The sequence below is a fragment of the Pomacea canaliculata genome, linkage group LG8 (genome assembly GCF_003073045.1).
Source record: "Pomacea canaliculata isolate SZHN2017 linkage group LG8, ASM307304v1, whole genome shotgun sequence".
NCBI classification, from domain to species: domain Eukaryota; kingdom Metazoa; phylum Mollusca; class Gastropoda; order Architaenioglossa; family Ampullariidae; genus Pomacea; species Pomacea canaliculata.
Genome location: NC_037597.1, coordinates 23,360,196 through 23,503,618, shown reverse-complemented (window position 1 = coordinate 23,503,618; position 143,423 = coordinate 23,360,196). Strand labels below are relative to the sequence as shown.

At 37.5% G+C, this 143,423-nt stretch overlaps 12 protein-coding genes and 1 long non-coding RNA gene across 17 annotated transcripts; 7 read left to right on the top strand and 6 right to left on the bottom strand.

Moving 5' to 3' along the window:
* The first annotated feature begins 9,014 nt into the window (after positions 1-9,014).
* LOC112570786 (legumain-like) lies at positions 9,015-15,957 on the top strand. The gene is given in 14 exon segments (XM_025249411.1): positions 9,015-9,122; positions 9,493-9,590; positions 10,235-10,316; positions 10,722-10,813; positions 11,322-11,344; positions 11,347-11,396; positions 11,790-11,852; positions 12,162-12,231; positions 12,449-12,567; positions 12,920-13,009; positions 13,473-13,565; positions 13,719-13,835; positions 14,549-14,704; positions 15,129-15,957. Coding segments are annotated over 13 exon segments (1,155 nt in total). The 5' UTR covers positions 9,015-9,122; positions 9,493-9,519; the 3' UTR covers positions 15,258-15,957.
* Positions 15,958-24,804: 8,847 nt separating this feature from the next.
* LOC112569970 (disheveled-associated activator of morphogenesis 2-like) lies at positions 24,805-49,681 on the bottom strand. Its single transcript, XM_025248098.1, is given in 29 exon segments — positions 24,805-27,457; positions 27,459-27,502; positions 27,633-27,729; positions 28,290-28,460; positions 28,838-28,969; positions 29,289-29,349; positions 29,655-29,716; positions 29,863-30,077; positions 30,351-30,448; positions 30,885-30,982; positions 31,148-31,405; positions 31,977-32,021; positions 32,258-32,355; positions 32,657-32,888; positions 33,281-33,403; positions 33,766-33,892; positions 34,164-34,296; positions 34,728-34,845; positions 35,028-35,094; positions 35,854-35,957; positions 36,385-36,495; positions 36,844-37,041; positions 37,161-37,296; positions 37,716-37,804; positions 38,579-38,644; positions 46,583-46,600; positions 47,180-47,269; positions 47,520-47,703; positions 49,553-49,681. Coding segments are annotated over 28 exon segments (3,240 nt in total). The 5' UTR covers positions 47,679-47,703; positions 49,553-49,681; the 3' UTR covers positions 24,805-27,367.
* Positions 49,682-49,740: 59 nt separating this feature from the next.
* On the top strand, positions 49,741-65,511 carry LOC112569966 (kinesin-like protein KIF6). Of its 2 annotated transcripts, XM_025248093.1 has the most exons (21): positions 49,741-49,925; positions 51,224-51,333; positions 51,454-51,528; positions 52,359-52,401; positions 52,734-52,838; positions 53,126-53,235; positions 53,731-53,860; positions 54,249-54,367; positions 54,485-54,572; positions 54,766-54,909; positions 55,206-55,396; positions 56,185-56,290; positions 58,012-58,150; positions 58,464-58,706; positions 59,124-59,282; positions 59,716-59,754; positions 60,192-60,264; positions 62,064-62,199; positions 62,352-62,575; positions 62,924-63,030; positions 64,106-65,511. In XM_025248093.1, exons 1-21 carry the CDS (start codon positions 49,863-49,865, stop codon positions 64,120-64,122), a joined length of 2,421 nt encoding a protein of 806 aa, XP_025103878.1. In that variant the 5' UTR covers positions 49,741-49,862; the 3' UTR covers positions 64,123-65,511. The 2 variants fall into 2 exon arrangements, with proteins under 2 accessions (XP_025103878.1, XP_025103879.1); XM_025248094.1 differs by lacking the exons at positions 49,741-49,925; positions 51,224-51,333; positions 51,454-51,528; positions 53,126-53,235 and having other exon boundaries at positions 52,361-52,401.
* A 570-nt stretch (positions 65,512-66,081) lies between these two features.
* Positions 66,082-78,912, top strand: LOC112569965 (nuclear valosin-containing protein-like). The gene is made up of 23 exons (XM_025248091.1): positions 66,082-66,220; positions 66,921-67,012; positions 67,935-67,984; positions 68,284-68,386; positions 68,662-68,719; positions 69,437-69,751; positions 70,153-70,213; positions 70,612-70,682; positions 71,257-71,391; positions 71,918-72,019; positions 72,658-72,775; positions 73,477-73,762; positions 74,168-74,271; positions 75,024-75,100; positions 75,336-75,458; positions 75,813-75,917; positions 76,089-76,151; positions 76,428-76,547; positions 77,031-77,130; positions 77,326-77,432; positions 78,111-78,187; positions 78,474-78,627; positions 78,834-78,912. The coding sequence occupies exons 1-23, from the start codon at positions 66,155-66,157 to the stop codon at positions 78,873-78,875; spliced, it is 2,529 nt and encodes an 842-aa protein (XP_025103876.1). The 5' UTR covers positions 66,082-66,154; the 3' UTR covers positions 78,876-78,912.
* A 532-nt stretch (positions 78,913-79,444) lies between these two features.
* On the bottom strand, positions 79,445-86,293 carry LOC112569967 (zinc transporter 6-like). Its single transcript, XM_025248095.1, has 13 exons — positions 86,106-86,293; positions 85,616-85,655; positions 85,336-85,422; positions 84,903-84,987; positions 84,651-84,693; positions 84,299-84,364; positions 83,964-84,044; positions 83,519-83,554; positions 81,841-81,984; positions 81,529-81,648; positions 81,179-81,281; positions 80,786-80,902; positions 79,445-80,065 (listed from the first exon to the last, which is right to left on the bottom strand). Exons 1-13 carry the CDS (start codon positions 86,165-86,167, stop codon positions 79,658-79,660), a joined length of 1,392 nt encoding a protein of 463 aa, XP_025103880.1. The 5' UTR covers positions 86,168-86,293; the 3' UTR covers positions 79,445-79,657.
* Positions 86,247-88,831, top strand: LOC112569968 (transforming growth factor-beta-induced protein ig-h3-like). Its single transcript, XM_025248096.1, has one exon. It carries the CDS (start codon positions 86,282-86,284, stop codon positions 87,326-87,328), a length of 1,047 nt encoding a protein of 348 aa, XP_025103881.1. The 5' UTR covers positions 86,247-86,281; the 3' UTR covers positions 87,329-88,831.
* Positions 88,832-90,073: 1,242 nt separating this feature from the next.
* On the bottom strand, positions 90,074-90,580 carry LOC112569969 (histone H2A). The gene has a single exon (XM_025248097.1). It carries the CDS (start codon positions 90,532-90,534, stop codon positions 90,148-90,150), a length of 387 nt encoding a protein of 128 aa, XP_025103882.1. The 5' UTR covers positions 90,535-90,580; the 3' UTR covers positions 90,074-90,147.
* Positions 90,581-90,767: 187 nt separating this feature from the next.
* Positions 90,768-91,273, top strand: LOC112570651 (histone H2B, gonadal). The gene has a single exon (XM_025249191.1). It carries the CDS (start codon positions 90,773-90,775, stop codon positions 91,139-91,141), a length of 369 nt encoding a protein of 122 aa, XP_025104976.1. The 5' UTR covers positions 90,768-90,772; the 3' UTR covers positions 91,142-91,273.
* Positions 91,274-92,075: 802 nt separating this feature from the next.
* Positions 92,076-94,621, bottom strand: LOC112570447 (histone H3-like). Its single transcript, XM_025248866.1, has 2 exons — positions 94,302-94,621; positions 92,076-92,580 (listed from the first exon to the last, which is right to left on the bottom strand). The coding sequence occupies exons 1-2, from the start codon at positions 94,606-94,608 to the stop codon at positions 92,102-92,104; spliced, it is 786 nt and encodes a 261-aa protein (XP_025104651.1). The 5' UTR covers positions 94,609-94,621; the 3' UTR covers positions 92,076-92,101.
* A 1,228-nt stretch (positions 94,622-95,849) lies between these two features.
* Positions 95,850-97,205, top strand: LOC112570847 (histone H2B, gonadal). Its single transcript, XM_025249498.1, has one exon. The coding sequence runs from the start codon at positions 95,866-95,868 to the stop codon at positions 96,232-96,234; it is 369 nt and encodes a 122-aa protein (XP_025105283.1). The 5' UTR covers positions 95,850-95,865; the 3' UTR covers positions 96,235-97,205.
* A 1,493-nt stretch (positions 97,206-98,698) lies between these two features.
* Positions 98,699-114,706, bottom strand: LOC112571177 (mis18-binding protein 1-like). 2 transcript variants are annotated; one of them, XM_025250001.1, is made up of 17 exons: positions 114,570-114,706; positions 114,057-114,146; positions 113,369-113,526; positions 112,227-112,318; positions 110,336-111,642; positions 109,441-109,484; positions 108,461-108,665; positions 107,965-108,092; positions 106,920-107,010; positions 106,403-106,557; positions 105,913-106,115; positions 103,579-105,395; positions 102,704-102,867; positions 101,645-101,787; positions 101,277-101,458; positions 100,704-100,776; positions 98,699-100,507 (listed from the first exon to the last, which is right to left on the bottom strand). In XM_025250001.1, the coding sequence occupies exons 5-17, from the start codon at positions 111,298-111,300 to the stop codon at positions 100,346-100,348; spliced, it is 4,332 nt and encodes a 1,443-aa protein (XP_025105786.1). In that variant the 5' UTR covers positions 111,301-111,642; positions 112,227-112,318; positions 113,369-113,526; positions 114,057-114,146; positions 114,570-114,706; the 3' UTR covers positions 98,699-100,345. The 2 variants fall into 2 exon arrangements, with proteins under 2 accessions (XP_025105786.1, XP_025105787.1); XM_025250002.1 differs by having other exon boundaries at positions 113,369-113,451.
* On the top strand, positions 114,684-119,714 carry LOC112571185. Its single transcript, XR_003100764.1, has 2 exons — positions 114,684-114,804; positions 115,162-119,714. It is a non-coding gene; the product is annotated as an uncharacterized LOC112571185 (long non-coding RNA).
* Positions 119,153-143,132, bottom strand: LOC112571180 (endothelial PAS domain-containing protein 1-like). 3 transcript variants are annotated; one of them, XM_025250006.1, is made up of 15 exons: positions 136,397-136,682; positions 133,694-133,893; positions 130,137-130,288; positions 129,552-129,743; positions 128,967-129,160; positions 128,309-128,415; positions 127,648-127,795; positions 127,345-127,466; positions 126,752-126,841; positions 126,060-126,226; positions 125,055-125,168; positions 124,564-124,679; positions 123,889-124,130; positions 123,282-123,391; positions 119,153-122,921 (listed from the first exon to the last, which is right to left on the bottom strand). In XM_025250006.1, exons 1-15 carry the CDS (start codon positions 136,405-136,407, stop codon positions 122,763-122,765), a joined length of 2,124 nt encoding a protein of 707 aa, XP_025105791.1. In that variant the 5' UTR covers positions 136,408-136,682; the 3' UTR covers positions 119,153-122,762. The 3 variants fall into 3 exon arrangements, with proteins under 3 accessions (XP_025105791.1, XP_025105789.1, XP_025105790.1); XM_025250004.1 differs by lacking the exon at positions 136,397-136,682 and adding an exon at positions 142,945-143,132 and having other exon boundaries at positions 119,155-122,921; XM_025250005.1 differs by lacking the exon at positions 136,397-136,682 and adding an exon at positions 142,945-143,132 and having other exon boundaries at positions 119,155-122,921; positions 125,055-125,165.
* Between the last annotated feature and the right edge of the window lie 291 nt (positions 143,133-143,423).

Sequence of the window (143,423 nt, the reverse complement as noted above, 5' to 3'; positions counted from 1 at the left end):
TTGAATGAGTCGTGAGAGGTGAGTGCGTGAGTGATGGAGTGAGTGAGTTGAGTTGTGTTAGAATTGTGGGTGAGTTTGACCGTGAGTGAGTTTGAACAGTTGAGCGTTGAGTGAGTGAGGGTGAGGAGTAGAGTTGAAAGTGACGTGTGAGAGTGAAACGTGTGAGTTTGAAGCTTTGAAAGGGTGAGTGGCAGTGAAGTTGAGAGTGAGGTTAGTTCGACAAGGTGACGTGAACGGAGGTGGAGTTGAAAGGTGACTTTGAGAGTATGAGTAAGTGCCAGTGAGTTATGAAAGGTGAGTGAGTTGAAAGAAGAGGTAAGGGGAGTGAGGTTTTGACAATAGGGAAAAGTCCCGAGCTAAGGGGTTGTGAAAGTTGAAGTGATGGATAGTGAGTGAGTGAGTGAATTGACAGGTGCGCATTTGTGAGTAGAAAGTTGGTGAGTGGGTGAAGTTTGAAAGTGAGTGAGTGAGTGGTGTACAAGGGTGAGTGGAGTGAGTGTGAAGAGTGATTGTGATGTGAGGGAGTGAGTTGACGTTGAGTGAGTGACGTGAGCGTGGTTGAGAAGGTGAGTTGCAGAAATGGAGTGAGTGAGTGAGTTGAAAAAGTGAGTGAGTATGAGAAAGAAGAGTGAGTTTGAAAGTGGAGTTGAGCTAAAGTGAGGTTGAAAGAGGATGAGTGAGTTTTTGAGGAAGGGTGAGTGAGTGAAAGTGGGGAAAGTTTGTGAGATGATGTTGTGGAGAGGTTTTAAAGTGAGGGAGGTAGTGGATGAGTGAGTAATGAGTTATTGAAAGGTGAGTGTAGTGGTAGAGAGTGTTGAAAAGTAGTGAGTGTGAGTTTGAAGGAGTGTGAGTGAGGATGTGAGTTTGAAGGTGAAGGTGAGTTTGAAAGGGTAGTGAGTGTGATTGGAGTGAGTGGAGTGAGTGAGTTTGAAAGTGCGTGAGGGATGGTGAGTTTGAAGGTGAGTGAGTAAGAAGGTGATGAGTTGAGTGGTTGAAAGGTGAGTGAGAGTGAGTGAGTTTGAAAGTGAGTGTTTGAAAGTGAGTGAGTGAGGAGTTTTGAGAAAGGTGAGTGGAGTGAGTTTGAAAGGTGAGTGAGGTTTGGACAGGGAGTCGAGTGAGTGATTTGAAAGGTGAGTGACTGTGAAAAGGTGAGTGAGTGAGTGAGTGAGTTTGAAAGGTGGTGTGTTCAAATCTGAGTGAGTGAGTGACTGCCAAACACCGGGGAACACGTATTAGCATATACCAGTTGACGCACACTCACAAACGTACACACAAATTCTGCTGCCTATGCACACACAGACTTACACAAATGTACAAACCAGCGCAAGCACGAACATGACACATAAGTACACACAGATATACGGAGCAACAGTTGCGCGTGGTGTACAAACATACTGACACATCTTACAAAATACAGCATAAGCACTTACGCACGCTACAATATAATACTGAATTAGTCTTAATTTATGAAATAATGTTTATTTGTCCAGCGCATTCGCATCGTGGAGACAAGCATAATACTATGAAACAAACGAGCAAACACAACTGATCAACACAAAGCTTGCATCATTTGTTCGTCATTTATTCCAGAACAATCATCCTGTTTAAACAAACAAGCCAACCTGGGGATAATAAGCAAACAAAGAAAAAGGTGGTAATGGGAAGGAAATCGATCGATGTTTATTTGCTGACGATGTAAATGTGATTTAAATCCCGTGGACTATATTTTAACATAAGTAAGCCTGACATGGAAAAATTCGCACAGGGAAGAACATAAGTTAATAATATTAAAAAGCGGCAAATAAAAGATTACGACTGTAAGCAAAACTTGGGAACAAAGTGCATTGAGACGATGAAGAAGCTAGAAGTGAGTTGAAAAGTATTCTTGAATTATAAGATTTTATAAGAGGTGGGTTTTGAGGCCAGATTGGACAAAACTTCGGTTCTGGATGGATTAAATAGATGCTGTGGCTCCCGAGTACGATCCTATAAACTTAAAACCTATCTCAAACATCTGATTAAATAAGGATTTATAAATGGACCTATAAATTTAGAAGAAGAAAAAATCCATCGTACCATACGTGTACAATACTCCTACTGTTTGGGGAATGATTCAAGGGAAGTAACTGCTTTATCAAGATAGAAGAGTGATCAGGGTTCCTTCCCTTCTACTTTCATTACTCCATAACTTCGGTCCACACAACTAAGTGAAAAAACATTTTGTAACTGATACTTCTGCTATCTTTGTTATGAATCGATTTATTACCGTACAGCAAGGATTCAATTTTAACATTTTATACTGTTTATTATCGTTGAAACAGTCTCTTTCTTTTTCAAAATTAATGTCAGACTCAAGATAAAAATGTGATAAGTTAGCCAGCTCAGGTATATCTGAAGCTCATAAAAAAACCCTCATGTGCATCTAACATTTTAAGAGTACGAAGTGAGAATTGTAGGCCCACCACAAACAGTTACACATAATAACTGTGTGTGGAGATATTATATATAATTATTATAACTTGCAGCCTTCCCCCTTGTTGATTCATCACACCCTTGCCGGGTCGGGGGGGCTTTGCGTGTTGTCTACGATGACCCTAAGGCTATGCCGTGACAGGAGCATCAGCTCCTATAACAGGGTACCCATGGTCGGGACAGTCGAAGGGTACGAGACCAGAGACAAACGAGTGGCCCGCGAGTGTTTGAAGTTCGGTAGGTGGTGGGCCGCAAAGTGCGCACTCTGGCAACACAACCGAATCAACCACATCACACAGCCATGGCCAAACTGACACTGGAGACAGAATTGAGAAAAAAAATAATATACACTCAATCTGAAACTACATTACAAAACTTGTTTTAGACTTATCAACACTCTGAGAAGCTTAGAGCAGCAGGTTCTCTGGGGGTCGCGACGGTGCCTACAGGGGGTCGCGAAGGTGATCCTTTTTTTAAAAGTTTCTTATACGGTATTAGTGAAACATTAGCCTTAGATTGTGTAATCGAGTGGTGAGGGCGATCAAACTCCAACATCTCCTTCTCCTATTCAAGTACAACTGGTCTCGGCAATCAGTGACTTCTCACAATTCCAAAACTCCTAAACACAATCCCCCTCTCAACAATTAAGCCTCCAATCTCCTCCTCTCGGCCTTTTGCCCTCTCTCCCCAATCTCTCATCGCTGACTCCCCTCTCCCTCCATCCAGTCACCCTCTCTCTTGTTTTAAAAAAACATTTTAAAAAAGCACGCATTCACTGGAAACGTCCATTCAGTCACGACCCTTTCGCCCTCGCACGTGCTCAGTCCTAGTACTCTAGTCCCTGACAGAAGGCATGACCAGGCAAGTGCGGGGGTGGGGGCTTAAGAACGACCGATGACTGCTGCTAATGACATATTTATCGGACATATTTGAGAAGAGCTGAACGTTGTGAATACTTCTCTGCAAGGGAAAGACACCACCATATTACAAACAACTGACAAGATGAATGCACTCAAACCGAGGTGAACTTTAGCTCAGTCATCAAGGGGTAATGAACTGAAAATGTTAAATATTATTATTATCTTATGAGTAAACAAAGATACAGAGAAAGATAGAGATGAAAACATTAAATATCAATTGTGTTAAATTCAGTTATCTGTATGATTGTGTCATTTCCGCTGGTCATCCTTATCATTTTTATTTTTCTTTCTCTTTGTTTATTTCATGGAGAAAATATTCGTCAGTCCTAACCACGACAGTGTGTTCATATAGAAGCAGTTTCGGCCTACCTTTCTCAGACCCTACAGCAAGTATTATAGTCGGCTGAGAAAGACGTTGATTTTAGCGGCAGTCGCAGTGTCTGTGTGTACCTTTATACCCGCGACCTGGATAACACCATAGTGATTGGGGGGGCAAAGCGCATCATTTAATCCACATGTAGGTGTCGGGCAACAGGCGCCGTGTTTGTTTGTTTTGTTTGTTTGTTGTGCGTTTGTTTTGTTTTGTTTGTTTGTTTTTGTTTGTTTGTTGTTGTTTGTTTGTTTGTTTGTTTGTTTGTTTGTTTTTGTTTTGTTTTGTTTGTTTTGTTTGTATAGGGCGGGGGATGCAGTGGAGGGGGAAATACAGAAAAACTATCCACTTGTTTTACTCCCAGAAGATATGTTCTGACCTCCCATGGTGTGTCAAAAAACTTTAGACTGGAAGTTCTTAATGTCATGGATATCTGATGCTTATCTGCCTTCAACTGATAACACTTGTCACAAATCACAAAGAGATTTTTTGTTTAACTTTCTGTAACGGGGTATCTTGCGTACAGGCTACACGCACCCACCCCGAGAAAACTCGGCTGGCCTGCTTAGAAGACTCATTTGTGTACACACTCGAAGGATTAATTGTTGTGTGCAAGCTCGAAGGACTGATGTATACGGAGGACTGCTATGTGTACACAAGAGAGTCGTGTACAAAGTACTGCTATTACATGCCCAGTCGCTATAAATGCGCCCCTAAAGAGCTCGAAACAAGAAACTTCTACTTATCCAATCCTCTCCTCCCCATGTTTCCAGATTTCGAACTTTACACCACGTTGAGCAATCAAAAAAATTTTGCTAAATCACTGTAAAGACTTTCATCAGGCGTAAGGCACGTGAGGTCGAAGTGGGTTTTTCCAGTTATCTCCTGACAAGCACGTGTGCTGGTGGTCACGAACTAGTTTTGTTGTCGAAACTTGCTTGACAGCTGTTATTTTTGTTTCTTGTTCTTTAAAATAAAAATTCAATTCAGTGGATTTAGGGAAGTCTTTGTTAGTATCTATTTGTGAACTGTACAGTTTATTCTGCTTTCGAAAAATATTAAAGTGAAAATGAATACAGTTAAGCTTGCGATCGCGGTGAATCTCTTTAATAACTATTTTGCGAGAGATAAAGATACACTTGCAGAATTTCTTTTTCTTCGGTAAAAATGCGATTAGAACAAAGCAGACCTCACCAGCAAATCACATAATATATACAGAATATACAAAATAAATATACAGAATAAGCTAGAGACCCTTGTTAATGGTCCGTCGTTTTAATGAGTGACAACGTTAGACGCACCTGTTTTCATTTATTTAAACTTCTTTCACACGCAAACACACCCGCATGTGCACACATGGAAAAGCATAGACATATATATATGTTTTACATTTCACGTGTCATCCAGCCACTTAGAGGTCAGGGTTCAGTTAAAATACACTTAGGATAAGACACCAGGCGTGATAGAGTAAAAGTCCCTGACAAAAAAAAAAAAGATAAAGCTTTGCAAGTTGACTGAACGATTGTTGCTGATGACTCAAACCTCGTCTGCACAGACGACTGTTCCTCACTTCGATCATCTTATGAACATTGACCTGTTTAGAGATATAGGTCAGTGATACGACTTAGACCTGTGTGTCAGTGTGCGTGCGCGCGCACGTGTGCATGCGAGCTACCTCGTGGGTGCATGAACATCTGTAAAGTGATGACCCTTCAATTCACCGGCTTTAGGGGGGCTAGCTCTCTGATTTATTCTCGTCCTTGCTGGACCATTCCTATGCGTGTGGCCGGTTTAATTGTTTCTCATCTCCGACTTTCAACTTTATCGAGCTGCTGTATCACAGTTGTTGTTGTTTTTTGTTTTGTTTTGTTTGTTTTTGCTTTTATTTTTTTTTTTTTTTTTTTTTTTTTTTTTGGCTTTTTTGGGGTTTTTGTGTGTGTGTGTGGTGAGCCTGCCTTTGGCTAAAGAGACACGCTATATATGAAAAGCGTTTTGAAGCCGGCTGGTGCTATGTAAAGGCTGCCAACCAACCACTCCTTCTTCCCTATGTAAGGTGGACGTCAACCCTTTACATCTACAATGCTGCACCTTCACTTTAAATATCGTGACAAGAAAAAAAATCTCTGATGGACTAACTTCTGATGCACTTATAATTTTTTATTCATGTTCATCGTTACCGATACCAAAAACGTATGGAATTCCCGAAATAAAGACCAGATGTGGATGACCCATGACCTGCTAAGATAGGAGTGGGAGTCGCGGCTCTATGGACGATAAAGCAACAAAAAATACTCATGGTTTTAAGAAGGTAAACACGTACAAAGATCCTCTATCATAGACAAGAGAATGGACTCTATTCACGCGCGGGTCTTCCGCCTATCCAAAACGAGGTTTCTTGGACCTCGTGGTTAGAGGAAGAATGTACAAGGTAAAAGGAAAAATGTATACAGGAATTGAAAATTTTACACATAAGAATTATGCAGGTACACACCATGCAATATATAAACATTCACATGAGGAACAGCAAATTAAACAGGCTGGTGACACACAAATGCAAGTATTAAAGTCAATTTTTCTAGTCAGTGCCAGTCTGATTCCTACATTTGTATGGAAAAAGTAAAAAATAACCCTAACATCCATGATAATCTACTGCATTGCTTCACCTTTTCATACTGTTAGGAAAAGCATGATTAGTATAAGCACATCGTAAAATTAATTTTTACAGGCAACATATATGTTGCCATTTACAAACCGTGTCACACAAAAATCTTATCTAATAAGCAAATCAAAAATCCACTATCACTCGTGGTGAAATTTGTTGTTATAATAATAACAACTGAATTTGTAAAGTTCGTTTTTCTGTGGAAAACACTAACAGCTTTATTTATCCCAGGGGAGAGTTAGAAAGTATCTCTATAAGGAAGCAGTGAGTCAAGAATTGCCCATCACAACATCAACAAACAACAATTAATGTCCTGCGCACGTACAGTCATAATCAAGCCCCTCACACCAGCCAGACCCCACATATCCTCAACAGACTGCTCGCATAAAAAGAGTACAAGAATGACGCTTACAGAAGCAAACATTTAAACTAAGTGAACGATAAACAGGAAGTGAAATCTGAAACTGTTTCGAAAGCCAGTCTACTAAGATATAAGAAAAGTAAAATGCAAGCAGCATTGACACCGAGAGCCAGCAGGGGCCCTATAGAGCAGACCTGGGCAAACGCCGGCGCGTGGGCCGGATCCGGCCGCCTCCTGTCTCTGAACGGCCCGCCTGGCCGACCCCAAGCGCCCCCAGTCAGGGGCCGTGCTTGCTTAGGGGCAGGCAGACGAGGCATCTGCCTAGGGCCCGGCGCACATTTTCATTAAATAACAACCGTGGCGATCGTGGCTCGTCCGGCCCCCCTAGCCACATCCACAACAACCTGCCGTCCCTGCCCTCCACCTCGCAACGTAGATCGGGCCGTGAGGGGGGGGGCCTGCGGCACGCTGTGGGGAGGTGGTCCAAGGGGGAGAGTACATAAGCGTGCAGGGGTAAATCAGCATCCATATCTCTCTGGGCTGGGAGTAAAGATCGACTATTGTATAAACTGTCATTGAGTACCCCTGAGTTAAGAGCGCGGAAAACCATCCCAGTTCTTCTCATGCGGTTGACATGGAAAAATCCATGGTAATTAATTGCTCTGCTATAGTAGGCAGGCGAACCTCTGCGGTGCCCGCGTGTAATTGTTATCATAAATTTATTTTCCCAGTATATAATAAATATCTTATCGATTTCAATATCTATATTTCCACACAATATTTAATAATAAGACGCAAACATTGCACATGGCGCGACAAGCCATTAACAATTACTATATACTAGGCGCTAGCATTGCTGACCTGAGAGTTCGGCCAAATCACTGCAGGTTGATAATCTGATGTTCTGCGAAAGACCATGCGTGTGTGGTTAATATTAAAGTTCGCGGAACAAAATTGACATGATAGATCAAGCGTTATAGTACCTGCATGATCGCTCCACTAGGAAAATCTCGCTCAACAAGGAAAATCTCCAGAGTGATGAATATACGTCAACCTTTCTCTTAAAGAATATGAAGGCAAGAGCGAGGAAAAGAGGCGGAAAACAATGAAAAAAATCACCGCTAATCAAGCTGGGGCCTCCCGCGTGACACCCGCCGACACTCCCTCGATCAGGTCTGGCAAGCAATCGCGCAACAATTAAAAACACTACCTTTGCATGCGAACTTGCGCAGATCTTCAGGAACAAGAGCAAGAAATACCAAATAAATTTTTAAAAAAGGAGCACTAATATTTCTCCATCCCTGCCCCTACCTTCCGGGTTTGTCTTCATAGTTTGCAATTGCATGTACGTATACCTCCTATAGTTACGTTCCTTTCTTGCATGGACGTGTATACGTTCAATGTTTCTTGCGCTTTTATATAATATGATGCATCGTCCCATTATGTTGTGCGGCTTTTCCTGCTTAAGCCGACTTGCAGTGTATAAGTATTCGCATTTTAATATACATTCTATAGAAATAAATGTGTGGTCTGTTAATGGTGGCGGGCGTAAAAATCAACATCTGCGCAGCTGTGTCAGCAGCACATACTTCACAAAGCGTTACAGAAACAAAATGGACCTCTATTTCTCGCCTCTGGCCCTTCACCATAACCATCTACAACGGCATTTTACAGAGCACAATGAATGCACTTATTCAGTGAAAATCACGGAACATGTAGATAAGAACCCTTTTGTTTCAAAAACAAATCATTGCGAGAGCTTAAGGATTTCCAGGTTATCTGTCATCAGCGTGTGATCATGAACTTCTATATGCATGAATCTAGTAATCGACTCTATCACGTGTATCATTGATTCAAGCTGAATGATCGTTTTTAAATCAATCGCACACTATCAACAAGTAAGTCCTGAAATTAATAAATGTTACAGCTTTCCTTATAACTTTAATGCACTTCCAGCCTACACATCTATTTTATCAGCCCGTATATACATATTAATTTACTAACTGATTCACTGTATAAAAAAGCCTAAACTGGATCTCTGTTAGTATACATAGTTTTGTTAAGGCGTAGGAATATCTACTTGCAACTATGCAGTGCTTATATTCCACATTGAACGGGCGTGCAACTCTCAAGCGATGCCTGGTCGCTGAGCAGACGCCCTAGAAAGTTGGTGTAAGTGACCGGGAGTCCGCGTAGGCGGTCAAGATGCTTGAGTGCTTTTAGTCTAGTTCTCATACACTCTGCATTTGCGGGGTAGTTTGGGGAAAATCAGCAGACATCAAGGAATGGGCCCTTCTCGTTGCGGGATCTAATGGCTATGACAACTACAGGCATCAGGTCTGTAATTAATCGTTTATACTATACCATGGAGACAATAACATCGTATAAGAGAGTGATCGAGTATAACACTGGATTGTTATGAACGTGAGAGTAAAACATCCAAAATATTGTTTGAGTATTGCTGTTTTTTAGTCTATGACGCACTTTTTATGGCTGATTTAATCGATGACTGCATCTTTATATACTGTGCTTTCTTTTGTTCATATATAGTCATTGCATCCTGTTAGCACATATTTAGGTTATACATTGAAGTAAACAATCATAAAACGAATTATGTTCCTTGTTGCTTGCACATTATTATGTGAACTTTGATCTTGGTGCCATTCAAAGTGGTGACAGTAGTTCGTTTAACGTTATACCTTTGCAGGCAGATATCTGTCATGCCTACCATGTGATGAGTAACCATGGGATTCCAGACGATCAGATCGTTGTCATGATGTATGATGACATTGCCAACAACAAAGAGTAAGAAAAAGTCTGCAATGCAAGTTATTTATTAATGTAATATTATATGAAATATGTATTATTAATGTTCTAAAGAAGCGCTTAGTCTAGTATGATAAATATGGAATTACAAAAATTAGAGGGAATACTTTATATATTTACTCAGATATCTGTGCAATCCTTCACAGTAATTAAATTTTATAAACTGTCTTTAATGACCCCCAGAATATTATGATTCCAGTCCCAGAGCAAATTTTGAAAAAAGAGAAAATTTTTATGAATATTAAAATGATAACTCTCCAAAGGAAATAATATGAAGACTTGATCATTGATGAGATCTGTTTCTGTCCTTAAATAAAAGCAGTGATGTCACATGTTTGTAAAGATGATCTTAATGATGGGTTTAATCTCATTCTTATGCAGAAAAGCACTTAAGTTCATGCACTGTTTAGGCTTTTAAATACCTATGAACAACTGCACTTGGCAGTTTCATAATCAGCATTTTCATCAATTTCTGTTTAATCTTAAATCATTTTGCGTATATAGTCCCTTTTTATCCTTTCAGCATGGTGATTTTTCATGTTTTTCGATGTTGATGCTACATTGTTTAATTTGCTCTATATTCTGGTACAAGATAACTCTGCTTTATCTTTTCTTCCCTGTAGGAATCCTTACAAAGGTAACATTATTAATCAGCCTAATGGCACAAATGTTTATCCTGGAGTGCTGAAAGACTACACAAAGAAAGTAAGAAAATGTGCATTTGCATGCACTTATTTGATATATATACATGCATGTGTGTTCATGAGCAGTTCAAGTGATAATAAGATGATAGAAAATGATATATATTTAGAGGAATATTGGACTTCATTGGATGCTGTTTTAATTTTTACTACTGTGTTTTAAACAAAACAAACCTGCTGATGCAATTTTAACCTCAAACGTTTCAGACAGTAAGCAGTGATGTAATAGTAACTTTGACACCAGTGATTTTCATGGAATTGGCATACATGACTGTAACTGACATTTTGCTGAAGTGCTTGTAAGTATGTTTTCATAACATCCGATGTTTCTTTTTATACAGAATGATTTTAATCAAGATCTCTTATTATTTTTGGAGGTGATTTATTGCTGTTGATTGTGACTGTGCAGGAAGTAACACCTAAAGTCTTCCTTAGTGTCCTGAGTGGTGACCAAGAGGGTGTAGAAAAATTAATTGGCAGAAAGGGCAAGGTCATTAACAGGTAAAGCTCCAATCTTATTGTTAGATTTTAAAGTGCTTTTTAAAGTCCAAGCTTTTTTAAGCTTGAAAGAAATGTATAAAAGAAGAGTGGACAGTTGGTCAAGATCTATGACCTGTCATGTAAACACCCAGCACCAAGCTTGGGCATTCAGTGTCATTGCTTAGTATGTAGAGTATCAAGAACCTAGCTTCCATATTAGAGGTCAGCCATTTTAGACAGACTTAATTCTACTTTTAACTACTTAAAAAAAGCCTGACTGTTGTTGGACAATGCCCTTTATACTTATGAAAATCTGCCAACCTACAGTCCAACTACTTGATGAATTTACAGCTTTTGATAAATCCCACCAATGAATAATATGAGGATATTTGCAATCTTATCATGCGGCGGTGTGATTTAATGTGATTCTTAGAATTGTTATCATGTAAGTTATGCCATTTGTAGTACATTACTGACATCCAGACTTCATCTTTTATTGCATGGGTTATTTTAAGTTTGTTTTATGCAGTGGACCTAATGATCACGTCTTTGTTTACTTGCTGACCATGGTGCTCCAGGTCTGCTTGCATTTCCCTCATCAACTGTGAGTTTTTACAAGAAGTCACTTAAATTCCTTATTATTTTAATTGTTTGACCACAGTACAGTGCTCACTAGATACTCATGTTTTCATAAACTTTGCAATCTGTTCATTGAAACTGTTTTAATATTGATGCTTTTAGCCTACAGTTGTAATGGTAACACTGAATATATTTGAGGAAAATTTATAGTACAAGTGTTGAAGATATTTATGAAATATAAATTCAGTTATCCAGTTTATGATATATAAATATGTTTTATATTTGTAGTATATAACTATAATTATTTGCTTCATTAAATTGTTGATGAGCTTAATACCAGTTCATTCTTCGAGCATGGTACTTTTTTTTTTCTTTCATTCTTTTTTTGTCTCTGATGTGTGGTTGTTTCTTCTCTCAGCTGCATGCCCCAGCTCTTCAAAAGACTATTCTGAAAATGTATGAAAACAAACGGTATGGAAAGGTTAGTAGCTGCAATATTGCCTGAGGGGACAAAAATTAAAACTCTTTTTTCAATAATCTGCTTCAATTTGCTAGTTGCAGATTTTTTTTTTTCACTTTCAATATTTCAATCCAATAGAAAGTCTTAGCCTGTTTGAATATTATGAAAAATATTCTGACGAAGGAAATATTAATATCTTTTAATGTTTTCCTCTGTAATTGTTTATCACGTGCATCACACATTTATTCCAAAAAAGCAGTCAACAGAAGATGCATTATTTGCCCATAGAATGCTTTCTTTACAGTCTTTTTTATGTGTTGGTGTTTCTAGATGGTATTCTATGTGGAGGCATGTGAATCAGGGTCAATGTTTGCAAAGCTGCTTCCAAAAAACATCAGTGGTGAGTAATTGTTACCATGAGTAACTTTTTGTTCTGCATTTATGTTTATATTTGTTGTTATAAACTGATGAATAGATTTATTACTCTGTCATTGATTTCATTCACTCATTCCAGAAGTCTTTTTTTTTATTTTCAATTTACAGTAGTTTTTATGTTTGAATGTTTGTTTAAAGTATTTAACTGCCTGCTAATTTGCTTTTTAAATCTTAACTTCAAGTGTACGCCACGACTGCTTCAAATCCACATGAGTCCTCATATGCCTGCTATTTTGATAAACATCGTAACACTTATTTGGGTGATTGCTACAGCGTCTTCTGGCTTCAAGATTCAGATAAAGTATAGTACTTTTTTATAATAAAAGTACTAAAATATTTCTTTTTTTATTTGTTATGGCTCATCAAGGTAACATTATCTCATTCAGAACTCTCCTCTTAGAAAATTAAAGTTGTTAGATTGCTTTAGTAAGTTATACCTAATGGTGAACATTGGTAGATTTTTTTGTGTTTGTGTGTGTGTATTCATGTTATTATGGGCATTTTTATATATTTCTGTATTTGTATGATAAAGGTGTCTCCTAACATTAAAGTCATATTTTATTGTTTTCTCTCAAGGTTTGCCACACATTTATGTGACAGATCAGAGAATGAGACTTAGTTGGAAGTTAATATGCATTTTAATGTTTCCTTAGGAAAATTTGCAACAGGAGACACTGCAGAAGCAGTTTCAAGTAGTCAAGAATGAAACAAAAACCAGTCATGTTATGGAATACGGAAACTTGGTATGAAGCCATAATTAAGCCTGACCTGTTTTACTAAATCTTTTAGGACTAGCAGTTTATGGCCCTGTACCAATGTAAAGTTTGTTCTAACCCTTACTGTCAAATGGAGAATATTGAAAAGATTTAAGCTATAGCAGCTGGTATCAATTGATTAGTTTTTAAATATTTTTGAATGATGTTAGAGTAGGAGTTTGAATATGTGTGGCTGTTGTTTGAGCTTAATTTCACATTAAGCTTAATCTGTTTGTTTGTTTGTTTGTTTTTCATTTTGGATGACAGTAAAGCTTAAAAACATGAGGTAGAGATTTTGCTTAGCTATGTAAGGGGGATTTCAGTCAAAAGGCACAGGTTTATTTTTACTTTGGTGCTATCAGAAACCTCATGTTGTAACATGATTACATGGTACATTAGTCATATTACTCATCATTAGCAATCTTTTCTTATGACAATTATTTGTGTGCAGACAATTGCAACGATGACAGTGGCTCAGTTCCAGGGGCAACAGTCTGGAAAACCTGATGCAGCATACAATGCGAGAACTGCACCAAATCCACTGGTTAGTTGTTTGCTAAGATTATGTACACCTGCTTTTTCTTTTCTGTTATACTGCCTAGGTTTGTTTCCTTCTGTTCTCATAAAAAAAATTTTAAGTTATCTATATATATATATCCTAATGATTCTCTACACGTGTTACTTTTATATCCAATAGGTGGATGCAATGCCATCACGTCAGGTACCACTGTTCCTTAAACAACAGAAAGTAAAGAATGCTAAAAGCCTTGAAGAGAGGAAAGCAGCTGAAAAAGAGTTAACGTCTTTGAAAACAGTGAGCATATTAACTCTTCTTTTTTTTTTCATCCCACCCAAGGAGAAATACAGTATTAAAGGTCACTGTCTATACTGCCACATTCAAAAACACATATGATTGTTTATTATTGGGGCACTTGGTGATGCAGTCGCTAAAGCAACTGTCCCCACAACAGTAAGATTTGGGTGTCATAGGTTCATGCCTTGGCTCCAACACATATCTTATTTGGATGTGACACCTGTTTATAGAGCTGTCGGTGATCTTCTTCAGGTAGTCCATGTTCTGACACCCTCTGGGAGTGGAGGTTCGTGAGGGTAGGGGGTGTAGCGTGTGTTGGAGTTGTGTGGTGTGTAGTGTATGGGTGGGTGGTATGTGTCTTGGTGGGGGGGTATTCTTGCAACTTCATGTGTGTAAAGTTCCCTGAGCCCAACTTATCATTGGATAAATAAATATTGTTATTGATGAACAAATATAAGTCCAGTTTTATCATTTAAAAAGAATGCCAATAATTTCACTACTAAATTTGTAGGACTATCTTTCAATGTGTTTTTATGGCTCATATATATATATAACATGTTAGCATTTTTATTTCATCAGCTATCCAATCTTGGTCAGAATTGTGAAATAAAATTTTTCATGGGAATATTTGAAAAGATTTATCATGGAAATTCTCCTGTTTGTGTATATTCCAACTGTATTGCTTGCATACTTATTTCTATTGTTGTCAACAGTTTTACCAGGAAACACAGAAGCTGTTTATGGACATTGTAGGAAGAGATGATTACTTTCGCCTTCGCACACAGCGCCTGTCTATCAGCAAATGGGAATGCTATGAGAATGCTGTCACTCAGCTGGAAACCTCTTGTCCTGGGATGCGCCTTTCTCAGGTAAAAGATAAATATCTTTACTGGGTTTATAAGTCCTCTGGCCAGTTTGGAGAGAGAAGATTTCCACAGCAAGAACTAGTCTGTCAAAAGAGAAAACTAACACATTTCATTTCTGTTTGGTGCTTGCTGTGTTGCAGATATTATTATACATTGCATTCATTTTTATGCTTTGTTTTGAAAGTTAGAAAGGACCATATCATAGACATTGATAATTATATTCCACTTTTAGTGAACAAAAAAATGTTAAAAAAGATAAAAATAAAGGACCAGAGTGTCTTATAAATTTTGGGGGGAGGGGTCAGAAATCAATAGTATCAGCATAAGATGCTTCCTGCTGTGCTTTTGTCTGCTAACATATTTTATTTTTTATTCTGCCTTTGATTTCTGACTAGTTTATCAGTTATTGTCTTTATTTGTGATACAGAATGACATTGCCCTGGAGCACCTGTACCTTTTGGTCAACACATGTGAAACTAGCTATTCGGACAAGAAACTGACCTCTGCTATAAAGACCCTTTCAGAAAATCGCCCATTCTGTCAAGAGTCCAACTAAAACACTTCTTGAGTTATGATTTTCTTTTTTGTTGTTCTTCCTAGTGGTTAAGCTTATTAACCAGAGGTTTCTGTTTTCTTGATTTGTGATGAAAATTGTTATTACGAATATCTCTACATTTCCATTTTAACCTTTGTCACAACATAAGCTGGATTTGTTTTTGTGGAAGGGTACAGATGGAAGATGACAATGCCATTCTCATGCATGAGGGCACATATTTGGTATCTGTGTTGTCCAACTTCTGTGATAAAAAAAATTCTATATGTCATGTGAAATAAAGTCTTTACTAACAAGAAAGGACTTAAGCGCTTTTTTTTTTTGTGCCTATTTTTGCTATGATTTGCTTCTAGCAAAACTATATGGAGAATAACATTCCCTTTTTCTATCAAAGTTTTAAATTCAGTAGATCTTTCTTATAATGGAAACGTCTTTGCATTAGCTATGTTTTTGTTATACAAGTATATGTTAAGTTTGCTTAAAAGACAACAGGGTTCTTAGACTTTTTGCAAAGGCATGTTCACAGAATTGTTTTCATAGGTGTGGAATCCAATACTGTGTAAAGATGATGTGTGCAGAGAGTTTTCTCTTGATGTGCTGTTGGTTGTGATCTCAGGCTTTGGATAACCTAGGTCACAAAATTTAAAGAATCAGAAGTATTAAGAATTTTTCAATAAATGGATTAAAAACAATTTTTAAACCAGGTGTGTGGTCATTGTTTATGCTTTGTGTGTAATCTCTGTCGAGAGCAGTTTCTACTTCTGCTGAGTTCAAGAGAAATGCAGAGAATGGAGGAGGTAACAGCCAAGATTTATCCACAGTATGTTAGGGCGTTCAGCCTCTAAGCAAGTCGCAGGGTGGAAAACTTCCTGTTTGCTGCTCCGACTCCAACATTAAGGCTCTGTGAGATCATTAAGCTGTTTATCATCATGGGAATAAACTTATTACATTGCCAAATTAACGCTTCCTGTTGATTCCAGTGCACGAACACGAAGCTTAGAGGCAGACGTTCTTAGTGGCATGCCTTGATTGAGTGCATCATTTAATAATAATAAGTGGGAATTTATAAAGCGCAATATCTCAGCCAAAAGTGGACTCATTGCGCTGATCAAAATCACAAAATAGTAATTTAAAAAAGTGTTTAAGAAAAAACAATGCGAGGACTCGCTGCGTCACGGCAGTAAAGGATGACCATCGATGTAACCACGAATATCTGGCAGACGATTTTTTTTTCCAGTTAACTACTAAAACGAGGCATGAGACTACAATTAAAGCTTCCGGTTTATTCACATTTCCGATTGACTACTAAAACGAGGCATTACACTACAAACTTTCCGGTTTAGTCACTTTCTTTGTTTAGGCTTCACCGAGACTAACAGCGGATCATTTCTCAAAAGGCTAAGCGTTGGTCTCGGCATACAGACATCAGTCCATCAATTCACGTCCATGATCCACCTGTACACAACCATGCGTACGGCCAACCCAACGGATCCCTCCTTCCGCTCACAGTAGCTCAGCATCTTCACCTGGAAGGAAACGAAAGGTAAGCCGTGGTCGTCGGTCTAATAGAGACTTTGTGACGACGATGCCCATTTTCTCCCCTTTGCTGGGTCAACTATGGGAGGTAGCCTGCAACTAGTGATGAACTGACTAGTGCTCGCGCCTTTGGTTTCAGACGCCATAACTGTGATCACTAGGCTATCCGCCTTTTCCCCAGATTACTATACAGATCACACTTGATAATAGCTAGATCGCTTCTTCCATGGGTAGTGTTTGTTCTTTCCAACCATCTTATGTTCTAGAACTTTCAGCAACAATGGTGTTCTTTACCCGAACGACCATTTGCGATGATATAGTTTCACCGCACAACATTTGGCTCACGGACATAGACGGTATTAGTTCGTGGTTTGGCTCACTATTCCTCATATTAGGTTGCAGCAGACTGGCAGTGACCGTTGGACTACAGCCAAACGGATGATCGCCTTCTCACATCGTGCGCGGTGCGAACTGTGTGTATGAGCGAGCATTTCAGTCGCTCTCTGTATATAAAAAATGAAAAACGTGTCTAAAAGGCAGACATCGATAATTATACTGCACTGTAAGTGAACAACAAACAAAAAAAGATAAAACAAAGGGCTTCCGAGTGTCTTATCAAGTTTTGGGGGGTCGGAAATAAAAGCAGAGAAACTTCAATATGACTGAATAAATAGATATTCAGCGAAAGAGAAGATTTAAAAATAAACGTAGGATTTTTTTTATTTATCTTGTTTCCAGCCTTTCGAAAAGAAAGAACAGTTGGCAGTTGTCCACAAAATAAATATCCTAAGATACCTCAAACCATGGTTGGCATTATTATTTTGGTGTCTTTTTTCCAATAAAAAAGGTGTCTGCGCGCTGGATTTGTAAAAGAAAAAAAAATCAGCTTTAAACAGTGCATACAGACACAAAATCACAGCTAATCATCTAAATAGCTTCAAAGAAAAAGTCTGGTGGTCTAACCTTTTGTTGTTTGCACTTAAGAGCTACCTTTGTAATTGCCTGAATGCTTGAAAAATGTCTGAAAGCGTTCATGAAAACGCCTGCCCACGCTTATAAAAATCAATGTAATATTTCTAAATAGGATAATTTGTACAAAATTATGGTACCATAATTTCTGAGGTACCACACCCATATACTCAAATACTGAAAACTGTACAAATCTACTAGCAAGCTCGCGCTCACAAAAAAAAAAAAAATCAATGTAATAGTTCTAAACTGGATATTTTTAATAATCACATTTCTATTGTTCCACACTCAAGTACACAAATACAAAAATGTATACAAATCTGCCCGTGCGCGTGCACACACACACGTACGTATATATAATTATATATGTTACGAATCCAGGCCTATTTTACCTGTGCGAAATCGCTTAACGGTGTAAGCACTTGTCCCTCCCACCATCATCAACAAGCTTATTCCACCCAAAGAAAAAATCGGCAGCGTAGAATCCTTAGGTGTGTGCATGTGAACTGTCGTCGACAACTATTTTTCCCTGCTGTAGTCGGCCACAGCATCGACCTGAACGGTAGCTTTTGTTATGCTACACAATGACCACCTTACCTGAAGACACGAACACGACGGTGGCGCTGATACCGCTGGACAATCCCGATAGTATCATGAGTTTTGAGACTTACAAAATCGTTGCAAAGACTGTACAATGCAGCATCATGCCATCGCTTTTTTTTATCGGAACACCGACCAACATCCTCAGCATGATCATCTTCTTTCGTCAGGGACTGCGAGATCGGATGAACCTCTGCCTCTTCTGCCTCGCTTTCACTGATCTCATGTTCTGCATAGTTCTGTTCATCATGGTCTCCTATTGTTTTGTAGGAATCTTTTCTCCCGATGACGAGCAGTTCTGGAAAACGTTCTTTATAAAACACACGCTGAATTTTGTTTATGGTTTCGCCTACTCGTCCGGGTGTTGACGACGATCATCGCCGTAGAGCGGTGCGTGTGTGTCATGTTCCCCATGAAGGTGGCCACACTCATCAGTACAAGGAGCATGGCGATAATTATCTTGGTAACTTGTATTTATTCAGGGTTTGTGCGGCGTGTATATTGTCAAGGAAAGGCTTTCACCCGTCAAAGACCCGGCAACTGGCGAATATTTCATGATCATCACAGACCTGTATCTTAGTAACAGTTTTTTCAGAATCGTGGAAGACATCGTTTTGTCCTTTGTGTCTTTCTTAACTTTTACTGTTGTGTTTTTAACGACAGCCACGACTTTGATCAAACTGCGCACTGCTATGTCATGGAGGAAAGCGACAGCCAGGTACGTAGTACAAGATATGACTGTTAAATAGGAAAGCAATTCAAATGATAAATTGGGATTAAATTATAGACTGTCTGATGACAGCTCTCGTGCGCGGTAGTTCTTTGATGTCACTCGACATCACAACATAGCAGCCTACTTGAACCATCTCTAACCTATTATGAATTTTTTCTGCGCAAGAAGTGTCTGCGGTTTCAGAGAAGGAGCAACTACATTCAAACTTGGAATAAAATTCTTCGAATTACACGCCTTAAACTTTACTTCTTACATGAAGACAGGAAATGAGTTATATGGATTGAAATCTGATTTGGGTCGCCAGCTTTCTTTCTGCCTCCACACAGCGTGCACAGTGTTAAAGTACATTCTGTAACTGTGGTGAACTATGACTCTTTCAGTCTATCATAGGGTCAATCCATGCCATGTCCTTGTCTTGGAGAAATGAGTCACTGTGCAGATGGGATTTCTGGGTCAGCGGACTTGAACCTTGTGTTCAGTTGTGAAGTGGCTATGGTCTCAGGATAAATATTTATTTTATATTTTCTTCTCGATGTCAGCTGTCAGATGTTCAGCTTTCTCGTAGGTACAGAAGAATTGAGAAAATTTTTAATTTAGTCAAGATCGAAGCCAAGGTTGTTCATGTTCATATTTTGTTGAGTTCGCTGCTCTCTGAACAAATCTGGTTTTGTGGGTGCTGATGTTCGTCTGCATCCTTTGACTGAGTTGAGCCAAGGTAAATGAAAACAACTTTTTTTGTCTGTCGATGCTAGTGGGTTAGATGTGCTGTTAGCCACGAATTTCTTTTTCTCCGAGTCTTCCATTCCACGTGAACAGTTCTGTGGTGGCTCTTTTGATGGGTAGATATGGTTAAACTGCTTCTGGAGGAGTAGATGTAATGTTAAGTTTCCCCAGCTTGATGCTTTGAAGGAACAGGTTGAAACAAAACTGAAGTTGATAGAATTCAAAAATAACTGTAAAATACTTAATTCTTGAAATCACATTCAACTGGTCTTTCGCTTAATTTTTTCCATTTTTGCGTAATGATTTGCGTAAAAATATTAATGGTTTATGTCTGTTAAAGGCAAGTGCGAAGAAAAGATTCTGATGGTAATCATACACAGAGATGTGAAAGATTCTGATTACTATCAAACATTGGAATGTGGAAAGAATCTTGTCCCAGTCCCGCATTAAAGTAAAAGATTCTGGCCAGTGTTATACATGCAACATGCAGAAAAAATACTCTTTTTCTTGTGCTGATGTGATGAAAATGATAATGGCTTATGGTTATAGCAGAAAAACACGAATGTTGCTTTAGAATACTTCTCTTTCCATGCTTTTTCTACAAAGAATTAAGAAACGAGAAACCAACTGCCATTGTTTTTCTAAAACCTTTTTTCTGTCTTCTCAGTGGCAACGCGTACCTGAAAGGTCAGGCAGTGCTGATGAGGATGTTGGTGGCAGTGTCCTCTCTTTACATTCTGTGCACAGCCCCTAATATTCTGTTGGCCATGGCACGATTCACCGTGAAAGAGTTTCGCGCAGATGGTCTTTACGGAAACCTGTTCTTCGCTACGCACATGATCGGCGTAGTCATCGTCATGTTCAACTCGTCCATCCAACTTCTTCGTCTACCTCATCATGTCGTCTCGCTTTCGCCAAGAGCTGAACACATGCTTTCTGTGTACTCGTTCTTCAGCCTCGATACAAAACGAACTGTTGGCTTCAAAATCCGAGCAAAGTAAGACTTTGTCAAAGGCTCACTAGTTTCATTGTGTCTCTCTAATTAAACTCGGTCATCCAGTTTTTCTGTGGCTAAGGTTTTGCTGAACAATCACACCTTTCCATATTGACCTTTCCCTATTAATATTTAAAAATTTGAAGATCAGATCAGATAAGGTATCACTAATGACCCAGTCAGAACACACATCTACTTCCTACAAAAAAAGTCATGTAACAGCATGATTGTGGTATACAGAGGTAAGCCTAAGAACGCTTTTAATGTTTTATTATTACTTTACTATATGCAGAAACTGGTAGATCCTTCAATAAAAATATCCAGCACTCCCCTATTTACAATTATCGTACTAAATTGCCGGGGTATTGTTGGACAACAAAACTCAGATATTTGTATAGATAAAGTTGTAAGGATGCTACCATGGATGATTTAGACACTCAAAAAGAACGATCAGAATTGTGTGAGTTTGGCTTCATTGAAGCAACATATGACTTCGATGTTCTTCATACTGGGAATAATGAAACTTCCTTTTAATGGATATTAAAGTTTAAGAGTATCTTTTTATATATAACTGAGTCCAGCTTGTGTCTATACTAATAACACAATTAGTGCATATTTAAATGACTGGCATCACGTACATTTGTGTATTTAGCTGAAAAAAGACAGCTGTTCCTCTGTTCAAAATCCTGGTCAGAGACTCCATGTTGATGGTAGACCAACGGGTTATAAATACAGAACTATGAAAATCAGGCGAACCTATGCTTACCAGCTACTATTATGGCATTACTATCTTTGTCAACCACTACTATCATTAACCTGGTAACTGGATATTTATTATTTCAATGTTATCTTTATTACGGTTAACTCTATATTAGTTTCCTCTCTGAGTGACAATTCACTTCAACTACCTCACTTCAACAGTGTTCATTATAGTTTTCATTAAGATATAAGCGATGTATGCGAAGTTATGCTTAACTTAAAAAAAAAACAATTAGTAGTAAACTGTTTAAACATTTTTATTTTGTATACATAAATTTTGATATGTGTTTTTCTGTAAAACGCTACACATTAATCCTTGAGAACTGGGCAGGTGGATGAGAGATTTGATTTATCACACAGACACATTCACATTAATATAATACTGGATGGAAAAGTTACATGCGATGCTCGCACCCCAGTCACTGGAAGTCTCTCTTACAGCTTCCAAACCATCACTCCTACTCTTTGGCGAACAAAAGATTTCGCAAGGTGTGAATGAAAGTACAATCAGAATCGACACACAAGTTATCAGAAATGCATACAAACAATCAGTTGCTCATGTAAAATAGGCCCCAGTACTATCTCTGCAAGACATTCTTCCAATGATACGGTGCCGCTAACTCCCGTTACATCATCCAGTTACATACGCACACCAACTTAGTTCTGGCAGTTGTGACTGCTGTAGCTTTTTTCCTACGTCTCGCTGTTTCCACGTTGCGAGTCCACGTTTGTGACGAGTAGCAGGTCTCCGACTGTCCGTCGTTACTTCCCCCGCTCGGTCCGCCAACCACATCAGAGAGCGACGACACGGATACGTCAGGTGACTTCTTCGACAACTGCTTGTTCATCCGACTTCGGTGTTATACAGTACACCGCGGTTTGCCACGACCACCAACCTGATGTGGTGTATAATCTTCCCTACTCGGACTCTCTGGAGCGCAGGTAAATAAACAGACGTTCTTTTCTCAGAGAACTGAGACTTCTCCAGCCGACCTTGGCCTCGAGCTTCTACTTCTGCTTCTAACAGGTAGCCCACGATTTGATGGCGCAGTCCTTGCAGTTTTCACAACGACAGTCCCAAGAGTTCCGACTCTTTGCCCCTGAAGATTTTCTCAGAAAAGAACCCTTTCGGGTCTTGAGGATCATGCATGAGAGAGTTTGGTCAAAAGTACGATGATAAACATTTTAAACATTTTAATATGAATGGGAAAATGGATTCTTATTGTGCATGTGTTAAAAATCGTCTTTAAAGACGGATGATTAAGAGTTAAGCTAAATGTCGTATGCTTTCTGCATGTTCATGGGTGTTACAACCAGGACAAAACTGTCTTTAACATGTGAACGGCAAGTCACTCCACTGTATTACCATGATGCCAGAGTTACTATATATTTCCTCTTTCACAAATGCTTTCTGCTTATGAAATTTGTGTAAGAAAACTTGAAAGATCTCTGCTGTAAAGGTAAACACTTTCTTAAAGAAAGACCAAATAATAACGGTTACAGGATTTGTCTGCAGACCTGCAATACAAATTCGTGCATATGGAACCGATTTTCGGATTTTATTTAACTGTAGAGAATGTAGATTAGTTGAATGCTCTCTTAACACATTTTATTCTAAATTTTTTGCCACTGTTTTGATGTTTGGGCCGGTGAGGCAGCCACTATTAGGAGTTGTTGTGCCGTCCATACTTAAGGATCGGCTTTCCTGCGTTCAGATCTTCCCTGGACAAGTTTTTCTATCCTCCCCACTCCCTCTTGCTTGTGTAACTTATTTACAGGGCTCGCTGCTTTGCTGTGATATTTTGTCTTGTTTATTTAGTGTAAAACACTTCACTTTTACCTCCTCCTTGGGAGCTTTACACACTAACTGGTGGATGATATTGTAATTAGTTTTGTGCATTCTGTTGTGCATTTGAGTTTTAAAGATGCTTGTCTAATATAATCTGGCATCACATCAGCCTTCAATTCCTTTATAAAATGGCAGCAGCTGACGCGATCCTCTTTAAATATTTTTCAGTGATGCTACATAGTTCTCAGTATTTAGAGAGCCTCAATTTTTTTTTAACCATTTACAGCTCAGTCTCAGATGTGAATGTCAGAGTATCATTAAGTCCATGAAAATTATACAGTATGAAGTTTTTAATGATACGAATAAAAATTAGAACATACTCTTGATAAATTACATCTGGATTGTGAATTGAGTCACAGGTACCTCAGTGCTCGGGACTGAGCCCAATGCTCTTCACACTATGCATTTAACCCTCGTCTGATCTGTGCGCATGACATACTCCAATGACGCAATCGTGCAAAAGTACTTATTCCACATATTTTCTCAGTTTCACTAGCTTTGAGACTTATACTACGGATGTTCTCTCGGGATATCTAGCAATAAGCGTCAATAAAATACTGAAAAAAAAACTTGCTCCGACAACTGTTGTGGCATAATTCTAGCATTGCTTGTTGTTGCCCTTCTTCGGCAGACGTGTGACAAGTAGTTGAGTCCATTATTTAGGCTACAGTTTGCATTTCCAGAGTTTTCCAGTTGTGTTTTACCGTCACTACCCCGCCGCAACTCTTCTGGGAATGTTGTAGACCATCGGAGACTCCCCTCCCCTCAAACTGCATACGGCCAATGGACCTCTTCCTATAGAAGGTTGCAGGGTTGCTGGTCGCTTCGGAGAATGCTTGGGTTTGTTTCCAGCGGGAAGTTGTTTATGCCAGTATTCAGTCCATCGGTTCTTCTGTGAGAAGATGACCATTGCTATCTTCGATGACTGACGCTTACTGCTGCCTTGCTGTAGTGATTGTTTTCAATAGTTCATAGGCTTTTGGTTTGTCATCCCACGCCCATCCCTTCATCGATTTCGCGACTTTGTCTTCTCTTCGATCCAGTTTTCCTTCGTTGCCTTCATCCTCTTCCGAACATCGCTATTTACTTTTTTCAGACGTTGCATCGAGGTTGATTTTCTTCCCTCGTGGCCCTCTTTTGGTCACCCTAGCAGGACAGAATGCCAACAATGTACTGGTCCCCTGATGACGCACATGGGCCTTATATACTTTCTATGCGACCCATGTTTTCAGCATTCTATGCTGCTAGGACAGAAATCATAAGAACCTCCATCGGAAAACAGCTAGGGCTGCTTTGTCCTCGTCGACCGCCCTTGCAGCTTTCGGTTGTTGATCAACTCTTCCGTCACTTCATCATGCCACTTTATAACCACGATGAACTGAAATAATGTACCATGAAATTTATTACAGAAACACTTTGGAATGCTGAGCAGTTCCCATTTTAATACACCAAAAGATTTTCCAGACAAAAACGGGAAAACGGCAGATGAAGCCTACCCATAGCAGCCTAGTTTTAGATTATCCAATATTAGGTTTCTGACAAATGTTTCTGAAATCTCAACATAAATTCTGTCCTTTTCACGTAAAGTAATGTTGACAGTTACCAAAATTTGATTAAAAAATCAATGGAATAAAAAAAATTGAAACTGAGTACAATTACAAAGTTAATTAGGCAGAGAAATGCCCATGTAAAGTGACTTCCCCACGGTAAGAATTTTCTCAACGATGTGGACTTACTGCCATCTTGCCTTTTTAGGGGTGGTTTATGTCCTTGGGTGTTAAAATGTTTGCACAACTTATCTGCCTGCAGCACAAACTTACAGTCTTTGGATTTACAAAAGTGTGTAATATAAAGCATATATACATAAATGTTTTCATAACAATGGAATATTGAAAGTGTATATATTGTTTAGGTAAGAATGCAAAAAGATTATATTGGTTTCTACTAAGTACTATTTACAGTACTTAACGCTGGATTTAACTATTCAACCAACTGACACACACCAGAACTCCAATAAACTGAGTCCATAATGCATCAGTGTGGCTGGCTTAACACTCTTGTCTCATTTAATCTCACAATGCAACAAAATAAAAGACCCACCTCATGAATATTTGTTACCCAAAAGACTTGGGTTTAGTTCACTACAAATACAAATTCTTAAATTCTGAACAAGTAACACTCTTCCATGATTAAGGCCATAAAATACTGGCATTCTCACTTACAGAGCAAGAGGTCTCATTGATGATGTCATACATATGATACCAGTTCTTCAATTAAGGAAGCATTAAAGATGTCAGCTTGACCTTTTCAAGTATGTGGATGTTTAAAGAGTTGTGTCTCACAGACAGAAGATTGCTGTCAATGTTTGAGTTTTATTTTTACTAACCTAAGTGCTTAAAAATATTTGCACTGGGGCAGGTCTTTAAGGCATGGAAAATGCAAAGAAAAAAAAAAGCTGACAGTAAATGAAGTAAATTGCACTGTGTGTAAAAAAAAGTGTATACATGTATAATAATCAACCTTATATGCAATCAGTTTGCAACTACAGTTAGTTCAACTCAGGCAACAACAACAGTTGGAAAAGTACTACTACTTTCTCAGAACAAAAAAAAGCTGATAATAATATCAAACATATCACATATGAGATTCATATATCCTTCAGGATCAGTTCAAGCATAAAAAATATTCACAGCATGTACATGCATACCAACTCTTCCTCTCACTCACACACACACACGCAAATAAATATGCACATAAAAGCTCATTCATTACTTTTTTGCAAAAAGATATTTTAAAATAAAGATTACATCTATCCAAAATTGTGAAACGCTGAAATGCCATTAATAAGATATGTGGTAAGAAGCCTATAGGTTACATGTACGTTAGGACTGGCAGTATCTAAAAAGCACCAGATTTATTGTGGTTTTAGGGGAGAGAGTTCTAAAGAAAGCTGCACATCGACGAACACTGACAAAAGTGCTTAAATATGTTGCTGACTATATGACTGTTGTATAGCAGGAGATATATTTCCTGCTACACAGCAGACTGTGAATATCCTGAGCAATAGTTAAAAACCATAAATTTTGCATCCCCCATGAAGTAATTTTTAATATCTGAGAATCAAAATGAATTTTTAAAAAGTGTCCTAGCAAAACAAGACTTTGCAGGCACATACACATTGTTTAGGCAAGTTGAAAACCGTATGAAATTCAAACTTCAGTTTGAGCAAATTGATCACTTGAATCCACATAACAAAAAGTGAAAGTATTTTAAGAGACATCAAAAACTAACATCAATTTTGGCTCTGGTATGAGATTCTCACCACAGTCATGCCATTCATTTGATGCTTTTCTTTTCCAAAAGTCTGGAAGATCAGCAGATACAGGATGTATTTTTGTTATCATTTGCAAGCTCATTTAAAGTGCAAATATTTTCATGCTGAAAGCAAAGATCAAGTAAAAATACAATTTCTGCATATGTAAAAGAAATAACAATACATATGCAAGTTTTAAGTACAAAATGTAGCCGAGATTGCAAAGTAATGCTCTTGCATGCAATAATCTCTGACATGCCGCAAAGTCACAACACAGTGTCAAGGCATTGGTCTAAAATAAAGTCCAAATGACAAAGTTTTGCACATCTTCTGAAAACAAACATTTATGATCTGACTTCATCGAAGCCTCATTCATAGTCAACAAAACCGATATATTTTCAGATGTGTAACAGATGATGGTACTGGAGGTCATGCCCTTGGATACTAGTAAACTGCAAATATGCATGCACATATACAAACACGCATGCAGTTACTCAAACATTTTTTAGACATAAAAATTAATTCCAGTGGGGTTTTTTTCTCATACAGGTACTTTGTAAAATACCATCTCACTGTAAAACAAAAAAGGTCCTCATAACCAGAAAATAATTATATTGCAAACAAGTGGCTTTTAATATCATTTCACTCCATTGCGTTCTCTAGAGAAATCAGACTGGGCATTTTGTCGACGACGTTGCCGCTTCAGTTTAGCGATGTCCTCACCGAAAAACATCACCTGTCCTTAGAGCCGAAATGAGATCATCGAATTCACCTGCAAAGGAAAACATTCTGTATATATACCTTGATACATCTTATGTAGGGTGAAATAATAACCTAGATATTAATCAGCATGGATTAAAGTTTTATAAATCAGCAGTTTCTGCAAAATCTGTACAATGTACCTTTCTCATGATTGTCAGCGGCTATCACTTTTTGATCTTTATCTGTAGTGGTATTACACTTTTTAAGCAGAAGACGTTTCTCTCTCTCTTTCTTCATCTGCAACATCAGATGATGATCATCATTATCGTTTATATAATGCATTTGCCTGTTTGGCAGTGAGCCCAATGCACTTAAATTAAAAAAACAGCATAAGTAACAAATACATGAGCAACAGCACATGAGCAAACTTTAAAAAACAACAAAAGGGGAGGAGAAGGAGGGAAAACAGTGAGAAAAGGAAGAGACCACCTGAGGGCATTGAAGAGGCAGTTTGTAGGGCCAGCCCTGAGAGCTTCAAAAGTAGTCACCGTACAAAGCAAACGGAACAAAGGCATTCTAGAGACAGGGATCAGAGAAGGAAAAGGAGCGGCTACAAAATGTGTCTGGAGTCATTACCTGCATTCCTAAGTGGTACACAAGCACATAAAGACATCACTAACAACTGATAACTTTAAAAATGCATTATGCATTAAATGATCATTGCAAGAAGATGGATGAATAACATTTCTGCTCATGCTTTTCTTGTCCAGTTTTTTTTTGGTGGGGTGGGGTGATTATGTCTTAGTACATTTTAACAATTTCCCCAAAGCCAGAAATAAACAGCTGTTTGTGGTCACCTGCTCGTCAACTTTCTTCCTCTTTTCTTCTTCTTCCTTTTGCTTCTTGAGTTTGTCGTTTTCACCCTTTGCATCAGCAAATGACATCAGGAAGCTGTCAAAGATGCCAAAAAACACATCTGGCTGAACCTGCTTGCTATCTTCGCAGAAGGATTTGAGCACCGAGTCATACTGCAATAGAAAGGGTCAATGCCACCACATTATCTCTCATACATTTACAAAAAAAAAATTTTCCAATGGGAAAATACAGCTCAGTCAAATAATTACCTAAGCATCACAAAACATTTTCTAGTGTATAAGCTCATTAATGCATTTAATCTATGCATTTATGGTGCATTGAATGAACTCTTTTGGGTGACAGCACTCATTCATTTTCTGTATTTATGCTCTGCTTGGATTTACATTCAACAATATAAACCAGCTCTTGGTCAAACAGTTCTGGATTTAAATATGCCATCCTTCTACACCATTAAATTGCAGTCAAATTAAGTGTATAAGAACATCAATAGAAACGCCAGAAAACATTGTGTAAAAATCTAAATAAGTACCTTTTGATGCATTTCTGAATATGACTCTTCTACCTCAGCAAAGCTGTAGCTGGCCACAGTGCAAAAATCCTGCATCACTGTCACAAATCTGTCTCCAGGGTTTTGGATTTTGGTCTTAAAGAAGCCAACCTCCTTTTGCGCAAAGGTGCACACACACATATACAAAATGAAAATGCAATTTTCTCTCAAATCAATTTTTTTTTTTTTTTTTTATCATTTATTAAAGGCGATCGAGATTTGAGTTAAATGTATATGAAGACATTTGGTTAACATCAAACAGGTGTCACTGTTTGAAAATTCATTTAGCCTGGGCATGGATTGATTCAGCTTTTGATGTTAGGATTCTTACTCCGATCAAATAATATGGTCATGGTGAGATTGATTCAATGTGGTAGATATACTTGGAGTGATATGGTTTTGCCTCAAAATAACCAGGAAATATATGGCTTACTTTTTCAATATCTTGAAGTCCTTTTCGTAGAGCATTTATCTCTTGTTCCAGATCTTTGAAGCTGTCCACAAAAACATGAAGTTTTTAATTAACATCTGAATTTACCCTTACTTACAGGCATTCATTCCTTCTAATTTCTTGTTCAAGTTTTATATTTCTAATGCAAAGATGTCAAATAACATGACCAAAAAGATGTAAAAGTAGAAAACTGACTTTTTATGTCTATCAATAAAAAATAGTGTCATTTTACCATTTTCCTGTTAAGGATTCCATTTGTGCTAAAATGAGAACACATTTTTCATTTCGAAAAGCTTATAAGCAAAAGTCAGGTTATAACCTTGATAGGCAATTGAATGGGTGACTCACTTGACTTTGGCTGCATCCTTGACATGAGGCAAATCATCTTCCAACTTCATAACGTCCTCAAACTGGAATTAGTCAGAATATGGTGAGTTAGCTGACACAGGTAATGGACTGATGATGTTTTTTCAGATCTTCAAATAAATTAAAAAGAACCAAGTTCTCCAGTTTTTACCCATTTAAATATATCATTTTCTTATGTTAACAATTTTACCTTTTTCTCCAAAGTGCTGACAACATAATGCAGCAATGTAATTTGTTTGCTTATGCTGGAGCGAGTGTCAACCATTTTATTTAGTGATGCTGGGTGAAAGCCCAAGGCATTTCCACGCTGTCCTCGATTCATGTAGTTACCACAGGCCAAGACTAGTTCTAGCAGCCGCTTCAACTTTCGACTACGAAATACTTCTTTGCATGCTTCATGTACAGCTGAAAAAGTAACACGTACATTTAAAATATTTCTATATTCTCAATGATATAAGTGAAAAGCAATCTGAATTTGACATCCAAAGCAAAGGATGAAGAACTCAAAGGAGAATTAATAAAGCAGGCACACAAGACAGAGATAAAGAAAAAAAAAGAAAGAAAACTTTTAAAAATTGTCATGTGAGAGAAAATGGTCTGAGATATGTATGGCAAGAAAAAGAAGTGTTATTGTGTGTGCATACACCTACAAAAAGCAAAAATATATTTTCTTAATACCTTCAATCTTCTGTTTGCAGTCATGCCTTCGCTCCTGGAACTTTTTCTTGAAATAAAGAGCTCTCAATCGTTCCTCATAGTGTGTTATCCTGTTTATTAAAATCCATAAATATCTCCTTGAATAAACCTCAAAAATATTTTTACTTAAATTTTATGATTTAAACATTTTCTGTTGTTAACACTTTCAAATTTAACACTTGCAGCTCTATCAGATTTTTGCTGTTCTTGATATTAGGTAAAAGAAGTTTCTTAATACTTTTAGAAAAAACTTGAGACTTCATTAGCTCTGTTCTTCAGAAATTAGACATAAAGCAGATACATATTCATGCTCACATGTTTATGTTTGTGCAGGTTTGTGTCTGCAGTTTTGAAATATTGCAAAGATTTGAGAGAAAGACAGAAGGTGCATGTATGAATATTTATATACAAGTGCATATAAAATATGCACCAACATCTCTTATTGTCTGTAACTATATCTGTAATAGTGTAGCATGAATAATAAATGCTACTAAGTGCATGTTCTCACTTGCTCATTCATATAGAAATCTATCTGCTCTGGCCATGTTCTCTATCTCCGAAGCATATTCAGCAAGCATCTGTGACTCTTCTGGAGTAGGCACAAACTTCAGAAGCTGTGAAGAAAGCAAACATGCTTAACTCTGCAGTATGTGTGCTTGAAAATTATACTTGTTATAATTGGCTAAACAGCTCTTCTACTTGCAACCATCACTGCCAAAGAAATATTCATTAAGAATAAGGTAAAATGCTTTTCAAAATAGCAAAAAGCTCACACTGACCTGCTCTACCATGTCTTTCGGTAAATCTTCTCCTTCATCTACATTCATCACAGCACGGGCCAACTCTGAGTTAGTCAGCTTCAACTTGGACAACAAAATTGTACAGTTCTGAGCTCTGCGGCCATCAATAACAGTCAGAACTGTTGTTTTAGGCTTGGAAAAGCTGTTCTGATTATTCTGTTCTTCGCCCTCTTCTGAGGGTTTCTGATATGCAGAGAATGTATGTTCGAAGTCTTGTAGATCTAAACTGCCAAACATCTGTATCACAAAAGGTGTGCTTCTTTTTAGTCAGCACTCAAAATTACTAACATTAAAAAACTTTATGATTCATAAGAATATCTTCTGGCATGAAAATATGAGTAATAAACAAGCATATTATTTTACCAAAGTAAACTTTTTACTGAACTGTCTGAAAAAATCTTCCAAAAATATGATTAACTGATTAACAAGAAAGGAAATCTGTGATTGTCAACCATCTACTGAAAGGTATATTTGTAACAGATATATTGTTGGTGCATGTCCTCTTATAGTCCTATTTTAGAATGCTGATTTGTTACCGTCTAGTTTCCTCTGTCTACCCGTCGTTATTACCTCCACTTGAAGTAACCTCCCCTCTAGGGAGTCACAATTATCTTTGTACATTTAAGTTACTTTTTTCCTTAGCAGACAGCTCTAACAAAGATAAATCAAAGGTACTAACTTCCAAAGGTACACATATAATAAGAATCTATAAGGATCTCGGATCTGACATGATCTTGAGTTGTCTTTCATGCAAGAATTTTTTACATGGCAAGTTGAATCATTTTTGTGAGTTATGATAACATCTCACCTTACTGTGATTAAGATCCTGCCATATTGATCCACTTATTTTGCTCTGCAAAGAGGATTAAATTCAGTTTAATGACAAGTACCTAAGAATGCACAGATATTCTACTTAATAAGTAATTAGCAGATGATCAGATGGCGAGATTGAAGAAAAATATTTGTGGCTTTCACATATTCATGTATGTGTGCACATACATACTTGTGTTCCTTAAGTATGCATAATACACATATACTTTGTAAGCACTCATACATGCATCCACATATATTTATTGATATTTTACCTACCTCTGGAACCTTTGTCCAGTTGAAGGATTTCAGCGACTGAGAAGGTTTAGGTATATTTTTTAATTTGGCAGATAGCACTGCACTTAATGATGAGCCACCTGAAAAAAAGTGCTACCTGTCTTTACACTGAACAAGCTATTATTAAAGCTTATGGAAATTTAAACATTCAATATTAGCCTTATTCAAACCTTCTTTACTGTTGATACAATTTATGATCAGTATATTATGCCTACAATCAGCAAATCATATTGATAAGTAATGATGTTCTGAATGAAGTTATATAATGAACATTTTCCTGTATGAATATAATATTCCTGCAATCTGGAAAGTTAATGTATAATAATGGGGATGCCAATGTTTAAAGCCAATCTGATGACCTGACTCTAACCCTAACCCTACCAGGTGCACAAGGTGCAGGTGGAGCACCAGGTGCTGGAGGTGGAGGAGGTGGTGCTCCTGGTGGTGGGGGAGGTGGACACATAGGAGCTGGAGGGAGCTTTCCAGTTAGGCTTCTGAAGTCACTCATTATTGCTGATGCTGCTGTTGAGAGGCCCATCTTGGCATCATCTGGCAGACTGCCAGACTGCATAAGATGCTGCAGCTTCTGCTTCTCTCCTCTCTCAGTGTCTAGCTACAAATATTAATAAAGTGAAGTAGGTATAATGCCGATACTGCATGAGGGGAAAATGGTATGGAAGGCAAGACTTTTTGCCTTAATCTCTACCAAATCACTAAATACTTCCTTGCCTGAGTTGCATCTGTCAACAACATTAGTCATATTCAATTACCACCTACTCTCTTCTCTGGTTACACATTTGATATACTCATATAAGCACTTATTCTGTTTTGTTTATTGTGTAATCATATGTATGATGGAGACAGTGACATTGTGATTGGGATTCACTGCTACACGTAAGTAAATGTAAACACTCTTCTCAGATAACAAAGGACACTGTTTAAAATATCTTCCGGTACTCAAGTACTTCAAGTTACTGCATCAAATATTTGCATGCAGCACAGTACCTGCAGTCGAATGTCTTCCACTCTGGCAAGCAACTCTTCAAGCTGCTTGCGAGTTTCTGCATGACTTGTTGATTCTTTCTCCAGTCTGGTTTTCATCATATTCATGGTGCTTGTAATCTCTTCCTACACCAGAAACATATTTAAAAATATATCAATTGACAACATTTGATTACTATCAAAATACTTAACTATCTTAATGACAATTATGGGTAATACAACATCTGTCCTTAAATTATGTTTGATGTAAGCGTAATTAGTTATTGAGGACTAGAGGTTTGGTCTCCTACTTAAAACATATGAGGTTTTGATGTTTCAAGCAACTAAAATGCGATCTATCTTGGTCACAATGCTTAAGCACCCATTATTATTATTATAACAAAATATACAAGAGTTTGATAAGACATAAAACTATGTCAAATATGCTACCATGATGATGATCAACAAAAACATTATGACAATGTTTTAAGAAGAGCTTATAAAAGTACCTTTTCTTGTGACCTGACTTCACATTCTCGCTCTTTCTTGGCAAGCTTGGCATTGATCTCCTCTGCTGTCTTTTCTGCTTCCCTCAGCTTTTGCTGGTATACTTTAATATCTGTTTCACTCTGTAATCTGTAAGAAAAAATATGATTATAGGTAAAATGTAAAGATAGAGAGTGAGGTGTTAAAGAGGCTGCACTTTTTCTCAGGCACAGCGTTTTGAAGACGTTCCCATCTCTCCCTTGCAACCATTTTTACCCAACTAAGTGATTAGTCAACAGCTGGATCAACTGTGATAAGAATGCTGCACAACAAGGGTATCAAGCCAAATATTCAATTGAGAGAACTTAAAATATAAAGTGCCAAAAGTTAAATGAAGATCCTGTCAAAAATAAAAACTTACTGCCTCACAATGCTCTTGAGGTTAATCTCCAGGGGAGCGCCGTCTGGATCTTGTCCATTTTTTTGTTGAAGGATAACTTGCTGCAGGATCTTATCCACCAGCCCCCAAACAGCAAATGCATCATTTTTTCCATCTACAAACCCATCCACAAAATGCTCTTGTCATCTTTGATGACACAGGAATGATAAGGTATGCCAATACAAATGGTTTAACCAGCCAGTGAGTGCTTTTTGTAACATGTTCATAATTTGTGTGTATGTGCCACCTATGAAACACTGCTGTTCTTTTTATCTAAACCAATCAGCATTAGTACTTAAAAAAAAACAAAAAAACTATGCCACCTTGATAACTACCTCCCCTTCCCACCACCAAAAGAGTTCATACAGTATATTAATTGCCTCAATGTTACAATAATATAAGCAAACAATGACAATAGATTATATGAAGATGTAAGTGCCTCATCAGTGACATAAGTACTATCTGCTAATATAACGGTCTTCCATTCATATTCATATCTGCAATATAAAAAAATCAAAAGCAATTGTTACAGCTTGCTTAACGTACACGGCAGGAGGAGAAGGTGATAAAGTATGGACAGCAGGTTTGGGTATGCAGTTGTCAGTGATAATTTTTTCCTTAGCACTTCAAACATGGCTGATGCACTTTTGCTATCCACATGTACCTGAAAGTGAAAGAAAATGTTGCTGATGTCTTTCAGCTGCAGGTCAAAATAGGTATGGAATATAATACAACTTTTATGCAGATATATTTTATATATTATATATTTTAGCAGATATATATACATATAAAGCTGGTAGCTTAAATATAATACTCATGCAAATGAAGGAAAATTATGCTACTCACTCCTTCAAATCTTCTTGACAGTTCTTTCTCATCAACATTCCGCACCATCTCAAAGAAGTCGAGATGTCTTTTACATAACAGAAAAAACATATGCAAAAAAACTTTATCATGAACCATATAATTCAGGATACATGAAAACAGAAGTATGAAAAAAATGCCTTCACTAGTGCTAGTATTGTGCAAAATTCAAATAGACTGTAACATTTTTTAGAGTTTTGTAGCTAAGCTTGAATGATTCTTCGTTCCAGCTGGCATTATTTCTTCTTCTTCTTCTTCGTCGATCACTCAAATGGACACGCCTGCCTCCTGCACAAATGATGCTGTGCGCCGCAGGTCCACCAGGCTGCCGTGTAGCTTCCTCGATACTGGCGTCTCATCAGTCCAAATGCGGTGCCTGAGTTCTTCGTGCATGGGGCATTCTTGCAGTAGATGAGTTGTTGTCTGACTGCCTGTCTGGCACAGGCACTGGTCTGTCTGGCCGATCCGGAGCTTGGTATATAGGTGGTGATTGAGACGGTTGTGGCCTGTCCTCAGCCTGAAAATAATGACCTGCTCAGCCCTTGTAAGCAGGTAGTATGGGTCGTTTCGGTTGAAATGTGGGTGCTGCTGCAGCCACTTGTTGTGCTGTTTGGCCTTGATGATGGTTTTGACTTCACTGAAGGTGGTGGACCTGTCTTGCTGCTCTTTTGTGGATCCTTCCTTAGCAAGATTATTTAAAACCATGGATTTAATGAAGAGGAAATGTAAATGACTGTTTTATTTGAAAATAAAATGTATCTGAGATTTCATAATTAGGGAGAAAAGTGGTAGACAAAGGACTACTCACCTGTCTAATGTAGCATTGCCGTAAGTTCTTAGTTTCTGCATGATTGGTACAATACCCAACATCAAGAACTCATAACGTAAGTGCAGTCGAAACTCCAAATGGTCCTAAAATCAGATGCTAATTGTTAAGTGGAGCACATAGCAAAAACATAATAAAATACTAACAGGACATTACATTCTGATTAGTGATATTGAAAACTGAAATGTGGGAGATATATTTCCCTGCATTAGATATTATGTGTCACTTGTTAACATTCAGTTTTTTATAGTAGCTTTCCTTGTAAAACCCAATTTTAAAAAATTTGACAAGCAATTCGAAAGTGAACATGGCGTAATGAATAACATATTATTTGCATATTTGCTATGGTGGAGCCATAAACAAATGTGTAGCTGGATAAATTTTTCACCTCACAATCATGAAGACCAACATTACTGATTTATTAAGACAAATCTGCATATAATAATGTCTGTGAATATAGTCACAAAGGTTAAAGCAGTTGCCAGAAGACAGAGGAATATTAATAGCACTTGCCTGACCCGGTCCATAACGTAATGCAGCATTGATAAAAGACATGATTGCTGTCTTAAGGCCTATCTCTTCTCTGTATTTTCCTGTGCTGCGATCAAGGTCGCACATCAGCAGCTGTCAAAAGAAAAGGTAACAAGTTCAATTTTATGAACTTTCTGACTGGTAATTTTTGATGACCATTTCATAAATATAGATGGATAGGTGTGTTGGTGAAGGATAAAAAATATACAGATTTTTTAAAAAAAGAAGAAAAACAGCATATATTTCACTTAATCAGTAAGAAAACATATTTTGTTTAGTCATCTTCAAAGGTATCAATATGAATGCATACATTCAAAAGCTAACTGCATGTTTATACATTAAACTGCTGGATATTATGTTCACATTATTACATATGATGATTATAACCACAAGTATGTAGAAAAATCATCAGAAACATTGTACATTAAACACAGTCATTACCTGGAAACGGGTTCTCTCTCCTGCATAGTTCTGCAGGTGAAGCATAGCTTCTAAGACTTTTCGGTGTCCACCAGGAACCAGACACATAGCACCAAGAATCTCTAAGACTGCTGTCTTGGTTTTTACATTATCAACAGCCAGACTCTGAGCTATAATGTTGATGGCAGAGGGATGGGCTAGCACATGGGCTCTGCCTTGCTGAAGACAAAAGTGGAAATAGTGATAAACTAAAAAAATTTTTGTTTGTAAGAATGTAACAGATCTGGGAAGGATAAAAAAACAACAGTCAATATGTAAAAGAATAATAATGTCCACACCGAATTGTTCATGAGAGCTTTGATGCAGCCAATAAATGAAGTGTGGACTGGACTTTCTGATGTGGCATAGTCCATGTTAGACAGGAAATCAACCAAGCACTGGAGTCCATTTTGCTGAATGAAGTGGACAACGAAGCTACGAAAAAAAACACACACACAAATTAAATTTCTGCTCCATAAAGATAATTAAATTACTTAAAATGTAAAAAACTAAATTATGTGATGTCTTCCCCCCAACATAGCAAATCGAGATCTATTTCTAATGTGATATCAAGAAGAATTCTGATAACCACACTTGGAACAATAAAAGTGATGTTACTTGCAATCACAGCTGGAGGACAATACCTTCATATGGTTTCCTTTATGCATCGTGTAGAGTTTTCACATAACTGGAAATATTGTCACCTAAAAAGTGCCATGCTAAAGTATGCTGAGTTCAGGGGAACTGCACTGTACAAGTTATCTCAATTATTATTATTAGCTATATTATGGTGTTATTGCAAACTTGACAGACAGCCTGTGTATTTGTTGGTGTTGCAGATGTAAACCACTCACCTCATAGGCTGAGTGCGTAATGCTGTCTTGAGGTTGTCTACTAATTTTGTCTTGTTGTCAACATCCTCCTCCGACAGACCCAGACAAACCTAGGGATTAGGATGCTTATTTAGCAATTACATACTTTTAAAAAAGCTTCATATACATATACAAGATTTCATACTGTCTGATTAATCCTAAAATCTTGAAGCAGCGATGTCTCATTCTGCCTTACATTAGCATCAATCATCCAGTTTGTAGAGCACTTATTACTTGAGAGGGTGAGATCATCTTACATCACACAAAAAAGGATTCATCCATACCACTCCCATAACAATTTACTGTCATTATTAATATGTATTCCAAAGAGGCAAAGCATATGTATATCACAGAAAATATTACTAATAAAAACAATCATTCAGAATACAGCGTTTATTACTCCAATGCACTCAATAACTGTAAGCTAGATGGGTGGAACAGAACCTTTTAATGAAAGTATTACTATATATATATATTTGCATATCTAAATTGCTATCTTAACATTTCTTACTCTGAATCTATTTTTAATGACACATGAAAGTTTTATAATGGTTCTTTCTATGAGGTTTTTATGGTTATTCTCCTGACAGAATACAACTGTGGCAGATGTCTTAAGTGACCCAAAGTAATTCATATGAAGTTCCTTTTGGCCTTTTTTTAACTTAAGAATATTCAGGAATGAATTAGTTTATTTGGTGCTTATCCATACTGAAGTCAAAGTAAAAGTGTGCTAAAAGCCTAAATTAAGTGAAAATGTCTTCCCAGTCTTCAGTGTAGCCTTTTATTGCTGAAGAGATAGAAGCATTCTAAAAATACATGCAAAACCTGAAAAGTCAGTAACTCACAGGTGACATGGATTTGATTCTCTCAAGGTAGTAGCCAGGAGTATTTTGTGATGATGTGTCAACGTCCTGCAAACGAGTAATTAATCAAATCCCTGAATCTCTGCAATTTTCACTGTCTAGAAATGAACATTGGTTTAAAAAAACTTTTTTCAACCCTAGATTACCCCTGACAGCAAGAAAGAGAACATCTCCCACCCGCACTTCCCCAGCACACCCACGCATGGACACATGCACACTCACAGACACTCACATAATGCACACCACACACACAATTTATATGTACATTTATATGTACACTCACATGTGCACATACACATAATTCACACACACATGCATGCACATGCACTTATGTTCACATATGCATGCATGCGCACACAGGCCAGTATGATGCCTGCACACAAACAGGAAGATTTCAATTATAATTCTTCATTATTCCAAGTAACCCTCATAATTCAGTCAGTACCTTTTTCAATCAGAACAGACAAGCACTTTAATAAATGTAACTATTTTCTGTAAGCGTTTTGCAGTACATGTACCAGTTTCAGAAGTCACTATAGTGAGGATTAGAATGTTGGGGTGTGCCGGAAGGAGAATATGATATGCCAATGCTTTGAATACCTGTGGGTGGTTTACACCAGGTGACAGCTACTGTGTGATGCTGGCACACCTGCCACAAATATGTCGCCTTTTTTTTCTCATTCCTATGAATTGTCTACCATTTTGATACTTAAACTATAGTTTCTGATAAAATAGCCTATGGCTACCTATACAAGCTTCCAATGTGGACATATGCACGGGCTTCACCCACACAGGGAGAGTGCAGCTCCCTGTCTTTGACACCCCACACCCCACCCCCTCATCTCTCTGTGCATCCCTCAAAAGCCGACCCAGAAACTATCCGGTGTCCTCTCGGGGACACACACGATATAGCATGACCCAGTTGCTCACTGAGTCAAAGCGACATTCCAGTGCTGACCCTAGCATGCCCATGAGTCAGGAAGAGTTGATAATTGTCCTCTGGCCGCCAGCTGTCAAGTGGCCACTTTTGAAAGACTCGCACGGACAATTCTGGTTCGACTTTTCTCTTGTATGCGCAAGCAAAAAAAAAAAAAGTAGGCCAGCTCACTTCTGGTCACACGCTCTGCTAATGAGCAGTAAGCAATAATACCCACTCCCCCATATATACATCCAATTCAGTGCTTTAGTGCAACCCAGTTCTGCTGTACCAGTCCTGCCCACACCTCTTCCCTTCTACCTTTTTCATCAGCCATTGTAGCAGCCGATGGGTGGTATGTACAAAGGGGTGCTGTGGGGAGGGGTAGGGGAGAGGTGCTGTCGAGAAAATAAGATGATGTCCTCAAGGCCGGTATAAGCAATGAACGATGGCGCACGCGCCAAGAACACGCACGTGTCGTGTTATATAGTTGTTCTACTACGAGTTTCGATCGCAGAGCCTGTATACTTTCACACTCTACCCCTCACATCGCCGCCGTCTTCATTTAACATCTGGTTTCGCAGTTCGTTTAAGTTGCCATTTCGCTTCCTCGTCACTGTTTACCCTCCTTCGGCTTCAAAATGTCAGCTGCCAGGAGTGGTAAGGCTGCCGAGATAAACAAATTGGTTTTTGTGTTTTTTACTTTTTTTTAAATTTCCTGTAAAGGCTATAGTCAAACAGACTGGGCACACTCGTCTCCACGGTAACCTAAGCAGTAATTCTCAACAGCGACGACAGCACAGTAAAGAGATGGTCTCAAAAGAGCTGTACAAGGGTGTCTATTTTTTAAAAAAAATTTTGGGGGTAGTGGGGAGAGCCCATATGTTTGCCATCTTTGCCGTCTCCTTTACCGACCTCCCTAAACCTCTGCTACAAAGAAAGAGAAATATGGGAAGACAAAATAACACGTTAGACAGTTGATGTGTGTGGTGTGCTGAGTGTGGGAACCACCTTCCTTCTCACCAGACTCATTACTGGACATGATGGAAAGCAAGATGGCTTCGTCATATCCGCTATAGCTTCTTCACTATACCGGTTATAAATCCGAAAAGTTTGTTTTTTTTTTATTTTTACATATATATATATCATTTCATTTCTGTGACATCATAACATTGCATGCCAGAGAAGCAAACTGCAGTTAATACAATAATAAGTCAGCTGAACAAATTGCATATTATGATTTCTTCATTCACCATATAATTCTTTGAGTATATATGATAAGCATATGCAGTCATAATTCCTGGAGTGAATATGACAGATGAAGCAAAAAATTCAACCCATTCCCATGAAAACAAAAAGTTAACCTCTCTAGAAAGGGTTCTTTACAAATATTTCTTGAAAGTTATTTGGCATGTAAAATTTTTAACTAGCAAACAGTATAGTAAGCCATGCTGCATACCGTGACTTCCCTTACAAGCTATCAAGTTCATCACTGCTGCTGCAGTAGTCCCAAAATTATATGCAGTTGTAAATCATAGTTCAATAACTCCAAAAGGTTTATTATCTTTGAGAGTTATTGCTAATTTGCTGCAAACTGTCGCTTTCTCTTCATAAGTTCGTTTTCCGGCGATTCTTGGAGATAACAGGAAAATAAAAAAAAGAGAGAGATATACATCATTCTGGTCAAACAGAACCAAAAGAGTGATCCAGAGCGGGACAGAAGAATCCAGAATCTTACTCAAAGCTGCAGGATATCTTCTGGTGTAAAATACGCGGATCAGTTCCATTGCAACCTTCCATTCCTTCTCTTCCTATGCAAATTGATGAGGAGGAGGAGGAGGAGGAGGAGGAGGAGGGTGGTGATGGTGGTTCCTTTCGGTTTCTAAAGTCGCGCACAAAAATAGTCTTCAAACTGTTATCGTGACCTTCGCCCTGTGAAGTTTATTGACACGTGCAATAACCTCCGCTCTGTAAACTCCACGGCTATAGAAACTGTCGTCAAGTACCTAAAACGAATGATTTATCGCTCATCGTTGTGTTCAGTTTCTGCAAGTTCCCACAGTTATACACACACTTTATGGCCTTCCCTCAACAAGGGGCAGTCTCCAAATTGCTCGTCGACAATGCTGCTTATCAAACTAATTGATGCGGATTCCCGACTTGTTGTGTCATTTACTTTGCACTAGACCACCCATTTCACATTAAAAAAAAGCAGGGCAAAGACAGCCTTGCACTTGATAAATAATTCATCACCCCAAGACACGGACAATGTTTTATAGACTAGTTTGTTGTTTCGGCCGTGCAACTTATGAACGTTAGTGTGTAAAATCACACGTACATATCTGAAGGATGACTGTCTGTTTGGTGGAACGGGCGTGAACGTGTTATGGTATTGCTAATTGTGTTTGTTGACCTGTGTACTCCTAACCGTTACTTCCTTACAAAACTGCTACTAACTGCCCTCTGGGATAAAGTCGTACCTTATAACTTTTCTTCAAATGCTGAGAAATAATGTCATCAGGTATTTAATTTGTCCAATAAAGAGTAGTTTTACATAATCACATTGCCCGCTTACTAAAAGTAAATGGACCACTGTTTTAATTTGCGACAAGACCGCAGCATCTCGAGCTATGTTTACCCGAGCGCACACCGCATTGGCCAGATGGTACGACCGAGACCGCCTGACACAAACACAAATATTCACGCTTTTCCTGAACATTGCTAAGTGCCTAGAACATCTCGAAAGGATCGCCACTATGGAGTTTAAACATGGCATTGTCATTTTTGTCCCGTCTGCGGCCTCATTTTCTGCCTGTGGATGTTTGAGAAGGAAGGCAAACAGGTGAGTCAGGCGGAGATAAGGCTGCTTGCAGCCCCTGACGCCAGACGTGACTAAGCCGTCCACTTGTGGCTGCGCCATCAGCAGCCATCGGGCGCTTGTTACTGTTGCCATTGTTTGTGCGACCCACATCTCTCCTCCCCACCCCATTACTCCTTATCCTTGCCGCGCGCCCATGCACACACACACTTCTGTGTCGTTACAGGTAACCGAGTAATTTATACGTGACGTAACCTAGAAGAGATCACAAGTCCACCCAGGTTCTTCGGTTGCCAACCAAAACAGTCCTTAAATACATCAGTCTTCCAGCTTCCCTACAAACTCCCATAAAAAAATTGGTTATCTCTCTATATTGGTATGATTAACATTTCTAACCACCATCATCCTTACATGACCCTAACCTCTGACCATCTAGTTTTCCAACTCCTCGTGCACGCACGTACACACACAGAGGAAGCGGACAGCCAAGTAGTTATAGAGGACTAGCAGTCCGAACCGATAGGCGTGCCGGTTCGATATTTGTGTGGCGTAGAGAACTTCCCCCTACCCCCAACACACTAGCAGTTCATCCAACTGTCGTAAATGGCTACCTAACTGCATATTGAGTTGAATATGGTAAAGCAGCGAGGGAGAGCAGATGGGCACCACCCATACATAAAGCTGACCCCGAGAAAAGGGAAGTCTCTTTCCCCCAATGGCCTGAAAAAGTTTTGGAACAACCTTTACCTCCTCGTCGTCAGGTTCTTTTGGATAAAAGACTGTGAATGTGGTTAAGGTAACTATTATGTTCGAGGTTATCAATTTGGCATTTGCCTCTAAAGGATGGAGGGACAACATTTGCTAGCACGCGCAACTTGGGTGCTGCCAGGGTTAACTTGCGTGTGAAAACAAAACGCTGGACGGGGCTGGCTGCCAGCGTTTCTATTTGCCAGAAATTTGATGGCGGTTTTTTTTTATCATGGCTCTGGTGGCTTCTTTGTCACAATGACTTTTGGATGAAAGACTGTAACTGTGGTTGTGTAAAGCAGGCTCGACGCCTGGCGCGATGCACTCTGACCTTGCGTTGGAAGAGGGTATTCATGCCTGCCCGATTCTTATAGGCGTTCCCGAGTTAGTTTTGTGCCCCACCCCACCACAAGATTAGCTGAATACACATACACACAATTCGCTTATATAATTATCTCTTATAGAATTAATAGCAAGTGAATTTGTAATCACTGACAGTAGAGTTTACGGAGGAGGGTGTCATTCATTTGCCTCGAGCAAGAACTTGTAGTACACATCCATGCCTCGAGGGAAAGCCCCTTTGTGCTTGCCTAACATTTCGCCTGCAATCTGAAACAAAACCTTGCTTCACGTATATTGTTCTAGCTTCTCCATAGTATGTAGAATCTTTGCACACACAAAAATAGTCAAGCGTTTTAATTGTGATATCTGTGACGCAGAAAAATGTTCCTATGGACTGCCGAGCCCATCTTTTTCCTCCAACCGTTCTTTTTTTGGCAAGGAAAAAATAAAACTCTCGAAAAATCTATAGTATCAGTCCTTTTATAGTACTTGTATAGTTTTATAACAAGCACGGGGTGAAAACGTTTTATGAAACCACGAACTTATATTACTGGACTGCTGGCAGACGATGTTTCTTTTTTTTTTTTTAAGTTAACTACTAAAACGAGGCAGGAGACTACAAAGCTTCCGGTGTATTCACATTCTTTGTTAGGTTCGCCGAGACTAACAGCGGAGAACTTCGCAAGAGGCTAAGCGTTGGTCTTGGCAGACAGACAGCAATCCACCTACACACATCCATGATGAAACCTTATGTTAACGTGAAAGACGGAAACGTGAACATAGTTCACCCATCACTTCAGACGCCTAAACCTGGTGAATCTTTCGAACCTTTTTATTTTTCCAAGCCCTGCTACACACCACCAGAGCAGCAAATTTTCAAGCTGCTTATTTACTATAAATCGCAGTACTACCTTGAACTACATAAACAACTAGACGCATACTGCACGATTGTGAATACTTGTAAGAATTCACTATAACTACTATCCGACAGACCTTTCTATTGTTATAAACCTTTATTAGTTATTCCAGCGTCCTCGTCCCATTCACAGGCCAGTTAATTAGTCTGTCAGTTTTAGTACCTCACAATGATACTAAATAAAGAGAAATATGAAAGATGGCAGCTGATGCTATTGCATATCCCTGCATTACTCCACATGTAGCCTGGTGCAGGAGCTGATGCCAAGCATACGCAGAAATCGACAAGTGGAATAAAAACAGTTCAAGGTCACAGTCACTGAATACCAGAACACACATCGATCAGTCTGTCAGCTGCAGGAGCCGGGGGAGAGCTACATCCCCTCATGTCCCCAGACACGGATGTGTTTTCAGTCAGACGGTGGTCACTGACCCTGACGCTTTCTGAAAGTGAGTGGGGGGGGGAGTGTGATGAAGCACGAGCAAAACAGAATGATGTAGCTATGTAGCTATAACAAAAGATTAAGCTAGCACCACGGCGCACGCACCACAAGGAGGGTGGATGGCGGTGTAAAAGCCGTTTGCCTGTGACCCAGCGCCCACCTAGACATTGGCTTGATGTCACTCGCCAAGCAATCAATACGCTGCTAACGTCGCTGCTCTTGTTGCCCGGCGGACGGACTGCTTGTGAAAGCTTTCGGTTTGTGGCCAAGTCTCCATCAGTTGCCACCGCAGCCTTCTCTGTTCTCCATCTTCCCTCTCCATCACCGATCAACTCCTTATACAAGTCGATCACCACCTCCCCTCTTTCTTTTTTTTTTAAACTGACACTTCTGGGCAGAAGTCTACAATCTACACAAATGTTTTTGACAAGCACGTTGCAAGATGAGCTGTTGCAGTAAACTTGTCATCAATTTAAATGTTTCCTTTTGTGAAGAAGGTTGAGACAATGCCATTCACAGTAATTATACCATTAAGCGTTGTACGTGGTATTCACACACTATAATGGAAATGCACTCCAATGTCCAATTTTTGCCATATTTCAATGTGTTCCTGGATACATATTTCATGTACTCACTACTATCACCAAACTGTAATCAAAATTAGTTGTAAAGTTGATATACAAGTATAGCAAATATAGCTAAGCTACATAACAATAGCCCAGCACCACCTCCTGTTTAAATTCACTGCTACCAAACATTAAAAACTGTTTACTGTCTATGTAGCATCAAGTGTACATACTTTGCATAAGCTTGCTAATTGCATGCTCTGTCACTCTAAGCTTTAAAAAGTTTGTTTTTAGTACAATGTAAGTTTCCTTTTTCATAATCTTTATAACAAGAGTACTGTAATTTTCTCTTGAGCATCAAGATTCTGTCCTTTCCTATTGGATATGTCTCACTGATCACCATCTGGAGCATGCATGGTGAGGTCTATTGTCCTGCTTACAATGCACTGTTGACTTGATTTTAATAAGTTTTCGACTTGTTTTGCTGAACAGTGCATCTGTTACTATCGATATATACATGGTAGCAGTCTCAACTTGCACAGTGTATTACTGCATGTCTTTAAATTAATGGGCTAGTAAGATGCATTTTTCTCTAATCACTGGATAAAAATTAGTGCAGATACTATTTCCACAAATTTGGATGAACAACCCCCTTCCAATTCTCAAGATACATCCCTGGAAACATCACCTTGTGCAGAATGAGGGTTAGCTGATAACATCATGATTGTGCACAGACCTACCCATTTAACATATGGTCCTAGCTCTCTTCTCAAGATCTTGTCAAGATAAATATATCCATGTAAAATCCTGAGATTTATATTATTGACCTCTGTGCATGATGATATTTGTATACATGTAACTAGCTGATAGAAAAGTAAGGTGGGGGTACTTGCTCAGATTTTGAGAAATAGTATCTGCACACTTACATTTACCTACTGCACTTTACTGGACATCCCTCTATACCTTTAAATGCATGAAGCAAAAGCAGAAAAGGCTACCTGATCAAACCACTACATATAAAATGCATCGGTTTATAACCAAGCTTTTAAGACCAAGACCCAAGCATACCAGTAATGCTAACATGTCATTTGTACCATAGTTGAAAAATGAAAAAGGCCTTAATCCATGCTCAAAAGCAGTTTATGAAAATAGGAGTAATTAGTAATGCTTTAAAAATACTGAACTTGTTTGCCAAAGCACCTGTTGCCAAATAAAATGAAACTAAACAAATCCACTCACCCAATAACTTTGCTGTAACTGAGATGTAAATACTTCTTTAAGATTCAGAACCCACGTTTTCACTAACATAGCCAACTTGGCTAGATTAATGGATGATGGATAATTCAGCTATACCTTTCTATTTGGTTTTTATTCTCCCAGTTTACAATGGCTACCATCTCTTTCTCTCACACACCCATACCAGTCACCAGATTCAGGTAATCTAATCCTTTCAGTGATAAAAATCTCTCTATAGTATTTACATATTTAGCTAATTCCGTTATTAATAGTCATCAACACATTATTCACAATTTTTATCATAATATATATATTATAAACATGTTTAAGTAACCAACAACACTTTGGTCAGTACATGTACTAGTGCTCTGTGGATGAACTTCATGCTAAATTTTTCTGGAAAAACAAAGATGCTCATCCCTAATGATTAGCACTTATGATTAGACCAAAAGAACAAAAGAATCTCAACTTTTCTGTGTTGCAGAACTGCAACACAATTATTATATGCACTGCTGGCCTGCGAGCAGTTGCTAAAATGTACCAGAAATCCCCATAAAACTTAGGTGTACTTTAAGGAAAGAAAATGTGCATATCAATTACCTTTTTCTTACTGCAGTAAATCTGCCACTTTTTTTCTGCTGGAAGGCTGTACAGGGCATCTCGATGAGGTTTATCCAAATCAAGCTCTGCCTTAAAGGAGAAAAAAAGTTTTCAACACCATATCTACTTCTTGTGTAATGCATGCAAGTGTGAATGTATGTATGTGCACTGATAAGAGAGACAGAAAAATTGATAATTATTTATTCTTATTTCCTTTTATCCTTATCAGAAAATTTATAAAAACTATGTCTAATGGCACACACACATACCCACAAATACATCAGTGAGTACACAGCATACAAAGTTACAAACGCAAGTAAATGTACTAAGAATGGCTTACCACCAGTTCTTCAAACTTTGCATTTAGCTCATTTTCATCTGTAGGCATGGGTATGTCTAGCATAACTGGCTTGAGTGGTGAGTCATAGTCAGTGCCAAACTTGATTTCTGGTGGGCCCCGCCCACCTAAGCACCAGCATAATCCTCCCTTACCAGGCATGATGACACTAGTGTAGGAGCAGTTACTGAAATTATACAATTGTTATTTGATTTTTAAAAAATATAGTGAATTTTTAATAAACTTAAGTGCTTCTGACTCAAATTAGAAAAAAAACATTACTAATAGAAATAATTTTTTTTAATTTACTTGCATAAAACAAGAAAATCTGCAATTGCACATTTTCAGCTGTTCTAATTAACAAAATCTCTTTTCACTCCATCTTTACAACAAAAATTCATATTATTTTAACTCATATGACAACACTTGTATTTTAAATTGAAGAAGTTAAAATCCCTTTAGCCAATATGCCACATCTCCATTCATAATAATAGTGAAATTGATGCACCGTTGCATGTGTTCTGCGCTACTCCTAAGCCTGCTGCGATTATTAGGCAGATTTTAACTAATCACTTAAGCAAAACGCCATGCAGCGCGTTGTGTGGCATCTCAAATGCTGGCACTGCGTACTTCTTTTTTCTTTCTTTTTTTCTTTTTTTACACTGCTTTTTCTTTTCTTGACCTTCAACAGCAAGACTCACTTCTAAGAAGTGTAAACTTACCCTCCGATGAAAAGAGCCACCGATGATTGACAAAAGGCTTTTGTAAACATAGGAAGGCCGGTCAAAACCTAGAAGGTGCTCGGGGTCTACGTTTACCACACGTAAGTATCCTTATACAGGTTGGTGAAACGGGGCAATTATAGTCTCTGTGCGTGTCTTCGTTTTCAAAAGAGGGTCAGAGGGATCGCGATTTAATTTCACATATTCCTTAGATATGGAGGTGCATATGATATCTATATTTTTTTCTAACATGACATATACACACATCCAACAATTAAAAAATTGTCGTTATAGTTAGAAACATCGCATAAATGTTTCCTGCTAAGAATTAAGTTTAATCACTTAAGTAAGAGAATTTTAATTGTATCCCACTGCTGAAACTGTTGACCTAGAAGTCGAAGTTTAGGAACGTACGACGATATCCCGTATAAAAAGTGAAGGGCCCCTTCGACGTTTATCCCTTAATGCAGTAACGTACGTTGCCCCCACTCACACTCCATCCACTTATATTCTTTCTGTCTTTTTCATTATATATGTCTCTTAAACAGTTATATATATGTGAAGACCTTTTGGATAAGTGTCACTTAAATACATTTTGTCAGATTTTTTGTGCCCAGGCATGCACAACAGTTTCGCAAATTTAAAAAATGTCTATATAGACCGTACATATATAAGTTATCACAATATACAATGCGCGCATAATGTGCGAGTGTTTTAAAGAGAGCGAGGGACTGGCAGAAATCAGAGGGAAGAGAACTTTTGAATCCAAGTGATGTATGTATACGAGCTTTGACAAATCGCGCACCCTCATTATTATAATTATATAGATCATTTACGATCGAAGATCCGCGTGATTGATTGCTCATCATTAGACTGCTTTTCTCGGATTTATTATTTCAGTTGTGACCATTCATGCAGCTCTTCTTTGGCTGCCTGTTCTTTGACTGCCTGAGCTAAGACTCATGCAAGTTGTGAAAGAACGCGCATGGAACTCGATCAATCGAGCCGAAGGCCGAATAAATTAATAAATTTGTGACATTTTAAGCAATACCGATTTAATAAAATCTTCTTCACAGATTTCTGTGCCAACTTTAAAGCAAGACAGACAATGTCGTGAAGGTGATATGGCTTTGAAATATATTCTCTCCGACAGCAGAGTAAGCGATGTCGTTTCACAAGCCAACATGAAAAGCAGACGATCAATGTTTCATGTTTCCAGACAGGGAAAACTATCACCTTCTACAAATTATTATTTTCTCATAAATTAAACAATAGACTAAAATTCGGTGATACAAATATGTGTGTAGGACTTACCTCAGCTGTCTTTTTCTTGGCAGAAAGTAAAGAAAGACATCACTTATTAAGAGAAATCCGCATGTGAGAAACGTCGTCTGTCAAACTTCCCTGCTGCCGCCGCTTTGACATCCTTGGATTGGCAGAGCGCTACATAGAACAAATATAAGCCAATCACAAAGCAGAAAACATTTACTGCGGTCCCTGTGTGTTAGGTATCATGGAGGACATTGGTGTAAACAACACTAGGTAGCGAAGATATCATGAGTCTTCGGCAAGTCATTTTGTTCACAAGATTGATTGATTGATTGACACAGAACAAGCAATCACAATGGTGAAGCAGACAATTAAGATCTTTGTCCGGATAAAACCGATGAAATCAGGAAAAACAGGGGTAAGTGTTTGTTGCGTGAAATAGACGATATTCTATGTAACGTCCCGAGTAGTACGTTTTAGAATTTGTAAACAAAAAAAATCAACGTTTTGAAATATTGCTTAGTGTGTTTACAAAATAGACGCGTTCCTCTTTTTTAAATTGCAAACATTCTGTTTATTGCTTCTATAAACACACGTTAAAAATATATTTTAATTAATTAATAAAGTGACCATCAAGGGTTAGCTCAAAGTGCTTTACAGAGAAAATCATATAAACACGCAAGCGTAAGAAGAATAATGGTCTCAAAGCAAAAAGTTTATTGTGCTCTCAAGATGAATGTGATCGGCATATATGCAATCATTACAGTTCAGTATACTACCAAAATATACTTTTTAGCCTTCACTTCATTCTTTGATTGTCTTTTGGCTGTGATTTATAGTTGTAGTATCAGTGGGAAAAGTAGTGGTAGTGGTGGCACCAATAAATACAGTTGTCATTGTCGGTGCACACATGACTTATATCACATAGTGGCACTGAAGAAAATGGATAAAGCAGGAAGCAGGATGGTAGACAAAAGATCAGAGATCTAGTCTTGTTCTCACACAGATATGGCATGAGAGACTCTTAGACGATGAAGAAGACAATTATAGGTCACAGACTCAGGAAAACAGTCCAGAACAGTGGTAGGCAAACACAGCTAAAACACAGACACCAAAGACAGTGAAAACCCGAAGGCACTGCAAGAAACAAAATTAAAAAAACAAGGAGAGCAGGTCCCTTACAGCTGGCAAGCTCATGGATGAGTGATTTAGCACAGTCTGCTTTTGGCCTACAGAAGACAATACAAGCAGCATTATTCTGAGCTCTCTGAAGTTTGTCCAGTAGGCAGTTAGTGAGATCAGCAAATAGAGAGTTGGAGTAAACCAGCTGGGACAATACTAAAGCAGATATGAGCCTTTTGGTGGCAAAAGCTGACAGGAAGGATCAGATATAAGTGATTCTGCAAAGCTCAAGGAAGATGGACTTATTTCATTGATGTGACATTCAAGAGATAAAGATATATCAATGATAGTACCAAAACTCTAGACGGTCTGTAGAGAGAGTTGTTAACCCCAGAGAAAGTAAAAGTAGTAGAGGATGGCACACATTCAGTTTATTTGCAGGGACTATTACAATGACCTCAGTTTTGTCATTAATTTTTGGTTTGTTGTAGGGCTTTCAGGCTTTCACAGAGTCAACGAGTTATTGATTCTTACGAATATTAGCATTGTTATATTTAGTATTAGAGTCTTATATAATTTTTTTATTGGTCTTAGATTTATGAGTTGGATGAAGATGAAGAAGGATTTCCTAGGCTGACTGCAGTTGTGCCTAAAGAACTAGCATCTGGATTCATAAACAACAAAAGAGAGACATACAAGTTTAGGTAAAGATTTTCTAAATGGTATGATATTAGAATTTAGAACATTTGCAAATGTCAATTTTTTTAATAAATTTTGCCATCAATAATATACATTATGTGTATGCATATGTTATTTTTTCTCAGATTTGACAAATGCTTTGATCAGCCTGCATCACAAGATGAGGTTTTTCAGCATGTGGCACAGCCTGTCATTGACAAGTATGGGATAAGAATAAACAAACTTTGGTTTCTGCTGTCACTATGTAATGAATATATCATAAATATTCTCTGTTGTGGATGCGGCAATCGACCATCTTAAACACAGTCCATAAAAACCATGTAAATATTAGTGTAGAGCCATTAAGCCCCTGTGATTGGGGTTCAAACTGCTTCGCTGCATCTTAGGTGATCTCGGCTTTTTGATAGTACCTAAATTACAAAAAAATAAAGAAAAAATAATTTGTTTTTAGCACAATCCTTTTTCAGGTGTTGACCCACAAGTCCCCATTTTGAAAGTAGCGCTGTTTTCTCACATTCATGATAATGAAGTTATAAGCCAACATTTAAATATTTAATCCATGATAGTGCATAGCGTGTCAATCACAGATATTCAAAATGCCTAAATGACAGCTATCAACATCTGTCTCGAGTGTTTGAGAGACCATGTCCAGGTCTGTACAATCCATAGTGTAAAAAAATTGGGATCTAAGCATTTTGCATAGCTTAAGCGAATTAAGCGTGGATTCCTGGACTGCGGCTTAATGGTCCTACACTGTATTCTGATAACATACTAAAATTAGAAAAGTAGATATTTTTCTTTTTCATTTCCTCTGCCACTGCCTGTTGATTGGTGTTATCTCCAGACATTAACTTTCACTCTTTACATCCATAAACACCATGCACCCTTGTGCACACACATGCATGCTGAAGACAGTTTACTGTCTCATTTATTTTATTCTATAGTTTGTAGTGTGGTTGTGAAACTTCTGTGTCATGTGGTCGGAATTTTTTGTTAATCTTTATCAAGCCTGTTACTTGTTCTATTACAGTGTCTTGGCTGGCTACAATGGAACAATTTTTGCATATGGCCAGGTAAATCATCCAAGTTTTTTATAGAGTATGTGAGATTACAAATGCCTAGTTTGTATTGCATCATGTAGATCCTTTGTAATTGTATTTTTAATAATGGCATGAAGCACCCAGTAGGCAGACCAAAGTATGCGTGGCTGCTTTTTCATCTGTCACTCTTATTCTCTTATTATTACTCTAAACAGACTGGAAGTAGAAAGAATTACTTTATATCACTAATAATTCTGTAGCATTCTGCTAATGGGTTGACATGAAACACTGAACAGCCAGTTATCTAATAGGCTGGTCAAGACATGTTTCATTGTTTCCTTCATTCATTATTTTCTTCTGAGCAGACTGGAAGTGGAAAGACATTTACCATTACAGGAGGAGCTGAACGTTACGTGGATCGTGGGATTATTCCACGCTCTCTTTCTTATATTTTTAGCAAAATGGAGAGCGTAAGTTTATTTGTGGCTTGAATTCTGTTTTTTCACAAATGCAGTTTAATGTCTCTATGACATAAAAATAATATGTTCACACCTTGTCCTGGCACATGCATGTAACTAGCTATGAATGTTGTTTGCTCATTATCCTCTTTGCATTGTCAAAATATTTTCATTGATTTTGATGTTAGCTCAGTTCAGGTCACTGAATGATATTTTATCGCTGGAAACAATTGCTTGATTTCTTGATGGGTTCTAAAACTGAACACTGCATAAGTGCACTTTTCTCCTTCCCACTGTAGAGTCCAGGTTTGACATATACATTCCATATTTCTTACTTGGAGATCTACAATGAGAATGGGTATGATCTCCTTAACCCCAAGCATGAAGCAGCCAAGCTGGAGGATTTACCGTAAGCTGTTTCCATTTAGATACATATACGCTCAACACACACATCTATATATATGTATCTATATTTCACCAATACTCTTTAAAAAAGTGCAATAAAATGTCATTTATGTGCATGAATGCATGTGTGCACAGCCAAGTATTCCTCCACTTGTTTATAAGAATTGTTTGTGCAGCATGTACATAATAATCTTTAAGCATGCATGAGCATGCATGTTATGTATAAAGTCTATTTTACTTTTGAACAAGTCTGCATACCACAACACATTCGACAGAGCACTTAAGGACCAATCTTTTCCTTGCCTTTTTTTATCTGTGTACCTCAGCATGACTTATTCTGAAGAAATGTATAAACAGATATGGTGGCAGAGTGAAAGTCGTCTGACATGGTGTCAAGTTTAAATACTAATAAATGAATGAACTTATCTATCAGATGATTAAAATGCCATGCACACTTTGAATTGCTCATAGGATGTGCTTCAGTGATGTTTGGTTTTAGGAAGGTGACTCTTTTGGAAGATTCTGATCAGAATATCCATTTGAAAAACCTCACTGTACATCAAGCCAATACAGAGGAAGAAGCTTTGAACCTTCTCTTTCTTGGAGACACAAACCGGATGATAGCAGAGGTTAAAAAAACCTAATTAATCATTCTGTGTTAGACTTTGTATGTAGGTTTAGATCATATATACAAATTTTAAAATAAATTTTATGTATCTAAAATATCCATCTTGATTATATTTTGAAAGATTTTTCATATTTACTAAAGAAGTTTTATAGTTGTTCACACTCTTTAGAATATTTTTCATCTAGCATGATTGACTTGTTCTATTTCTGCATTTAGACATACTGTCTGCCTCTGAGCAATATAGTTTTGTTATATCATTTATGTATTTGTTTGTTTGCTTGTTTTGCTTTTGGTCCTTTTATGTAAGCAGTTTATAATATTCCTAGATGTTTTCACATGTAAATTTAGTTACTTCACCTTTTTAAAATTATTTTTTCGATATGTTTCAGACCCCGATGAATCAAGCATCCTCTCGGTCCCACTGTATTTTCACAATACACATCGTCTCCAGGGAAACAGGCTCTGCAACTATTCGTCGTTCCAAGTTACATTTAGTTGATCTTGCAGGGTATGTCCCTGATATCGAAAGTTCCTCACCTTCCCCTTATAGTGTGGATTTGAGCTTTATTCATTGAAAAACAGAGTAGCTTTTTTTCTCAAACTGTATTTGCTCTGGTGTTTTCAGGTCAGAAAGAGTGTCGAAGACTGGAGTGAATGGACAAATTTTGACTGAAGCAAAGTACATCAACCTTTCACTGCATTACTTAGAACAAGTAAGAATGTGTAGCTGTGTTCATTTGTTACAATCTGTTTTCTTGACTGTGTGCCTAGTCAGATAGATTGTAGTCAAATTTTCCTGCAAAATCTCATGCAAATTTTCATTAAAAGATTTCCTGCCCTTCATTTTCATTTGATTTTTATACACCATCATACTAAAAGTACTCACGTTTACCTGATGCTGTCCAGGTGATTGTAGCCTTATCAGAGAAGAACCGGCAGCATGTACCATACAGAAACTCCCTGATGACGTCTGTGCTCAGGGACAGCCTAGGAGGAAACTGTATGACCACAATGATAGCAACTTGTTCTATGGAAAAAAAGAATATGGATGTATGTACTTCAACAAAATAAATATTGTGGAAGAGATGTTGATGTGCAGTGTAGATAATTATCTGTATTGGTGGCAAACTGAAGGGAGAAAATGTCATAGTATATGAACATTTATAACGAAATTTTTTAATATGTTATATAGCGTAATTTAATGCAAAATTGTGGAACTTAAGTGAATCAGAAAATGGGAGTAATCTATATAAACAATATTGATGACTGAGAAATGTCTTTCATATGTCTATAGCAATGTACATTGAATCAGGGTAATTCTTTCCTTCCCTAAACTCTCTTATTAGGAATCCATATCAACCTGTCGATTTGCTCAACGAGTGGCCATGATAAGAAATGATGTTATGGTAAATGAGGAACTAGATCCAAAGCTTCTCATAATGAAACTGAGGCAAGAGAACAAGGATCTGCGAGACCAGCTTGCCTTAGCAACTGGAGAACAGCTTCAAGATGAACTTACTGAAGATGATATCCAATGGTACTATCAAAATATCTCTGTTCCTTTTTCTAAATGAAAAGGATTTGTTTGGGTTTTTAAAAAAAAAACTTTTAGCATTATTATTTTAATTTGAAGGTTCTGTTGTGTTGTATTAGCTACAGACCCATCCTCACGAAGAATATATTTTTATGGACTTTTTGCTTGAGTATAAAAGTTTAGTTTTCTTTCTGCCTTGTTTATGAGGTAGTAAGTTTTTTCAGACGTAAACTGTAAGAAAATGATAATGTGTTGCTAGATAAATATAAATTTCAATGTTACATTTTCAGAGTTTACTCAGCAGCTGAAAAAGTTAACTGTGTTTTGTATATCACCTTAACTGAAACTGCTTTGCATGTAAAATGTACCAGAAAACACAGATTATTATAGCTAGATTATTGCCTATTGGGAAATCTCATAAACAAGGCAGATTTTTTTTTTAGTGACACCAGAAAAGAAGCATTGTTTTACACAGGGAAGATGATAAAGCCTATTTACACAAGACATTTCACATACTTGTGACTTGCCTACTGATATCTAATCTCCGTTTTCTTTCTTCCTCTTCTTTATTAACTTGATCCTTTCTGAAGTCAAATGAATTTTTATTTTCATATTTTAATCAACTGAAGATGACAAAAATGTAGAGTTATTCTAAGCCAAAAGCTATCAATTGTTACATTTTTCTTGTTATGGTCTTAACATAAAAATGTAAAGTCTGCTTATTTTTATATATCTTTTTGCATCACTTCCTGCTAATGAAACCTGTTTGGCTTGTCACTCAACACATACAGGTGTGAGGATGCAGTTCAGAGGTACTTGGAAGATTCTGATCCACATTCTTACCTTTCTCTTGGTCCTGACCTGCGCAAGATTCAAGCATGCTTTAAAATTATGAAGGTATGTTTCAGGAGAGTGTCATTTCTATAGAAAAGTCTGCTGCTCAGAAGCTACATCACTTTCATGTTTTAGTTTTGAGGTCATGCTTTGAAGACATCTGATGCATTGTTTATTTGCATATCTTTTACTCTATAATTCTGTAAACAATTATAATACTACTGATTTGCAGAATGACTTTAAGATTAAAGTTTTTGTTTTAAAGGCAATTAAATTTGCATTAATTTATAAAAGTTTATGCCCAACTTTTTTCGACTGACATAAAGTTGTAATTATGAAAATAATTTATTTGCTGTACACAAATAAAAACAAATAACTATGTAATAAAGAGTCAGAGCACATACAGACTGAATGTGCACCATTTCCAGTCAAGAGAAATAATTAAAAAAACTACACAGACAGAATAATAAGAACACATGCATTGATGGAGAGTACTGTCCCTTCACCTAACTGGCTGGAGGAGACCAGCTCTCTGTCATTTTGCCTCGTCTATGGATCTGCATCGTTTTGATTTCTCCTACTCATTCATTCATCTCTATTATGGATTTTTTTCTTCAGTGCTTGTGCTGCATCATTTCTTACAATAGACATCTTCCACTAACTTCCGCCTCCTGTTCTTCCATCTTGCTTTGGATTTTGACTATACCGGATTTTGTGCCTTCTTTATTGACACTTTTAGTTGTTCAAGCATTGTGGATCATGCCATTTTCTATTTATTATTTACGAACCACGTACATTGCTGCATGTTGTGCGGATTAGATTCTGGATCTATGCGCTTCAGCAATGTTGTCTGGTGATGACATATGTTTGTGTCATCTTGCATCTTGCACCCTTCATGTCACTGACTGCTGTCGCCTTTGCTTCTTCAGTGCCAGGACTGTGCTCTGCTCAAGTTCATAGATTCAAGAGTGACAAGCAGAAGGCAGACAAAAGTTATGTCAGACAAATCAGTAACAAAGCATTGTGCTTGTTCCTAATCTCAACTGTCTGATTGTCCACCAGCAAGTCAGCCTTGCAACATCACCTCCCCCCTTGAATACTTGTATGTGAAGGCTAGCCATGTTTTAATATCAGGGTTAGCTAGCGAACAGGTATGTCTCACTGGCCGCCACAGCTCTCTTTCTCCACAGTTGTAGGAGACCAGCGCTTGTGAACAGTCTATAACTACCCAACACACTGACGGTTGCCTCTAGTATTTCAGTCCAGAAATTCTTCAACAGAATCTGGCTATTTCTCAGTGATTGTAAAGCTAACCTGATGATCTTACTGCAAGAATTTGGCTATTTTTCAGGAATTGCTTTTGAGACCAGCATTCATTATTCTTATGTTTATGTGTTTTTCTGTTTAGTAAAGCGCTTTAAGCCCATCATTAATGGGGGGGGGGAAGTGCTATATAAATAAACATATTACTACTATTACATACATGGACACATGCAACATAACATGCAAAAGTTATGTCTATAGAATGACAAGTGTGATGATGAAACATGAAGCTAGTAAAACTCAGTAAATCAAACCCATGCACTTAATGGATTCGTATAGATTGTATTCCTCATCAAAATTGCCACTATTCTTAAACATATTTGTATGCAAATATAGAGGAAATTGTGCAGATGAGTTGCAAGTGTTCAGATTCAGTATGGTATAAGCATAGCACTGTTGAGAAACATGGCAGTCACATTGCAAAGTTATACTTGCATAAAGTTAGTCATTTATCCTGGCAGATGCGCATCCTTCAACGACCAGCTCCTGTACAACCACAACCAATTCCACAACCTGAAAGTACCCCTGATGTTGGTCCATATAGCAAGACTGAGCTGAAAAAGCTCAAAGACCTGTTGCTCCAGAGAGACAATGAAATAAATATCCTCATCATCTAGATAAGGAAGGCATATGTGGTCTTAATCAGGTCTCAGTTTTGATCCAGACAATGCAGAGTTTTGGCTCTTATTAACTCAAACCTTTAATTCAATTTAATTCAATATTAATTCAACCTTTTGCACTTTTCTAATAAATTTATTTGCACTTTATTATAAAGTAATTTTTAATCTTCTTTCTTATTTTAAACTTTTAATGGTGTTTATTTGTATTTTTGTAACTTCAACCACCTATTTGCTGTTGAAAGTGGATTTTTAGGAAGAAACTATAGATATACATATTCTTTAACCACCACCAGACATTTTAGTAAACATGTTGAAGAGAGAGAAAAAGCGAGCAGCAGATGCGCAGGCTTCAAAAGAAGAATTGGATCTTAGGAGTGTATCACAGAGTTCAGAGGCCAATGGACATATTTCACACAGAACCAGTGAACTCCTTGGCAAGGGCGACTTTGAGGTACCGGATAGATCCAACAATAAAAAAACAAGACAAGAAGTTCATCCTGTGCTTGAGAATAATGATTGCATGAAAAACAAAATCTGTAAGTAAGACACTAAGTAGGGAAGTTAGAATTATATATTAAGTATATTTCCTGAAGATGACAGAGTGTCTTGCAGAAACACTATTTAATGCATTTACTGATAGAATGTAAAAAAACTTTTTGCAAAGTGTTTCGAGGCTCAATCTTAAGGGAGGTAGGACAAATGGGATCAGTTGGGCAGTGGCTGTCGCATGGATTTCATTTATGTGAGCCGAACACAAAACTGGCCTTTTCATAAGCGTATTTTTATGTGAATGTTGTATTTTTAATGGGCATTATTAATTAGTTGGTGTTCAGATGAAAACACACCAGCGAAGCAGTATTTAAAACTTATTTACTATTGTAAAAATAGGCATGTGTCTGTCCTGCATGAGAATGTATAATGCTTTATTTGTTGCTGGTTCTTATGTGCTACAGTGGGACCCATGTCATTGGGACGGCAAGAAGCATTTGATATCTTTATGCGAGATTACAGTCAAAACCAGCTTATAGAGGAGAACAAGCAGGTCTTAAAACAGCGCTATGGTCAAGCCAAGGCTCTTGGAGAAAAGCTTAATGCAGCAAAACAGAGAATTAGTGAGTTCATTTACTTCTGTGACAGTACATAATTGTTTTTGAGCAACTTCACTGCAGAAGACAAATGCTCTTGAGAAATATCAGACTTCTTCATTATGTAATTTGTTTCACCTAGAGCAGCTTCCCCCTCCCTGATCAACCAACGCTTTCTTTCCTGTGACTGATAACATTATTATTCTACGTACTATTTACAGTGCACCATTTGTTTGAAAATGTAATCACAATAAACTGCATAGAGACAGCATGCCAAAAAAGGAAAATTAGTAAAATTGCTAATTTTCATTTTATTTATGCACTGATGTATTGAAGATTTTGATTTCCCTGATTAACTATAATTATATTTTTATTTGAAATACTACAGAGATCTTATACAACTCTGTTTTGTTTTTGCTGTAATTATAATTTAAATTCTGTGGTAAACTCAAATTTTCAGACCATCTGAAGGGGGAAGTAGATCAACTCAGAACCCAAGGTCTGCATCTTTTTGACAACTTTTCATTGCCATGAGCACTCTTAAAAATAATATTTCCTTCACTTTTTGCTTCTAGATTTATTATGCACATTATTATTTTATGGCAAGATCTTACAGTAAAATAAGGATTGATATGTAATATACTTCATTAAATTGTTTAAGGTGTTTTCTATATGTTGAAAATTTAGAATCATGATAACCACAGCCAAAATATACTAGTCATGCCACATTATCTCTTACATCTATAATTTTGACCATTGCTTGGTGTCCGAATGGAAAAAATATATGAAATATTGATTAGGATGTATGCTTATTAAAGGATTTATCTGCACAAAATGGTAATGTTTGCCATTTCATTCCTTGTTGGCTTACTGTTTCACTTAATTTTTTATGCATATTTTTATATTTGTGGGTAAAATATTTCTTAAACTTTTCAGTTGGTGTCAGTGAAGAGGATTTAAGAAAAGCGGAACAGTCATTGAGAGAAGAAATGGAGAGTGAGAAAATGATGTATGTTAGTTTCGTGCAATTTTTCTCACACATTGTTGCAAGGCATAAAAAAAGTATTTCAACTTCAAGTTTCATGTCATTAATTTCTTCAAAACATAGCCTGTCATGCTTTGTTGGCTAAGTCCAACAGCAGCTGTATGATAATAATAATAAGTACATTTGTGTAGCATGTTTCTCAAGCATAGCCAGACTCAAGGCGTTTTACAATCCATTTAAGAAAAGACTGTAAAATAACAGGAGTTTACAGGTTGCTGCACTGCTTGCACAAAACCAGCGACAATTCCTTTAGGAACAGTCTCTGGGCAAGATGATTGATAAAGGGCCTCATGAGATATCCTCTGGTGGGGGTGTTGTCTAAAAAACAACAAAAAGAGTTGTTTTCATTGCCATGGTTAGTATCAAGGGACCCATAGCAGTGTGTAGCTGTAGAAAGGCTTGAGGTTTCTGACAGTTAAGACAGCAAGATAAAGTCAAAGTCTTCATCACCTTCACACTCATCAGTAGAGATATTTGGCTGTCTCTCACATGTGGCAAGCAGTGACAGATCTTCCTTCTCACCAGTACCAGCCTTTCCTGTGAAGTGACTACAAATTCAGCCCAGCAAAATTTTTTATGGCAACACATTTGAAACAGCACAATCCAGGCACTGATGAAGCGAACACGACAACAGACCAGAAACACAGATGGAGCAAGATGCAGGCTGACGTCGTTGAAGTGCAGAGATCGAAGATCTTAACTTCACTTATAGCAACCTACATGGTCTGTCAATCAAAAAATGAAAAGCAACATGGCTTACGTCAGAAAAGTTTAAATGTCAATGAAGAAGGCTCATAATTCTGTTATGTCAAAAATCCAAAACAAGATGGCAAAACAACACAGAAGCAATTAGTGCATGAAAGTGTTGATTGGAAGAAACGACAAGCCACAAGCACTAAAGAACAATCCAGAACAGAGGAAAACGGTGCAACAAACATCACAGATCCCTAAAACTCAATGCAGATCCATGGCAAAACAAAACAACAGAGAGCTAGTCCCCTTCCAGCCAGTTAGACGAAGGGACATCACACTCATCTCAGCTGCATTTAGGGAATTGTGAGACACATCAGTTTTTAAATTATAAAAATCAGTTATGGTCATAATTGTAACAAAAATACACGACTTATAGTTGGCTATAAGGTCAGTGAATTATTTCTAATGTATTTACTTACCTGATAAATCAGGTACCTATTTTCAACGAACGAACGAATTCTTTATTGAATAAACCATTTGGTTTGTTTCACGGAGGTTAGACAATTTCAGAAAAAAAAACAACAGACAAACAAACAAACAAAAAAAATCATCAGCAATATTCCTAATAAATCACTAATCAATGCATATGAACATTTCTTCAAGAACTTATTTCATTCTTAGTTTTAAATACAAGATACAAAAATCTTGATACTGTATTTGTCTTATTGTTGTTTCCAAGGTATCTGTAAAAACTTGCGTTATTCCATCATTGCCCTGTTTATATGGTACTGTAGATTTTAGGACATCAACTTATTGCTATATACCTATTGCTGCTGGGTAAGCAGGGAAAGTTTTCAAGACAACACTGAGAAAGCCTCAGACCAGAAACCTATTGGTCCAAGAATTTCAAGCCACTTTAAACTTACAAGTCTTAAATAGCAGCAGTTATTGTGGCATTTAACATGTGCAAAATAACTTGTAATAGCATTTTAAAGGCAACAAAGCATGTTTACATTGGTGTTAAATGCATTTATATATAAATAATTTTTTTTTCAAATCTTTTTTGACAGTTACAAAGAAACGTTTGTAGAGCTTCGTACAATGAAAACAGAGATAGAGCATTTGCAGCATCTGCTGGAGAAGGCAAAGGTGAAACTCATGAAGGACTTTGAACTCTGGTGGGCACAACAAACAACTGCCATAAATGTGAGAACAAATTTAATTTTAAATTGTATTCTGTCACAGCAAATATATGATGGTATTTGCATTGTCTGCAAAATATGTATATGTGGACAGTTTGTGTTGCAAAGATAAATGTCTTAACAAGATTAAGTAACATTTTTAATTTCATTATTCAGGAAACAGAATCAAAAGCTGCCATTCGTACAGCATGGAAGACACCACCTTTAACCCCACCTAATAGCAGTGTCTACAGCCAAAAAAGTTATGGGGAAACTCAATCTCTCCTCAGTGACACAGACTCTAAGTTGAGTCAGCATCTGCACTCTGGACGACACAGTCATACAATGGCAGCCAATTTCACTGGACAAAAGATGGAGAGGGCGGACACACACTTACTGAAGTAAGATCATTTCCACAGAAACTCTTTCATGAAGTAATCTTTGTAAGACATAAAGATCTGCATTACTTTTAGAATCATTAACAATCAGGGAAAGACATGTTTGTCAACATAAGCAGTCAAACTAAAATTCAAAAAATGTGTGTATTCAAGGTCTTGTAAACACTTACAAGTGAGAGGTTAGCTAGAACTTGTGAGGTGCATGGAATATTAGCCTTTATTAATCCCATTGTAATTTTTCTCTCATATGCATTTTTGTATACATGAAGTACATAAAGTGCAGAGAGATTTTTTGATGTATACAACAAAGATGTGTTTATTTAATATTATTTTCATATTATTTTGTTTAAGCCAAGAAAAGCCAGAAGGACCAGGGGGCATTCCTCTGACAGGAGATCCACAGGTAGATGCAGACATTATGGCATTTGTGCGTGCAAGGCAAAATATTCTTCGCCAAGGTAAGAATAACCAGTGCAGCTGGGCTTGCACCGCAACTTTCTTCTAACAAATCAATCTGAAAATCAAGCATCTGTTTTGAAAAGTACTTCAACTGTGTCGCAGACACTCACATCTTAACGCTGCACCTTGTTCTACTTTTATTTTTAACTTAACTAACTCGAGCACCTTCCCAGGTCTAAATTTTCCACTTGGACAAATAAAGTTGATCATTGTTATTGTCACATTCTCGTACACACCTGGACATTTGCACGTTCTTTCTTCAAAAACTTTACCTATTTTGTAGGCCTGTATACGTTTGATAATATTAACTGAATTTATGCTATAATAACTCATAAAAATATACAATAAATGTTGAAAATAATTTCCTAGTAAACATGCATCAGTTAATCCTTACTACTATCTAAGGTCTTTTATTATTACTTATTAATATCTCTGATTCTAAACACAGTCCTGAGAGAAAAGTTTGGCACAACACTGCTTTCACTGTACCAACAGTCACTGGGGGCTAATATTCCAAAATCCGAATATATTTATTCGCCATACACACACTGACAAGTTATCTTGAAACGTAGAAATAAACACAACTGACGCCCACTTGGGAATAGACATTATGCACTAAATGACACTCACAGCTCAATATGACGCCGCCTCTGGAGACGAGCAACCTAACCTTGTTATATATCAAACGCTGCCTCTTGGAGTCAGACATTGCTTAAACCAGTGCTGCCTCTTGGGGACAAGAAACCTCTACTCCAGGATACCAATAAAACTGCGCCTGTAACAGTTATAAACAAGAACAAAATTACTCCCACATTAAAGTCAACTTTCTATGAAGACACAGCATTCACTCCCCCACACGTAGTGTCTCAGCACTTGCCGTGTCTCTGTGAGAATTGAAGTGCTGGCTGGCGACAATTTAGATCATCTTCCCCCTTTCTTGTTCCACCATCTAAAAAAACAAAAACCCAATTAGTCATACAACAGGTGTGGCTCAGCCACCATCACTGTTATCATCATGTCACCCCCTGTGACAAACTGGCAGATTCAAATGATTATAACATTTTTTCTTTGCAGCTCAAGGAAAAAGGTGACAAGCAAGGAACTGTCAGAAGTTTGAAATATTAAGACAAGGGTAGGAGAAGAATTTCATACAAGCCCTGTGTATGTGATGGCCAGATAGCTTTTTCCTGATGCATGTATCTTCAGATATGTTGATTTTTCTTATTTATTTTGTTACTTTACTGTAGAAACTTTGATGATTTAGAAAGCTGAGGGGCATAATCCCAATTATGTGGTCAGGCTTCATTTTTAGGGGGGAACAGAACAATTATAATTTGTTTAATTGGATGCTTAAAATTTAATGATAGAAATGTTTAAAGAATTGATAAATGAGGTTGCATGGTGGTCAGAAGGAACTTTTTGATTGGGTTAATGTCAACATGACTGAAAGAAAACAAGATTCTTCTAATTTTTGTAAGTGCTCTCTCTGTTCCCAATTCCGTAACTCCTCACTATCTCGCAGTCTCAAAGCAACTCATCCTTGTTTTGATATGCACTTGACTTAAGCAGAAAATTTTATTAGTCACTTGTCATAAGAAGGGAAACTAATATGCATACAGATCATAATCTTCTAATATGTTCACAACACTACCAGATAAGTCACTATGTGGATATAGAAGAATATGGAATTACTGTAAGTCAACTGATCTTCACAAAAAGTGTCTTCAAACATCTCTTTCAAAAAAGAAAAAAACCACTTGATCAAATATGTAGTTAGCTATAGATGCTGCTTGTTAAAGATTATTACATTAACCATATGGCTCATATTTCATAAAATAAGTATTTTAAAATGTACCTGCTATGAAAATTCAACATACATATGTTAACATTATTACATTTATGTAAAAACATGTATTTTTTGTGAGTAAATTAGTTTATATTTCACTGTTCATTCTTTTGCATTTAAAACCATTTGTCAACATCTTCCATGTGATAATTGCATTCACTTTTTGTGAATACTTATCTTGTATATTTAGGTACATGATTTTTAAAAGTATGCTAAAGTATTTTCACTAAATTAAGAACATAATAAATTTTTCATCTATAATCACATTAAAAATGAAAGGTAGACACTGCAGAACCTTTTCTTTTTTGACATGAAATATTTTAATTAAAAGGTTTAATGTGTAAAACTTTGTCTGAAGTGCATAACAGTGTAATTCAAAACTGCATTATGTTCATTAACTTTATGTAGCTGCCAAGACAAATGTTCAGAAAAGCATCGGAAAGCCAACTGCAGATTAATGACATAACAGATCGTGTGCATTGAAATGAGGCCGTCAGGACATCCATTTTATCTGTAGTTTTGAATATTGTTGTGTATGTTTGAGAGAGAGGAATGTTTGTGCATTGATAAAAAGTGTAAATAGAAATTTTAAATGCATAATGTCCGTTTTAATAAAAATAAAAAAATGAAAAATTTACTCTTTGTGCCAGTTTAATTTTTCATGTGGACAGGAATATATGCATCTGTTGCTTTGTGTCTAGACTGCTTTGTCATTTTATCGTCATGATGGTATCTTGAAATGCTAGGAAAAGAAGTTTAACTGGTGCATGGGTATTTTAGTTTTGTAACCCTGCCAATAATTTAATGCAGGTTTTTTCAAGGTGGGGTCTAGTTTTAAACAATGTTGCAATTAATAAAGATTATGCACAATTCTTATACATGTATTGTTAGCAGGAATGGTGAACTAATTTTCATTAGTTTGCATAATATCAAATGGTACATCATAATAAAACCTAAAAAAAAATCAAGAAGCCCAATCTCCTGTCCCTGTCGATCTTGGTTTCGTCGGAAACATAAAAATGCATTGGCATTAATTATACGAGTTATTCTGGTGAATGCAATCCGCGTGTTACGCGCTAAGTTTTTAGTAATTGTTCTCGTTGCTTGGGAAATGACAAGAGCAAAAAACTATAATTATTAAATTTTGCTATTTTAAGAAGCGGAAAAACGAAACTAAAAAGAACGGCAATCCCCCCAAAAAATAAAACATCAAATGCGTTATCCCCTTTGTTAGTCTTTTCCGCTTTGGGTCAAAACATATCGCACGTGTGTGATCAATGGAGTCGACTGCTGATAAAAGCCCGTACATTTCAGACCCGAAACTTGTTCCAAGGATTATTACAGTAAGAAGACTATATTTCGGTATTTTACTTTAAATTCCGCTTCGCCCATTGGTGTATGAACAGACGCGTGAGCAGGCTACAGTTTGTGCATATGAGAGAGAAAGCATAGCTGTCAACATAGGAATTCACAGCACACACGTGTGCACACACACACGACACATCCCACTCCCTAATCACACTGCTATAAACTTTAAACGTGGACAGCTAGGGTTTTAAAATAAGGAGAGAATGAGTTTGAAGCTGCGACGCATGCCAGAACTTGCATGCAGGCCCGTTCTTAACCCCCGCGGGGCCCGAGGCAAAGGGCATGTGCGGGGCCCTCACGCCACGATCACACGGTTTTCCATATGCCTAGTTACCATATCAATCAAAAGCGCGGGGCCCCTTGAAGCGCGGGGCCCTAGGCAGATGCCTCGTCCGCCTGCCCCTAAGCACGGCCCTGCTTGCATGCATACTTATCAAAATTCAAGACCGTCGCCAAGGTAATGCTCCCCCTAGATCCTGAATACTCAGACCCAAATTTGTTATGCACAAGAATAAAGCAGTTTTACTCCCATACTTCACTTTCAAACAATTTTTTTTTTTTGACATTAGGTATTCCAGAATTCTTGAGGAACATTGCCTCACACACACGCCCATTAACTGGTTTACTTGTATATCAAAATTCATAATAGTTGGAGTAATTGTTTCTGTTGTCTAGTTCCTCCATGATGAGTGGTCTGCAAAGAAAGGAAAATCTGCTGGCAGCACTGATCCACAATGTGTGGCTGATCATCTGCAGTCAACATTCAGGTACTTGTGTCATCAAAGCCAAATAGTTTGATTTATGTTATATATCTTAATAGGATTAATTAGCTCATGAGCCTTATCATTTTTTTTAAACAAAAGAACCTAGTCATGTCTACATTTTGCTGCCGATGAGATAGGCGACTCTTGTGATCTGCAAAGTCCAGGTCCTCTATATAAGCTGTTTGGTGAAGGTCCACTGGATACCAATGTTGTCTTGGGTCATCTTGTGCATAATCCACTCTATGACCATCAGGAAGATTGAGGGTGATAGTATGCAACCCTGTCTTACGCCGGTCTTCATTATGGAAGGTTTAGTAAGTTTTCCATTGTGGATAATTTGGCAAGACAAGTCTTCGTACAACCCCTGGATAATGTTTATGAGCTTAAGCAGAATACCATAGTGGATCATCAGCCTCCAGATGATGTCCCTGCCTACACTCTCAAAGGCCTTCTCAAGGTCCATAAGTGTTATATGAAGGGAGGAGTGCCATTCAGTAGACTGCTCAATTATGGTACGAAGGGTGTCTTGTCTTCTCACCCTTGGCTGCAAATCTTTTGGAAAGTAAGCCGGAAGTTAAATACTGGAGGATGAAAAAAACTCAAATATTGTCACAGTGGATTTACTTGTACAATATGCATCAGTTTGCAGAAGTGCATTGAATTGTATCTGCCTTTTCAGGGGTCATCCAAAACAGTAAGGTGAAGGTAAAATATTATTTTGTCTTTACGGTAGAACTCTTTACTATAGAGCAGACAGTGGTGTAATTTGGGGTAGAGGAACCGTACAGCGCAACCAAGTACCATGGAAGTATTTATAGTATAGTTTGTATAATTTGATGTGTGCACACACACACTCTGCATGCATGTAGGGATCATTTTTGACAATTTTGTACATTTCCAGGTATATCTTGTTCTTTTTCTTTAGTGAGTATCGAAGAAGGAAGCAGAAGGCATTTTTTCAGCTGGTTTTAAAAGGTAAGAATAAATGAACAGATAATGGCAGATAAATAGCTTGTCTAAAAGCCAAAACAGAAATACTGCTTCCTCTCTACATGGCACATGTCTCTTATAACTAAAAATATAAATGTATATATTGCCACTTTGATTAAATTACTCAATTTTAACCTTGTTTCAATAGATTTTTTATGGTAATTATAATTGTTGGCACTTTTCTTAGCAAGATATTAAGTTTGGCTGCGAATTGTCTAGTTTCAGCATATAAACACTGTTTTTAAGGACTCTAAAGAAAAGAAAAATTAACTTTTTTTTTCTAGGACTGCAGGTAGCTGAAACAGAGATGAAAAAACAACCAGCTTACAAAGAACACCTAAGTAAATCATCAGCATGCTCTCCAAAGACAGGATCAAAAAGACAAAGGCAGGTGGTTTTATTTTTGCCTCTCATCAGTAACATCATATTCTCATATGTTGAAGATTATTTATAAAGCCTTTTGCTTTCTGCCAATTCCTTTTCCATTTAATTTACCATAAAGAAGTATCCAATCTAAAATATATCAAGAGTGAGATGTCTTATAGTAGTTCAATTTATATATATATATCAGTGCATTTAAACATAAGTCTTGAAAGCATATTATGTTTGCATGGGTGTGCGCATACATGTGTGAGAGATTTTTACTGAAATATTGATCTCAGACAGGAACAGATGGGTGGAGATTCTGACTCCAATGAAGAAGACCTGATTTGCTACAAGGTAAATGTAAATCAAAGACTGAACATATAATAATATTGTGTATTTTTCTTCACAAATAAAATACTGGAAGTGATTCAGCATTGCATTATCACTGGAAACAAGTAACTGGTGAAATTTTCATACCTCTAGGATGATGGGGAAGTGGGTGAAAATTCAATAACAAATTTCCACTGGACAGACAACAAAAAAAATACATTGAGTTAAACAAGAGTGTGTAAAAAGACATTGTCACAAAATTTGAGTAAAAACGATAGAATGTGCTACATATTGCAAGAATTGAACATATAGTGTTCCTCATGTTCACTGAATTCTATCATGTCCCAGGTGTGTTTCAAGGTACCTCTATCCATGGCAATCATCAAAATATACTATACATGTATCTCCCTTTCCCTATGAATCAACAATGGAATGTGTTGAAAGTCACACTACTATGAAAATTATCACAAATACACATTTGTTCAGCTTCTTTAAACATTTCCATATGGTGTCGACAGTATAGGAACATAGTTTTAGCAGGCTTGATTAAAGTTCCTGCTATGGCCATCAAAACCTACATGGGTGCAAATCTGTCAACAGTCTCACCTGATGACACTTGTTAAAGTTCTGTCTTCGCCTCTCTTTCAGCTTGTTCATCTTTCTCTAAGTCTTAATATTTTAAGTTAAAGGTGTCTGATATCAGCACAAAATATTTGAATCTTTTGATGCACTGTTTTAAAGGATACCAATGCTGTGAATAACTCACTGAGGAACTTATATAAGGAGAGCAGCAGACTGCAGTCTCCTCTCCAGCAGTCTCCTCTCGGTGAAGTCCAGGCAAAAGTCAAGACCAAAGTTCTGACTCGACAAAATGAGCCCTCTGTCCAGCAGACACCTACAGGCACAGCACCATTGTGGTATGTTGACCGTGCTGGCTCGCAAAGTGGAAATGCATCTGCAGGTGTCAAAACTCCAGTTCTTATGGAAATAAGTGAACCATTGCAGGAAACAGAGATTGAGATGGTGCAGTCACCATCATCTTCATCAAAGCATAGTGTAAGTAGATGCACATGTTTGTTTGATCAGTGTGGTTTCTGTGTGATCCTATTGTGGCACCACATTTTCTCTTGTTCTCTCTGACCAGCACTCTTACCGCCCTATTCCCAGTTTGAACCATTCTTGGAAGCTGGAAGCTCTACCTTTAAGGAAATGTTTGTGTTCATGTTGCTCTCTTGTCCCTTTCCATTTTTTCTTTTTCAGCAACAATTACACTGATTAAAACTTTCACTGTTGTTATTCCAAACAGTGGTAATAACAAACAGTGTGTAGGTACTATATTCTTTTTATATGGAGCTGAGTGCTTTGTACAAGTTTTTCCCATAGACCTTACGGTAAAAGTTTTGACCTGCATTGTGAACAGTTTACATTAAAGTGAGCACTTGATGTCATTTCTACAGATTTCCAAAAAGAAAGTTAGAAAGCATGCAAGAGACAAGGAGATAGACATAAAAAAAGAAGGTAATCCCTCATCTTTATATTGTATTTTTTGTAACTTCAGTAGAGAACATCTAGCAAGATGGCCTTAAGTGGTTGAATCTAAGCTCAATCTGACTGAGAAGCTGGCAGTGTCATTTATATACAATCAAATTATCTAGTTAACACGCAGCTCTTTACTCACAGTGCTTGTTTATTCTTACTGTACTTTTTTCTGGTCATATATGCTAACAATATTCAGTCCCATTTTTCTTTTCATAATCATGAATTAAAAGATCTTTCATGACTGGTACACAGGCACACCAAAAGTACTAGAAAGCCATGTCACAAACACACTGGCACAACTTTTTTCCCAGGAATCTGTATTGAACAATTTGATCTCTAACCATGAGCTTATATCCAGTACTTTTTTTTTAAAAAAGTGGCAGGTGTAATGCAGCTGAATCCAACTGTCAACTTTTCAGAGTTTGTGGGCCATGACAAGATGCTGATGGTAAGTCTGTAAGTTTTGTTGTTTTTTTTTAACTCCAAAATTAAAATAAGTTTACATTTTAGAGATAATTTGGGCATGCCTGCAGTGGTGTAGCACGGAACAAAAAAATCAAAATTTCATCTTGTGTTATTTCTATTAAAACTTGACATAATGGATCACATGAAAAATAAGAAAATGAGTAAGCATTTCTTATAATAGATCAAGAGTAAAAGTATTTCTCTATTCAGAGTAACGACCAAATTGCTAACTGGAAAATACAGTGAAGAGAATAAGGAGCCCTATCTGCATTTTATTTAATGTGTTTAGTCGGGATGTTTCTTGGATGTTAGATAAGAAATACTAATGCTAGGTCTTGTCCAATGTTAAATTAAAAAAGGTTTATGGATGGATCATTAGTGATGTTATAAAACTATCTATGATCACATATAAAAAAAATATCATGGTTCATCTGGTCTTTGGGCATGACACAATTATCGAACAAAAAGAAGAACATTTGTGATCTGACTTTTGCAGATTATAATTAAGGCCTCTTTGTGACTTAGCTTGTCAGAGATGTTGAATAAATTTTTGTCAGGACTTATCCGACCAGCTGGAGCTGTTTCATCAACCAGAACTGTACTCAGAAGTAGACATTACACCCAACAGGGGTATTTTATTGCATGGGCCTCCAGGATGTGGGAAGTCTCACCTGGCCAATTGTATAGCAGGGGTAGGTATTACATTTGAATCTCTTGTCTTCTCAGTTCACTGTTGGTATTATTATTATTGACTTTGCTTCCAACAAGTGGTTATTTTACTGAGCCGAATAAGGCAATAAAAATAATGGATAATGATACCCGTTTACTAATTATCTTTAGGGAGTTTTTATTGGTAGCTGTAAAACAGTGGATAGCCAGTGAAGTGCCATATCAAAAGATAGAAAGAACCTGTTTGATCTGACATCAGCAAAGACTGAAGGATGAGTTCACTGACTTTAGTGTGCAAAAAAATTGGCTTGTGTCTAAAAATGTTTATATTAATAGGAGGAGAGATTGTTACTTGACAAAGAAATAGGTTTCGCCCACCAAAACAAGCAGTCTTTTAAGTATTAATACTTCTCTTTATGCTTGTTTGAGGTTTTAAGCCTGCAAGTATTGACCGTTGGCAGTAGGAGTAGTAGTAGTTGTTTGTTTGAATTTTGACAATGTCGTTGGTCAGGAAACCTTATGTGCATGTCTTTTTCCATAATCTCACAGCATCTTTCTGTGCCATTATTGGAAGTTCCAGCCACTGCTTTGGTCTCAGGCTTGTCAGGGGAATCAGAAAAAAACATACGACAGCTATTTGAGCAGGCTCTTGTAAGTACTGCAGATTTGTCCTGCAAGCTTTTTAGTTTTTCGACTGTTAACTTTCTTAATAGTAATTTTTTATGTTTGTTTAAAAAGGACACAGGTAGTTTTGTCAGCAGATTTTTTCAGGCAGTATAAGTAACATTCAGCAAAGAAAGTCAGGAGGCCTTTCCAATACAGGATCATTTTGAGTATGATCACACATGAGTGAAGTATTTTTTACAATGTTCCTGCATTTTCACCTCAAATCGAAATCTGGCTCTAGGGCACATGGGGGAAAGTTATGATATGACTAATACCACCCACATTAACATAATTTTGCAGGGGAACATTGTGTACAATAACAAAATATTACTTGCTTACAATTCTTGACACATGGCTCATGAGCTCCCACCCCTGCTCTTCCCTAAACAAAAAACTCAGTGACATGTGACTTAAATTAGAATAAAAAAAATTAAACATACAGATTATGCAATACAATATACAACAAGTTGGTTCATCTAAAAGGGATCCCAGTAGTATCTGTACTATCTGTACTTCTACTTCAGTGCTGTTAATTTTTGCAGTGTTCTCATTTGTTTAAATGCACATGTATTTAAGCGACCTTGCAGTGATGAATATTTGCCAGTATTTAATGTTTATTTCAGACTTCTGCTCCTTGTGTCTTATTTATTGATAACATTGAGAGTGTGGCTGCTAATACAGAAAATGCTAACAAAGAGATGGAGCGCAGGATGACTATGCAGCTGATGTCTTGCATGGATGGTATGTTCTCATTGTGAAAAAAAGTCTTCTACATCTTATCATTTGTGTATTATACAACAGTACCCTACATGTTTGAAGAAAAAGAAAATGTTCATTAGTTAAAGGCCTTTAACTGCTTCTTAAGATTTTTATTACAGTCATGCACTGTAGAACATAGTTTCGGTCAACAATGGACTGCATAAACACCAATGGTCCCATTATAACGGTCTTATATAAGGCCTGTTTACCAAAACATCATTAAGCAGTACATGACTGTATATGGTAACATTCACACAACAATGAAATCACTAACAACCATTTCTCAAAATATATCACTATCATTAAGAGATTCATGACTATATTGAGTTCAGTAATAAAAAGTTATTTATAATTGCATATATATATTATCTGTACACATGGTACATGTGGTATATGTCCTGTTATTCTTCAAGAGATGCAAGAAGTGCAATATGATAAAAAATGTTGTATGGATGGAGAGGATTCGTAAATATTCGTAAATATTCATTCTTTTATGATGGTGGGTCAAGTACGTGCTAATATCAAGCATACATTCATTTATGAATGCAGTAAAAAATGTGAGAAAAGCATCCATGCAGTTCTATATAATTTAGTTACTTATCCTTCATTATACTTTTAAGTCGGTGTTTTCCTGTTAAACTTGAAGGCATGCCCTGAAAGCATGAGTGTCCATGTTTCTATAGGATTAAAGTCACACCTTGAAAGTATTCTAGTGATTGGTGCCACAAGGAGACCAGACTCAATTGACAGAGCTTTGCGGATTCAAGGCCGTTTTGGCATGGAAATAGCTCTTGGCATACCAGATGAAAAAACAAGGGAAGCCATTCTGCGTAATTTAAGTAAGAAGATGACCCTGTCACCAAACATTGATCTAAAAGCAGTAGCTAAAGCCACTCCAGGATTTCTGGGTGGAGATCTCAATGATGTAAAAAGACAGGCTGGATTGCAGGCCTTGAAGAGATTAACCAGGTAATTTTCTTCTGTTGGTTTCTGTTGTGTTCTTGTTAGAAAATACAGAGAGCAGTGAAGAGGAGTTAGGAGAGGGCAGAAATCTAGCTAGCTAGGACAACCTGCTTTTTTTTTTGTGTGTGACAGTAGATTTACTACTTTGTGTGTGTTTGGGGGCACATTCTGTTATTTATTCATGATTCATCTTCAGTTGTCATAATTATTTTATTTCAGTACTTCTTAGACATTGCTCAACATTTAAGAAATTCTTATATGGGAATAAGTTGGGGTTGTTGTTTGTTTGTTTGTTTTTTCCTTTCTTTCCTGAGAAAAGACGAAACATGCCTCTCAGACCCACATTTCACATAAAAAATTTACAACAAATTTTTTTTTAAAAGAATAGATTGTTTTCATGGTGCTTTACAGATTGTCAAGATTCAAACTCAGGAGCATAAAGGGTGAAGTAGAAGGAAAAGATAACAGCATTTCACAAGAAAGTTCATTATGGAATGAACCATTACCACCTGCAGGTGAATTAAATTAAAATTTTGCTAGCTGTAAGGCATTTCTGTGTAAGAATACCAAAGTCTTATAAATGTTCTTAAAAAACTCTTATGAATAAGGATCAGATGCCTAGCTATGTTTAGTTCAAGATATATTTAAATAGCATTATATACAGAACAACTGATTGTAGTGGTAGTTGAGTAGATAAAAAAAGTTGCTCACATCAGTAGTTCTCAAAGTATTTCAGACCGCAGACCACTTTACTAAAGTAAAAAATATGGCGGACCACCAAGGCCTAAAATCACTCTGTACCATGAATTTAAAATTTAAATTGTCACATTTGATTTCATTACAATTCAAAACTAAATGCATTTTTGTGAAAGTAAAGTTTACATAAAATTACATACTTCACAAAGTATACATAAAAATTAAAAATAAGGAAGTGCTCTGCATTACGAAGGGGTAATGGATGACGCAGTTAAATGACACAATGTTCACCATGTGACTTAAAGACTTAGTGGGTAAGCAAGCATTTTATGCAAACAAGCAGTTGGGCATCGATAAAATCAAAGCTCATGTGAAATCAAGACTGGACCGATTAGCATATCTGACGATTTAAACATCACTTTGCTGACATATGATGACTGTCAGCTGTGGACAACCTGACTTATGCATGTGGCCCACAAGTGATCCGCAGACCACACTGAGAACAACTGGCTTACGTGGAAGCAATACACATAAACATGAGACAGCACTATTTCTTTTACTCTCTGTGTAGGTGCTGAGGGTGGAGACATTCTGTGGTCTGAAGAAGAAAAAAGAGAATGCCTGACAATAATGACAGAAGACTTCATGGTAACTTTTCTACAACTAATTTTGCAAGCTATTTCAATTTATTTCATTAATATCCACTGCAAACATGGAAATAGTCTTAGATAAGAAAAGCTGGATTATGTGATCAAAAAACATTGAAAAGGAAGACACTAAAATATACAGACATGTAGTGCATTCCAGGTTCAGTTTTTGTGAGTTTTTGGTTTGTTTGTTAACTGTTGTAGTGTTTTCATGATGACCTTGTACACTTGTGCAGAAAGCTATTAAGAAAGTACAACCTTCAGCACTAAGAGAAGGTTTTGCTACAGTGCCAGACGTGACCTGGGATGATGTGGGTGCTATGAGGGATGTTCGAGATGTCCTTGACACTGCCATTTTGGTGAGTGATACCCACTGAAGTCAGAAGATATTGCAGAGGGTGATAATATTTTCTATTTTTCAGAGTCCACAAGTACAGTGGCATAGGAACCAGGGGGGCAGTTCCCCCTCAATAAAGATGCTGAAAAAAATGTGAATGTCTTTCACTGTCAGCATAAAGTTTGCTCCCCCACCCACCACAAAACCGAGCATCTTCCTACGCCACTGAAGTAATCACGAGTTGACAGTAATCATTCTGTGCCATTTGAAAAAAAAACAGCAATATTTCAATAAATATTTCTGGAAGAATTTATCATTTGTTTTTACATCAGTTCTCTTGATCCTGCTTTGCATTAAATGCAATCAACTTTTTCAGGGTCCAGCACGTTACCCAGAAGTGTTTGCCCGTCTTGGGATGGAAGTGTCTTCAGGAGTTTTGTTGGTTGGACCACCAGGCTGTGGTAAAACTCTGGTTGCAAAGGTATAGATTCATGAATTGTGTACATTGTTCCTTAAAGAATGGGATGATGAAGAAAAACACATTCCATAAACATAGTTGTTGTGTGCTTATGCGAGATACATGGTTATACAGCAGTCTCTCACTTTCTTGTTTATCTGCATGAATGATGTGAAAATTTCTTGTTTTTACCAGGCTATTGCAAATGAGACTGGAATCAATTTTATTTCTGTGAAGGGCCCAGAACTCATGAATATGGTGAGTAAACTCCCTTAGTCCTAAATCCTACTTTTGATCTGACATAACTGCTTCCACTTAATTAAGAGCTTTAGAAAATTTTGTCATTTCCTTCACATGTTCACTTTTTGTAGAGGTTGACTTTATGAGATTCTAACAAGGCTTGTGTAAAAGTGTTTCTGAGGAAAGTGCTCTTAGAAATTGAAAGTTTTGATTGTCGCTTAGCTTCCATTCTCTGTGCTGTGTAAAAGGCATTTTTAAAAAATCTTTATAATACTTTTTGTACACATTTTATAGTATGTAGGTGAGAGCGAGAGAGCAGTCAGGCAAGTCTTTGAACGAGCCAGAAACTCTGCACCATGTGTCATTTTCTTTGATGAGTTAGATTCTCTTTGTCCCCGGAGATCTGACCAAGAGGTAAATCTCGTAGTACTTGACTTTTCTAAAAGCTGATTAGTTATAACATTCTGGGGTGGTTTTTTTTAAACTTATGTGCAGTTCTTCACAGTTGGTCCTATTCTGGGCAGGGTAAGGTGTAGTTTAGTTTTGTCGTTACTCATTGAGGAACATAGGGCCGCAACAACACCTAGGGGGAAGGTGTGTGCTGGTATTATTTATTTTTAGACTAAGCAATCATTTCATAATCTCAATAGCCATGAATCAATGTTTGTTGTCAGTATTGTGGTGCCTTTTATTACAGAATGGATAAAAGTATAAATATATACTTTGTGCTTACAACTACTTCTGAGGAAATGTGTACCCACATATTTAGTGCATACATGTTGGAATGGTTAAGGCCACTTAGCTAGTGTGAAGAAGTTGCTCTTTTCATGATGTGCAGTTTGAAACAATGCTGCTGGTTGTTTGTTCAAGAACAGTATTTGTTTTTCCTGTGTCTAGAATCAATCTAGTGCAAGAGTGGTGAACCAGTTATTGACAGAGATGGATGGACTCGAATCAAGGAAGCATGTGTACATTATGGCAGCTACAAATCGCCTTGGTCAGTAGACCTTCACTTCCTGGGATCCATTATGCATTTAGAAGTGGTTGTCTTTAAGACAATAAACAAAGTGGATGTGTTAATATCAGTAAAACCATGAGGATACTTGGATATGATATACCTAGGTGATGTCATTATTTGAGTGCTTTTTCAACAACAAAAAAATCACACAAAAGATCTTGTGGTTTTATGCAGATATCTTGGACCCAGCTGTGCTAAGACCTGGAAGACTAGGCAAAGTGGTTCATGTCCCAATGCCTAGCTCACAAGATCGTTATGAAATCTTTTGCACCATCACCAAGGTCAGATTGTTATGTTTACTTTATGGTTGTTAAATACATATTTATGTCCAGTTGTGCAGAGGTGAAACACTCACTTGTCACCAGAACAAAAAGGTCTTGGGTTCAGAACTCATCACAGGATAGAGAGAGAGCGATCTATGACACTTGTTCACAGGGTTGGCAGTTGGGGTTTTCTCTAGGTAATTTGATTTCTTCCCCATCCATCATTCCTTTCCTCTCATGGTGAAAAATCATCTGAAGGAGGAAACACTTGCCTACCAAACAATCTACCAACATATTTTGATAGGCTGGTGCATTGTGTTGTGGGAAGGTAGATATGAGGGGTGCATACTTAGAATAATATTCTCCTGATATCATTATCCCTTGTTTTCTGGAGATTTTTGGCAATGTGCCTTTACCATTAAAATCGTCAGATCACCCTTTGGTACACACTGTTCTGCATTGTATTGCACTGTTATAAAGGATTCAGTTATTTTTGCCTGTTGGCCAAGAAATTGCGCTATACAAATTAACTTTATCGTTCTTATGGAGAAATTATGTGGCTTGTCAAGTGTTAGTAATGTTTGTATATTATGTGGTTTCTTATAATCATTGATTATGATGCTTGCTAATATTTGTCAGTGTCTATTAGTTTGAAAATTGAATTCAGCATTGTAACCATTTCTTTCCACAATTCAGAATGGTACAAGGCCTTGTCTTAGTGAAGACGTGGATCTGAGAACCATTGCAGAAAGTCCCAAATGCGAAGGATTTTCGTATGTCAAAATTTCTTGTTACTCACAAGTATACCAAAATGTCTGCTACATGATCTGTGGAAAAATTAGTTACAAAATGCTCTCTTGATGAAAATTTCGTAAAATATAAAAAATATGTGCCAATAATGGATGGTTGAACCTTTTTAATTATTATTTCTCCTGAACTTTAAATTAATGATACGGCTATAGCTGTTTAACCAGCAGGTCTGATGCTGACATAGCCTTTAGAACGCAGATTGTTAACAATAAGCTCTGCATTCAACGGTTTTTCTGCCTCTGTCCACAGGGGGGCTGATCTAAAGGCTTTGGTGGAGGAAGCAGCCACTGTGGCTGTAAAAGAATTCCTGAAGTCAGATCAAGGCAACCGTGACAAAGTCGTGGTGACCAAAGGTCATATTGATAAAGCTCTGGAAACAGTGAGACCATCAGTCAGCAGAGAGGTGAAACAACTGGGCTTTTAGGTTCCTAACTTCAGTCTTGAGAAAATTAGGAAATCATCCTTTGCAGTCTGTCATGTTTTTCACTATCTCCATTAATTCTATTTTAAAGAAAACACTGAAAAATGTATTTATAGAAATGAATTGAGGAAAATGTTATTTTAACATTGACGGAAAAATTACTAAGTATTTTTCCTTATTTATTTCAGACACAAGCAAAATATGTGAGATCTGCCAACAAACAGTGGTGAAATAATACAAAATTACTAAATATTCTGTTATATGGTGGTGTTAGGGTCTTTTAACCCTTATAAATTATGAGAACTGCAGGTTTTTGTGTTGAGATCCTGCCAGTCATCAGCATAAAATTCATACTTTTAACCCCACAGACTGCTCTCATGTGTTCTCAGGAAGGATGAACCTATACAATATTCAGGGAGATTGAAAAATCCAACACTAATAACCACAGGATAAGTTTTAAAAAAACCAACTGCAATGCAATTGTACTTTTGCTCCCAATAATTCAACCATCTTTTCATCTATGCAAATTGGATACATGTAAACATGCGTGCATTCTCTTCATTTCCATTGCTCATAATGAAAGTCCCAAGTTCCATGCAGTGAATGATGAACAGCAAGGACAAAATGAACATCAAGGTTATAGAACAGAGAAGAAATAGGACACAAATCTGCTTGGTATAAATGGTATTCATGGAAGGTATGTGTTCCGAAGTAGCTTGAGTGCCTACCGGGCTGGAAAATGAAGGGAGCAAGGGGAGGAAATTAAAATAAGAAGACTTTAGAAAAATGATGAGCCGTGTTCACATTGTAACAATTCATTCCTTACAACCAAACATCTGAAAGTCTTTAACATCTCACTTGTACACAAGTAGATGGCTTGCATTCAGGTTCCTTCAAGATCAGTGACCATGACTCTTGACAAAATAATAGCTGAGACATTGTGATAATTGTCAAGCACATCAATGTTCAGTACATTTGTCTCAAACACATTCTCAGCTTTTATGTAAATACATCATGAAAGCTCCACAGAGCTAAATGAAGCTCCACTTGCTCTGGCTGAGGCAGTAAGGGTGATGCCTCGCGCCAGCCCTGTAACCTCAGGCATCATCCGTGATGGTAGGCCCACAGCTGGCATGTTCCCACCCATTGGAGATATGACTGGCAGGGGTCGCATGCTTGACACTGGCAAATAAGTTGGGGAGAAATCCTGAGTGGGAGACTGTGCACGGCCACCAAGGTGAGGTCCTGGAGGACTAAAGGGAGATGACCCAAGGGCAGAGAATGCAGAACCCCGGGTCCAGTCATCTTTGAAGATCTGTACAGTAAGAACTCGCACAAGGTTGGAAAGTCGGTTGTAGACATGTGCTAAAACAAGCTGCTCATCTGCATCACGACGCACCCGTACTTGCACTGAACCAGCCTAGAGAACAACAAATGAATGTAAACCTGAGAAAAAACTGGTTATTAAAGTTAGGAATATTTTATTGCTTCTGGAGGTAACGCTTTTCTACTCACAATACACTTAAGTGTAAAACAAGCAAATTTATGCATTCCATAATGTTCTGAATACACACACATGCACCTTCTGTCTCCTTTTCTAGTGCTGTATTAATGGAGCAAGGGTAAGTTGTTGCCCCAGGAAAACTAATGGCAAATGTCCTGTCTCTTTAGATATGAAGTGTTCCAATTTTGCAGATGCTGGTCTACGAAACCCTAAATACATAAAATAACATAGAGCAACATTTGTGACCTCTAAGGCCATCATAACAATGGAGACAGGACATTATTCCTCGATTTTTATCTTTGCCCTTCTATAATGACTTATCTTTGCTTCATGAATACAGACCCAGATCCTAACTTAAAATTCTCTGACCCCTGGGACTTTGTTTCAAGTTTTAAACTCCAGCCTTAAAACTTACCTGTTTCAGAAATATCTTGTGTAACAAGTAAACTCTTCTGCTTCTCACACTACTCACTTTTTAACCTTCTTCCTTTTGTTTTTAATCGCTATGTAACCTGGATGCATTTTTATATTGCATGCTTTATTGTAGGTCTAATAATGGTTTATTTGTAGTCCTATAAGCATAGCATATAGAGCTTTATAAATTAATTTACTGTTATTGCAATCCATGCAACTCACTAGTACACCAAAGGATAAAGTCCAAAAGTGCTCATGTCTGAATTCAAGTACTCCATCCAGAGTGGAAGCTTCTCGCAATACTTTGTCTAGCTGACTCAAGATGTGGGACGGAGTTGTCTGAAAAAAAATTCAATGAAATAATGCCAATTTTTCACCTTCTTGTTTGAAACTTTGCTTTGAAGTTTCTTCTGCAGGGTGCATAAAGCTTTTAAAAACACTCATATTTCAAATGTGTGATGGGGAGCTTAGGAACAAAAGCTCAATTTATTGTACAGAAAAGAAATGTAGTCAAAGTTTTATTATTTCCAAAGGGATTTTTGAAATTGTTTTATGTATTCCTTGCCACAAATCATCCCTATGAGTGCAAGCACATTAAGAGTCTTGTAGCTTTACCTGAAGTAAGATTTTGCCAGTGTAGACACTCATAGGAAACATTGTTCCAACCATCATCACAGCTATGCAGATGGCTGCCCAAGTGTCAGCAGCATGGTAAGACCTAAAGAGATGCAAGAGTGTCGAGGGGACATTGTTACACACTACCGGCAGATATCCATACATCGCATCAAGTGCTTTGTCATTCAATGAAGAAAACAGGTAGATAAAAAGGTGACTTTTAATGTCATTTTGCAACTTCAATATTTGCCTGATGTTGAACTACTGACAACAGAACATTCAGAGGCGAATGATAGCTTGTACACTGCAGGATTTCACCTTCATTAAATGTCTTATTCTATGTTACTTACTGTGTGTCTATAAGAACATAGGCAATGATTAAAACCAGAGAGCTGCCAAAACCCATCAGAAGCATGGGGTTGATACGTGGCAGCAACAATTTGCTCAATCCTGGAACTAAAGAACAGATGCTGCAACATTCCCAAAGCAAGCGTCTCAGATATTGGGTTTTGCTTGTAATAAATACAGGTGCATGTTCAAGACTACATCTGCATGCTTGAACAAACACAGACTCCTCCACACACAAAGAGTTTACTGCGGTATATTTTGCAGTTGCCTACCATACAATTAGGCCAATAAAGTCAACAAAAAATCTCTCCAACCTTTCGCTCATATCCGTCATGTGTTCCTGTAGCCAACTGGAAGTGGAAGCATCTACTACATGGTTCATGGCACGGTTGTTGATGCAAGAAGTCAAAACCAGATGCACCATGAATGCAGATACTGTTCCTACCAACAGGCGACCTCTATAGAATAGTTCCAGAATTAGAAATACAGTAAGAACAAAAAAGAAACAATGATAAATGCACCATAAAGCATTTTGAGACATGCTGTAAACTTTGTCAAGTGTTGTACATCAATTTACAAACAGTTTTGTGGAACAATTATAGGTCAGTCATATGACTATGACAAAACAAGAAAAAAAATAAAGGTTAAAACTGTTTACTTTGATAATGTCTTCAATTTATACACAAAATCATAAAAACGTAATTCAGTGCTATTATACTCAATGCTATAAAGCATCATGATGAGCTAACTGAGAAGTGCTGTGCCCTGCCAAAGGCAAGCTCAATAAACTACAAAGAAGACAGCAGGAAAATTAAGTAACAGAAAGTTACAAGAAGAAAATTAAGAATGTGCACACAGTGATGCACATGTCAATTCCAATAAAAAAAACACCAAGTGATATTACACAGGTCCATCTCTAAAAGATATGCTGTGATAAACAAATAACAGTAAGTCAAAACTGCACAGAGATAAACGTGACAAAAGGAAGGCAAAACACTGACAGCAGTACAGCAAGAAAGAAACACGGTGAGAAAGAGCTAGTGAATGGATTTCTTTTAACATGTCTAGAAAGCATTCTTGAAAAGTGTAGTAGTGTGACAAAGGTTATACAAAAGGAAATTCCACAGCTCCGAGGCAGCAGAGGTAAACAAAATGGTACATATTTCAGGATTGCTGAGAAAGCATAATCAAAGACCATAGTTGATGAAAGGGTGTGTCTGTCTAATGATTTCAAACAGAGCACAGTCACTACCTTGTGGGTCCCCAAGAAACCCTACAATGGCAAATTAATGCAAGCTGGTCTGGACTGGCCATGTTGCCCAGTACTACATCTTATCTAAAACCATCCTCCAGGGCTCTGTGGAAGGAGGGCACTGCCAAGGCAGGAAGAGAAAGAACTGAATGGAAAACGTGAAAGAGTGGATTTGCCACTCCATACAGGACCTTGTGAACACCACACACGACCGCCACAAGTAGTGCACCCTGACCATTCTGCATCTAGTCAGGTTTCTCTCCACCACCTCTTCCATCCGTGACTGGTACTGTGAGACCAGCTAATCTTATACTTAGAGCCAGTCAAGGGACTGATGTTTAGAATAATGATGACTTGGAGGAACAAAATAGGGACAGTTTGTACAGCTGAAAGTGCAATGTAGTAAAGTCATGCTTCCTCGCCCTCAGAACGAGCCAGGTAGCTAAATTCTAAAGTATTTGAACCTTGTAGAAGACACAATCAAGACCACACAGATAACGGCACAAACTAAAGTTTTAGTTTAGTGTCAACTGTGAGGAAAGATCTTTACAAAACTTATCTCACATATGGCAGTAAAAACTGAGCCACATTAATAAGAAACATGAGTCATGATGCTGAATTCTTAAGGAGATGTCTAAGTTCACAGGGAAAACAAGACACATACAACTCTGAATCATCTGTATTAAGACAAAATGGCTATGATATCAAGGTTAACATCAATATTATAAAAACCTACTTACGTGTGAATTTCTGGTTGTTGAATAAGACACTCGATGCTAAGTGGGTGATTGAGAAAAAAGAACAAAATATAAATGGGACATAGCAATTATATCTCAGTCATATGCCTCTCACATACTCTTCTGCCATTGTATTTCCCATAATTGCAGTTTAAAGTTGTGGAATGAAACAGCCTTTGAACCATTCCTTCAATGCAGTAAACTTCACAGAAACCTAGGTGTTGACAAGATCTCGACAATGGTCAACAAACCAACGAGATAAAAAGCAAACCATTAGGGGCAGAGTACATTGTACACTGAATATTCTTATTATGATTTCCACTTTTTTGAAACCTAACACCCATATAGCTTTATATCTTTCACACCGAAGCATAATAAGCAATCAAATAAGTAAGAAAACATTTGTGTGCAGTCTCCTGCATGTGATGCAGATGCACACATCTTGTACCTTTCTTTAATTATGAAAAAGGAACCCAGCTGTGCCAACATAGTGGTTGCAAAGACAGCCATCACTTCAAACCGTTCATACCTGAAAGCCAATACACAGGCAAACAAAATTATTTTTAGTCCCTTTTTTTAAAACCCATTGTAAACAGACAAAGATCAACTAATAAATATAATTGCATCAAGTATTAAGTAACCTTTCACTGAAAAAATTTGAAAAAAAAGTTCTATAGTCTGATTTGCTGTCCTATTTTTTATAGCAATCACACACTTTGTGATATTTAACATTAAAAGCAATGGAATAGTCTTTAACTGAACAAAATACGATTAGAAACTTACCCAAATGAAAAAGATGGAGAAGGGTGCTGATTTCTCACCCAGATACTCAACAAGCAAGTCAACAGACTGTGATGTAAATATAAAAAAATAAAATGCTTTAATACGTGTTGAAAGACGACATTAACCACTGCTCATGCTTACAAATAGTTTTTATCCACAGTTTTCAAAATCTAATAAACAATATTCCAGAAATTATGAAACTCTGCAGTCTTGTGGCTAAAAAACAAGCAAAAATATATCACAGAATAATGTTTAATGTGAAAAATATGACTAGTTCACCTGTTCTTTTTTACGGACATGGGACACATAGTTTGCTTCTATTTATTACATTACTTTGATGTAAGATCTTTACCTTAAGATGTCAAACACTGTCAGATTGGCAAAGGCTGTCAGTGCTGTGTAAAAAATACATTTGAGATTTATCACCAAAGTTCTGATTTTTGGCCTAACTTCCACTGATACTAATTTGCAAAATATGGATATGCATAAGCAGACTCTCTCTCTCACACACACATGCACACAGAGAATTAAATCATGAACAATAAAGTAATAACATATTCAATCTCATAAAATGTTCACAACTAAAGAGAGAACCAGAACTTACCCATGCTGTTTGTTGAATGACACCATATAAGCAAAATTACTGAAGCAAGTATGTTGAATGAGAGAAAAATGAAGATTTTCTTTGCCTAAAATGCACAAAAAAATTAATTTATTAAATTTCATATGCAAAGTAACATAAGAAAAATAATCATGTATTACCATATAGCCACTTATACATGTTCCAGATCAAAAAATGATTATGGTCAACTTTTATTTTTTACTCTTTAATAAACATCTAATCCAGTAATACAGCTTTCATAATAATTGCAGAAGCCATTATATGGCAGTAAAAGAACTTTCCAGTGGACAGATTTTTTATATTTGATACCATACAATATTTAAAATGGCAATGAAATACAGTTTCAGCTTAAGCCGTTCTGCTTTAATTACAAAAAAATAGAGTGGAAAATGAAGATAGTGTAACAGAATATCACCTCCTGAAGCTGAGCCAATCCAGACACTTCTTTAATCAGAGATCCCAAAAATGACTTGCTGGAACTGGGAAATGGGTAAATTGTTCCCTGAAATCAGTCACCTACAATAACTACAATGCACTTATATTTCCAGGAAAAATATGTGCCATGATTAATTTTTAGATCTTACATATTTTAATCAGAATTCCTTTAATTATAACTTGCAAACAAATAAAATGCACACTTTTTAAAAGACTTGTAATAATACAACATTCTAAAATTTTATGATATGGGGACTTACAGTAGTATAATACTTTGTCTTTGCTAATGGTGGACCATCTGAAATAATAAAAATATAAAATACATTTTACAAATTAAACATTTTATTTTTGACTGACAAGCATTTATAACATTAACTGAAGTGAAAGGAATTTACATAATTGAAATGAATAAGACAACTTATAAATGCTGAGTAAATCAATAATGGCATAGCTGTATAATAAAAAGCTCGGAGCAAGAGTAAGAAATCAGGAAAACAACTACATCCACAATGTCCATTTTCTGGCAAACGTTTTCACAAACATATGAAAGACGTCAACCAATTGATGGCATAATTCAACTAATGCAAGATAACATTTTTTATGAAGCGAAAGATGTGAAGTTGTCAAAGAGACACAGTGAAGAAAAGTGTGTTTATCTGAAAAATTATCACAGACGTATGAATGCAGTGCTGCTTTCGTCTGCTTTCGGACTCATTCATACTGATAATTTACGATATCCTACTACCTACCTCTTCTAAGTTTATATTCACACTGCTGCTTATCAGATCAGGCATCGTGTTGTAGGAAGCCATTGCTGGCGTAAAATCTACGATTAAAACCACATCGAACAAGCAAAACTCAGATCTTCTTTCTCCGAGTATTTGAGTTGATGTGGCGAAAGGAAACGAAGCTAACTCTTGAGACAAATGAGAATCAAACTTTTTGAAGACTTTGCACTTCTAGGAGACGCCTGTTACACAACCAGCTTTCAAATCACAACAAACATGTCTAAGGTGACTGCTCTGTTTACTTTTGCGCTAGTTGCGCTCAGCGTTGCTTCAAATTCAAATGATGTTTGGATAGAAATGTTTTCTATTCAGATGACCCAGGCAGTGGAGAACGATCTTCCTTTATTGCCCGAGCTAGCGAAAAATCTCGGCCTGAACTCTTTGTACAAAAGTATTGTGAAAGCCAAGTTGGCAGACGCTTTGTCGGCAGCAGGTCCTTTCACTGTCTTTGGACCCACCGATGCGGCATTCTACGCACTGCCAGAATGGGCAAAGAAGGCGATTGCCAATGTCACCGTGCTGTCGAAGGTCTTGGAGTACCATGTCATCAACGGAAAAATCAGCTTTTCGGACTTGGAGAACATGGATGAGAAACTGGTGCACACTTTGATAGGGAAACCTCTACGAGTGAATTTCTACCCCAACAACAAAGTGATTACGGCCCAGTGCTCCCCTATTGACTCAAACAATGCTGACAAGATGGCATCCAACGGCGTTCTGCACGAGATCGCACGGGTGGTGATTCCACCGCCCGGAACGATCGTGGACGCCATCACGGCCTGCCCCGTTTTCAAGACGCTGGTGAAAGCAATTGCTGCAGCCGATCTGACCTCGAGTTTCAGCGAGAAGGGACCGTTCACGCTATTTGCTCCGACTGACGCAGCTTTTGAGAAGCTGCCCAGCGGCGAGCTGGACAAGCTTCTAAAGAACAAGACATTGCTGGTGGAGGTTTTGATGTACCATACCGTGCCACTCACGTATTGCAGTCCGGGACTGGTGTCCTACACCAACCTGACCACGTTGATCGGACAGACACTTGCTGTGACGGTGTCTGGAGACAGAATTAAAATCAACAATGCACAGGTTATCCCTAATGGCGCAGATGGCAGTGTAACAAATGGTGTGGTGCATGCTATTGACCAGGTTCTGCTACCTCCAGATTTCTTACACAGAAGTCGTGTTTGAATCAAACAATATAATTTTTGAGGTTTTTTTTTGTGTGTGAACATAGAATTACAAAAAGCTGTACATTTTGTTTAACTTGCTTTGTTTCCCTGTATATACTCAGTCAGTCCTTGACATGACATTGGAAGATTCAGATTTGATCACTCCATCCACTATATATATATATGGCTAAAATGGTAAGAATTTTTTTAATTTCCAATAAATTTTAATCATCACAGCTTGCCCAAGGGGCTGACTTGCCAGAGATGTTAAAATAGATTTTTTGACTGGCTACTAAAGGTATTTAAGCAATATGTTAATATCAGAACAGGCCTACTAGGCACTGGTAGCAAGTACATGTAGCAGCAAAAAAAAGAAAAATCAACAACAATGGTAAGGTCATAGGGTCACCCAGTAGTGTAGTGGTTAAAATACTCGCTTGTTATCACTGCAGTGAGGAGCTCAGGGTTCAGATCTTGTCTCGGGACACTCTATGTATGTGACACCTGTTCACAGGGCTGAGCATTGGAAGTTTTCTCCAGGTACTCCAGTTTCCTCCCCACCTCTCCCTCTATAGTTCAAAATTGCTACAAGGTGGAAGCACTTCCCTACTAAACCAACTAACCAACCGGGTAAGGTCATCCCAAAACAATAAAACAATTTCATCCAAACAACATATGGCCACAGGATGTTTAGTTACTGTGCAGTGAAACAATGGAACTCTCTCCCTTTCCAAATCCCCACTATTGAAATGTGCACTGAAAACGCACCTCTTTCGTAAACATTACTCCTAACAACCTTTAAATGCCAGTCTTTTTTACACCCTTCCTTTTCCAATATCATATTGCTCTTAACTCTTGTTTTGTTATTTGTTTCCTCCTTGTGTTTTCTGTATTTGATTGTATTCTTCATTTAGTACAGTTGTTTATCTGTTATAGCTCATATGTTGTTTGTTTTCCTGTCCCTCGTATGCTATCCATGTTTCGTTCTTGTTCTTAAGTGCTAAGAGCATACTCCTTAGGAGCACTTTTCAAATTTTGCATTATTATTATCCCCTAACCATTTTAGATTGGGGAGTGAGGTGTTAGATACTTTACTTTTCTCAGAGCCAGCATTATATGAGAGCAATGCCCATCATTGCTTTACATTCCCAAACCTCTATGGAGTCAGGTATGATGGGTCAACTGGGGAAGCTTGATGTGCTACACTGGTATCAAACTGGCTTACCTCTGTGTTTTGGACACCAGTTATCTAATCACATGGCTATTTTCTTCTCCTAAATCTTCCATGGACCGAGTCTTAACTGTATTCATCCTATGCAGATCTGAAGTATTTTTAATAAATTTTCATGTTATGATATATAATCCTTAAAAATGAATCATACATTTTCTTTTAAATACGTGTATTTATTCTTTGGTGTGTTTCTGACTCAATCTTTTTTTTTAATCTTTGTGCAGCTTATTAATTGTAAGAACACAAAACTTTTATTCCAAACAAAATATAAAAATAAATTTGAAAATTACATCTGTGTATTGTTGTATACTTTATCTTTAGTTGTTGAGACATTCAAGTTTAGGGTATTTCTCAATCAACAACTGGAACTCTAATGTGAAGAATTTACAATTTACTTCAACGGTCATGGTGGCAAAAATCACTTGTTTGGCGGCCGAACATGCTTCAAATGGTCAGTACTGTCTTGCACGAAAAGTGATATATTCTTGGTAAAAGCTCATAATGAGACTAATGTGACCTGTAACTATTTTACAGAATTATTCAATTTCTTGTGTATCTACTGATTGTTAACTAATATAAACTATCAATGTCTCAACCCTCATTTTTGTTCAGGTATGTGGGGATGCAGGAGGAAAAGGTATACAATACATACATGTGAATATAGTGCAGTGTCCCTCAAACATTTTGCCCCATCAGACTTCTAGATTTTTTTTTAATCAGTAGTAGTTACACATATATATATATAAAATTAAGATCAGTTATATATATATTATGCACACATTTAAAAGTAGAGCTTTTACAGTTTTTTAAAACTATTGTCTTCATGAGTTCACTAAAAATAATTGCGGATTTTGGGTTATCACGGATGGTTCTGGAATGCATATCTCGTGATAAACAAAGGATTACTGTATGTATAAAGGATTACTGTATGTATAAATCCCATCTATGGTACAAAGAACAAATGTTATAGAGACCACTCCAGAGTCCATTTTTTTAAATTGAATATAATTGTGAGTGCATCATTGCTTGGGGACTGCAATATGCCACAAAACATTTACCTTGTCACAGTGCAGCACACAGTAACACAGGCATTAACATAGACCAGAAAGAAAACACCATTTGTCTGGCTAAAAGCCACTTCCTAGAAATTGCTGCTGCTCTAATCAATATGATGGACCCTAATGCATACACAGTATCCGCCTGCAATGTGCTTGACAAAGTAAAACCTGATTCATTGCCTATGAGAAACATTTTTCCGTAACCTGGCAACATTTTCTTTGTACATAAAAATACTTGTACAGTTTTAGGAAGGCACAAAACCACAGTAGTTTTAGACAGAAGACGTACAAACGGAAATTTGTATAGATCGTGGACTATCTGAAGCTACCTTACCGCTGGTGGAGTTTACTGTACACACACATACAAACACAACCGTCTCGATTAATTCTGCTCAATATTCATGACGGAAAAAAGAAAGCAAAAGAGGAGCAAACTGCCGTGTGGAGAAGAGAATTGCCAAACACCAGGAAAAAGTGGAGGTCCTGAAAAGGACCATTAGTAGGCAGGATGCTAAGTTGCTGGGATAAGTTGTGACGAGTAGTAGCAACCTATTTGCCACCGCTTGGCGGCTTCTGGGTTTTCTTGGGGAGGAGGACGGCCTGGATGTTGGGCAGCACACCACCTTGCGCGATGGTGACGCCGGACAGAAGCTTGTTCAACTCCTCGTCGTTGCGGATGGCCAGCTGCAGGTGACGGGGGATGATTCTCGTCTTCTTGTTGTCGCGAGCGGCGTTGCCAGCCAACTCCAACACCTCAGCAGCCAGGTACTCCAGCACGGCAGCCAGGTACACGGGAGCTCCTGCACCCACGCGCTCGGCATAGTTGCCTTTGCGAAGCAGACGATGGATGCGTCCCACAGGGAACTGTAGACCGGCGCGAGAAGAGCGACTCTTGCTCTTTCCCTTCACTTTGCCTCCCTTGCCACGGCCAGACATGATGCGAGCGTCAGTTGATTTGTGAGAAACGAGTGCAATCGAGCGTTACAACACTGGTTGCGAATGCCGGCGGGCGGGTTTTTTTTCGCCTTATATACCAACGCTCAGGCGGCGCATGTGTGCGACTTTCCGATACAGCCGCGCCGTCCTTGCGCTTTCACCCACCGCCGCACAATATAAGGGCCAGACGACCCGCGCGCTGCATTCATTCACTGCCTCGCTACAGATACAACGCACTATGGCTCCTAAAGTCAGTTCCAAAGGCGCGAAGAAAGCCGGCAAGGCCAAAGCCGTTCGCTCCGGAGATAAGAAAAAGAAGAGGAAGCGAAAGGAAAGCTATGCCATCTACATCTACAAGGTGTTAAAGCAGGTGCACCCGGACACTGGCATCAGCAGCAAGGCCATGTCCATCATGAACAGCTTCGTCAACGACATCTTCGAAAGAATCGCCGCCGAAGCTTCCCGCCTGGCTCACTACAACAAGCGCTCTACCATCACCAGCCGCGAGATCCAGACGGCTGTGCGCCTCTTGCTGCCAGGTGAGCTGGCCAAGCACGCCGTGTCCGAGGGCACCAAGGCCGTCACCAAGTACACCAGCAGCAAATAAACTTCAACTTATTTGCCTGCCTGCCTCTCACCCCTGACTGCTAATCCTCGTCACAGGTCCTTTTCAGGACCACCACACTTTCTCGGTGAAGACATTACGCTTCTTCACGCAAGTTAGCTTCTCACTTATTGTGTGCTTTATTTTAATATGTATTTACTCTGGTTTTGCTTCTCATATTTTTGACGTACGTACTTGTGTTTGTTCAGGTCTATTTCACCATCTCATTTATCTTCAATTATTGCTCGGTGGCTACTTCCTCCTTTCCTTGTTAGTGCCATCTTGACAAGTATTCTCTCGCTGCATTACCAAAAGCACACACGCCCAACCTTACTCTTTTTCAAGTAGTGAGCCAACAACAATATAGCCCCCCGTCACTGAAGGTCTCTATGACTCTAGGTACTGCCAACCCGCTTGCAGCACGTAACCTGATTTCTCTTTGCATCTTCTGTTGTTTATCATTCCGTTCCTTTGAATCTCGTGAATATGTCTCAAGCGCTAAGAGCACGCTCCTTACGAGCGTGGGTAGGCTCTCTTTATATACATTACGACATTATTGTTACTATTCAACGTTTAGTAACAACAATAATCATAAACACTCTTTTGTTTGCTATTTAGCCCAGCAGCCCTTTTGCTTTCTCTCTCCCCTTGACCAGTTTTTCCGTCTCTCGCAAGCACCTTATCTTTTTTTTTCCTCATGACTTGCCCATCAATGATTAACAGTGGTGTTGTGAACATTGTAACTTAACCAGCAGACGCTGAAAGAACGAAAACGTGCGCACCACACATTGATGAACAAAAGTAAGGAACCTCGTACAACAATAACAAAAGATAGCAAACTTCGCGTGAGAGAAGTTGACGATTCATCTGAAATACGTGGGTGGCTCTGAAAAGAGCCTAGAGGAGTTTGGTGTTGACGTGCGAGTTGGCTAACGCACAGCAGCAGCAGCAGCAGCCGTTGGTTTATGCGCGCTCACCGCGGATACGGCGGGCCAGCTGGATGTCCTTGGGCATGATGGTGACACGCTTGGCGTGAATGGCGCACAGGTTGGTGTCCTCAAACAGACCCACCAGGTAAGCCTCGCTAGCCTCCTGCAGAGCCATGACGGCAGAGCTCTGGAAACGCAGATCGGTCTTGAAGTCCTGTGCAATCTCGCGCACCAGACGCTGGAAGGGCAGTTTGCGGATCAGCAGCTCTGTGCTCTTCTGGTAACGACGAATTTCACGAAGAGCGACAGTGCCTGGCCTGTAACGATGGGGCTTCTTCACACCTCCGGTAGCTGGGGCGCTTTTGCGGGCGGCCTTGGTGGCCAGCTGTTTGCGAGGCGCCTTGCCTCCGGTGGATTTACGAGCGGTTTGCTTGGTACGTGCCATTGCAAATGTCTTGCGTTCAAAATCTACTCGACGAGACCAGCAAACTTGAAAGTCAGCGAGTAAATTAGCTTGCCGCAGGTACACTCACGCGCTTTTAAGGTCTTCACCAGCGTGTGATTGGTCCGCCAATCGGCAACTCGAAAAGAAGCGTGTTGTCATTAAGGCAGCATGCGATTGGTTGCCTCAAATGAAAAGCCAAGGAGCCGCGAGAAGTGGATGGGAGGGAGCCCGAGTTGCTGAATGGTGGTAACATCTACGAGGCGAAAGCCGTCAGCACTAGTCAACATTTCAACCCTTTAGCTTGTATGCGCATTACTACTAATAACCACTTTCCCCAAACAACAACAAAAGCATGACTGTCATGCTGCTGATGTTTTCATTGTACTAATGCAATGATGCTTTGTCATATGTTTAGTGAGCGCGTGCCTGCCCCAGTGCGCTGTCGCACGTACATGTTTCAGTTTGTCTATATTTTTCATGCATGCATGCAGTGTTTGGTTTGGGGGAATGAAAGAATGGCGTTTTTGTCAGTTGTACGTTCGAAACTTTCTTTTAGTCGTGCATCTATTTCTTGTATAGGCGGGCTGCGACGAATGGACGAGCCTCTTGACCATAATGGTCATTATTTTCAGCTACCTAGGTACGTAATGTGCGCCACCTCACTCCCCTATTACCTCACCACGGCTCACTTCAGTAATTTGGGTCAGTTACAACACGTGCGTGAAAATAGTAGTAATGGAGATCGAGTATTGATGTAAACGATAAAAGCCACATTATCCACCGTAATAGTAGTAGCAGTAGTCATTACGCGTACTGCAATGGTATACATCAACAAGGGAGGAACGGAAATAATACTTTCTAAGGTGACCAGACGTTTCGGGGGCGAAAGCGGGACACGTGCCGATGATGGTGTCGTCACCGTCAAAAAACGCCGATAAAAGTGATTTTTAAAGACAATCGGGACATTTGATGGACTTGCCAGAAAGCCAGAAAGAGGGACATTGGGCGTCCCGCCCGATATTCAGGCGGGACACGAGGTCAAAAGCGGGACTGTCCCGCCTAAAGCGGGACGTCTGGTCACCTTATACTTTCAGAAAATGTTAACGAAACAAGTAAAACGGAAGACAAGAGCACGAACGAGGCGAGGAAGGAAGAGCATGTAGCACGCTTAAATAACACTGAGGTTTGACCTAATGATTACTCATAACGACTTTTTTTTTTCTTTAAGGTTTATGTGGTGGTGCAAGTTAGTTGAACCACGAATTGTTTGCCTTGCATGATAATATATGTGTCAAGGTAGGATGACTGTAATGTCTGCATGGATGGTAAATGTGAGTGAAATAAAAGGACGCCTGAATGAGAAGCTTGTTTGAGCGGACATGTCGAGTTGTAAGCGTGGTAAATAACTTTATTACGTCTGTTTGTGTAAGTTTGCGCTTCTCTTGGTGTAAAAAAATTCTCCACCCCGAGGAAAAAAATAGTAAATGGAGTGGAGTGCGGTGCGAGATCGATTGCGCGGGCATGCTTTGACGAACGAAATGTCCACACAAATAAAGAGCCTTAAGGGCAGTAGAAGAAATGTATGAATGGGACTGATGGGTGGACATACGTGACACTGACATTCATAACAACGACGAGTAATAAAGTAACAGTGTTACTGGTAGACGAAGAGCAAACTCGTGGTGGAGAGAATAATACCTGTCATCTGGATTATGAGGGGGCTCTGAAAAGAGCCTACAGAATTGCAAGCAGTTGGGCGAGCGAGCAAGCAGGTGAAGAAGCGCCTAACCACCAAAGCCATACAGAGTGCGACCCTGGCGTTTCAAGGCGTAGACAACATCCATGGCGGTGACGGTCTTTCTCTTGGCATGCTCGGTGTAGGTGACGGCGTCACGGATGACATTCTCCAGGAAGACCTTGAGAACACCACGAGTCTCCTCGTAGATGAGACCAGAAATACGTTTGACACCACCACGGCGTGCAAGACGACGAATGGCAGGCTTGGTGATACCCTGGATGTTGTCACGCAGAACTTTGCGGTGACGCTTGGCGCCTCCTTTGCCCAAACCCTTTCCACCTTTACCACGACCAGACATGTTTGTTCCTAGTGCTATCGATGAACGACGCAGGCAAGTGCTAACGCAAATAGTAGCCAGCCGCGCTATATACCGCCGCCACGCGGACCTGCTAGAACAGCTTTACAAAGCGCGCACGTTTCCGATCCACCAATCAAATTTAACGTACTTTAGGCGCTTTGGCCACCAAGCAAGCAATGTAACCTGCATTTTCCACCGTACTGCGTCCTTGTGCGTGTTCGTGTGCCTGAAAGAGACAGACACACAGAAAAAAGAAAAGATACGAACTGCTTTTTTTTTTTTTTTAAAGAAAGAAAGACATTCTGTGTAAAAGTGAAAAGCTGGCCATCGGACACAGCGCAATATTGCAATCGTCGTGGTACACAAATGTCAGCTGAGAGCGCAAAGCTTGCAATTAGTAAACTAAAACTCACCCACGATATGCGCTCTTCCCTTCTTTGTATTGAGCACTTTCATTCTAGTTGATTTTATTTTAGTTCATCTCTCCTGCTGCCTATGCTGATCCCTTTGCTACAGCCATTTCCTGAAATTACAGAATATGTTCCCTTGTCACAAGTTTACACAGCCCGGTTGCAAATGGTCTTAAAAGTCAAATAACTATATAAAAGCGAAAGCTACATGAAGATTTGCCAAAATCTCTAATCATCTTTAGAAACAAAACAACAACCTAAAATCAAAACGACGAGATGCATGTTAGCCTTATAGCTGTTGTTTGTCATTCGTGTAAACGGCAAACGCGACTTCGCATGTTGAACGACTGACAACACATCACACATCCATCCATGAGAACGCTTCGACAACAGCGTACGTGTGGATGCACTTTTGAAAAGTTGCAATGAAAGTGAAAATTGACATACATACGACGGCTTAATGCCCTATTTCTACAGCTCAGTGACAAGTAATCATAGTTTGTTTGCACTATACTTAATGCGTATTTTAAACACTTCGATCATCATTCATTTTAAAAAGTAGAAAATAATATACTACTATTCACAAACAAGACACAAACCAACATCTATTTACACATCTGCACGTGTAACAGGTTTTAGGTTTTTGTTTGTTTGATGGTTTGTTTTTGTTTCTTTCCATCCAATTCACTCTTGCAATGTCTTATTCACCAACGCTCAGGCGGCGCATGTGAGCGACTTTCCGATACAGCCGCGCCGTCCTTGCGCTTTCACCCACCGCCGCACAATATAAGGACCAGACGACCCGCGCACAGCATTCATTCACTGCCTCGTTACAGTACAACGCACTATGGCTCCTAAAGTCAGTTCCAAAGGCGCGAAGAAAGCCGGTAAGGCCAAAGCCGTTCGCTCCGGAGATAAGAAAAAGAAGAGGAAGCGAAAGGAAAGCTATGCCATCTACATCTACAAGGTGTTGAAGCAGGTGCACCCCGACACAGGCATCAGCAGCAAGGCCATGTCCATCATGAACAGCTTCGTCAACGACATCTTCGAAAGAATCGCCGCCGAAGCTTCCCGCCTGGCTCACTACAACAAGCGCTCTACCATCACCAGCCGCGAGATCCAGACGGCTGTGCGCCTCTTGCTGCCAGGTGAGCTGGCCAAACACGCCGTGTCCGAGGGCACCAAGGCCGTCACCAAGTACACCAGCAGCAAATAAACTTCAACTTATTTGCCTGCCTGCCTCTCACCCCTGACTGCTAATATTCGTCACAGGTCCTTTTCAGGACCACCACACTTTCTCGGTGAAGGCATTACTCTTCTTCACGCAAGTTTGCCTCTCTCTTTCCCTCTCCATTGTGTTTTATATTACACGTATAAATTGCACATCACATGCTGTTGTACCACTTTAATTTAAATACGTCAAATGTTACCTGTTTGACAAAGCATTTTCGCTGTTTCAGGCATTAATACATGTATACATAATTGGTCAGCACTGATATACAGTCTCAAATGCACACGCACATTTTATATACGTTTACGGTATATATATATAAACACATACTTGGCACATTTATACATTATGTGGCAAATTGTTTCCCTTACTTTGCCACAGAAGGTACATGCACTGCTAATAGCCCACATACTGAAACAGCACAAGCGATTCTGCACTGGTATTTATTTTTGATACACTTTGTTTGATGTCTTTCATATCTTGGACAATTTCCAGTTTGTCTTCCCACTTGCTGCAGCGTCTGGGTACGCTTGTATTCTCGGTCATTATTTTTGTGATAGCACCGAGAGCGTTTTGTTATGGAATTGACTAACTTAAAAAATTTTGGAGGGTAGTGGGTTTCTAGAGTCTGGAGAAGTGGAATTGTTTCAAATTATAATGCCTTTTTGACTGAATAGGTTCTGAAATGATCCTGGTGCTTTTTCATGTACAGTAATCCCTCGCCACTTTGCTCTTCACCTTTTGCGGCTTCACTATTTCGCAGGATTTTATGAGATTAATGGGAAAAATGACTCGCAGATCTATGCTTCTTCGAGGATTTTCAGTGAAATTCCATCAGCGGAAAATGTATATATTTTATGAATTTTTAGATGAAAAAAGTCCAAAGTGTATAAAAATATATTACTAATATTAATTCTAACAATAAAGAAATATTATAAATAATAAAATTAATATGAACTTCCTTAAATAGTTTATGTATTTACTCTGAAATGAGGACCAGCATTGTGTACTTTATTTTATTTTATTTTATTGTCTATTTCTCGGGTTCTGGTTCTTTTTTGATGTATGTACGTGTGTGTGTGTTTTTTTCTTGAGGTCTATTTTACCATCTCTTTGTGTTGAATTATTGCTTGGCTACTTAATCCTTTCGTCATTAGTGCTATCTTGGCAAGTCTTCTCGCTGCATCACCGAAAGCACACACGTGCAACCTCCCTCTTTTTCAAGTATACTTCCTACAATCAACAACATAGCCCCCCCCCCCCCAACCCTTCCTATTTAAGGTCTAGGTACTGTCAACTCGCTTGCAGCACATAATTCTTTTGTTGGTAAATTGCTGCTCTTTTAAAGGTGATCTTTCAAATTGTTCGCTCTTCTAAAATCAACTTTAAATAGACTGCACTAGTAAAGTTTCTTGCCTCTTTGAATTGTGTGCGTTTTGAAAGGGGCAGGGAGCCTATATAATTACACCATTACACACTTCATGCAGGAGGGTTTTCATTAATGTCAGTATGTGTTGTTTCAAATAGCCTAATATGACCACCTAAAAGCTTTCTTACATATGCTGAACTGGTACAGTTTCACATCATTATGTGCATGTACTTTTATAAATCATATGAGTGCTTAAAGCTCTCTTAGATACACTGCACTGGTATGGTTTCACATCACCGTGGGTCACCATGTTTTTTAAATCATCTGAGCATTTAAAAGCACTTTTACAAAAACTGTACTGGTGAGGTCTTGTATCACTGTGGCCCAACATGTGGGATCTCAAAGAGCCTGAACATGTAAATGTAGCTTTACACATACTGCACCGGTACGATTTCCAAAATGTCATATACTGTGATCATGAATGTGTCTATGCCCATTGTTATCCATTATGTTGACAACCCAGTTTCAACTTTCTCTTATCGGGCAAAGCTTTTTTTATTTCTGTATTTAATGATGGAAATTTAAATGTTTAACATGAAATTAAGAGGAAACAACTAGAAAAATCACTTGTGTAACCGAATGTGCATGAGTATAGCGGAGACTGCGATACAGCTTGAAACAATCGACGGACATGAAAACATGGATATTTATGGTTAACTACGACAGTCTACAGACAATTAGTTCGTGTGTTTCATACAAAGCTACACTGCAGTGAATGTGAATGCAACATGCAGAGAAAGAACAGTGTCTGAAACAAGAGCTGAACCCAGAACCTCACGGTATTGGTGACGAGCGCTAATTGTTGCGCCACCGAACTGTCCATCTCGAAAGGAGGCCAGATACACAGCTTTTGAGCCAAATTCTAGACAGAAAGAATGACTGTGTTATGCATGTAAACTTTTGTCTCTCCCTGCACAGCATTAAATACTGGAAAAAAAACCAATTATTGATCTTGTCCTGACTTCCCCAAAGACCATATCAACATTCAGATCAATGAACCACAAAAACAAAGGCTACATGCACTGGTAGTCACTTCTGCTGCTTTATTTGCAACCAGTCAGTTGTTACCAGTTATAACTGCAGTAAAAAGCAATTATTCAAATTTTCTTTATTGTGTGACCTACTGAACTCCCAGTATTTTCATATTTAACTATTTCTTGAGAAAATGTCAAACTAACGCCCTTAGATGTAATCCTACTATTCAACCAATGTCTCATAGGCGTTTATATTTATGAGTAAGTAATTTTCGTATCCTGGCCAATAGAGTTTTCAGGAAACATAGCTAAGCTAGGACACAAATTAGCATTTGCATTAAAAAAAAAAAAAGGTTTCCCTAGCGTGAGATTTCACATTCCTTGGTAAGACAGAGCAAAGACTTCAGTTTCTAAGTTCTTGCTCCTAATTAGCACACAGCATTAAAATCCTATAAGGCAGGGCTGTCAAACTAAGGGTCTCCCAAGGGTCACATTTGTGTTGTCATGAGGGCCGTACACACGTACAGTGTCCTTTGTGAGGGGCTGCACGTGCTTGCAAAGGGCCACCTTTGACATGCCTGCTCTAAAGTGTCTGTCCAAGAACAAACTACACTGGCAGTTGTAAAATGCTGATCATGGAATATGCCTGCAGGTCCACATTCATTATGGCCACAGTAGCCAGCAAAGTGATTGTGGTGCAAGCTAGACTGTACAGGAACCATTCCCAAAGCAAGTGTTGAGGTGAATATATCTATAAGGCAACTGCTTATAATCCTCATGGCTATGACATCAAACTTTAGTATGGTTATTTCAAATGACCTTGACCCATTCTCAAATATACTAATGAAGCCTGGATATCATGATGATACTTACAGCACTAGTCTTTTGCTATCCCTTAAATTAAAAATATAAACTTGCACCCTAAGCATCAAACAGCACCATATACTCTGACCTCGTCAGCAACATCTTTGATGAGAAGATTTATACATTTTTCCGGCTAATTTAAAAAAGGTAACATGTCCAGAAAAATAGCTGCTGCATCCTCCCGTCTCAGGAATAAACCAACAAGCAGTTTGTCAGCACAAATTCCCCCCCCCCCCCTCCAACCCTACAAAATCCGAGAGCCAATGCAGAAAGCTTGGAGAAGATAAGGCTGCTTTTATGAATCTTCATGAAAGTTGAAGAAATTATAACACAGAACATTCAAGTACAAAATAAAGGCTACATAAACATCATCTTTTAGGTGTATTAAACAGACATGGCACATTTTAAAATGGAGGGCAAATGATAAATCCTTCAATGATATTATCAACAAGATTTTGTTAGGCATTTTTATTCTTGCTAGATATTTTAAACCATTTTTGCCATATATACAATATTTGCAAAGCATAAGAAGCCTAAGCAGCCTAAAAATAAACACATAGTAGTCGTTCAAGTGATTAAAATCCAGAATATATTTAAAGTTTATCTACAAGTGCAGATCATGACATCTGGCAGTAAAGGCATAACAAAAGAAAACAAGTGCAAAACATAACAATGGTATTCCAGTCTTCCTCATTATGTCAGTTTATAAATAGATTTTGTGGCAAACAAATGGTGTTATTTTTGAACTGAGGTTTTCTACCATGCTCTTCTATCTTTTCCAGCTTGTTAGAAATCATGAAATACAATTTTATTATCATGCTCAAGTAATTCAGTCAGAATCTGAATAATAATAGTCCTTTTCTTCATCTTCATCACTGCTATTGGTGGTCTCAGTGATGGTGAACAAATCTGAAGATTGTGTCTTGTGAAAAAGACGTGTGGCAGGAGACTGCCCAGGAAGAGCAGATTGACTGGCTGATTCTGCACGCTTCTGAGGAAAGTGAATGAAACGAATTCTGTTAATACAAACTTTTAAAACGAGTTTGCAAAACGTAAACTTTTGAAAAGGAAATGTCGAATGATTTCCTTATGTCTACTATGCATCCATTTAAACATTTTTTCTTCACCAGTATAGCTCATGAATTTGAATTTAAAAAATTTAAATTCAAACAGTAAGCAAAACAAACCTGGTTAGGAAAATCTTTGGCAAGTCGGCGCCGATTTTTCTGCATGCGGAAGACATACTGATCAGCCACTCTCCTGTTCAACAAGAACACCAGATGCAAACGTGAACATTTAACCAAAACTTTCCAAACTGCGTGGCTGTTAAAGCAGAATCAATTTAAAACATACTAGCATAACTTAAACAATGGATCATAAATTTCAGCATCCTACATGAAGCAATAAAATCAGTGTACCACCTGCATTATCTGGCAGTTACACTCTCATTCTTGGAAACAGACAAAGATTAGGACTTTGTGCGTAAAAGCTGCCAATTTTTCTGCATATAGAAAAAGTATATAATTTTCTTTTATAGCTTTCTTTGCATCAACAGTTGATGCCCATTGCCAGAACACTTTACATACTTCTGGTCCATCTACAGTGCTCAGTGGCTTCCTTTGCTTGCTTATATATATATACGCGTGTGTGAGTGAGAGTGAAAAAGCACCATGCCCATCCATACAAGTCTGCACTCTTTTCATAGCTCACACTACACAAAAAAAAAGTGTTCTCATCATACTTTGTGAGAATTAACATACCTGCGAGGGCTGCCTTTCTCAATAAGAGGCGACAAGATGCCACTAATGCTGGGAGTTTTCCGAGTCGAGGCTGGTGTTTTACTAAAGCCACCTTTGCATTTTTGTGAGTCACGTGGTGTAAAGAAGTTTGGATTTTTACCAAACACTTCTTCATCTGTTTTTTCAAAATCTACTAAAGGTACCTAATTGAAGAGATACATTTTCATGAATACATTTACATTTGGTAGGCAAAGTATTATCAATGACATCAAAACATTCTAATTTCATATGTTTACTACAGACATGCTTGTGTTCATACAATACAGCCTCACATGTACATGGATGCGCACACACACACACAAACTTTAATTACACCTATTAAGACTTACCTTCTTCTTACTCAGGTGTTTGAAGGGAGTAGATGAAAAAATGTCATCAACAGTATTGTAGCTGTTACATTCAAGCATTGCTCGTAATTCCTGTTTTCTCTTCAAAGTGCCCTTGGTTGCTTGCAATATTGGGAAACCTCCACCTAGAGAAATGAATGCTTACAAATATATAGTTACCATTACCACAGCCTCTCTGTAAACATGCATGATTTATAATACTCCATTCAAAAATACATTCTGACCCAAAATGAGTTTAAAGCTTGTAGTTTTGACTGGTATTTCCTGTAGGTATTTGAACCAAGAATGCTGCTACAGTCAAATCTCGCTACTATGCCACTCTCGGTATTACACCACTTTTGCTCGGTCCCGACTATAAATTCAATGCAAAATAAATTTACTATGCCACCCCTACTCTCGCTACTATGCCACTATTGTGTGACTGTTAAAAGGCACAAGTTGTGAAATTCCGCGCAGTGCTCGATTATTACATGTATATGGTAATGTGGGACATGGCAGTTAGGTGGGATGGAACACAGCACGCACACAGGGAGGGTGGAGGCTGGCGATAGGGGGTGGTGGTCGCCTGCTGGGTGACAGCCCCGTGACAGAGGGAGAGCGGGAGGGGGTCGACTACCAACAGGATGCAAGTACGCGGATATGGTTGGGAGGGGTGGAGGATGAAGAGGTGAAGGGGAGAATGAGAGGAGACAGCTAGCGCCAGCCGACGATTCTTGAGAGTTTTGGACTGACGGATAACTTGAGCAAATAAAGCCGTTTACAAACCCTCGCTACTATGCCACTTTTGCTCGGTCCCGGTAGGTGGCATAGTAGCGAGATTTGACTGTATTAGACTTTAGTCTATAAATGTGACTTGTTGACCTCAACATGAACCGTTCACCAGCTTTCGTGTGTTGAGGCGGCTAGAATGCATGCCTCCAACCTCTGAGATCAGTGCTCTAACTACCTGACCACCCATTTCCCAAACTGCAACAAGTTTTTAAATATATTAAAAGGTAAAATATCCTAAAATGTTTAGATGTGATTGAACTAACCACACACCTTTCTGAGCATTGCTGGCCTTAAGTGACTTGTCAGATGCTTTCTTGGTATTTGGTATGTCTTGCAAGCATTGGGCTGCACATTCCTCTGCCGTTCTGGAACCTACATGACGACTCACTGCTTCCCAGTAGTGGTCAGTATCACTTCTGATCTCCTTCAAGGCTCTATTAACAAGAAAAGGTTATCTCTCTTATAGATATATCTTCCACTCACAACTCAGAAAAAAATTCAAAAAATGTCTCAACTGAGCAACTCCCCCAATCTCTGGCAGCCAAAAGTATGTTCTTGATTAAAAGATCAACTTTAAACTGGTTTTGTTTTGATTGTTGTTTCTTAATCTTCACACCTCCATAGCTGACTCTTTGAAGATGGCTGCTCCCACATACAGCAATGATACTGCAGGCAACTTTCTTTTGAACTTAAGTGAATTTTGAAAAATGGCAACAAAAAACACATCACTGCCACACATCCTCCATGGCACTGGGATTTCCACATTCTTAATCAAGAGCTTGCGATGTGTTTTGCTTACTATTACTTAAATCATTTCATATTATGAGCTATAAATTAGTCTACATTGGAATACTTGACACTTTAGACGGACAAATTTTAACGTGAATGTTTCTTTCATCATATAAAAAGCAACTATGCTGTCACCTTTTAGTACTCTTGCAAAGTACCACTGCAGACTCTAGTACTGTACTGCTACTATTATTATTGAGCTTTTTTAGCCTATCCTAAAGGCTCAGCCAATCAGCTGCAGTAGATTAGGAAAAAAAATCAAAATAAAAGCATTTTCACCAATGTCACAGTACTTCCAGCAATAAAAAGAATACAAACTTTTCATTTTTAAACTAAACAATTACAAACCAACATACTTATGAAGTCGCTCTATTTCCTGCTTATGCCATCTCTGAGACTTTTTAATGCTGCTGAAGTCAGTCTCGTCCATCCGTCCTCGCTTTCTTGTATTTTTTCTGTCTTGCAGATCAATTACATTGTCATTGTTGCTGTTGTTTTGATTATTCTGAGAACAACTTGCTTCTTCTTCACTTGCTGCACCAACAACAAAGGCAGCATTACCATTCTCTACAGTATTATCACATGACTGCTTTACTCCTTTATCTTCTTGATGTCTGTTAGGTGTCTCTCCATCTGAATCTTCACAGCTGCTGTTGTTTGACTTGCCAGTAATTCTTTTCTGTTTCAAACTTCTCTGGATTTGCATTCCAGGCTTACTGAATTCTGCACTTACTTTTCCATTTTCTTCATTAATTGATCTTTTTCTGAGTCTTCTTGTTGTGGCACACGGTGACTGTGCTGACCAAGGGAGCTTAGAAATTTGTTCTTGGGTAGAAATATTATTGGAGGTCTTTTGACCAAGAGTCCATTGGGTATGGCTTCTGGTGTTCGGACATCTTTCAGGTTCAGCTGTTTTACTCCTCTTCCTGCGAGATAATTTTGTCACAGTTTCTTCATCAGTTTCATCCTCAGATGAGGATTCTGAAATGGCTTTCCTCCTTTTTCTCTTAGTTCTGCTCTCTATGCGTAAGTATTTTCTATCTGTCTTTTGAAGGCTTACATATTCTGGGCTCGATCTGTCTGAGTCAAATGTATCTTCATCTTCTGTTACTATTTCATCAGGATTTGTTGTGGCTTTCTCTCCTCTCTGAATTCCACATGTCTGAGCTGGATTCACATCCTGATCTTTTTTGTACCCTTTAACTTGGCTTCTTTTTCTTCTAGACCTTAGTTTTGGAGAAGCACTTGTATTGCTACAAGTGGGACTAAGCCGATGAGACTGATGATTTCCGACAATGTTCTTGTCATTGCCAACCGTCTTATCATGATCATTTTCACCAGCAGAAGAAAAAGCTTTATGAAATATGATTTCATCTCTTCCTAAAACATACTGATTAGTTTTCTGTGAAGTGAATGAATGCTGCGCACTTGTCTTTCTTTCCGGATTTGATTTTCTCAATACTGGCTGTACAGATGGCTCTGCATGTATTTTCATAACACTATGTTTGCTACTAGGAGAGTCTTGAAAATGACTGCTTTCATTTTCCCCAGAATCTTTAGATGACCTTGCTGAACCCACCTGGAAATCTGCAAGACATGATTGCATGTCTGAATGTTTAGATGTCTTGGCTGTTCTATTCTCTTCATCATCTGATAGCTCAAAGGGGCTTTTCTGCGATCTACAGTATCTGTTATCCCGAATGATCTGAGAGTAGCATGTAGCTCTTTTTTCCCTGAACTTTTTTTTGCGCATTTTGGTTGAGTTCTTTACAAGTGCCAGAAGATCGCTTTCCATGTTATCAACATCAACTTCAGACTCTCCAGCACCTTCAGTGTCCACAGGTAAGGTTAGACCATCAACACAGTCAATTCTCTGTTTGAGTGGCGACTTCGCACTGTTAGTTATGACACATTCTCTTTGTTGTCTGTTTTTTCTTTTGTTAAAGGTGTCTTTCACAGAAACATCAGGCACTGCCTCCTCAGATGTATCAGAGCCTGAAGAGCTGCTAGATGAATGAAGTCTTCCCTTGACAGCATATGGCTGATCAGCGCTTTTCTCCGGTCGATGGCACCTGCTGGTCGTTTTGGGAGCTGTCCTTGTTACGTTTTCCTTCACACCAACGCTTCTAGCTTTTTGACTAGAAGACAAATCACTGTGTTCTTTTCTTCCTGACTACATGAGAACAACATATTTCAGAGAATTAGAAACAAATTTTGAAAATGCAAAGTAAAATATCATCTTTATTAATAAAATGTAAAATTCCTTATTTTCTTAAATTAGTTGGACAAAGTTTTCCTAAAGGTGGAACTTAAGAGAGATAAAAACGAGACAGAACAAAGCAGAAATGCATTCTTTAGCACCTGGCTAAAAAGGTGAATCTTCTTTCAAAAAAAAATTGTGGTATGTAGCATAAATTTATATACAAAAATGATCATGGAAATTGTTTTATATTATCTCTACATTTAGCTTGCTCTTATTATTCACATTTTCCTATGTTGTTCTCAGGTTTGTTGATCAACTTAATGTTCCCTCAATTCATCTTTTTCTATGAAATATTTCACACAGCATTTCCTTTTCACAATGAGCGTAAAAAGATATTGCAATTTAAAAATTTAACTGCATGTACATTTAACACAGCTGAAACAAAATCTGTAGTCATTAGTTCGAGTGAAAAAAATTAAAAGCTTACATTAACACACATTTCAGCTATCTTGGCAAAGTGCTTCTCTGCAGCAAGGGAGGAAAATCCTATTGTGACATTTCCATCTGCATCCCTTTCTGAATACTGCCCTGCCCAACGAGCCAAAGGTGGAATCACACACCGTCCACTGCGAGTGCGCCGAACCTCACTGGCTCCCAACTCACGAGAAATAACACCACTTGGTGTCCAAACTGTACATAAAATAATCAAAGCATCTGCACTTCAGATATACTCACATACATTTATGCATAAGTATCTGTTCATGCGCAGCTGTGTAAGAATAAGAGAATATGTAGAGTATATACGTATGATTAATTAGCCTTGGTAAAGAAAATGTTGGAATCATCTGTCATCTTTTTTCTTTATGACCCAGACAGTTAACCACTAAATAAATGGTATGATTACAACCATTTCTTGACCTGAGCATCCCTCCCCTCAAGCCCCAGTATTCAAGCATTGAAAAACATTGGGAACAGACTAGCAGTTTGTTCTGACAGATCCTTCTTAGTGGATTGTGGCGAGAACATTTGCTTATAAGCAGTCACTGGTCCAGCTGAATCACAGTTAGTGCTGACATTGAAGTTGGTCAGGCCTTCTTTTGCTCTTTTATTTGTCTTGGTCTCTGTTTTACCTCTGTCCAAAATCCAATAAAATAACAAGAAAATAATTCATAATTTTCAACAGGAGGATACCATAATTATGATTACTAGATACAAGGAAAGACTGATATCTGCAATTTAAAATCATTTTCCAAATTTGTATTTTGAAAAACATGTTTGGGTGTTATGAAGGGGTAGGAAAGCAAATAAACCATATTTGTCTTTTTCATGAATAGTTAATATTAAGTTTGTTTTCTTTTTTTTCTTACTTGCAACTAATAAATTATTTTTCCTCAGTAAATGGCCTAGTTTTAACCCATTCAAGGTTGGTGTTATTTGATTCACTATATTGTCTGGGCATAAAAAAAGTAGACATGGGGCTGTGTAGGAACTTACGGGCTCATTGTTTCCATGTCAGCTAGAATACGTTCCTTCCAGTTCTCTGGAAATCCATACCTAAAGGCATTTGCAACATCCTTAGAGAATCCTGCCAGCCGGCAAATAAAGAAATAAACAAGGTTAAGATCACTTGTTAAAAATGTCAACCATACTACAAGCTTTATTGCAGTCTCACATAAAGTTCAACCTTTTTTTTAGTAATATAAATATCATTCAAAATGTCAGTGAATATACCTATAGTCAGTTAGCTGGACAAGTGCATGCCTAGAATATCACATCTAAACTGTCTTTGCTGAATAATTACTAATATTATTACTGCTAATAATAAATGGTCCCTTTCCCTGCACATGACACAGTAGATGAGCAACAGCTACAGGCAGGGAGAAGAACGTCATAGCTGCCTGTGTAAAGGTAACATATAAAACAGCATTTCTGAGGGTCATGAAGCAGAGATGAATTAGCTTCAATTTGCCACATACAATCCATCCAAAACAACCTCTTGTTAACATAAGAGACCCAAACTGATGTAAGCCTTCAAGCACAGCTTCCTATTAGCATAAAAGACACAAGCCTTCCAATACAACTTATTAGCATGAAGAACACAAACACAGACACAAGCCCCCACCCCCATCTTAGCTTGGATTGAATCTCCTGACATCTTTTAGATTACAGAACATTTGAAAAACAATTTTACTTTGTTCAGATCATTTGATCAGCATTCAAGTCTAACCCAAGATAGCAGGAACATAATGAAAATCCTGCTTTCATTTCCGAATGTTTACTGACACAATACAACAGCTTCCCTCAAAATTCTGCCACTAAGATCAAAAAGGGATGCTTTGTAGTATGAACAATGTAAACCTGTAATCAGATATAGCATTTCACACTTTTCTGATGACATTACAGCAGCAATTAAGGACCTGCAAAGTATGCACTCTTGCAATATCAGATATATGTTAAGGGGAAAGAGATTATGTGTAAAACAGGCACAGTGCAAGATTCTGATTTATCACTAATGATACTTAGCAGCAAGAATGTGTACCGGCAGTCAATGTGCTGCGTTTTGCCTGATTGCCCAACAAAAAGTATGTAGAACCATTTGCTGACTGTAACACACGACCATTGATACGTTTACTGATCAATGAAGTACACCAATAGTAATCCGCATTCCTGAAAATAAAGGATTGTGATGATTATTTGGGGTGGTGAGGATGGGGTGGGGTGACTGATCTTATTTCATTAAGCAGTTAAAATCCAAATTATTCACCTTTCTATTGATTTTTTGTTCAAACCTCTCGCCAGAATATGGACTACATATAAAGCATCAAAACTATCTGTAGTTCCCATGCAGTTCATATAAGCAATGAATACAAACAATAGTACCACAGAGGAAAGAAAGCCCAGTAATCACTTTTGTAGAAATTCTCTATGTCCACTGCTACACTTCAAAATATGGGCTCTTTCAAGGTTATTACTAGTTACATTGAGCAAATGATCCAGCACTAAAACACAAATCCAAAGAAAACATTTGTACTTACGGAAGTTTTCCTTCCACACGCACACCTCCCAGCTTTGGCACTGGTTGCAAAGACCAGGAACGCAGCGTCAAAAGGTCTGACTGACTATTTTTTTCTGTTTCTAACTGGATGCTTTTGGTGTTGTTTGTCTTCTCAGAAGCAGTCTGTGCTGTTGCTTTAAACTCGCCCTTTTTGTTGTCAAGCTTCTTGAAAGCAAAGACAGCATCTAAGAAGAATGGATGAAGAATAATCCCCAACTTTGCTAAAACATGGGGAATGGGAGGGAATTGGTGTTTTACGCTGAGACAGTATCTAAGGCTACATCACGGCAAGGCAGCCAGCCCTGCTAAACAGATGCCACGTGCACAGAAAGAACAGCATGCCCGAGACGAAAGCTGAACCCAGGACAGCCAACCCTCACTGTATTGGTGACAGGCGCTAACCATTGCACCACTGGGCCGCCTTTGCTAAAATGTGTCTTCTACATTGTAGAGTGATAATAATAATAAACATCAATGGTCAAAGCACATCCCAGAATAAGTGTAATACAGGCCTTTAAGCAGTTCTTAAACTATAAAAATGCTAATTTCATCCAAGGAAGTATGAAATTCGAAAACAAAATGTTTAACACTATAAAAAAAAAAAAATTTATATAAAATAATTCCATATTTTAGATTTAGAATTCAAATATCACTAATTTTGTTATAGTTTCAAAAAAGAAATTTTATTCAATGCTTAGTTTACCTCACAGAAGGTATTGTGGTTTCTTTCCTCATACATTCTCACACAGTGGCTGCATTCTAGTAAACTGACCATGCAGAGTTTAAGAGAAACCTAATCTAGATCTGAGTTCTTCCTGTCAATCTCAGCTCTTACTCTACGTTGGTGCATGAAAACGTTTTTACAGCTGAAGTTTTCAATAGCTAACAGCCCAGTAACTTTGGTACTTTATTATGACAAAAGCATTGATCTAAAAATTTCTTGTGAAATCATGCACTCACCATCCTCCACATTGTCTTCTTCTTTGGGCTTTTCTAAATCTAAGCTGCAAAAAAAAATTATGTCCCAGGTAACTCGAAAATTGTGTTATTAACATGTTAGTAACTTTGAGCTTAATTTTAAGTTTGACTACAGTCATTTTTCAACTAAGAGGATCATAGGTACAACTAAGTTTCAACATAAACAGAATCATTTGGCAAAAGGCTTGGTTATTAAATCCTTTCACACTTCAATCTCTCTGGAAATATACCACTTGAATATTTTTAACACTCCCTCATAGAAATAAACAACCATACAAAAACTATTACATCTAAACCCACTGAGCTTTCAAATCCTTCTGCTCATAATACAGGTAGTCCTCAGGTTACGACGGTTTCGAGTTAAGTCGTTTCGTGGTTACAACGCTTTATACGACGCTCATTCCGACTTACGAGGTTTTGTGTTGTAACAGCACTTACAGTACAGTATTTCATTATTAAACGTACTGTACTGCACAATATTTTACTGTATTTATGTTTATTGATAATTATGTAGGGTACTGTGTTAGGATAGGTGTTTGGATAGGCTAAGTGTTTGCAGTACTGTACTGTTATTATGGTACAGTACTGTATGAACGTATGATCTGACTTACGTCGAAATTCGTTTACGACGCCGCGTAAGAACGGATCAACGTCGTAAGTCGAGGACTACCTGTACATGTTTATTAACCACTAAACTAAATGGTGTAAGTAGGACAACAATGACATCAATCAACTCTTTACAGTTTATTTAACTACACATAGTTAAAAAATCACAACTCTTTGCAGATAAAGAATACAAAAGAAGGAAACTCCTAGCTGTAAAGAAAACCACACCCTCACAGTTTAAATAAAGTTCCAAATGGTAACAACTAAGTACCTGGATATGTTCTTCTGGCACTGACTATGTTTGCTTTTGGCCTGTACATCAGCAGCAGCAATAGATCCTTGCCTAGGTCTTAAAGACCACTGCATTTTCCCAACAATTCGCAGTTTACTGCGTTCTGTTTTAGGGTTGCTCTGAAGACTTCCCTTTCCCCCTTTTAAGGTATTTGTTTCTTTTGCCAACATATCCTTTTTCAACTTGCTCCTTGCTTCTGGCCTTTGTGAAGACTGTCCTGTAGAAGTGTTTTCAGTGTTTGCAGACTTTTCTGATGAAGGATGGCTTACTTTTCTCACCTTCTGACTAGTACCAGCTGTTTGATTATGTGTTTCCTGCTCCTCAATGTTTGCAGTTCTTCCTGATGAAGGATGGTTTACTTTTCTCACTACCTGTGTTGAAGTAATGGATGATTTGGATTTAGTCTTTAAGGGAGGAGTTTCCATCCACCCAGGCCCTTCACCAAAAGTGTCGTCCAAGTCAGAATCTGAAGTTGAGCGCAGCCGCTGCACTAGCTTGCTCACTAATTGCAAAGTCTCTTCATCAGCCTTTTTATCAGCTTTGTTAGCATCAACTGACAAAAAAGAACTAGTTTTCACAAGATTTGCTGTAGGTAAGTCAGGGTTGCTGGGACTATAGACAAAAGAATTTACAAGTGGTTCCTCCTGTGAACAAGGTTGTGATAAAGGCTGGGGACATATGTCACCTCTGACCTTTTGTGTCTTCTCTCTTTGTCTGGTGCTTTCCTGTATCTTTGATGGGCTCTTATCACAAAATAAAGCTTCCTGCTGAGACTGAGTGTAATGCTGCACTGAATTTCTGGGAGAATTGTTGAGCAAACCCTGAGGTCTACAGCTTTCCAGGGCACCCAGTGTAGTTGTCAGAGATGAAGCCTCATCTCCCTTCTTATGATCTCCACTACTGCTGTTTGTTGCAGAATCCTTTATTATTTTTGATGTCCACATGCTTGTTTCTAGGCCTCAAAGTTTCTACTCTTGCTACTGGGTGCTTGAGAATTTGGCTGCCATTCACAAGTTTCATTTCATTCATTTTAGGCACATGTTCTTGTTGACATCTTTTTGTCTTCAACAAAGTATCATCATCACTACCACTGCTACTGCCACAATCTGCTGTTCTTTGAACAGATATTCTTCTTGGAGATCCTCTGAGCAAAGTCTTTTCTACTTGCACAGCTGGAGTCTGTCCTGTCTTGTGCCTTGTTAAGTTGTGCTGGGCTTGCAAAGCTGGTGGACAAGGTGACAGGTTATGTTTGGCAGAATAGGATGCTTCTTGTAAAGGTCTTGGTCCTGTGACAACACCAAGTGCAAAATATCCAAAACAAACTGCATAAATAAAAAGAAAGATTTGTAAACAAACACTGTACATTAGTAGTCCATGAGAGACCTGTATGTGTGTGACATGAAAAAGAGACTGCTAGTCAATTATATATGCATACAAATGATATGCAGCAGTTCTAAGGTTATAAGATATGTAATTGCCCTTGTGGATTAATACTGTATTGTACTGACCATTATTTTCACTCGCTCTCTCTCTCACACACACAAAAGTGCAACAGCAACATACTTTCTTAGAAGATGCTGACTACACATTTTTTCACATCTACACTGTACACACTATGTTGTTATGTTTGCAAACGATCTTTCTCCCTAGCTCCATTAAAAAGAATCTTTCCCTTGTTAGACAACCAGGCATGAAGAAAACACATCTCAAGAAACAAGTTGTGCAAGATAATAAAGCAGACTGGTTAAATTCAACCACGGCATAAGTAGCTTACTTATTCTCACTGTAAAGATTGACATCTACATTGATAATAAGATCCAAGCAACTCCATGTGTCAAATTCTACATTTGAAATATCTTTTGATAGTTACCATCCGTTTCTGAGCTAATGTTCCTTTTGTCCTTTGCTTTCTGTAGCTCTTCTGCTTTATCTTGTAAGTCAAGCGCTTGTCTTGTAGTCTCCCTGTAAAAACAATTCTAGATGTTTTTGATGTATATTTATGAATACATTGAAGAAAAATAACGTGGTGGTTAGTGCACCTGACCACAGCAATAAGTCATTTGTTTGAGGTTTTTCTAGATCTGTAACTTGCCTACCCAGAGGTAATCGATTTATTAGGAAAGTTAAATTTCAGTAATTGAAAGGTTGTACCTTTTAACATGTTTAAATTCCCTAGACATTTTAAACCACTTTGATGGTTCACTACCCCAACAGCTACAAATATGAGACCTTTTATACTTTATATGTTGGTAAATATAATTTCAAATCTCAGATTTAATGCTTCTTTTACATTTAAAATTTTTGTCTCAGAAAAGATTAAGTGGAAACAATTTCATACATTCCTATTTGAGGATCAAATACATTCTTTGACTATCCGCACTAACATCTCTGTATTCTACATATACTTATATCATAACTCTTTTACAAAGATTAAAATGAAACAAATTGAGACTAACTACTGGCTAAAACTAACAAAGTGCAGTGCAAATGTCTTCTGAGTGTAATGGTAAACTTGGACTGGAAAATGCTTATTACATACACTTTTTACACCTGTACTGCCCATAGAATCTTATGTTTGCAAGTCATATCTTTCCCTCACCCATATTTGGACTCTTCACCCATATCTGTTCTAGGAGGAATTTACATAATCTCCATTTACAAATATCAACACCAACAAGACAACTATGTAAGTTTCAGGCTCTCTTGTTCTATAATGATTCATGTTTGCCTCACAGTGGTCAAAAGCAGCATTTGCTTCTTGACAGCCTGTAACCTTTCGGTTGCTGGGGAAGGAGATGTTATGAGACTGCACTTATCTTGTGACCAGCCTTTCCATCTCTTCTCCCTTGCTCTTTTCCTTCCACAACCTTTTAATGGGACTGATTCCCATGCATAAACATAAAACAAAGCCAGCTATGGTTTCCTATTGGCTGAAGTCAAAATAAACTGCAATATAAAAGGTCTACAAAACAAGAAAACTCATTCTGTCACAAAATTATTAAAAGGACTTACCCACTAGAGGCATCTGTTGTTGTCGCTGATGTTGTGTTCAAATCTGAGGACATGGAGAGGGAAGTACTTCTACGCAGTTTCATCTGATCAAAAAAGGCTATGATGTTAGTATGCTGAACTGCAATGGCAAGAGGTGCTGGACTCTGCTGCATAACAACCTGCATGGGTTGAAGAAACAGAATATACATATTTTTTTAAAAATGAACTAATGACTGCCAAATGTTTCCTACAATTACCATCAAGACATATCCTGGCATTATAAACTAAAAGACTTCAAATGCTGTCACTGGGAGAGCTATAGACACTATTTCACAAATGCAGCTTATGTAGTCAATATAAATGAACTGTTACCCAATAATTATAAATGCACTTCAATGCATCACTTATCAGTAACAAAGAGGTAACTAAGCAAGAACCCTTTTTGAAATATGGTACGAAAGCAATAAAATAAAATCTGCAACTATCTGTATTATTATAATATGTGATGGTAAGATGGTTTGTGTCCTCTACTTGCTTAACTTATACTGAATGATTTCTAATCTTATCCCTATATTACGAACAGCCACAGCATAATTAAAATCAATCATTCTTGGTTCACAGTTGTACAACATATCACACTCTGATTAAGCCATAAAAATGAAAATGTGCTAGAAATGAAAATGTCACCATCACTGTAAAATACAATTACATTATGCAGTGGAATCGGACTTCTTTGGTATAGTTCCTCAAATGCATTCAGGAAATCCTTTGATGATTTTGGTCTATTAAAGTCAGTCATCTGCAATAAATCATTTACATACTAGATACCTTGCAAATGATTAAAAACCATATGAAACTGTTACATAAACATCATGTTCCAGGTGTAGCTGTGACCTATTATTGCCATATACAAAAATAACGGAGTTACAGATCCGAAAACTTCACAGCCAAATATTGTGTCATATTAAGAAAAACAGTGACAAATGTTTGTGATTCTAATTACACCACACAGATAGAACTTTACATTTAACACTAATAAGAAACAATACGCTAGCAGATGTTTGTTATTATTAGAACACTGAACAGTAAAATGGTTCATGCAACCGAAAGACGAAAAACTTTCAAATTAAAGACTATGGTTGCAAACTTATGCTGTAAAATATGCAATAGGTAAAAATTTGTAAACGTTAATGATGTGGCCCAATATATAATCACTAATTACTTTCAATGAAGAAGAATTGTCTTTTGAAAAATATCCAGTTAAACGCTTGTTGTCAAAAAGACCGCCATCACTGTTTCACAAACTTCCGGTTAAGGAACTCAAAAGTTACGTCCCCTCTTTTTTCCGTCTGGCCATGGGCGTGTAGACAAGTCCGTTGTCTTCCGGTCGCGAGCATGTGCAAGTCAAATGGACTTGATTCGGCCTCAGCTGTCGAGTACAGAAGTTACTATTCAATGTAATAACACATTCATTGCTCGTTGTATATAAGCGAAATGAATTTTTTTCTACATAAATTAGCTACGTTGTGTGTATATATAGATATGTTTTCTCTCTTATACGCACATAGTTCAAGAACTGTCAACGTACAGAACGAAATTCGCTTATTTCGTTGCCCTTCCATATGGATATCTTTCCAACCCTTTAAGTATAATTAATAAACATAGCTGGGATGTAAGGGAAGAGCAGTTCAGAGAAATAATCAGAGCACCAGATGTGTAGCAGAGTTCTGTACTTTCTGGAGTTTGCGAAGAAGGTATTCAGGGCAGCCAGCAGGCAAGGAGTATAGTTTATTCCTTTTTGTTGCTCCTTTTAGGAGCATAGGGCTGCAACAATACCTCGCCAGCGGACCCGGTTTTGGGCAGCCCCCTTCAGTTGGGCCCAGGTGGTTCCGATGTCCTTGCAAGCAAAGAGTACGTTGCAGTAATCAAGTCTGGATAAAACAAACGCATAGACAAGAGTATTGGCGCTCGTAGACAGAATGTGACGGATGGTGCTGATCTTGCGTAGTTCATATAATAGGCAGACTGACAGACAGCTGTCAATTATTTATCATAATAGACTGACAGACAGCTGCCACTTATGTTTAGCAAGTCATGTCTGCAGTGACAATGAATCCCAGATTCCTGATGGAGGACGCAAAGGTGATGTTGGTTTCGCCCATCTTGATGTGACTTAAAATTGGTGGACAAATGAGTGAAGATGGATTGCTTCTCGAACATAGGAGGGCTTCGGTTGTAATCATCGTTGAGTTTAAGTTTGTATGACACCATCCAGTCTTTGACTTTATTAATACAGACTTCTATGGTGCTGGCAGCAGAGTGAGACTCAGCCGGTGGAGGGGGGGCAGTACAGCTGCGTATCATCAGCATATGATTGATGAGAAAACGTTGTGAGACTGGATGCAAGATTAAAGTGGTTTCATATACAGAATAAACAGAACTGGGCCGAGTACGTACTGAGGAATTTCAGGTCGTTCTTCTGTCAGATGACATTCATAGATCAAGATGCAGTGAGACTGATTTACTCACTGGACTAGAGCAGCATAGAACAATAATCAAACACGAAGATCACATCGTCAGGAGAACATCCAGATGATCACAAAGTTTGAAATTGCAGTACATTGTCGAAACGCATGACTGTTCGGCACTGATGTAAAGTATATTCCCTGCACGACTTGTAAAAATGAATAAAATCGTGATGGCGTTAGCTAGAGAGAGTTGATTAATATAGTTTAATAACTTCATGCTCATGTCCACTATATAACATGCGCTACGGGGAGCTGAAAACGAGAATCAACACAGATGAAATGTTGACATCGCTGACATTAACGTACTTTTACTGCCCCTTCATTTCACATGGCACACTAGAAGTAAGATAGATAGTTGGGTGGGGGATGTTAAGGACATATCTGATCAACAGGCTGCACGTACATCCCGGCGCAGCGCAATGCTTCATTACACGTATATCTGTTTCGCTTCACTGCATATCAGCCACTGACTGGAATAAACCTGACTCGAATGTAGCAAGCGATATAGTCAATTTTTAAAGTAAAACCCCAGGGGAAAAAAAAAAAACACCAGAAATGGATGGTGGTTCGATCAGGCGTGTAACAACTTATATATATATTTAGAACAGATTATTCATATAAATATAACTTGAAGAAACGATCACTCTGTGTCACTGAAACTCTATATATCACCATTTCCAAAATGGTCGATCGTATATTTGGTTCGAGCATAATCGAGTGTTCTAGTTTATGAAACCGGCTGACAATGGCGCCAGTACACGTATTCGTGGTCGGTCATATCGCCCCACCGCCTAAGTCAACTCGTCCCAGCCATGACCTCGAAAGCGAATCGTCCCACCCCATCATCCCACCCACCGCAAAAAAAAACAAAAAAAAAACAACAAAAAACAAAACAAAATTGTCTAGGCGAGGTGATAAATATCTTCTTGCCACTTAAGGCTGGCTGTCAATATAATCTACACTTTAAATGGCAGTCTTTATTTATTCTTTAGTTTGAGGTTCGACTGAATATGCCGGATGTTGCTGCCCAGGTATTCGATCCTGGAGGGGAGAAAGAGGGTACGGTGCAACTTGTGCAAGGGTTATGCAGGAGTACGCAGCGACATAAATAAGCACACACCATTATGAAAATAAGTACTTTTACGTGCAAGGGGTACCCGCGGATATACTTTCACCCTATATCTCCGTAGTACAGGCGACAGACAACGCATGTCTTTTTGCAGCAGACAATTATATAGACACCAAGATTGAGTGAGCGTCGCATGTAGAAATACTACTTTCAGTGGTAAAATGTCTTTTTCGAGTACTTACCAGATGACATGAGTATATGTGGAGATCACCCTCTAGCTACCTCAAACCCAACTGTCCAAACCTGTTCTGGTCAAAGGACCACAGAACATACGTAGGACATAAATACGGTTCAGCCCCTCTCCCCTCCATACCTGTAATGCTAGTGAGCACAACTCCAGCTTTTCGCTTTGACTGAGTCTGGAACCCACTGCGGGGAGGTGGGAGCTAACTGTCATGTCATCTGGTAAGTACTCGAAGAAAGAAATTCTACCACTAAAAATGGTATTTCTTCTTCGTATTGTACCAGATGACATATGACTATTGGAGACTAAATAACATTTTGAGGGAGTGGTATCCCACCCTGGCAGCAAACCTATAAATGTTAAGATGGTTGGGAGAAAACCTTTACAAACCAAGACACGATCGAGTTTACTTTCTCCGTTCAAGAGGATTACTGTAAGCGACGAAGATTTATTTACTGTACCAAAAAGGTCCTTTGTGAGCCCATAAATTAAAGAAGATAAGAAAGAAGAAAAAAAAAAAACCCCTCCTGAAGGCAGTGAACCATATACAATCGACGTTGTGGGGGACGTGGGGTGCATGAGACTATAATTTTTTACCAATGTAAGCATGCCATGAATTTATATATATATTTAAAAAAAAATTATTTTACTCGGGTATTGCGTATAAGTGAATGATTTTTGTGATTTTATGATAATAATCTCGAGTATTCTACACGTCACCCTGTAAACAGCTTACACCGTGTCCAAGCACTCAGATGATTGTGTCCTACATCGCATTGGAGGCATCTCATATTACATCAACAAAATATCTAGCACCACGTCGGCGTTTATCTCGCTACGATTCATTGCATCTACTTGTTACTTACAGACAGATCTACATTTCCCGTGAAAGTGTCTCTGTACATGGATACGTTTACAGAAAGCTGAGACCGTAATAAACGAGGTCATGGACTTGACACAAACCCTGGGAGAGAGAAGATATAAAACTTTATTTTTACAGTATTTATTTGTAGTGCAACCAACGATCATTTGAGTTGGTTACTAAAGATCTCAAATCTCGTTTTAACATCCCCCTCCCCAATTCTGAATGTTGGAATAAATTTACATTACCTGGGCCAGGTAGGAGTGAGCGTGGTCCCTAATTCTGACATTTACTGTCTACTTGTAGCCTTTTGCTTGGCTTCAAAGCCCACCATTTATTGGTTGAATGGACTTCTCACTACTGGTCTCAGTAACGCAGATTTGTTCCCTAAAAATATTTTTCATAATTTTGTGTTTTTGGCAGATGTGAGATACAGGGTGGGAGAGCAGGAAAGGTGAATTTCATGCTGTAAAAATGGAAAGCGAATGGATCTCACTGATGCCAGGATTCCAGACTGGTCAACAATGTGGAAATAAACTACACACTGGTTTACGAGAAAACTATTATTTTATAAAACATGCTTCAGACTGTTTACAGAAGGGGGAAAAGTCACTTAATATAACAACGTTTATTTATTTATTTTTACAATAGTATTTACAGACAAACATGGATATACACAATGACTAAGCACTACAATTTGCTGATGTGAATATCTCACTGGACATCCAAAAATGTTTTATACGTTTTGAGTGCATGCATGTCTATATGCACATATAAACTTGATTGTTATGGTCTGTGTACAAGTATGTGAACCCCATTTCTTTCTTTTAAAGTGGAAAGGTGGGGTCTTCTCTTTCCTCCCATCCAAATTTATTAGATGTCTAGGCCAAACCCATCAACACACATCAGCAGCCGTGCAAGATAAATATGGTCATAAACTACCTAATGACCATAAGATGACACTGTCTTAAGGCGATTCAGTGGTTTACTTAATGTCCTCTTACTTGTTATTTTCCACAGCTTTTATTTATGGCACTTAGAAACGGGAGCTGACCTTGGAAGGAAGTGATGTCCCCAATAAACTATGATAAAACAACAACAGTATATATATAGAGGTATATTTAGTCAGTGTCAGTTGTCATATTTTCTCAGACGTCTGGTGACAATGCAGAAAGTTAAACATGTACAAATCACAGATACTAACATGAGTGTTTGATCACTAAGCCATGTAAAGACACAATGGTTATGTTTGTGTCTTCTGCAACCTTTTACTTCATTTCTGTAAACTGATTGCCTGACAACAGCTTGACATGACAACGAATTTTTGGCTTAAGCAAAACTAATGAAATAATTAAGCTTATTACCCTCTTAAATCATTTCAGAAATGAGGGTGGTGAGTAAACTTGAGAATATAAAAACAACCCAAAATTTTTATGGTGGACGTCTACAACGCAAGGCACTGTGTGCACCCAATAGGCAACAGATTTAATTAATGTACTGTTTAAACAGGTGCTATATCTCATGGTGTGTATGTGGGGAGGGGCATATGTGTGTGCATGTACACATCCATCTTTTTATTTTTTTTTTTTCTTTGAGTGGATACCATCTTTCCAAGAGTACTGCTAATATGCAAATAGCTCTTGTGAAAAGACAAACAAAAATTACACATAGATTTCTGATCTCCTAAATCTGACAGAATTCAAAAATACATGGATGGAAACAAATTGTCTTTAGATATGGACCACAAAGTCCTGGTTTGATCACAGGCAAATAAGTGCATTCTCTGGCCCACAAACAGATATCAAATTACCTATGTAATGCTTTCCACTTAATTACAGTGAAACATGTCTTGATAGTGAAATCAGAATGTGCCAAATGTTTCTGTAGTTTTCTTTTTTTCTTTCCTTTTTTTTTTTTTAGCTAGTCCTTGCATTAGAAATGTATAGGTCCAAAAAATGCATATCGGTCTGGTGTTGCTTAGTCTGGAAATTGAAACCCTGAAACTAAACACTCTATGCTTATACATTCTACTACTACTCTTTGCTCCTTGCCTGCTTTTCACAATTCAAGACCCAGCATGAAGTGAGTGCTCACAGAATGCATGAGAAGTTCCCTGTCCACAAAGGCAATGGGGCAACTTACATGGGATACACAGTTAACCAACCTCCATGTCCACCTAACCAAAAAACAAAAAGCCAGAAACAGACTGGTGACAGGGATCGGTTAAGTAGTAGCAATACCAAGAAGAAAAATGCACTATGTACGTGCTTTTATTATGAAAAATGTTATGGTCATGCATGATTGCAAACCACAGGTCTAAGAATATCAGTACATAAACTTGTGAGATTAAATGTTATGCACAACTTGTGAAATGATCATTAAAAGGTGAGAAAAAGTGGCATGCAAAGCAAAAGCTGAAAGTTTTTTTTAAAGTGAAATAGACAATACATTCTCCTATAATATAGTTGTAATGATGATTCTGCTTAAGGAGGGTGAATATCTTCACAAGACAAATGAATGACGCTGTTAAGCCAGCAAGTTAAAGGTCAAAAAGAAACAGTTTTTACACAAATCTCCCCCTTATCCTCCTTACATCATTCCCCCCTTTCCAAAAACAAAACAGCCACCTCTGCTAAAATTATTAAATGATACACAGCAAAAATATGCGGGGAGAAGCTAATTCACTACAAAAAAGTAAGTTTAAAAATCTAAACACACTGGTGTACAGACAGCAACACAAATAAAGTTATTATAAACTAATATGATTAAGCATGACTACTGATGAAAAATTAAAACGTACTCTCAAACCCATTTATGTACTCATGGCCAGAACATGCATTCACTCAGACACCCTAGTCCTAGAAGAAAGTAGGAGAACAATACATCAATCTACAAACAGGCAGTACACTTTCATGATTGTGTTAACAAATTAAAAAGAAAAAGAAAAACAAATGGGCCACTGTAGGTGGAAACTCACGTCATCATACACAGATTGGACAGAAAGAAGTATTTCTTTGAAGCTGAGCATAATAATTTACATTCAGTTTGCACCTGACCCCTTTCCTCTGACATTTCAAATGAAAGGAAAACGATCACACAAAAAATGAAAGGGGGAATAACTACCATCACATGCTCAAAAGTGCAGGTGTATTTTCTGCACTTCTTGCTTTAGCAGTGAAGATTAAAACCAGCAGTCAAAGGATCAAACCAAATCTTCAGAAGACCCTAGAATATATTACCAAGCCAACTATGTGGAAAGATAAAATCACATCGAAAATGTCTGCTGCAGTACACGAGTTACCCAAGTCAGTTTTTGACTTGAAATTGTTTTTACAAAGTAATCAGCCGGGCTAATATACCTACTTTTTTCCGTAAGGTACAAACATAAGTTACTGTTTAAGGCAAAGCACCACCTTGGCATTGAAGACCAATAAAGGTATACTGTAAATGCATTTTATTTTTTCATGTTTTAGCAATTATTATGAAGCCATCTGAAGCCTAGAAAGTAAGGTTAATGTAACCTTTATCTCATTATGGTACAAACATTTACAAAATATTGAAAATATTATCTGGTATGAAATGACAAAATACAGTATTTGGTATTTTAGCATGCAAATTCATGTCCAACATGAATCAAACTCCTGGCTTCTGTACAACAGAACCTTTTTAGTACACCTGCCTTTAACCACAATCATTGTGATCTGATTTTAAAAAAAAAACAAAAAAACCAGGGCTTTAGATTCCAATATACTGACAAAAGCTAAAAATAATGCACAACAAATTAAACAGTGTACAGCAGTTATGTAAACTGTAAGATGAAAGTAACATCCATTATATAACAAAAACTTGTTTCACAATGATTTAGATCCATTTTCTCCATGGTCATAGTTAAAGGAAAAAAAAACAACCACAAATTCAAATTATGAATGCCAAGGTCTGTGCTCTGTGATTTTGAGCAGTTTTGCTGCCCATCTCGATGACCAGCTACATCCAACCTGTTAAGTCATGATACAAAGAGTATCTGTATTTCTCATCAAGCAAGCCCTGGCCCGAGTAACTTTTTTTCAGCAGCATCTTATAACTAACCATTCTTGCTAAGGCATAGATAGATAAGGCAAGTGGAAATGTTTTGATTACCACAAAGCTGGACAATAAACTCTGCCAACCTCTTGCTGTAATGATAAATTGTTTTTTTTATGGCTCTTAGCTGGTTGTCTATGGTTTGAAACCGTCCTTTGTGTCACAGCTGTAGGAGTGATGGTTCCTTTTCTGCTTGACTATGTACAGACAGTGCAAGCAGGTGACGTTGAAAGTGTATGTCATTCACGTCATACATTAACCAAAGAACAAAAAAAAAGTCAATTTCAAGCCAACGTTGTTGTTAAAACACCAAACACAAAGCTGGCAATTTTCTTATAAATGGCCTAAAATTAAGTGATAAATTGCTTCTGCATGTCACGATCAACGTATGATGACGGTTCATAAAGCAATAATTTTAGATGATCTTAGATGAAACTAAATGGAAAGCAAATAAAAATCAATCCACAGGTATAAGCCGAGTAAATGCTTTCCACCTTAATACTACGCCAAATGTACAGTTATTTGTGCTTGTACAAAAACAAAAATTATTGGATTACTGTGGGCAGTAGTTTGGACACTTTCAGAGGCCCTCATACAGTAAATGCCACCATAATGAGTCACAATACAAAAGGCTAGCGTGGTGGCTGCTCCATACGCAGAGGATCAATCTCCAGTGCTCTTAGAAGCTCTGCTCCCTGAAGCAAATGCGAGTCCTGGGCTGGTGCATTTACTTCAAAATCTTGCTGTGTTAACCCAGGAAACAGGTGTGCCCTTAACAGTTCCTGTTTGGTCTGTAAAGATAAGACAAAAGCCCTCAAACGACAAATTAACAGGAAAAAACTGACTTTATTGATCTGCTAAGATTGCAATCTCTACTTGTTGGCTGCAAATGCAGTACTCTGTTACACTACATTCATAAAAGTTTAGGTTGCAATGATCTAAATGAACAGCAATATAGACTTTAATTTCTTTCCCTAGGTTGCTTTTTGTAAAGGCAGATGGTTTGTACTAAGTTTTCAGTAAGATGTGTAAGATGCATAAAACTGCTAGGACATGCTGATCAAAAATATAGCTGCTGCCATTCACTTATTAATGTAAAACATATTTCTCTCAAGATGTTCACAATCACTAAATAGCAGATGAAAGCACACCTTAGTCCTGGCTAGATCTGCAGCAGCTGATGATTTGACTTTGTATCCATGGTTTCGATCCTCCCCTGTCAGAAGCAGATTAAGCAGGACACTGTCTCTGCTTGTCATTGCTGTGATGAAGAATAAGTTTAAATGGAATTTATAAATTGTGTTGTGCTCAAGTGTATGTAAAAATCAGTTCTGAATGAAGAAATCAGTCAAGTAAAATGCAAGAGAAGAGGAAAACCTGACTAAATTTATCAGGCAGATTGGGTTGCTGAGGTGAAAACTATGCACTGCTGGAAAATAATTTTTGCCCATGACATTTTAACTAGTTGGAATGAGCTAAGTCATCCTCATATATCTTAATCTTCATATCTTGCAAACATACAGGAAATAGGAAAATATGAAAACTATAAACAAGTAACAAAAATGGATGGATGGGAGATTCAAGATGGAATAAAATTTACAGTGATATCACCACCTACTGTTAAGTTTTTATGTCTCTGACAGCAAAAATTACTCAACTTGCTGCGACATTACTATCGCTACTACTGTAGTACTAGTAGCAGTAGCATAACTAGAAGAACAATAATTGTTTAAATGTCAAAACTACTCGAAAACTGACCAGGGACATTGAGCTCAATCTGCCCCAGTCGCATGGCTTTACTTGCAGGTGGCCCTTTCTCCAAACTGTTCATATCTAAAGGTCTTTTGATTTGCTGCAGCATTGTACTTGGTGGCTGTTGTATACTTGCCACTGTTGTACTACCACCAATCATCTCCCGCACGCTAGGCTTGGGTGGATGAGGTGGTTCTTCGAAAAGGTCAGATTTACGAGTGAAAACAGACTCTGTTTTTCCGAAAAGGCTGAAACAGAGAAAATATTTTTAAGCTTGACCAAACAAAAACTGGTATGTTCAACCACATAGATGTCAATTCCTGAAGTTAATAAGCTTGAGTCAAACACTTGGCAGACCAAAAGACTGCCAAATCAAGCCTTTCTTAAAACCCAAATATAGGTAATGCTGTGTCTCCCTGCCTGCTCATAATATGAAATTTGGCATTCCTACATTAACACATGCTGAACGTCTATTCGCTTGAAGGAATTTAAAAAAGAATTGATTTGAAAGTATATTTCCATCATGTATACATTTCTTTAATAATCGGAACATACCAATGGTTTACCCAGCACAGTCTTGTTTGCTAACAAAGCAGCAAGCAGAATATTTGTAAATGCAAATAAAAGAAATAAAGAAAGTAGCATAATGAGATGCTACATGTAACTGTGTGAGCTACCTACCCTGGATTCACTTCATTTTGCAGCATAAGAAGAGATTCAGTGGAAGGGGGCAACAGAGAGAAGTCTTCTTCCCCACTCATTGGTATGTAGGGTGCTCTTGAGTCAAAGTCAATCTCCTGCAAGGTAGCAAGCAACCAGGTTGTTGGATCTGTGGCTAATCCTCATATAACCTAATTTTTTAACTTGAGTCATACTCTGACACGTATGCATGTGTGTCTGCACATGAATATGTAAGAAAGAAAGTTTTTGTGTGCATGCCTGTATCTCTGCCTACATATCTATTTTTTTTTTTAAATATTGAGACTGCTGCATTGCGAAGAAAAGCACTCTTTTTGTGCACTTTGTCATCATTATCATGATGATAATGAAGAAACACATGTGCATCTTTACTTTTACCAATGTAGCAATGACCCGTTTTCATGTGTCAGGGTGATTTCATGCATAATTATACAAACACTTTTAAACATATTAAATTTAAAAGATTTTTATACCTCTATATCTTCTTTGCCATCAGCTTTAGTGTCCATAGCTTGAAAGAATTTGTCCATTGACATAATAAGATCTGGGTTGGCCACGTTCAGATAATCATGTGGGCTGTTGATCTGCTTAGTAGAGAAAAATTAATCAATGTAGCCATCATCATTTTTTTTAAAGTGACAACACTAGGGCTTAATATGGCTCGTACACAACAAATATTCAGAGATAGTCTTTGACATAGTTTTTATATTTTATTAACTCAGACTATTTAGTGTGTACTTTACTTTATTCTCAGACTATTTAGTGTGTACTTCTTACCAATGTTGCCTTTAGTTAACATGTGACTTTTGGTTATTCTATATACAGTGTTCCCTCGCTACTTCGCGGTTTATCTATCGCGGATTCACTACTTCGCGGTTTTTTTTGTTTCCACGCTGGGAATTATCGTTCTACAAAATACCATAGATACTTCAACAGGAAAAAGACGAAAAATTTAGCTTTATTAGTATTTCTATTAAAATATCATGGTAATTTTGTGAATAGTCAGACGAAAGAAACAACTGTATGAGAAATCAATTGCTATGCATAAGCGACAAGCCATGATTGGTATCTCCCATCTCGCAGCCAGTTCGCATCAGTTTTTTGGGTTTCTTTGTGTTGTATAATTTTTTTTACACTTAAGTGTTATTGTATTGTATTAATACCATGATTAATATATTACTTTACACTAACATGATATTGTTTTACATGTATATATTATTATTGCATGGATGTCCCTAATTCGCGGAAATTCATTTATCGCGGCTGGTCTTGGAACCTATCCCCCGCGATAAACAAGGGAACACAATCTGGACCGAAACTTATTTAAATTAATTATATGAAACAATAAGAAAAAATTGTCTTTCATTCCCCAGTGTCAACTGAGAAGCAACACATGTCATGTATTTGAGCTAGAAAATCTTTAATGCAATAAGCAATGACATAGTGTCTGCAGCATGTAAATGTAGTTTTCTACTTACTCGGGATGAAGCACTAGAGTTTGATGAGGGTGAGGCACTGCAGCTCAACACGTCTTTGCTGCGACAAAGTGGCGGTGACATAGCTGGCTCCTTCTTCAGTCCAAAACCAAGCAGTGCTGGAGGTGAAGACAGATGCCTCTCTTTATCCCTACTAGCCAACTGGGCAACTGTTGTTTTTTTTTTTTGTTGTTAAAAAAGGAGAATAAGCCATAAGTTAGATGTACATTATTACTGTTTTCACTGAAATAAATGTTTTCTTAATAATTCTGGTGCTTGCACTTGGAGAGTGTGAAGCCCACTTTGGAAGGGAAAATACCTTTACAAGTTTAAACCCTTTCATGAAATACCCAGAGATGCTAAGAGGGCTGGACATTTTTACTGCCAACAAAATAAATCTACAATCTGGGTATTTGCGCACTGGTGTGGCTTTTCGTGCATGTTTGCATACAGTATAGACTCATTATCTTGCTATCATCTGTCCAGAATATATCTGTGGAGAGGCAGGGCTGTAACCATTATAATACAACAGGAAATGAGAGGTTTGGGTGGTGAAATAACGAGCATTTATATAAAGCCAATCAGTTTTAACATTAGTTTAAGCATCTGGATTTGACATGAAGATTTGCAAACACATGCATGGATATAAAAAGACAGAAAATTGGCTATCTCTCTTTTTTTTGGACCAATCATACCTTGCGAAAATGTAGGGAAAGTGAGAGGCACGCATTCCTCTCCAGGTGTTGGAGCACGGTACATCATGTCTTCTGAGTCATCATCCACATCTTAAGGAAGAAAATAAATCTTAATTAGTCATTTCATTCATATGATGGCCAATGCCTTTTTTTTTTAAGAAGCAATTAGCTGGAATAACAATGATGATGATAATAAAAGTCTTTATGATCATTAAAAAGACAAGACATTATTTACCCTAGATGGTAATTTGGGGCAGCTTGCTGTAAAAACACAAATATAATACTATATATAATATAATGCTATATCCCAGCTCTATGGGAAAACTAAGTGCACTTTAGACATCAACAATATTCAAGAGTTGAATTCCAAAAATTAAATTCCAGTCAATGATAACAACAAAGGACACTGTGAAGACTGAGCTGCATGCTGTAAAAGCCAAGACAGACCATCTCAGGAGATCATGGTAGAAATCTACACATCATATTGACAAAGTGTGCGGTCCAGAAAATTAGTTTTTGGGAGACTTTGACCGCCAATGTCATATGAAACAGAGGTCACTTATATTTTATATACTAGGTGTATACTGCCTTACCATCTCTATTTATGGCAGTCGCAATATCTGATAAGAAGACAGATTCTGTTCGTGGCTGCATGGGAGGCAGGCACAAGGGGAGCTGAACTTTTGACAGTTTTAGTTCCTTTTGTTCCACATGACTGTTGAAAACAAATAATAAAAAATTGTTCTGCAAAAATGAATCAACAGTTTATGATGATATTCTTATTACATAAGATTCTCAAACAGCTGAAAGAAACAAACCACTATGGGTTCTTACTCCAAACACCATCTTTAAAAAGACATATTTGTGCTAAAGCATAAAGTAAAACAGTGAATTACCTCAAGACATAGTGGACGCACACAATCCACTGTGCCTTCTGACTACGGCTGTTGTGAATAACAGTGGCCTGGGTGATAACCCATGCCATTCCCCCACCACGTGCCAGAAAGCGATATTGTCCAGTCATTGTCTGGCCTTTGGCAAATACTATCAACACACACACACAAAAAACATAAATTCCCCATATTTCCAAAGCTCATGCTATGTTAAAGAAAAATGTGATTTTAAGATGAACATATTTTCTGCATAGCTCCTTCTCAATCACTATCACCAAATTCCATCTTTTATCAACATAGTGCATCCCCAGCCAATTTGGACATTTAGCCATATAGAATATAGAGTGTAAGACCATAGTGAAATATAGGAATGGTTTATGTTTACTGAAAATATTTGTTAGAATAAAGAATATAGCAGAAGATAATTCTAAACATATTCATTTAAATTACTGAGCTAAAAATTTACCCCCTCCCAAAAAATATTTAAAAAATCCTAAAAATTGAAAAAAAAAATTGTTGGCAGATCAATACAGATCAAAAAGCATTACATCATAGCTGAAAACATACATTTTACCAAACCACAAAACTAAAAAAAGTGCTACGTGATATTAAGCCCCCGTCATTAATATCACAAATTTATAATCAGTGAATTCCCAAAACTCACGATCTTTATATGCCTTTTCCACAATTTCACTATCCAGGGCATGATGATAATCATACAGAGACTTGCCCAAGAGTTCATCACTGCTATAGCACAGAAGATCTTGTACTCTGTAAAAACAATATAAACATTTGCAGCCTATTTCTGTATTTTCAAGTATAAACTAGATACTCTTTCAGTAGGATCTAAGTCAAAACTGTATGGTCTGATAACAAATGTGTGTGTTTATTACCTATTTATATTAAAAACATTTAATTGACATCTTTTCAATTACCCAAGATATATTTTCTGCTTAAAATGATGTGAAGCAAATATTCTGTAGATATGGTATTCACTTTTTCTCACAAGCATTATCATGGGTTTTTGTACAACAAAAGTCCTTTCCACAAGGCTGGAAAGATGGATGAGACGGATAAAAGAAGGAGAAAAAGTTAAATGGAAAAAAGGAAATGTTTGGGAAGGAGGAAAACTATAGGGAGAGGGAGAATATACTTCTTAACTTTATTTTCTGCTGCAATGACTTTTCCATCATGTGCCTATTCTAGGGAGCAAGTGAAAAATGATGCTTGCTTTTGTTCTTTACAATGCTATGCCTGCAGTACATATCTCCCAGTTTAACAAAATCAAAAACCCCAAAACAACCAAAAACAAAATTTTTTGCCTTTCGTCACAGTAAGTGAAGTGCATGTTCATATCATGCTTGCTCAGAAAAGTGTTGCCATCCATTGGAATCTCTATGTTGGCCGGGTGAGGAATCGGCTCCCCTACTGACAACAGGTAAGGTAGAGTGGACTGGAAGCTGCCACTACTGCGTCTGCTGCTCTTTATCACGAGTCGCCCAGTGCATTTGATCACCTATCACAGAAAAAAAATTAAAGTAAATTAAAAAAAAAAAACAAAAAAAAAAAAAACCAGCCAGACATAACCTGGAAGAAATGGCAAATTGATTAGAAATGTTGCAATCCACAGAAATGTAAAATCCCATAGAAACAAATAAACTTTTATGAAAATATTACTTTACAAGGTGAAAAAAACCACACCTGCAAGGGAATGTGCATAATTATCTACCTGAATTTAGCTTGCAAACACATGAATACTATTATACATGTCCATGTTTGTGAATACAGACATATATAATGTGTTAAACATATACAAAAGTGCCTCTGTAAATACTGGTAACTGATGTCTACAGAATGCTAAATCATTCTTAACTGTTTAAAATACTTGTTGTTCAGCAGTTAATTACCTTGTAGGTAGCAGATTTCAAGTTGACATTTCTCCCTTTTGATGTAAGGGTGCATTTCATGCGGAGGAAAAAAACTCTCTCTTCTGTGACAGGCGTCTTTGAACCATGTGTGCGAACAGACAGGACTTCCCGAATTTCGTCATGGTCACAAGGATGGGCAAAATCATAGATGCTTTGTCCTATCAACTCAATCTGCATCACAGTCACAAATAATCTATATCACCTGCTAAGTACTAAATTAAGCTTAAATGAGCTGAGCCACAAACATTCATCATTTTGAAGTTCACGTCTTTACCATCATCATGACCATTTTAATGATGGTAAAATATAATGTTCAAGGATAATATTAATCAATCCATTATTACTATGATATGCTATAAGAATTATTCCACAGAAAGAACAAGGAAAGTGTGCATATATACTACAGTATTATAGATATACTTATGACAGAAGTTTCACACTGTTTGTCTCTTCAGTCCAAAAAAAAAAAAGGTTAATGTATTACAGTCATCAATCTTGATAAATAAACTTATTTCTAAAATAGAGAATAAGTATTCTTAAAAAAAAGACCATTACATGATTTACCTGCTGAATTCCAAGGTACTTTGAAACACTCTCACTGATGTAGATGATATCACCTTCACGGGACAATATAAAAACAAAACCTTCCAAAGACTTTGGATATAGGTGGTCAATTTGAAGTTTTTCTTCTGTTTTGCTCTTGCCATCACTTGGATCTAGAAGAGGTATTTAAAAAAAAAACACACACACACACACACATTCATACCACATAAACTTATTGAAACTAAAATGAAAATACACTGTTCAATAAGGGTGTTTATTATTACTACTGGTTAGATATGGATATTTCTCTTTATCAATTAGCTTCATGAATGCAAGTCTAAAATGAACTTAAGTAATAAAAACAAACTGCACATTGCAGATTGGTCTAAGCTACAATGTAATGGCATACATGGTGAATAAATTATCTCTACTCCTTCTTTACAAACTAATGCCCTTATGCTGCCCATCAGTCTGCTGTCCTAGAAATATAACATCCCTTATCCATACTGGTTAAAATTGTTTGTTGTAATCAATCACTCACTGAACATAATGAATCTTTTGCATGATCAACTGCAATCTGTTTTGCTTGGGTTGCTGCTTTAGGCAATCAATAAGCCTAAAATTAGAAGCTCCTAAATCCCTCTGAGAAAGTTGGCTTGATTGGTTAATTTAGACAATTAATTAGCCAAGTACCTAGTGTATTTGGCTGAAAAACCTGCCTTGCATTTCCCTGAGTTTCAGCAACACGCAGAATGAAAAAAAAAGTGGGATCCCATGTTTTGTAAACAACAAAAAATATAAATTAATAAACAAAAATATCTTAATGTCTCAGCCAACTGTTTTTCCAAACATTAGTGTTTACTCCAATGCACCAGAGTGGAAGCTACTAAATCAAAAGTCAGCAATATTATTAGAAAATAACATTTTAAGTAGTAACAATATAAGCATTCTATTTACATCTCTTCAGCTGGTTTTTTGCATAATATAAACTGGAATGTTATTCTCTTTTATCATTCAACAAACTGTTTTATTACCAACTCAGGTACTTCATCGTCTCTTAACCCCTGTCAACATGCATTTTCATCAAATATGTTAGTGTGCCTAAAAAAACCACAGCAAACGAGGGTAGTTCTTTTTCAGCGGATGGCAGGGTAATTTTAAAGAAGAAGTAAACTAAAAGAAATGGTATTGAAAGAAGATTCCACAGGAACCTAAAAATTTGGTTTATCCGGACTTCCTGAAACTGCTTTAAGAGCCCTCACTGCTTTTCTGCACAATAATGGAACTCAGACTGTAACATTTATCAAATCCTTTTTTAACTAGTGTACAGGCTTTCTGGTGACCTCAAAAGTGATGGCAACACAAACCACTTAACACCATACTCATTTCACCCAAAACTTCACCAAGTAGGAAAAACAATCTTTCAGCTCTGTTAAGAATCTAAGCCTGAATGCATTTATACCCCACAGAAGCATCTGCAGTTTTATGAAACTACATAGGAAAATAAGAATCAGTAATAAAAGAAATGTTTAAGATTTTTGATGCGCATGTTAGGAAGTCCTTTCTCAGGGTTTTTATTGGTCTTCATCTCTTGTGCTAGAAAGGAGTGTGAGAAAATACTGTGCATCCACTAAACTCTTCAATGTAAAAAAGGTACAAATGACATGTCTTCCAGTCTGTAGCAAAAATGGCAAAGGCATTTTTAGCTGTTAGGTAATCATATCAGTTAAGGCGGAGCTGAAGGAAAAAGGAGAATGGGATAGGCTTGCAGTTTGTGAGTGGTCTGGGTAGCAAGAGAAACCAATATTTATGGTTTCACACCCTATCACCACTACACAGTGACTCTTAGTCATAGATGATGACGAACTAAGTGAAAGGTGAAACAAAAAGTATTTACATATTAAATATTCTGAAATGTTTACATTTAACCCTGTAAGTAAACAAAAGAAAATTGTGTGTTCTTTTCCAAAATAACCTTCTTTCTGAAAGAATTAAATAGGGAATGATAATGAAACTGATTCTATCCTTTTGTACAAAAAAGGTGCTTATCATATGGCATTCAAACATTTTTAATGGAAATCTGCAATCACTAAAATAGGAAACACCCTATTATAAATACGCATCTGATGTACTTTTTCTTTTTACATCAGTAAGAAAGTTTAGCATGGTCACTACTAGCACTAGTGTGACAGACTGCACTGCCCAACATACAATAATCATGGTTATTTTCCTGAAGCAAACTTTTCTTCCTATGTAGTTAAGTAGCTATAAATAGAATTCAATATTTCCAGTGCATTAAGGTCAAACCAACATTTTCATTCTTGCTAACTTGTACAGTTCTTGGTACTTGACTTGGGCTTTGAACAACATGCTAGCTGCTGTGCTTGATAGCTGAGGGAAAACGGATGCAAGTCATGAAGTTTCCCATGCTTTTCTATTACGTCAGAAGTGCTTGACAAGCCCTAGTAAATGACACAGCTTATAGTGTACAGCAGGAAATGCACACAAGGGCTTGACATCTTGGAAAACTCAGTTGAAATTCAGTTCCCCTTTCCAATACTACAGTGCAAGTTCAGCCAGTTAATGTACAAAATGAGCAATGGTAAACACAATCTCTTGAAATGTCTGTCTTTGAAGCTGCAGTCTTCATTATTATGAGTATTATATCCAGTGTCAAAAATAAAACACTTGTTTTATCATGTCAACATACAGCTATGTAATGTTAATAAGATTCATGGAAAAAAAAACTGAAAGCATGGTTACCAAAGTCATACATTAAAAACATATTTAACAGAAAAACAAAATGTCTGGTGCTAAATGCTAGGAAAAGGGCAGAGAAAGGGGATCATGTGCAAAAAGACTATGCAATGAAAACACTGCCTGTGTAACAAAAACATTTTGGCTGTGTAACAAAAACATTTTGGCTATGTAACAAAAACATTTCCACCTGAATATTTTTTCCCTGCAACACTGTAAATGAATATTTGCAAGGATATTTTCTTTTCCTCCATTTTAGCTTTGACAGCCCTTTATCTAAATATGAGTCAGGCAGGGAGGGGTGGAAGGCAAAATGAAGGGATGGATAACATGGCAAACTGTGCTTTCAGCTGAGGGCAAGCTGTTCTAGCCTGCTGATAAAAAATGTTCTGAAATACTTCCTACTTACACTATCAAGTGTCACGCATGTGTGCAAGTTTTCAAGTACATGTAAGGGCACACCTGAACCTTAGGTACTGAAGAACCTTCCACAACCACAATACCCCATCAGTGTAATAATTTCTGACATAAGGAAAAACAGAAAACTACCCTTTTAAATTGGACTGAACAGAACAATAACTTTTCTTCATTTGTTCTTTTTCTTCAACTTAGAATTTCATACCATGAAAACAAGCTCATAAAACTACAATATAATAACATTAAGTACCACATTCTACATAGCTAATGGGTTAGATGGACAGTGCACCCAATCAGCACTTGGGCTAAACATGAATAAAGGTTTAATTCTGAAGGTAATGAAATGTAAATGGGTGGGCCGTTCTGAACAGTCCTGAACAAAAGCTAGGGGTAGCTGGACCTACCCGACCAGTTGTGCTGCTCCAACACACTACTGATCTTGAGGAAACTGATGGCTAGCCGCATGACTGAGGCTTTGTCAAGTTGTGAGGTGACAGAAGCTGGAAGAGGAAGGCTGTTGGCAAGCTCAAAAAACACTTCTGTCTCCTTACTGCGCCGACATCTCGCAGCATCTCGAGACTTTTCTTTGCGCTTCTCTGAATTTCTGAAAATAAAACAAAGTTGTCTAAATATTATCTGATGCATGAGAACATAAGGATGCTTGTCTGAATGCTGACTAATGGTGCAACTGGATAAAACAATGAATGGGTCAGGAAAAAAGGGAGAGAAACCATTGTTTGCTGAAACAAAAGCTATTTTGGAAGGGTAAGTTAAAACCTTGCACTAAACAGAGGTACACTCTCTACTTTTGCCGCTTTTACTATAATTAGCCAGATCATTGATTGGTTGTCCTGATAAGCAGAGTATCTTTAAAAAGCTTAAGGGCTTCTGGGTGCGTACCCTCCATATTGTACTTTCTAGCTTGTTATACATCTTCACCTATATTTTAGTTCACTTGTACTTTACAACCAGCTGCAAATGTTGGCTAGTGGAACTGTTAAAATATTTAACCACATCATTTCAATCAAGCACTGAGAGAGAGAATGTGAATATGAATTCTTTATCAAATATGGCCTTGGCAAAATCTTTTCACCCCATATACAACAAACCCAAAAGTATACTGTGAGGTATGTATTCAATTATTTATCCTATTTGCAAAAGAGATTTTAGCAGAGAGATCTGTGTTAAAATAACGTTTGTAATTCTGCAAATAACCCAGCATTTGCCTCTTACTTTTAAACAGCATTAGTCTTGCTAGAAATTCAAATAATTTTCCCTTACCTTTAAGTTAAAAAATACTGTCTTAAATATTTCATCCGAATGTGACCTTTCCCCACACACATAAATATCAAACATTTGACATTTCCTCTGTGCCAAACAAAATCATTGTGGCGTTGTTACTTTGATCCCAAAACAAAACCATAATGAACGGTGGCTTAAGTGTAACTAGATGTCAAGAAAGCCTCTGGCAGTAGTGTGCACTATAGTAGCATGTACTGAGTTAAACTCCACAGAAAAGTAATGTATAATTTAATGATAACCAATCCATTTCATTAAACTGGCCTCAAATGTCTGTCTATTTTAAAGCATCCATAAATATGAGTCATTAAATTAAACATGTTTTTTTTCTACATTACACTAGCTGCCTGATAAAATATAGAAACAAAATATACATTTTTATGGCATACAATCAAGAATTATTTAATGATTCGAAATGTTACAGCACAATTATTTTGCCATTTAAAATGTCAATATGTTATCAATGACACTTCTTAGGAATGTGTATCCATAAAATGTTAACAGCTTACTTAAAATAAAACATACTGACAACATATCTGTGTAATGACTACCAGCAGTTCTCTTTACTATCTATAATTCATAATCAGTTTTAATAAGCAACTTGAAGAAACAAAGAATTCTGCTTCTACAGAAAGCATGTTTGAAATGTTATTTCCAAAGTTTACTTTTCAATGGTCTGGGGTGTTATCAAACTATGAACTGAGTAAAAGCCTGCTAGAAAAAGAGGGTGTTTGCTCAAAAACTGGGAAGCATATGCCAAATACACCAAAAAGCTTCACGAAAAGAGGAATAATGCACCCTTTGGTCTCCAAATGTCATCAGGCATTCCTATCTCGTAAAAGTCAGCGATGGCATTACAAACCTCAATGCCTTACACGAAGTCTGCATCTTGCAGTCTGCAGCACAGGGATAGGGAGAAGAGGTTATAGCAAGGTGGCGGTGGAAAAGGACTCCGCAGGCTAGTAATAAAATTGAAGCCTGAATAATCACCATGCTAACATTAAATAAAAATTTTAAATGGATGGGACATCACTGCTGTCACTATAAATCATGTACAAGTCATTAAAGTGATAGACAAAGTGTCTCAGCCACTTTGTCTTACAAAGATGACACCTTAACATTTTCAAAAACATTGTATATTGTTCTGATTGGTACTTCCATCCCCACTCCAAGGGAAAAAAACAATCTACAAGTCAGGAATGTTTTTCTCAAACTAAATGTTTTCTATTAGTATTTTAAAAATAGTTCACATTTCAAATGGCAAAGTACCTTACAGCAAAGGCACCATCAAAAGTTTATTTGAAGCACCTATTTACCTAATCTCAATGTCTATTTAAAAAAAAATTCACACTGAAGCTGAAAAAAAATCTGGATTGAGGAAAAGGTGCTCCATAGTTTCACTACACAAACAGAAGCATTCAGTCAGCATGTTAACCTCAAACTGTCAACGTAACTGGATGCTTCTGGTAATACCAAACTAAAAGGAGAGAAACCTAATCTTCTCCAGAAAACAGACATAAGGTATTAATTTTGAAACAATTTTCAATCTCTTAACAATACATTCAAACTGGTTATCTCAAGATTTAAACTTATTTCTTGTGGGGGATAACTCAAAATTCAAAGAAAGTTATTTCTCACAAGTATTGTCAACCCACCCCCACCCCCCCCCAAAAAAATGCATACCCTTAGTTAGATCAGCACACTTTCAGCATTTAATATTTTATATTATAAACGAGATCTTCTGCTGAACAAACACAAATCATGTCACACTAACGACAGGTCATTGCAGATAACAGTAATATACTTACTTGTATGGCATTATGATTTTCCTTGATCACAAAATCTCTGTGTTTATTTAGTAGAAATATTCACTTAGGTGCTATTGGATGGAAACAATACATTTACATTCTGTTCAAATACGACTTTACTTCCATGTCATAAATAATTTTTCTTCCTTTGATTAAGTTAGATTCCAAAAGCAAAAGCTAAGATGTCAAATACACACTTCGCTGGTTTGCAGTTTTACAGTTATAGCAAAATTTTGTAACGTAACTGTGCATCAAGATTTCAAGCAGTACACACACTAAGCACCAAAGATGTGAACTGCTATCTTCTGACTGCCAAACTAACTACACATTACTTCTAGTACTCATTCATGTGGAAAGAGGGCAGCCAGAGTGGCAAATGGGCTGCTTTCAATAGGCTGTCACGCTCTAGTAATCCTGAACAGTTCTGCTCCCTGTGCTGGATGAGCTGATGTTTCAGAGAATAGTATAGCCTTATAGTCTGAGTGAAACTTAAACTAGATTCATTCTATGTGAGAAAGAAATGTGTGACATGGAGCAGGAAAAAAGCTTGTGGATATGCCTGTCCCTAAACCTCCAGGAACATGAACAAACAAAAGTATTAGTGCTAGTGTATGCTTGTTTGTTTGCATACTTCAGTGAGAGAGGAGGAAAATGTTATCACCAATACTAAATTTAAAGCTTATAAAGTAATTCATCCACTAATAAAACCACTTTCACTGGTTTAGTTCTGGATAAACGAAACAGAGTAATGTAGCTGGTTGTCATGGTAGTAATATGCTACTGTTGATTTTGAATGGTTTGTCTAGCAATGTCTATTATAATCTTGTTCCCTCAAATTTTAAAAGCACAAGGTCTTTTCTCATCAATGACATATGGATGTACATAAAACTCAATGACCTTAGAAAAATAGTCGTTGTGAACTGAAACACTAAGTTACAGAGATATAAAATGGAAGGATGACACAAATCCTTGTCAAAATGATTAATGTGCGAATATTCCTCACACCCAGTTGTGCTCTTCTAATAGGACACAAATTTATATGCAAGATCAGACATGTATTATCGAGTAACAACTGTCAACTGGTGTACATGGATATTAATGTGACAAAAACAAGTCTTTTTTAAGATACAGAAGTCTGCCTGCATAACACAATGAAATAATGTACATTTCTGTCAATTATTTTCTGTCCTTTTAAGTTACAATATTAATAGTGACTATATCTTTCTAATTGCAGCATGTAAGATTGCTTAACCAGATATTAACATAGGAGATGTAAACAGAGCACAGGATTTTTCTCTTAGACATGTGGCCATTAAAGGAAACAACTCAGTACTAACTGAACAATTCTCTCCTTCACTCTGTGAGATAAAAGATAGATGGCTGCACATGTTAAAAATATATAAATGTATGGTGATGAAATACTTGGTGTATACTAACTGCTAAGCTTCAACCCCTTCATTGTCAGTGAGCAGAAGATAATCTACAGAGTGACGCTCTACCCATTATCTTCAAATGGACAACACACAATGTTCCCATGCTTCTCCCCATCCCAGCTCCCCCACCAAATTTCTGTGTCTGATGACTGAGCCCATTCATTCTCCACCAAGACTGGCTGGGTCTCGGGCAAAACTGCCTTGAATCTTGCTGCAACTGGGGAGATAAGAAGGGAGGTAAGAGTGGTGAAGAAGATGGGATATAAATATTAAAAAAAAAAGTTGCATTTACGTATTACTCAACTCATAGCACATGTAACATTTGAGATAAATTTAGGAAAATGTACATTTATCATGGTCACGCAGAGAAAATAATCATGCTCCTCATTTAAAGCAGCAAATCTGAGCCTACGTATTTCTTCTGGGTGATAGCCTTCAGCAAGAAATCTATCCTTCCTGCTAAATGGTCCTCCTGCAATCAGTTTTATGCATGAGAGAACTGCAGTTCTGTCTAGATGAAGACAGCAAATGAAAACATGATCATCAGAAAACCCACTGAGAGATAGCACAATGTAATTTGTGAAAGGAAATTACAACCAGTCTTCATTAGTATCTAGTTATATGGTGATAGCACATATCCAAACGATAGCTGTTGCAACTGGCTGAGACACATTAAGATTGCTTTCACCAATAATGATAAAATGTTTTAAAAAATGATTAAAAATGTAAATGCAAATATCTGGCTTAAATTTAAGAATAGTCCAGAGACTCCAGTTTTGACCCTGTGTTATTACTGTATACCTGTACTATTCCAGTGCTGTTGATTTTCATTATGATTTGCTAAAAGCTGACAACATTCTGACAATCATGCTTTGTCTGCAGGATTGATAAGTAGATGCAGCCACTTGCCACATTTTCTGCAGGTTTGTATTTAAGCAGTCTTCTGCACAGAGAGCTTTATAATGCACCTTTCTTTTTGAAAAACCAGAAAACTTTGCAGATTTATTACACAAAATGAGACAGAAAAAGAGAAAGACCCTAATTACACCTTTACACCTTTTTCTTTAACTGTTCAAAGTTTCTTACTCATCTGTTGAAAAGATCAAATTTTGTTTTAAGACAATACATGCTCAATTGTATTCCAAAGAGGCAATGATAAGACTGGTCAACAAATTTTTACAAAAGTCATGTTATTGAAATAAAATTAGTCATTTCTTATCAATTTTAAATGTGCTCAACACTAATATGACAATCAAAATGCAAAAACTGGCTTTTTTTGTAATCTGCAATAATTATTGTGTACATCACAAAATGCATGCTAATAGTAATTGACCTGTGGTTAATACCTGTAAAAACAAATAAAGTCGTAGACTATGTCTTAGATTTCTTTGCCTGTCTCTAGTAAAGCTGTTTAGGAGCATTTCTTGGGAGTGTCCAGCAGTAATCAGCCAGCATAGCAGTGGACAATTTTCCCTAGTATCTTTTTTCCGTTGTTGTGGTATCTTGACCAATCATGAGCTTGCATAATGTCTGTATTTACTTTGTGTGTCTATTACATGTGAATATCAGTGCATTTTTGTTAGTGATTCCTTCAAGTAGATTGGTCTGTCTATAACTTCTGTAAAGAGCGTTGAACAAATCATTAGAAAAGTGCTATAAAAATGTTTATTATTATTACAGTTCAAAACAATGATCAAAAACTTCAACTGACTTATTTGTACAAATGCAATGTATGTGAGGAACTATGAAAGTACAATAAACTAAACAACAACAAAAAAATGCTTTTGAAAAGTTAAGCAAAAGCACAATCAATTTTTAAGATCCTTTGGCACTAAGCATTACAGTGAGAGAACAGAGGGAGATAGGCATGCACACCTGTGTGTGTCACATGCATGTATGGAAGGGAAAACAAAAGCCCATGTTAGTCACATGCTGCCTCTATTCTTTAGGCAACACAGAAATTTTGAACACAGCTGTTGATAAAACAAGTCAGTTTTTGTAAACCTTGTTGACTGCACAAATGACTGTAATGTACAAAGCATAATTTAAATAAATTACTGTAATTTCTTAAATGTACATTGCAATCACTTTTAACTGTCATAGTTTTTAATGTCCTGCTTATGAACACTTTTTTCTTATGTCAGCTTTGATACTGTGGTATTAAAATAAAATAACATTATGCATACAAGAGGTGAGCTTCATGTTTCTGCCTAGCTGTTGAGATCTAATTGGTGTAGCTCTGGACGCATATCAACTGAACCAACTTTGTGCAAGTTAGCTACTAGCTTTCATAAAGTCAACATTCTGCTAGTGATAACTATGTAACTGGTTTGGTTATTGAGGAAAAAAATGGCATTTCTATCAGTAGTAGCAAACCTTAAAAAAAGAGAACACACTATAGTCAGGTTTTGTGGGTGACAATTCAGTAAACACAATGGCTAAACAGGGAAAGGAACAACATCAAATTGATAGACAACATTCTATATTTTTTTTAGTTCATGGCTTAACAAAGGGGAACTCTTTAGTGCAATACCTCATTTAGAGAGCATAGAAAAGTAAGCAAGCATTGACCCTCTTAAATTCATAGTATTATTATAAAACACTTTAATTTTAATTGAATAAATGTATATGAATACATGCATAGAAGCACAGATTATATTACAAGAAACAGAATGGTGATCTTTGACAGATTTTCAAGAAGACGGTAGGAAGTATAAATAGTGCAATGAAGATTGTTACAGTGGTAGGGCACTTCATCAAATGGCTACTCCTTCCCCACAAAAAAAAAAAAAAAAGGTTATAATATACTTAAAATGTATTTTAAAAACTTCCATTTTTTAGGATGGGAAGGCGGGGGAAAGGTCAAAGCATGCTAAGAATTTTTTTCTGTAACTTATTGTAAATAGTGACATTAGGTGAATATTACAAACATCATTTGGTATTTATTTTTCAGTTTAATCACATGCATACAGATTTAACAAGTGCACAATATCCTTTTCTCATGAAATATCAAACAGGGTGAAGGGATTTGTCAGTCACCTTTGGTCTTTGTCCAAAGTGGTAATATTTGACATTTATATATGCCATGGTACTAATAAAGTTGTACTAATTTGGTAATTGTAGGCATTACAAACTTAATTTCAGTGAGTTGGTGCCTCAAGTAAACTATAGTCTTAGGAAGTTTTTCTCTTTCTCCCAGATTTACTCCTTTCCTTTAGGGTAAAAAAATCCTATCTGCTAGATGTGCACGACAAAAGAGATAGGCTTTATGTAGAAAGTCCATTAAAGTTAAGGAGAACAGCTATTACTAGTCAGAACTGCAGCAGGAGAACCAGTAGCAGTAATAAAAGAAGATTCATTTCTACGTTCAGGAAAAGCCTTTCTTTTGGAAATGGACACTAATGTGAAATGATACACGAGGAAGTAGCAAATGATCATTTATTATAGGCATAGTGTTAACAAAATACTGCCTCTAAAAGCTTTCTTTTGCATTCACATAGTTAATGAACTCATCAAGCCTTGTAAATTATACCTAACCATACATTATTAAGAATAAAAAAGGTAAAATAATTTAAAACTAAACATGCTCACAGATTAGTTAATTTGATAGTAAATAAAGCAAAAGCTAAAAATGAATTATGTCCCTATTTTTCGCCCCCAGAGTATTTCAGATTATAAATAGAGAACTATAATTGGGTGTAGACATTTTAGGTTCTTTTTAGCATTTGACGATGTTTTATGTCTACTACTCTTGGCAGATTAACAAAGATGTTTTGTAACTGCACTGATTTAGTCAAGTAATAGATATTTCTGGTTTGTTTGGTCTATTAAGTGCAACTTGAACAGATGCTACTAATATGAGTGAGACTGACACTGATACTTGCATCTAAGCATAATTTCATAAAGCTAACAAATCACTTGAGAAATAGTCTTATTCAAGACTATTCTTATTCTTATTCAATACTATGCTGTATCAAATAGTATTCAAAGCTAGAAAGTCTATGAGCATCCATTTATAAAAGATTAAATTTGAAAAACTATGCATTTTAAACATCCTGTAAAATTAACATTAGTCTCTTTCATTATCAACCATCACATATTTTGTATCATTAAATGCTTTAACAGGTCTATATTTTGCTTTTTAACTTGGTGCTAAGTGAAATTTATTTTTTGATTAAACAAAATTAAAACTTATTAAATTGTAATGATGACCATTCAGTCACCATAATATTTGCAATTTACAAAATGTTTAGCACAATGCAAATGACACAGAGGAGCACAATCTATGCACCTATGCAGGTATTTAAAATGAAGCATTTATGATGAATTCAAAATCACTATCAGTGTATTACAATGTTTATGTCATTTATTCCTAAGACATTAACTTAATTATATTTACTACTTAACTTCAGTCCTTCCTTCTCTCAACTTTGGTTTTACTCAGCAAAAACTTTTAAACTTAAAAACTAGAAAAAAATTTACACAATATGTTTATCATTTACCTTTTGGCATATTAAAAAAAAACTTATCATGGTGGTTTGTTAGTTTGAAATTAAAAATCATTTCTATGCACATGCAGTGTACTAGTACAATTCTGAGCAGTGTAAAACTATTCCATGATCACTGTTAACCTGAATTAGTGGATAACTACTTGCCTTAGCAACATAAGGATGAGGGCAATGGAAGGACAATATGCATGTACAATTATTTTTGATGAATACTTTAAAACAATTGGTGTGAAATATTGCTATTTTAAACACACGTTTACGAAAAAGAATGAAAAAAAAAGATTCCTGACCTTATTCTCTGCAATCACAATAACAACACTGTCTTTACCAGAACCAGGTCAAAGTCTAGACAACATGCTTGCCTAGTTGCTTTGAACGATAATTTCCGTATATAATCATCCGCTTTCTTTTGCTTAACACTTGAAAGACATATTCCCTGTTCCTTTTCGACTAAAAGCTCTTAAAAAAACCTAGTAAAATAAGAGAACGCCACAAAGTAACATGCAACTTTCAGCATTGTCCAAACGCAATATTGGCCGAGTAGCTGCCCGGGCGATAAGAACCCTCAGCCCTTTCGCGAAAGTCAAAGAAAAACTAATTCTCTTACCTTCTTTTGTCTTTCATCTTAAACGAATCAGACGATATTTCCAAACGAATAAGTACTCCTCAAATGTAAACGAAGTGCGATCCAACTATAAATGATGGTGAGAAGCCAAAAATCTGTGATTTTAGAACCAGGGCAGCTCTGATGAAAACACTCGTTCTTTCACCGTTGACGTCATAAGCGCGAAGCAGTGCGGTTTCCGGTTCACTTAATGTCAAGGGCGCGACGGTTTGATTTGTTTAAAGAGCCAATGACAATTTTAAGTAGACCTCAGAAATAAAGTAAATGCGAATATTTTATTGGAGTTGAACTGATTTATAATCTTTTTAACATGTCAAATCAGGCCATTATAAATGTAAGGATGGATATGGAGCCTGAACTTGACAGGCTAAGACTCAACAGGTAGGCTTGTAGACTATATAGCTCTGTGCAGTGTACCCTCACATTTTGACTTCCTATATACATCAGACGGATTTCATAAA

Bases quoted from the DNA above. Each gene is read 5' to 3' on its own strand.
- LOC112569966 (XM_025248093.1), top strand. From the start codon at position 49,863: ATGGTGAAGCAGACAATTAAGATCTTTGTCCGGATAAAACCGATGAAA. The intron at 54,573-54,765 runs GTAAGAATGTGT...GATGCTGTCCAG, and splicing joins CACTGCATTACTTAGAACAA to GTGATTGTAGCCTTATCAGA. The intron at 54,910-55,205 runs GTATGTACTTCA...CTCTCTTATTAG, and splicing joins TGGAAAAAAAGAATATGGAT to GAATCCATATCAACCTGTCG.
- LOC112569965 (XM_025248091.1), top strand. From the start codon at position 66,155: ATGGAGTCGACTGCTGATAAAAGCCCGTACATTTCAGACCCGAAACTT. The intron at 68,720-69,436 runs GTAAATGTAAAT...ACTGTTTTAAAG, and splicing joins AAGACCTGATTTGCTACAAG to GATACCAATGCTGTGAATAA. The intron at 73,763-74,167 runs GTAATTTTCTTC...GGTGCTTTACAG, and splicing joins GCCTTGAAGAGATTAACCAG to ATTGTCAAGATTCAAACTCA.
- LOC112569967 (XM_025248095.1), bottom strand. From the start codon at position 86,167: ATGGCTTCCTACAACACGATGCCTGATCTGATAAGCAGCAGTGTGAAT. The intron at 85,656-86,105 runs GGTAGGTAGTAG...TTTTATTATTTC, and splicing joins GTGAATATAAACTTAGAAGA to AGATGGTCCACCATTAGCAA. The intron at 81,282-81,528 runs GTAAGTAACATA...GCATCTCTTTAG, and splicing joins TATGTTCTTATAGACACACA to GTCTTACCATGCTGCTGACA.
- LOC112569968 (XM_025248096.1), top strand. From the start codon at position 86,282: ATGAGAATCAAACTTTTTGAAGACTTTGCACTTCTAGGAGACGCCTGT.
- LOC112569969 (XM_025248097.1), bottom strand. From the start codon at position 90,534: ATGTCTGGCCGTGGCAAGGGAGGCAAAGTGAAGGGAAAGAGCAAGAGT.
- LOC112570651 (XM_025249191.1), top strand. From the start codon at position 90,773: ATGGCTCCTAAAGTCAGTTCCAAAGGCGCGAAGAAAGCCGGCAAGGCC.
- LOC112570447 (XM_025248866.1), bottom strand. From the start codon at position 94,608: ATGTCTGGTCGTGGTAAAGGTGGAAAGGGTTTGGGCAAAGGAGGCGCC. The intron at 92,581-94,301 runs GTTAGGCGCTTC...ACCTGCGGCAAG, and splicing joins CACTCTGTATGGCTTTGGTG to CTAATTTACTCGCTGACTTT.
- LOC112570847 (XM_025249498.1), top strand. From the start codon at position 95,866: ATGGCTCCTAAAGTCAGTTCCAAAGGCGCGAAGAAAGCCGGTAAGGCC.
- LOC112571177 (XM_025250001.1), bottom strand. From the start codon at position 111,300: ATGTGGACATCAAAAATAATAAAGGATTCTGCAACAAACAGCAGTAGT. The intron at 109,485-110,335 runs GTACTTAGTTGT...TTTTTTTTGCAG, and splicing joins TGCCAGAAGAACATATCCAG to CTTAGATTTAGAAAAGCCCA. The intron at 100,777-101,276 runs GTATGTTAATTC...CTTGTTGAACAG, and splicing joins GAGAAAGGCAGCCCTCGCAG to GAGAGTGGCTGATCAGTATG.
- LOC112571180 (XM_025250004.1), bottom strand. The intron at 129,744-130,136 runs GTAAATCATGTA...ACTGTGATGCAG, and splicing joins AGTACCTTGGAATTCAGCAG to ATTGAGTTGATAGGACAAAG. The intron at 124,131-124,563 runs GTAGGTAGCTCA...TCTCTGTTTCAG, and splicing joins CAAAATGAAGTGAATCCAGG to CCTTTTCGGAAAAACAGAGT.